The 144,179-nt window shown below is 42.6% G+C and overlaps 1 protein-coding gene across 1 annotated transcript; it reads right to left on the bottom strand.

The window, feature by feature from the left end:
• Positions 1–65,150: 65,150 nt before the first annotated feature.
• LOC117527682 (protein NLRC3-like) lies at positions 65,151–114,032 on the bottom strand. Its single transcript, XM_034190136.1, is given in 12 exon segments — positions 65,151–68,635; positions 72,671–72,720; positions 74,579–74,740; positions 75,161–75,334; positions 75,440–75,613; positions 78,522–78,689; positions 83,835–84,008; positions 93,736–95,629; positions 97,001–97,231; positions 97,326–97,375; positions 110,635–110,951; positions 113,918–114,032. Coding segments are annotated over 11 exon segments (3,909 nt in total). The 5' UTR covers positions 110,925–110,951; positions 113,918–114,032; the 3' UTR covers positions 65,151–68,093.
• Between the last annotated feature and the right edge of the window lie 30,147 nt (positions 114,033–144,179).

Raw genomic sequence — 144,179 nt, 5'->3', positions numbered from 1 at the left:
ATCCCAGATGATCGGGGACTGAGGATCTGCTGCAGCCTTCATTTGCCTTCACAGCCACTGGGTTACAAGCCATCACCTCCTCTGCCTTATCTGCCATTGAGGTCTTCTTGTTTCACCAGTGCACCAATAGCCCTTTTATGTTCAGCATTCCTGCTGGGCCTTCACGGGTACCATAGTGACCACAGGGCACACAAGGTCTTCACCATATTTGAACCCTGACAGGCAATCCCCTACTTGATCCATAACCCAGGTGTCACAACACGGAGGAGGGGTTGGATTTTGACACCCGGATCACCACAGTAGTTCCAGTATGGATCTGCAAAATGACTGAGCACAAGTTTCACACTAGATGCCCTTTGACTTAACACAAGACCTACAAGGAGGAAGAATTTAACGTGCACGTTTGTTTGTTTGAGACACAGATTGACTGAACACACAGAAAACTTCACACAGACAGCAACTTGGACCCAGAACCTTCTTGCTGTGAAATACCAGGACTACACCTTACAACGGTGCGCCACCCTTTTACTTGTATTGAACTTGGATTACTTTGTACAACATTGTTTTCACTTTGAGATTAAACAATACTGATTTCTAAACTGTTACACAATCCAATTTTATAAAATGAAAAACAAAACAGTGAAAAACATTTTGCCATCAGGCGTGACAGGACAGCTCAAATCCAATAACAACAATAACTGCTGACTTATAATGTGGGTAGTAATTGAACAGTCACTGTATCTTGGGCAACACTTTGGATTAGTGGTTAGCACTGTTGCCTCACAGCAAGAAGGTCATGGGTTTGATTCCCACCTGTGGCCTTTCTGTGTGGAATTTGCATGCTGAATGAATGAATGAATGAATTTATTCGGTGCATACATACTTAACAAAAAAATCTCGTAAAATGAAAAAAAAAACAAACTCAGTTTCCCAGTTTGTGTAACTGGAAGGGTGTAGGCAGAAGCAAAAGCTTATAAACACCCATGCCTTTTAACATTTACTATATATATATATATATATATATATATATATAAGGAAAAGGAAAAAACAAGCACAGATAATATAGATTAATCAGTGAACTAAATGTCTCAACACAACAAACAATAGTGCATAACGCACAATCAAAGAAAAAAAACACTAACAAACTCAGTTAACCTAATTCTTCATACTGTAAAGCATAATGAAGTCTTTTTAAGCCAAATAAAGTACCAGATAATTTAATGCTATCAGAACAGTTATTACAAATTTTTGCACCTTTTACAGAAACAAAATGACTTTTTACAGTAGGTCAAGTCTTTAATTTATCAAATACTAATGAGCCTCTCAAATTATAGCTGGACTCCCTCATTTTAAACAGCTCCTAGACATGGTGAGTCAATAGTTTATTTTTAACTTTATACATGGTTTGTATCGTGATAAAATCAACCAAGTCCCACCATTTCAAAATGTGTAAACAGACAAATAATGGGTTTGTTGGCTCACAATATGGTTTATTACTGATAACTCTTATAGCTTTCTTTTGTAATAAAAATATTGTATTTGTACTTGTATGTGTTTTCTCCAACCTCAGTGCAATAGGTCATATATGGGACATGTAATGAATGATATAATGTAACTAACAAATGTTGGGAGAGGAAGTCTTGTGCTTTATACAGAATTGCGATGGCTTTTGAGATTTTAGAGTTAGCATAATTAATATGAGTTTTCCAGCTTAATTTAACATCAATGAAAACTGAGAAATTTGGTTTCAGTTACAATATCAGCATCATTTAATAATAAATTTGTACTTAAATTCCTGGACTTATTTCTGAATATAAAACACTTTGTTTTACCAAGATGAAGCGATAATTTGTTTTATTCAAACCATTGTTTGAAATTCAGTAGTTCCCTCTCCATTATGTCCAAGAACTGTCCCAAAGGATCCCCACTACAAAACACCACTGTATCATCTGCAAACAAAATACAACTCACAGACTTAGAAACCCAACATATATCATTAACGCTCTGGGGCCAATGCTGTCATATACGACGGCTAAGACCGTCTACTAAATTACTAAATAACTAAATTATACTAAATTACTACTAAATTATACTAAATTACTAAATTATAAATAACTTTTTAATGATATGAGATAGAAACTTACTTTCGAGCCATCGGCCATCTTTGTACTCCACACAGAAACTGTGTGATGACGTGCGCAATGTGAGTGTCCAATCGGAATTGGTTCACCGTCACATGGTTTTCCAAAATCCAATCGTAGGGCAGATTACCTCATGTGAAAAGCCAAAGATCATTTTCAGGAGTGCTATGTTACTAGTTGGCCCATTTGAATAGCCCCTGGATGCTCCAATGAGTACATCCAGTGTGCCATGCGCCATTATGCACAGCGATCAGTGAAAGCAGACAGAGAGCCTCTGATGACAATCTCATGTGCTCAAACAAAGAGTGTGTAAGGATTGCTCCACTAGTTTCATATGAATGTTACTGGATAACTCTGTTGCTTTCTTGGTAAAGCACGAGGGGGAGGGCCGCTCCTCAGACTGTAAGGAGCCAAAGTGGGCCAAAATGTGAATGATAGTTGCTTTATGGCCCAGTCACATGGCACACGACAATTCCTGAACGAAGAGAAAAAGCAAAAAACGTCACAATCCATTGCGAAAAGGTGGACGAAAGAGCTTTATCAATGAACAGCCTGTGAAGCAAGAGCGCAAAAGGGACGAAAGAGGAAATTAACAAAACCGAAGCTCACAATCTCGACAAAACACGCTTGGAGCCACATTTGGAGCAGTGTGTGTCTGCATCTCGCAGGGACGGAGCGCCTGAGTCCTGGAGAAACTGCAAACAGAAGCTGTGGAGATCTGTGCACACATCGGTGGACCACCTGCTCTGGTTCCTCGCCCAGAACAAAAGAGGGATCATCTCCATCATCATCAGAACCCTCACTGTCTGTCGACAGGCTGCGCGCTCCGTCTTCCTCCAATTAAAAAAAAAAGTGTGCCGTGGTCACTGCTGTATCACTGTATTATGTTCTAAGCCATATATATTTATTTATAACAGAAAACTGTCAAAAGGGAGAATAAATATAAGTGTAAAGATGATTGAATATATCAGAGCAGTAAATTAATCAGTGCGTGTGAACGCGCGCATTGACTCATGGTTATTTCCACCAGCTGATCACTGATCCATAACGTGAATTCTGCCTTTATATAATTATTTTGATTCATCTACCCGTTGCCAAATATACAGAAGGACTGGATTGTCATTCCTACACTCATATATAACATCCACACAGATGCTGAGAATGACAGCCTCAACACTGCATTTAATCTATTATTAGACTCTATTGGCTTTGCTCAAAAAGTAAATGAGTCCACCCACCACTTTAATCATATCTTAGATCTTGTTCTGACTTATGGTATGGAAATAGAAGACTTAACAGTATTCCCTGAAAACTCCCTTCTGTCTGATCATTTTTTAATAACATTTACATTTACCCTGATGGACTACCCTGCAGTGGGGAATAAGTTTCATTACACTAGAAGTCTTTCAGAAAGCGCTGTAACTAGGTTTAAGGATATGATTCCTTCTTTATGTTCTCTAATGTCATATACCAACACAGAGCAGAGTAGCTACCTAAACTCTGTAAGGGAGTTAGAGTATCTCGTCAATAGTTTTACATCCTCATTGAAGACAACTTTGGATGCTGTAGCTCCTCTGAAAAAGAGAGCTTTAAATCAGAAGTGTCTGACTCCATGGTATGACTCACAAACTCGTAGCTTAAAGCAGATAACCCGTAAGTTGGAGAGGAAATGGCGTCTCACTAATTTAGAAGATCTTCACTTAGCCTGGAAAAAGAGTTTGTTGCTCTATAAAAAAGCCCTCCGTAAAGCTAGGACATCTTTCTACTCATCACTAATTGAAGAAAATAAGAACAACCCCAGGTTTCTTTTCAGCACTGTAGCCAGGCTGACAAAGAGTCAGAGCTCTATTGAGCTGAGTATTCCATTAACTTTAACTAGTAATGACTTCATGACTTTCTTTGCTAACAAAATTTTGACTATTAGAGAAAAAATTACTCATAACCATCCCAAAGATGTATCGTTATCTTTGGCTGCTTTCAGTGATGCCGGTATTTGGTTAGACTCTTTCTCTCCGATTGTTCTGTCTGAGTTATTTTCATTAGTTACTTCATCCAAACCATCAACATGTTTATTAGACCCCATTCCTGCCAGGCTGCTCAAGGAAGTCCTACCATTATTTAATGCTTCAATCTTAAATATGATCAATCTATCTTTGTTAGTTGGTTATGTACCACAGGCTTTTAAGGTGGCAGTAATTAAACCATTACTTAAAAAGCCATCACTTGACCCAGCTATCTTAGCTAATTATAGGCCAATCTCCAACCTTCCTTTTCTCTCAAAGATTCTTGAGAGGGTAGTTGTAAAACAGCTAACTGATCACCTGCAGAGGAATGGTCTATTTGAAGAGTTTCAGTCAGGTTTTAGAATTCATCATAGTACAGAAACAGCATTAGTGAAGGTTACAAATGATGTTCTTATGGCTTCGGACAGTGGACTTATCTCTGTGCTTGTTCTGTTGGACCTCAGTGCTGCTTTTGATACTGTTGACCATAAAATTTTATTACAGAGATTAGAGCATGTCATAGGTATTAAAGGCACTGCGCTGCGGTGGTTTGAATCATATTTGTCTAATAGATTACAGTTTGTTCATGTAAATGGGGAATCTTCTTCACAGACTAAAGTTAATTATGGAGTTCCACAAGGTTCTGTGCTAGGACCAATTTTATTCACTTTATACATGCTTCCCTTAGGCAGTATTATTAGACGGTATTGCTTAAATTTTCATTGTTATGCAGATGATACCCAGCTTTATCTATCCATGAAGCCAGAGGATACACACCAATTAGCTAAACTGCAGGATTGTCTTACAGACATAAAGACATGGATGACCTCTAATTTCCTGCTTTTAAACTCAGATAAAACTGAAGTTATTGTACTTGGCCCCACAAATCTTAGATGCATGGTGTCTAACCAGATCTTTACTCTGGATGGCATTTCCCTGACCTCTAGTAATACTGTGAGAAATCTTGGAGTCATTTTTGATCAGGATATGTCATTCAAAGCGCATATTAAACAAATATGTAGGACTGCCTTTTTGCATTTACGCAATATCTCTAAAATCAGAAAGGTCTTGTCTCAGAGTGATGCTGAAAAACTAATTCATGCATTTATTTCCTCTAGGCTGGACTATTGTAATTCATTATTATCAGGTTGTCCTAAAAGTTCCCTAAAAAGCCTTCAGTTGGTTCAGAATGCTGCAGCTAGAGTACTGACGGGGACTAGCAGGAGAGAGCATATCTCACCCATATTGGCCTCTCTTCATTGGCTTCCTGTTAATTCTAGAATAGAATTTAAAATTCTTCTTCTTACTTATAAGGTTTTGAATAATCAGGTCCCATCTTATCTTAGGGACCTCGTAGTACCATATTACCCCATTAGAGCGCTTCGCTCTCAGACTGCAGGCTTACTTGTAGTTCCTAGGGTTTGTAAGAGTAGAATGGGAGGCAGAGCCTTCAGCTTTCAGGCTCCTCTCCTGTGGAACCAGCTCCCAATTCAGATCAGGGAGACAGATACCCTCTCTACTTTTAAGATTAGGCTTAAAACTTTCCTTTTCGCTAAGGCTTATAGTTAGGGCTGGATCAGGTGACCCTGGACCATCCCTTGGTTATGCTGCTTTAGACGTAGACTGTGGGGGGGTTCCCATGATGCACTGTTTCTTTCTCTTTTTGCTCCGTATGCATCACTCTGCATTTAATCATTAGTGATCGATCTCTGCCCCCCCTCCACAGCATGTCCTTTTCCTGGTTCTTTCCCTCAGCCCCAACCAGTCTCAGCAGAAGACTGCCCCTCCCTGAGCCTGGTTCTGCTGGAGGTTTCTTCCTGTTAAAAGGGAGTTTTTCCTTCCCACTGTAGCCAAGTGCTTGCTCATAGGGGGTCGTTTTGACCGTTGGGGTTTTTCATAATTATTGTATGGCCTTGCCTTGCAATATAGAGCGCCTTGGGGCAACTGTTTGTTGTGATTTGGCGCTATATAAAAAAAAGTTGATTGATTGATTGATATTGTTATATTTAATACAAAATAATACGCGCACGCAGCAGCTCCTGCTGCCGCTGATGCTGCATTCATGTACCGTCGGAAATTACACAACTTTTTTGTTGTTTCAAATTCAACAGTTGCTTGTGGCAAAATAATTTATTGTATCCACACAAAAGATTAATTCTGGCCCATGTAAGGTGCCTGAGCCCATTGAAGCTGCCCCCCCCCCACACACACACACACACACAGAGTAAAAAAATCCAAGCAAACAGGCTGTTTGCTCTGTAATTTCCGACGGTACATGAAACAGCAGCAGCCTCAGCGCTCACAAACCGGCTTCTGCACTGTGTGAAAACACTCAGCTGCTCCAATGAAGTCAAATTAATCAATAATGTTACAAAAACTACACAAACGATTAAAAAATGTCAAGAACAACAGCAAAACGAGACACAGACGAAATGAGGTTTTCGTTGCCCTTCGTTCAAATTTTTCAACAGTTTAAAAATCCTGACGTAGCGCCAGCTGCAGGAACGAGGCTGCGCGAAGGTTAAACGATGCCAACGACAATCAACGAAAGTCCAGATTTCTTGTTTCGTCAGGGCTGCGTCACCCTTCATTAAGTGCCGTGTGATAACCCTTTAGGAGCAGCACAGAACAGTCCAAAACACAGTAGAAGTAGAAGTTTGTGTTGTAACCTGTGTGTAATAGCAGACAGAAATTGCTTTGAGATGACAAAAAAAAAAAAAAAACGCATAGACCATTTTGTATATATTGTTCAAAATGTGCATTTGTGTTTATTGTTTGAACCTTTTTGTTGTACAGTCTTTCACACAATACCTCAAATTACCTTTATAAAGTGTCAAAACAGTTGTTTATTATAGTTTGCTGTGTGAATAAATGTGTGTGGAAAATTATTTCCCACTTCTTTATTTTTGATTGTAAACCTTTATTACACTTATAAAACACAACAAAACCATATATATTATGAACGCACAGGTTGTCCTGAAAAAAGAGACATAAAGCTTGATTGTGGGATGCAGGGAGAGCTGTTAACAGCAATAATGACACATTTATGCCAGGCAAGTGAACTGTTCAAAAAACGCCCTCGGACCCCAGACGGTTAATATATAACAGAAACAACAATGGCCCAAGAACTGAATCCTGGGGCACCCCACATATAATCTTCACAAATTTTGAATTTATCCCACCAATATGGACACACTGATACCTGTTGTGTAAAAAGCTAGCTATCCAATCATGTGCTAATCCTCTAATACCATACTTCTGTAATTTATCCAACAATAAAGTGTGATCTATAGTATCAAATGCTTTCTGAAAATCAAACAAAACCCCGACAGTGTATTGCTTGTTTTCAACTGCATTTGTAATTTGTTCAACAAAATCAATTAAAGCCAGTGAAGTGGTACAATTTTTTCTAAATTCATATAGCTGTTCACTGAGTATGTGATGTTTAGTTATGAAATTGTTTAACTTCTTTACAAATTATTTTCCAGAATTTTAAAATTATGGCAATAGTGAGATTGGCTTATAGTTTGAAAAGACATGTTTGTCACCAGATTTGAACAGCGGCACCACTTTAGTTATCTTCATTTTAGAAGGAAATTTTCCAGTCATGAATGACAAATTACAAATATAAGTTAAAGGTTTAACAAAACAATCAATAATATTTTTTATCAAAAAAATATTTTCCTATCAAATTCAATTGTATCCTCGAAAACATGTTCTTTGGACAACAGTAAAAAAAATAACACAATTCTGGATTCAATGTATATTAAAGAAACAGATAAAAGTGAAATTATTGGCATACACAGTAAATTTTGCAGAGTAAAATTTACTCTGCTGGGATAACATTTGGTCCCAGTCCAAACAGAGTTAAATATACTCTATCACAGTGCTAAATCAACTCTATTACAGTGTAAAATCAACTCTTATTGGAGTAAAAACGCTTGATTTGACAAGACGGGAGAGACTGTATTTTACTCTGTTTAGACTGGGACCAAATGTTATCCCAGCAAAATAAATTTTACTCTACATTTACTGTGTACGAGGTCTGTTAGAAAAGTATCGGACCTTTTTTTTCCAAAAACCTGATGTGTTTGAATCAAGCCTGCTTGCATGAGCCAACCTTGAACCTTTGTGCGAATGCGTGAATTTTTTTCACGTCTGTCGATTGCATCATTTGCTGGCAAGCAGCATTTGTGTGACATCGTGTGTAGTCCACTCGTCGGATTTTCATTGCAAGGAAAATGACGGAACGACTGCAGCAGCGCTGCATCAAATTTTGCCAGAAACTGGGCGACAGCCAGGTGGAAACCATTCGGAAGATTCAGGCGGCTTTCGGTGATGATGCTATGGGCGTCACACAGATTAAGGAGCGGTACAACCGGTTTAAAGACGTCCGCACAACGGTGGAGAGCAAGCCACGCTCCAGTCGGCCATCAACATGCTAAAATGACCAGGTCATTGCCAAAGTGAACACTGTGGTGATGCGGGACCCTCGTGTGACTATCCGAGAAATTGCAGCAGAGCCGGCCCAAGGTATACACCAACTACGCGGTCGTTTAGGGCCTCCACGCCACCAGGGGGCCCCGAGAGCACCGAGTCGTTGTGATAAAAAAGTAAATATATACATGAAATTAAAATAATATTGAATAATTTAAACAAAATTGTATTACACCCGAAAAAAAATAAATTCATTTTGACAAAATACCAATACTAGGTTAATTGATGCCTCCTGTTGGCTGCTGCCACCGTTGGGCAAATTTAGATGCACCGCTTGGGTCAGGTGGTCGATGACTAATCGTGAGGAATGAAGTGAGTGCAAGTCATGTCTCAGAAAAGAAATTATCCCTCTGGAGCGGAGAAAAGAAAAAAGAAGTTGGAAGACGAGAAAAAACAACAAGACAAAGGTAGGTTTGCATGTCCAATATTACAATTTTTGTTGTCATTATTTGCAAAATGCTCCGTTCTGAGTATCTGAACTCTTGAGTTATACATCTTAATTTTTAAACTAGAAGCACTCTGAGAGTGCAAACCTCCGCCAAGGCCATGGGGTCACTGACACCATAGCATCTACACGCCGTGGAATCATTGAACCTAAAAAAGTCTAACGATGTTTGCTCAGTAGTATAAAAAGTTTCATCTGCTGTGACTGGATAGCATGTATCCTTAGCACTTGGCATCACAGTTTATTGCAACTTGCACCTTTCCCAGAAGCTACTGTCATCTAAGCACTGATATTGATATTGCATGTGCTTATAGACAAAAACAAATGAGACAAAATTCAATTTATTATTCAACTAAACCGCAAATATATGAATTTTTTTAACATTTATGAAACATTTCTCTAAGCAAGGCCATAGGGTCACTGACCCTAAAGAGATTCCCTCCTTGGCACAGTGATTTATTCAACAATTCAGTCTTACAACCAAAACTATGATACATACACTTTTCTTTCCTTTATATTTGACATCCTTGACCATGAAAACATACCACTAGAACTTGTAATCATTTTTATGTCTTTATTAGTTCAAACGTTATTGTATAAAAACGATTTTTCGGTAATGGCGGTTTTCTTCTGGATCTAGCTCCATAACATTTGAAGCTACATCAAATCTGATGACACCTTACTGAATCAGTACAGATTCAGCTACATTTTGGTGTTAGTTGTGCATCTCTAGCTTCATTTGTCACCTCACACTGACACATTTTCTATTTTCCCTATATTTTTGAATATTCTGGATCACCAGATCCGGAATCCGGATCCGATCATCACCAAACTTTGTTGTTTGATAGAACATTTGACTATGTTACACCCTAATTTTTTTCAAGCCTTTCTGCCTTGTTTTTGTGGAGTTAGAAACTAGAATGTCAAAATTCCCCCTATCCTGCAATGGTGAAGAATCCTTAAAAAAATTCCTGGATCTGGATCGTGATCCGGATCACCACTAAAATTTAATCACTTGTTCCTCTTGTCATTTCCAACCACTCCACAAAATTTCACCAAAATCTGTTCAAAACTTTTTGAGTTATCCTGCTGACAAACAGACAGACAAACAAACAAATGCGACCAAAAACATAACCTCCTTGGTGGAGGTAATGATATAATTTTATTTTTAGTCAAGCTTCTGTAAAAAAAAAAAAAAAAAAAAAAAAATATATATATATATAGATATTTATAAATATCTATATATATATATATATATATATATATATATGTATATATATATGATGCTCTTTAAAGTCACAGTGAAAACTAATCTCCACAACATGACATAAATTAAATAAAAACGAGCGTGTTGCCTGTGGAGATCCACGGGTTGTAGATTGGTTAAAGGTGAGAGATTTTCTTCCTCTGATCTTTTTTTTTTTGACAATCCTCTCTTTGCTCCACTCCACTAGGAAGCTGTAAATGGTGATTTGAAATGCAAAACTTGCACTATTTCTCTCATCGCAGCCACAAAAGCCTGATGAGTTTAAAGGGCGTGATTTTCAAAATTTTTATTTTGATCTCATTTCAAAATTAAGATGTGTAATACCTCAAGGATTCATCTGAAACTATTGCATCAGTAACATGAGTCACGTTCACATTCAGAGCAGGTGTGCCAGATTCAGCACGCAGTATAGTCAAGTGCTAAGGGCGCAATGACCACTAGAGGGCGGAGCAGCGCCAGAAGTTGGGGAGGAAAAAAATTTCCACTATTCTTAAAGGTGGTTGGTTTTATTATGTATTAATTTAACTATTTGGGAAAGCCTATAATAATAATAATAATGACGATGATTCTGGTACTTAAGACGCTCCCTGCCCCTTCCACAACGCCCCTCTGACTTGGGGGATTGGTCGTTTTGTTGTTGTTGTAAATGCGTCATATCAACCAGCCAAGCTGAAACAACGTCAAGTTGGACAATGTCAAAATGTCCCAAACTGTCTGGTGTTCAGGGGAGGAAAAAAGAAAAGAAGAGGAGGAAAAACGCAACAAAGACAGAGGTAATGTTACAGTAAAGATGATGCCATGATGATTATTTTCCCTTTGCAGAAAGAATATTAATTGAGAACGTCATTAACTATTAGTATATCATATAGCTAATCAATAAATAGCTAGCGCTAACTGCGTCAGTTTATGGAATTTATGGGATTTCTAGCAATATCTGACTGACTTTGATAGAAGGGCCAAAGCTATAACAGAAATTAATAATGTAATTGCCTCCCCCTTACTTTCCTCAGGTAAATGTATGTAGATCTATTAGATTATCCACCAGGTGTTGTTATGTTGTTCTGTATCATGTATTTTGACATCTGGTTAGCTAAAAGTTTTCCCAGACTTTAACACTCTGTTAATCAAAATGCTATTTATTTCCCACTCCTGTATCTATAGCTTAAGCCTGTTGTTCATAGTGTCTAAAGTGTGTTTATAGTGTTAAAATTTCTCTCAGTGTACATTCCTACATGCAATATTATATTGATATATATATTAATAATATTTAAGTTTATCGTTGATTCTTTCTTTGTACTCTGTAGCCTAATTGATTATTTGCATTCCACTGTAATGACAATAAAATTGATATTATAAGGCCTACTAATATATCAGTTACTTATATAATGAGCATTTCAGAAACATCTATTGTGAATTATGCTGTACAATAGTTAACACCATTGATGTGCAGTTTTTTAGGTTTTTTATTTATATAATTTAATTTTCTTTTGGTATTTTCCTTTTATTTTATGTTTCACATCATTTGCTTGACTAGTGTATACTTCTCTTCTCTTTTCAGATGCTTTGCTGAGATTCCTCAGTCCCACCCTTGAAAATCGTCCTGTTGCCTCCACCTCTGCAACAGAACCTACCAGTGATAGCAGTGATGCAGCAGCATCAAGCGCACCTGTTGCCTCCACCCCTGCAACCCGGCCTAGCAGTGACACAGCAGCATCAACCGCTCCTCCTCTTGCCTCCACCCCTGCAACCCGGCCTAGCAGTGACACAGCAGCATCAACCGCTCCTCCTCTTGCCTCCACCCCTGCAACCCGGCCTAGCAGTGACGCAGCAGCACCAAGTGGACCTCCCGTTGCCTCCACCCCTACAACCCGGCCTAGCAGTGACGCAGCAGCATCAAGTGGACCTTCCGCTGCTCCAATCGACCCGGCTGACTGGCCATCACCTCTAACTGATAAGGTACGAACAGAGTTAGTTCACAGTGGTCCATTTCAAATAGGAAACAGCTTCACATTCCCTAAACACGACGGGCGAAGGTGTCAACATGACTATTTCAACAGTCTTAGTCAATGGCAAAAAAGTGAGAAGAAGTTGGCTAATGTACTCTAAAAAAAGAGGATAGCTTATACTGCTTCTGCTGTAAACTTTTTTCTAAAAGAGAGTACAAACTGAGTAGGGAAGGACTAAAGGATTGGAAAAATGCAAGTCACTTGCTGAAGGTCCATGAGGATAGCCAGGAGCATAATGCTAACATGACAACATGGAAGGACTTGGAGGTCCGTCTTGCAAAAGGGCTCACAATCGATAAACAAGAGCTGGAACTTTCTGAGGCAGAGAGAAGAAGATAGCGTGATGTTTTACATCGATTGGTGGCAATAATTCAGTCATTAGCAGCCAGAAACATAGCTTTCAGGGGTTCCACAGACACATTGAATAATCCAGACAAAGAGAATTTTCTGAAGGAGGCTGAGCTAATGGCAAAATTTGATCCAGTGATGAAGCAGCATGTCAGTAGGGTGGAAAGTGGAGCTGGCAGTCATGTATATTACCTCAGCAAAAGAATCCAAAATGAACTGATAGACTCCATCAGTTCTAAAATAATTGAACAAATTGTGTACAAGGTCAAAATGTCCAAATATTTCTCAATCATTTTGGATTGCACCCCTGACCTGAGTCATCAAGAACAGCTCTCTGTTGTAGTCCGGATAGTGTCACAAGAAGACATACCCCAAGTTAAGGAGCATTTCTTGGGCTTTCTTGTTGCAGAGCAGTGGAGAGGTGAAAAACACTTTTGCTGTGCTCCACAAATTCCCCAACTTAGGAGGAGAGGACCTTCTACAGAAGTGCCAAACCCTAAGTGCTGCTCTGACCCATAACAGTCAGACGGACATTGATGGCACTGCACTTGCCAAGGAAATGGATAATTTCCCACCATTGCCATCAAACAACATGACGAGCATGGAAATTTTGGCCTTCCTGCATGCAAACAAGCTCACAGAAATTTACCCAAACATTTGGGTTGCTTTGCGAATCTCAGCCACTCTCCCCGTAACAGTGGCTGCTGCTGAGAGAAGCTTCTCAAAGCTCAAGTTAATAAAAACATACTTGAGCTCAACGATGCAGCAGGAATGTCTAAGTGGGCTTGCCATTATCAGTATCAACCATGTGCTCTCAAATCAGCTGTCATATGATGCCATTATTGATGACTTTGCTGCCAACAAGACCCGAAGAGTAAGGCTTAGGATCGGATGTGATGTGAGACTATAGATGTGGTGGTGCATTTGTTCAGTGCATTTCTTAAGTTGTCACCACCACCAGAGGTCCTGGTAATATCACCTATTTTTCAAGTTTCACCTTTTTTTCAAGTTTTTGTGCACACACAATTTCTGTTTCACAAATTCTTAAATAAAACAATGACTAAAACAAAGCTATTTGATTTCTTGTGAGTATATGTACTCGAGCAGTGGAATTTTTTGCAGTGCAAGGTGCGCCACCTAAACTCTTGCCTAGGGTGCCAAATTGGTTAGGGCGGGGCCTGTTCACATTCTTATTTAGACTCTGAGCTGAAAGCGTGATTATATTGGACTCATTTTGTTTTGGGTTTTTTGTTTTGTTTTTTATCTGAATGTCTGTACCTGCTGTGTCTTTTTTCCTGCAGAAACTCTGTGGGTTCTTGCTGCTGCTGCTCTTGTAGTTGTTGATGTTGTTCTCACTTTCATTTGGACAGAATTTTCTAGGGATGGTGAGCAGAATCAAATATTTATGATGGCAAAGAAAATAAAAATCAAAGTCCACAAGCCTACATTCAGCGTCACAGTGAATGAAACTGTGCAGATAAACTGTGTGGTCCATAGTTTCTCCCTAATGGGTGACCTGAATAGTTTTAGACTTATTCCATCTTTGATTGTTCTCCCTGTTGGACTGAAGTCTTTTGTTCTCATGTTAGAAATGCATTATTAATTATTGCACTTCCACCTTTTGGAAAATGCCTCCTTTTCTGTGATTTCTCCAGTTTATATGTTAAAAACCTATTTTGGTCTGTAATATCCACATTCAGTGAAGTATGTTGTCATTGAACCAAAGGGTTAGTGGTTCAGTCCTTGGTTATTCCTGTACAAACATGACGCTGAACTCCAGTTGCTCCTGACGTGCACGTCTGTACGTGGAAGCTTTGGCCACTGGTGCATGTGAGACTTCATTTCTCAGATGGAAAGGTGCACTGTATTGTAAGTGCAGCCTGCTGAGCATTTGTTCACGTGGGTGCACAAACGAATGTGACTGTGTGCATGCATGCAAGCACAAAGTTAGGCTGCAGTCACACAAATGATGGGCAAAGAAAAGCAAACTTTATTTGCAAGGTTTTACGGGATGTGGAGGACCAGCACCTTGATGGTGTAGTAATTTTTCTGTGCATCATCTGAGCTGCTGCACCTATCATGTTGTCAGTGTGAAGCTACTTATCCTCAATGTAAATATTTGACATCATCACTGCAAGGTTTTTTCTTGTTTTTTTGTAATAAAATCACTGATAACCAGCAAATACGAGGTCTGTCCAAAAAGTATCAGACCTTTTTATTTTTTGCAAAAACCATATGGATTTGAATCACGTGTGATTGCATCAGCCAAGCTTGAACCTTCGTGTGCATGTGTGAGTTTTTTCACGCCTGTCGGTTGCGTCATTCGCCTGTGAGCAGGCTTTGTGTGAGCAGTGGTCCACTCCTCTCATCGGATTTTTATTGCGAATAAATGTCTGAACGATTTGGAGCTTTGCTGCATCAAATTTTTCCAGAAACTCTGAGAGACCTCCAGGTGGACACCATTCGGAAAATTTAGATGGCTTTCAGCGATGATTTTATGGGGATTACACAGATTAAGGAGTGCTCCAGCCGGTTTAAAGACCGCCCACAGCTGCTGAGAGCGTGGCGCACTCCGAGCGCCGATTGACAGGCTGAAACCCTGCTGAAACAACCAGATAATTTCCAACATGAAGGCTTTGTTGATCCGGGACGTCGTCTGACTTTCACAAAAAAGGCAGAAGGCGTGGACATCAGCACTTTTTCGGCACATTCTACTGTTACAGGAGTTTTTTTCATGGAAAGAGAAGTGGAGGATTGCGCCACCGTGCCGCTCATGGCGCGGGACAAAACCACCTCCATGTTGGTCTCACAGGACAGCTTTCAGGTGGCTTTCAGATGGCTTCCGGTGGCTTTTCAGTCGTGTGACTATCCGAGAAATTGTGCATGAGCTGGACATGCCCCAACATGTCGTGTGAGGCTTCATCACGGCGTTGCTTTGCGCCATGCAGCTCCGTCCTGACACGCAGAATTCCTCCGCACGTCTGTCTCAATGTACCGAAAAAGTGCTGATGTCCACGTCTTCCGCAATTCCTATGCTAGTCAGATGACATACCGGATCAAGACAGTGTCCAGTTTAGAAATGAATGGCACATTCCACTGTTACAGGAGTTTTTGTCATGGAAAGAGGAGTGGAGGAATTCCGTGCGTCGCGGCGGTGCCGCATGGCGCAAAGCAACGCCGTGATGAAGTCTCACAGGACATGTTGGGGCATGTCCAGCTCATGCACAATTTCTCGGATAGTCACACAACTGAAAAGCCACCGGAAGCCATCTGAAAGCCACCTGAAAGCCGTCCTGTGAGACCAACACGGAGGTGGTTTTGTCCCACGCCATGAGCGGCACGGTGGCGCATCCCTCCACTTCTCTTTCCATGAAAAAAACTCCTGTAACTCTTTTACTACGAAACCACGCTGTTGTAACACATGCAGAATGTGGCTTGGCATTGTCTTGCTGAAATAAGCAGGGACGTCCCTGAAAAAGATGTTGATGGCAGCAAGTGTTGCTCCAAAATCTGGATGTACCTTTTAGCATTGATAGTGCCATCACAGATGTGTAAGTTGTCCATGCCATGGGCACTAACACACCCCCATACCATCACAGATGCTGGCTTTTGAACTTTGCGCTGGTAACAATCTGGATGGTCTTTTTCCTCTTTTGTCCGGAGGACATGGCGTCCATGATTTCCAAAAACAATTTGAAATGTGGATTCTTCAGATCACAGCACACTTTTCCACTTTGCGTTGTCCATTTCAAATGAGCTTAGGCCCAGAGACGGTGGCGGCGTTTCTGGATGTTGTTGATGTATGGCTTTCGCTTTCCATGGTAGAGTTTTAACTTGCACTTGTAGATGTAGCGATGAACTGTGTTAACTGACAATGGTTTTCTGAAGTGTTCCTGAGCCCATGCGGTAAGATCCTTTACACAGTGATGTCGGTTTTTAAAGCAGTGCCGTCTGAGGGACTGAAGGTCACGGGCATTCAATGTTGGTTTTCGGCCTTGCCGCTTGCATGTAGAAAGTTCTCCAGATTCTCTGAATTTTCTGATTATATTATGGACTGTAGATGGAATCCCTAAATTCCTTGAAATTAAATGTTGAGAAACACTGTTCTTAAACTGTTAGACTATTTGTTCATGTAGTTGTTCACAAAGTGTTGATCCTCGCCCCACCTTGGCTTGTGAATGGCTGAGACTTTTGAGGATGCTCCTTTTATATCCATTCATGAGTGTCCTCAGTTCCCAAACACTTATTGAGTGTTGTTAGAAGGAAAGGTGATGTAACACAGTGTAAACGTAACACTGCCCCAGCTTTATTGAAACGTGTTGCAGGCATTCATTTTAAATGAGCAAATATTTGCACAAAAACAATAAAGTTTATCAGTGTGAACATTAAATATCTTTTCTTTGTGGTGTATTCAATTGAATATAGGTTGAAGAGGATTTGCGAATCATTTTATTCTGTTTTTATTTACATTTTACACAATGTCCCAACTTCACTGGAATTGGGATTGTATGATCAGCAAAGTCATATTGTCTTAGATGACACGGCTAGCTGACATGGTAGCCTTCACTATTTGGACACCATATAATTAATTTTTTCACAAATTGGTCACCAAAACACTTTCATGGGCTGATCTAGCTTTTGGGTGGGGTGGGGGGTTGTGTGTGATGAAAGGACACCCATACAAAGGGGTTTCTTGCATTTGCATTCTAGGAAGCCAAACAGTAACTCTGTAGACACTGCTTTTAATACACAATTTGTATTTTACACACAGGAAATATTCTGATTCTGCATGCAACAATGGTCATAAATTAGAGTTTGGGGGTGGGCGGGGGTGTAACCTCCTGTAGATCCACCAATGCAAAATACACAAAAGCTGAACGCTATATAAAATGCCTGCACAAATACTTTATTTGATTAAAGGACTCCATGGTCTTTGCTGAATGACATTACAGCAGAAGTAGAAGTAAGTCCTGTACAGACCCCGAGGCTCATTTGTGCTGGTGCTTATCTCAGGATTACATAGTGTGAAGCAGATGAGAGTCTTCAACTCCTCTGAGGTGGGATGCCAGTCCGACACAGGTTACTTCCACAGCCAACATCAGTATCCATTTACAGCTGGGTGGACTGACATGATGCAGATGAAGTGTCTTGTCCAAGGCCACAGACAGGTAGCATAACCGGGAAACAAACCCTGGTAGTCCAACTCGCTATCTCATTGAGGTACTTGCTCTGCAACTTATTCAAATTTATGTGACAAAACAACCTCACCAATGTGTCCACATCTTCACAGCTTGGCTAAAATGTAGAAACACAAATGGAATCCACTCAGATGGGATTAAGTGTTCGTTCTTTCACATATGAACCTAGCGCACACTCCATCCTCAACTCTTGATATATCTGGATAATTCTTTTGATGCTAAGTGGGAGAATTGACACCTAGATGCATGAAGCTTGTACTGGACCACCTTGAGCCCAATGTGTGGAGGCCAAGGTGCTTAGGAGTCTCACAAACATCCTGAATATTTCCCAATATGTTGCAAACCAACAAGAGGTTCCTCAAAGATTTCCCATGTTGTGAAGCAGTGTGCTGATTTTTAGTGGGCTCGACAAAGAACTCAACCAAACTCTTTGTAATGCATCGAGGTTACAGTTAGACATGCGCATTGCACAGCTACCAGAGTTAGTATTACAATCAAGAATTATTATAAAGGGTAGAAACAGCAAACCTGGTCAAATGACACACCTGGTCATCATTACAACAATTTGTCACTATGTCAGCCACTTCATTAAGTACACCTGTTCCATTGTTCATTACATCAGCCAATCATGTGGTAGAAACTGGGCATGGTAAAGAGGATCTGCTGAAGTTCCAACAAAGCATCAGAATTGGGAAAGAAGCTCATTTAAGTGACTTTGATGGCAACATGGTTTGTTGGTTCCTGGGGATTTGGTTTGAGGATGTCACAAACTGCTGATCTGCTGCAATTTGTAGGCAGGAGCTACAGAGAATGGTCAGACAAGAAGAAAAATCCAGGTTGCAGCAATTCTCTGTGTATCTGGCTGGCCAGACTGGTTATAACTGCTTGAAAGGCACCAGGAGCCACTCATTAGAACTAAGTTCTGCAAAAGAGGATCTCTGTGGAAACTACATGGGCCACAGCAGCAGAAGACCAAACCAGGTGTCACTTCATGTCAGCTACCAACAGGAAACTGAGGCTTCAGTGGGAGAGGATGGTTCACTAAAATGACAATGGAGGATTGGAAAAAACATTGCCTTGTCTTGTGAGTCTCAAGATCTACTACTACATTCAGATCTTAGGGTCAGAATTTGGTGCAAGCAGCATAAAAGAAAAGATCCTTCCTGTATTGTATAAACAATTAAGGCTGGTGGTGGTTTAACAGTACAGTAACTAAAAGTAAGTCCCTTTGGCTGCTCCCTTGTTTGCACTCAGGGTCACCAAAGCAAATCCAAGGTGGATCTGCATGTTGAATTGGCACAGGTTTTATGCCGGATGCCTTTCCTGACACAACTCCACGTTACATGGAGAAATGTGGCAGGGGTGGGGTTTGAACCGGGAACCTTCTGCACTGAAACCAAGCACACTAACCACTTGGCCACCATCCCTGCTCTTTTAACTGTTCTGTAATAATATGTCCAAAATCTCTGAGGAATATTTTCAACACCTTGTGGAATCTATGTCACAGAGAATTAAAGCAGTTGTGAAGCGAAAAGTAAGTCCAACCGAGTAGTTAATGAAGTGGCCAGTGGGTTTGCGCCCACAAAGTGTTGAATATAGAGCATGCTGTCAAGGGAGTTATGGGGCATGTACTTCAAACAATAAGACACATAGAAGAACCTGGGGAGTCGCCGTCCGATTAAATACTGACTGTGTCCCAATTCAGCAAGTGCACATTTGTAAGGCTCCAGCCAAAATATGTCATACAAGGCTGTCCCATTTCAAAGGCCACATGGAGTGAGGCCAATGTGTGCAGCCTTCTTTACCACAAAAATGAAGGTTTATATATATATATATATATATATATATACTACTAGCTGGGGTACCCGGCGTTGCCCAGGTTAACCTGTTTAAGATATAATCTACAAAATATTCCAAAGTTTATATTTTGTCATAATTGTAGATATCTTATAAGTATATATGTAGTCCGAATAGGCAAAGGTTTGAACTAAAAACCCAAAATAGGTGGAATCCCCAAACCAAGAGAGAAGACTGAATTTTGCTGCATGCAAGAAACAACAATGAAGTTCTTCAGACTTTATATTGCATATCAAGTATGCTCATAATCATTAATCAGAATTGATGTTATGACCTTTATAATTGTTGATACATTGCAAATCTAGTTTATAAGAATGCTACAAAATAAAATGGCTTTTAAGCAAATGTTAATTTTGGATTTGAGATGTTGAATATATATTTAAATGTAGCTTTTACTGACCAATAGTTCTGAAGAGCCTCTTGGTAGACAATGCTCCTTGTCCTTCTGTCAGGAAAGCGGATATACAGCTGATTGGGGTTACCAACTCTGGAGCATCTGACTAACGAACTGTGGAAGATCGCAGGTTCTGCCATATTCAGGCCAACCACATTATCAGCAAAAGTAGTGGTTTCTTTTTGCACACTTTGAGGCATTCCATCTTTAAATGGTGTAAATGTTGCCTTGCATATTTCTTAAAGTTATGCATTCACTGGTATATTTAGAGAACAAACAATCTTTTCAATTGTAAAAAAAAGAGGTTTGACCACTAAAAACAGTTTGAGCCATGAAACATCAACATACCAAAACTATTAGATCAACCCCAAAGCTAGTGCACTATTATAATAGGACAGCAGGTTGTGAAGAGTTGATAAATAACAAAATTTAATTTATGATATTTACATCATAATGAGCAGCCTATATACAATGCGCCATTGGAGAACACAGGCTCTATGCCCACCTACTGGCTGATTGAAAGGGTGCTGCCCCATCAGCAGTTAGAAGTACATCACTTTTTCAAATGATCTGCAGATTGCCATTGTGATACAGAAAACATGCGTTTGCCTGATACATTATGATCAACACTAGGCAAGTGATACACATTATGTACACTCGACACCTTTATTTTTAGAAAATGTGCAAATGTTTAGAAATACATGTACAAATTGCAAGAAAAGACAAAGCTTGATATTTTATCCAGTAAACTTTTAAAGTTTAATTTACAGCCTGTGGTTGAAAGCTCTCTGCTAAGAGTGAAAACCTTCATTCCAAGAAGGAATAGGCTGTATTCTTATAAGTATTATATCATAGTGATTGTGTATAAGTTTTATCAAAATTCATGTGGATTCATGTGGACAGTATATGATTAGTCAGTAAATGATAGAATACTCACATTCGTTTTTGCTATAAACAGGTCTGAAAACACTAAAGTTTGTAGAGTTGTTCAAATCTTTTCAAGGAGAGTCAAACAGGTTTGTAGCACCCACGTGCACCATGTGCAGAGAAAGGATACATTCATATCAAGGGGGATATTTGAATCTGCTTGGTTACACAACCAAGCTGGCATGCACACCCATGCTATGTGTGCTAGCCAGCAGCAGATAGGCTGGGCTTTGTTAATAGCAGTAGGCAGGCTACTGAGCTCCTGCATATATGCATAGGGCCAGTGGCCAGCTATTAATGCTGAGAGATTTGTGCTGGAGTACAACTGCCACTGAGGTACATATGGTTCAACTGTATGTATCAGATTATTGTTAATATTGTTGTCTTAATATTTTTTTTTTTGTTGTTGTTTGACAATAGTACCAGGTTGTAGCCCATGTCATGATGGTTCAGAATATGTAACTTTGGGGTTCAACTGTATGTATCAGATTATTGTTAATATTGTTGTCTTAATATTAATTTTTTGTTTGAAAATAGTACCAGGTTGTAGCCCATGTCATGGTGGTTCAGAATCTGTAACTTTGGGGAGTTCACCTTTTGTAGTTTTAGAGCCTATTCCGGACAGACAGAAAGACAAAACTGTATATACGAGGTCTGTCCAAAAAGTAATGGCGTAAAAAGTAAAGTAAGTAATGGCTCGCAAAAAAAAACACCTCCGTGTTGGAAACCATTTAGAACATTCAGACGGCTTTTGATGGCTTTTCAGTCAAGTGAGTATCCGAGAGATTGTGTAACAGCTGGACATGCCACAACATGTCCTGTGAGACTTCCAACACGGAGGTGTTTTTTGTTGTGCGCCATGAGCGGTTCCGTGCCGACGCGCGAAATCTTTTTGCGCGCACGTCTTTCATTAAAAAATGTCCTTAAATAGTGGAATGTCCGCATAAAGTCCTCATGCCGGCCTCTTCTGAATCTTCTCTGTTCTCTCACGACGTCCTGGGTGAATTAAGCCTTAAATTAGGATGTTTTCAGGTCGAAACAGGCTGACAACGGCGCCTGGAAGCGCTGCACGACGTCCTGCTCTGTGGGAAGTCCTTACACCGACAGAAACACCCCATAATCTCTCATCAGCCGTTAAACTTTTCACCGAAAACCAGCTTAATTTCTCGAATAGTGTCCACTCGGATATTCCTCACAGGTCCAGAAAAAATGTTGATAAAGCAACGCGCGCCGTCTCGAGCAGCGTGTGAAACAAAGGAATTCAGCCGAGAGGGCGGGACCACATCTCACTCAAGGCCTGCCCACAGGGAAATGACGTCACCGACGCGTGAAAAAACTCACGCATGCGCACGAGGGTTTAAGCATGATTGGTGTAATCGCACGTCATTCAAATCCATATAGTTAAAAAAAAATAAAAGTGTCGGATTATTATCTAATAGACCACATATATATATATATATATATATATATACGAGTATATATATATATATAAGAATAAGGTTTGAGGCCCGACTCTAGAAAGCCAAGGGAGGATGTTAGCCAACTCACGATGTCCATAAGTGAGGTCCTGGAAATTGCTAAAGAAAGGCTCACAGCTCTGGCTGCTCGGCTGAAGAGATACACCAGAGAAGCAGAGGCCAAGAAAATAAATGGTATGTTTGCTAATGACCCATCCAGGGTGTACTTACAGCTGGAAGGGAAAACAGTAATACAAAAACAGACTTGCCCAAAAGTGAGACTGAGCAACACTAGAAGAACATCTGGGAGAAACAGGTATCAGACAACACCAATGCCAAGGGACTGGTGGTCCTAAGAGCACACCACAGTCACCTCCAAGAACAAGAACCACTCAATATCACAAAGGCAGACATCCAACAACAAGTCTCAGGGATGAAGAGCTGGACAACACCAGGGCCTGATATGATCCACACCTACTGGCTGAAGAAGCTAACAGCTCTTCATGTGTGCCTGGCAGTCCAAATGGGTGGGCTACTTGCAGCAGGTACTCACCCAGACTGGCTAACACAGGGCTGAACAATCCTGATAATGAAGGACCCTTACAAGTGTATGAAACTGTCGGCCAATTACCTGCCTCTCCACAACACGGAAGCTCCTATCTGGCCAACCAAGTGAGTAGGTACTTGAGTCAACAGAAGGGCATTGGAAACAACAGAGGGTCAAAGCACCAGCTACTGGTTAACTGAGCAGTGCACCAGGACTCCGAGACCACGTAGACCAACCTGAGCACCCCTTGGATACACTACAGGAAGGCCTATGATTCAATGCCTCAGACATAGATACTGGAGTTCCTGGCACTATACAAGGCTAACAGTGCACTGATGCCCTTCATCAGGAACTCAATGGGACTGTGGAAGACATCACTGGAAGCCCACTCCAAGGCACTCACACAAGTCACTATCAAGTGCAGAACATACCAAAGTGATGCACTGACCCCACTGGTGTTGTGCATAGGCCTCATCCTCCTTAGCCAACTCATCACAAGCCAGAAGGCAGTATAGAGTACATACAGGACAAATACAAGTTCCTGGGACTCCCACAAGCCATTGGGAATCATGATGAAGATGGTCATAGCCAAATACCTCTAGAAGGTAAAGCCCCGTTTACACATAGACAGTAAACTCTCCCAGAAGCGTCCCAGCAGAGATTTTGCCCCCTCCGGGCCATTTTAGGGATCACACGCTGTAGTTAACGCCGGCGCACGGGGGCGTGGTTTGGTTCCGGCTTCACCGGGAATCGTTGAAAAAATTATTCAATGTTGAATAATTCCGGGAGTGCTCCCAGAGAAGTGGCCTGACGAAAGAGACAACGCGGACAATGGCGTTTGATACTTTTTAATCGCCATGTCATCCCGCCCCTTCCTGTAGTCCCGCAGTTTACACCGCCGTAATTGCCGGCCGGCGTTGTATCCCTAACCAACGGCGTGTAAAACGACGATAGAGCCCACATCGGCGTCCTCAAAGGCGTTTTAACCAGCGACAGAGGCAGACAAAACAGCGGCGCTAGCGGACAGTACGGTGTTCTAAACGCCACCTCCCGGTTAACGGGCGATAGGCGGCGGTCAGTATAAAAACGCTAGCGCGCTGCATGCAGGTCTCTCACTCGTGGCCAGCTCCAGATATTTTTGCAGAGAAGCTCCAGTATGCCTTCTAAAATAAAATTGGCAGCGGCAAGGACTTACCAAGAGGTCTGGTTCAGAAGCATAGGGTAGTCCTGTGGTGCAGACGAGCAACATGTTGAGGAGGGAAAAAAGAAAAGGCTGAGAGATGAGCTCCCTGTCACTCCCTCCCCCTGCACTGACAGCTGCTTTAGCCTATTATACTCTGGGGGCGGTGCCTATAAGCAAAAGTTCCTGGAGTAACGCAGGATTTGCCTGGATAAATCCAGCGGTACACAGGGCATTATCGGTGGCAGCAGAACACCGCCATTCTCACGCGTGTCTTAACCTGCAATTGTAAAGGATAGAACTGAGTATTAACCCCCGTTGCCTGATGTGTGCTGGATGCTACGGCGTCAAAACTCCGCTTTATTTGGTGGATTTAGCGGCGTTTTATCTGCATATTTGCGGTGAGTATGGCGCTCAAAACGCTGGCGAAATGCTCCGCCCCTTTCCACCGCGAAAACAGCCGGAACGACCGCGAACTTCGGTCTACGTACTACCCGCGGACAAAACCGTCTATGTGTAACCTGGGCTTAAGACAGGTGCTGAGAAGCCAGCTCAATGTTAGGAATAAGAGCCGAGCCATCAGTGCATACTCCCTACCAGTCATCAGATACCCAGATGGGATAATAAGTTGGCCACAGGTTGAGATAGATGCCACGATGTCAAAACTCGAAAACTCCTCACAATGCATGCAGGTTTTCAGCCAAAGTCCAGCACCCTGAGGCCCTATGAGCCATGCAAGGAGGGAGGGTTAGGATTAATGAGTGTCAGAGCCGGAATCCAGGATGAGATGAGGAGCATCCATGAATCACAAAGATGGCTCCTCGAGATTAGCTGCTACAACAATGCCTCAGACAGCTGAAGACAAATGGTGATAAGGAGACATCAAGGAAGACAAAACCCCTCCATGGGATGTTCCATTGATACATAGAGGAAGTAGATAACATCAAGAAGACCTACCAGTGGCTAGAACAGGGTGGCCTATAGGACAGTACAGAGGCTCTGATCATAGCAGCACAAGAATAAGCCTTAGCACCAGATCCATAGAGGCAGGAATCTGCCACAGCCAACAAGACGCAAGTTGCAGGCTGTAAAAATGTGCTTCAAAGACAGACCAGCACATAGTAGCAGGATGGAAGATTCAAGCTAGAACAGCATACACTGAGAGGCACAACCAAGTGTCAGGAATTGTGTACAGGAACAACTGTGCCACATATGGATTAGAAGTCCCCAAGTGCCAATGGGAGACGCTACCAAAAGTGGCTGAGAAGGACAGGGTGAAGGTCCTGTATGACTTCAAATTCCAGACAGAGAAGCAGCTGCTGGCCAACCAACCAGCCATAGTGGTTGTTGACAAGGGAAAGAAAACCGCAGTTGTGATCACTTTGGCAATCCCAGCAGACAGCAACATCAGAATGAAGAAGCACGAGAAAATAATAGAAGTACCAAGTGCTGAAGGAGCAACTGGAGCAGATGTGGAAGGTAAAGTCCAAAGTGGTCCCAGTGGTAATAGGAGCACTAGGAGCTGTAACCCACAGATTGGAAGAGTGGCTCCAGCAGATTCCAGGCACAATATCAGAGGTCTCTGTCCAGAAGATTGCTGTCCTGGGAACAGCTAAGATACTGTGCCAAACCTTCAAACTTCCAGGTCTCTTGTAGAGGACCCGAGCTTGTGGAACACACATGCTACCCTTCCTGGCCTTTTGTACTGGCTGGAATCTTTCACATGTGCTGGACCTAAGTCCTGGAAAGTGCTCCACATGGTGTCGTGTTGCAGATGTGACATTTCCTTGCGGTTCAAGTAGTTTGCCTCATCTGAGTCTCTGTAAGTAATGACTCATTTGGCAATATATAGGGCCGTATATAGGAATGTGAAAAGGGGGGGTTCAAATCCTTGAGTTGGGGGTCCAGTGGGCCGCAGGGCCCCTGGTGGGGTCGAGGGGCCCCTGAGCAGAAGCTTAAGGATTTCGAGGGGTAAAAAGCTACATAAATTTCATTTGAAACCCAAAATGTATCATTTTAGGAAATACATTTTTATATACAAATAGTCCTTGCTTGGGATTGGTTTAATTGCCATAAGAACCACCCAGGAAGAACCAAGATAACACTAATGCAAACTTTATACCTGTCTGTCGGTTGCGAATGATGCAACCGACAGGCGTGAAAAAACTCATGCATGCGCATGAAGGTTCAAGCTTGACTGATGCAAGCGCACATGATTCAAATCCATATAGTTTTTGCAAAAAATAAAAAGGTCGGATAGTTTTCTAACAGACCTCGTATTTAGCGGTATTAATATTCGCGTTTACATTATGAATATGTACGTATATGTACATCATGTATTAAAATAGCGGTATTTAATTTGGCAACCTTGTTTAACTCGCGAAATTCGCATAATAAATCCCACGTGAATATTAGCACCTTTACAGTATTTGCAACAGGAAAGAGAAGCTCCCTTTATTTCTCAGCTTATACATACAAACATGTTTTTACAAACCAGACAAGTGTAATTGTGTGTCTACATGGGTATTTACAAGCCTACTAATCTGTTTGATATCAGAGGAGGATAGGGAGCAGGGAGCAAAAATTCTCAACCCCCATGGGAAAAGTTTATCCAGCAGTTTCCCCATTCATCACTTAAGGGATTACTCTGGCAGAGGAAATTGAAACTTGAGGGTGTGTGGTAATAGCTGTGTAACAGTTAGTGCTTGTTGCTTATTATCAATGAAAAGAAAATACATAACGTTGATATCCAGATCAGAAAAAAAATCAGCAGAAAAAATCAGCAGAATTCTCGGGGGGGGGGGGGAGTTCGGTTGAACCCCCTGAACCCCCTCTATATACGGGCATGATTATATCCTAACAGCACACAAGCATCTTCCAGAGAGACCTGGTGCCACAGATATTCAGTTTAGGCCACTGATTAGAGTGCACTTTTCAAAACACCACAGTAAGGTAAGAAGCCCCAAGGCCTTGAAGAATTAGACCCTCAGTCCCGTGTAAAGTTACTGGCATCACCGAACACCTCTTTCCAGGGATCTCATGACTTATGACTCCATTAGCTCTTACCAGAAATCTCAGACCTTCAGAGGTTGAGATCTCAGAGATATGAATGTCACTGCTGACATGAGTCTATTTTTCCAGTATAATTTTTATTACTATTATTTCCAGTGACATCTTTCTTCTTTGGACCAGTCTTCTCTTTTTTTTTTTTTTTTGTTCCCTAAAATGTAGTTATAATTCATTGGCCTTTCAACTTTTTCATACCATTAACGCTCAAATTTACAATAGACCCTGAAAGAAATTTATGAATATTTATTGTCCTTAAATAATGTCAAAGTGAATGTGAGGGATGTGTGAAGGTAAAAATGTGTTTTATGTCCACTTCCATCATGTTCCAGGGCCTTTGTGGACTTCAGATGTGTTAAAGTTGAAATAGCACAGTGTCGTCATACAGAAGCCGTTTTTTTAATTCTTCCACCATCATCTTCCAGTGTAAAACTACAGCCACGCTGATTTCAGTGAAACAGTCCTGAAATGTCGAACTGGAAATAAGTGTTCACGTCAGCAAATATTTATGCAGCCAATGAGGTAACAGCATCCTGTGTGACATAAGCAGTTCAACACCGCCATCTACTGTTGTCCTAGTAGAATGACGTGTCAGAGGCTGTTCTTTTGTCCGTCCTACAGAACTGCAGATGTTGCAACTTGAACTCATTATAAGAAGAATAAAATGTCTTGTGACGTCATAAAGCTTTGCCATCTTTGAGGCAGATTACTGGTTGTTTCAGTGTTCTTATTGATTAATTATTGGTTTAAAGCAGATTCTTCAGTCTTCCAGAGAAAGATGATTTGAAAGGGTAAAGAAGGGAGAGACGCCCCAAACAATTCACATTGCTGACAGAATACCTGATATCTCTTTTCACTTTGTCAACAAGCTTTGGGTTTGAACAAAATCATGAATTAATGAAAGTTTCAAAATTAAAACATAAACTCATAAAATGACTGCATTTCCCATCAGGACAACGTGTGTGAGGTGATGCGTGTGACTGCTCATCTGTCACCTGTCTGAGCACATCTTGTGCCTTTTGCACCAGGTGGTAACTTGGTCACAACCCGAAAGTCAGTGAGGGTTAACTGTGATGGCTTCACAGAGCAGAACTGATTCCACATTAACTACGGTGAACCTGAAGCCAGGACTGGCTGCTGAAGTCCCCCAAAAAACACCAAACAGGTGTAGCCCCGTACACAAGTGTGTGCCAAAACAAAGATCCCATAGGAAAGGTTTTTTGTACAATTATGTGTACAGTTACACATTTATACAGTACTATACATTAACCACACAAGTATGATTCAAGTGTGTGTTGCTTTTACTTGAAAATGAGTTTTGTAACTTGACAACTAACAACAGAGTGTAAAATGTCACATGTTTTGTTAGGATATTTCAAATTTGATTTGTTGTTGTCACATGACAAAATTTTGCAAAGATCAACAACAAAAAAATACCAAAACATGCCGCAATAGATAAATAGAATTGATCATTGTAACACATGCAGTACTGTGCAAAAGTTTTAGGCATGCCAGAGTTACAATAAAAGTACCATTTCATGACCCCACCACCACCCACCTTTTGATATGCATGTCAACACAAATAGGTATCAATGAAAGTCAATATGTGAGGTATATTTTTTTAATACAATAATAATTATTGTGCCTTTGTATGTGTACTGGCCAGGAGAAAACCACACAAACACAGCTGCAAATGATCATGAAATATTAAAGTGATTGCAAAACACTTTAAGTCGAGTTGCCTTAAAATAGTTTTTGAGGTCCTGCGATTTATACTCTGGTGTGATTTATATACCAATAAAACACAAATAGAAATAAATAAATAGAACCCAATCTTCATATCGATTATTACACTATGTAACAAATTTTTATTTTTGTTTTTTCCTGGGTACATAGTGTGTTTTCCTAACCTGTTATGCCTTAAATAAATAGAAAATATAATGATGATATAATGATATTTTGAAATTTGTCTGTTTTCAAGAATATTCTCAATTCGCCTTCACTACTACTGAGTAGTCTTCTAGAATATTCTTTAACTGCTAGAACTGTCCAGAATTTTCTAGAAGTTTCCAGAATTATCTAGAAATTTCAAGAAACTTTTAGAACTTCCTAGAACGTTAAAAAAATAAAATCAAAGTTTGTGCTGAATGTAGTCATTTTTCCATAGACTTTAGACATAAGCAGTTGAAATATAACACTTAGAAGCCAGGAACAAAAATTGTGTTACATAGTGTTATCAAAGTTGAAATTCATCACACATTTCATTTACTTATTAATATTTATCAGGTTTTTATAATTTTTTTATGCTTTTATGATGCATTAAATGTGCCTAAAACTTTGAAACAGTACTGTATACACACAATACACACACACACATATATATATATATATATATATATATATATATATATATATATATATATATATATATATATATATATATATATATATATACATGTTCTCAGTTTTCGCTACTTTCTGTATAAAGATGCGCTGCCTTGAACCTCCCCCAAACCCAACCCTCCCAGAGTCGCCACTACTACACTCAACAAAAATATAAACGCAACACTTTTGGTTTTGCTCCCATTTTGTATGAGATGAACTCAAAGATCTAAAACTTTTTCCACATACACAATATTACCATTTCCCTCAAATATTGTTCACAAACCAGTCTAAATCTGTGATAGTGAGCACTTCTCCTTTGCTGAGATAATCCATCCCACCTCACAGGTGTGCCATATCAAGATACTGATTAGACACCATGATTAGTGCACAGGTGTGCCTTAGACTGTCCACAATAAAAGGCCACTCTGAAAGGTGCAGTTTTATCACACAGCACAATGCCACAGATGTCGCAAGATTTGAGGGAGCGTACAGTCGGCATGCTGACAGTAGGAATGTCAACCAGAGCTGTTGCTCGTGTATTGAATGCTCATTTCTCTACCATAAGCCGTCTCCAAAGGCGTTTCAGAGAATTTGGCAGTACATCCAACCAGCCTCACAACCGCAGATCACGTGTAACCACAACAGCCCAGGACCTCCACATCCAGCATGTTCACCTCCAAGATCGTCTGAGACCAGCCACTCGGACAGCTGCTGAAACAATCGGTTTGCATAACCAAAGAATTTCTGCACAAACTGTCAGAAACCGTCTCAGGGAAGCTCATCTGCATGCTCGTCGTCCTCATTGGGGTCTCAACCTGACTCCAGTTCGTCATCGTAACCGACTTGAGTGGGCAAATGCTCACATTCGCTGGCATTTGGCACGTTGGAGTGGTGTTCTCTTCACGGATGAATCCCGGTTCACACTGTCCAGGGTAGATGGCAGACAGCGTGTGTGGCGTCGTGTGGATGAGCGGATTTCTGATGTCAGTGTTGTGGATCGAGTGGCCCATGGTGGCGGTGGGGTTATGATATGGGCAGGCGTCTGTTATGGATGAAGAACACAGGTGCATTTTATTGATGGCATTTTGAATGCACAGAGATACCGTGACGAGATCCTGAGGCCCATTGTTGTGCCATACATCCAAGAACATCACCTCATGTTGCAGCAGGATAATGCACGGCCCCATGTTGCAAGGATCTGTACACAATTCTTGGAAGCTGAAAATGTCCCAGTTCTTGCATGGCCGGCATACTCTCCGGACATGTCACCCATTGAGCATGTTTGGGATGCTCTGGACCGGCGTATACGACAGCGTGTACCAGTTCCTGCCAATATCCAGCAACTTCGCACAGCCATTGAAGAGGAGTGGACCAATATTCCACAGGCCACAATTGACAACCTGATCAACTCTATGCGAAGGAGATGTGTTGCACTGCATGAGGCAAATGGTGGTCACACCAGATACTGACTGGTATCCCCCCCAATAAAACAAAACTGCACCTTTCAGAGTGGCCTTTTATTGTGGACAGTCTAAGGCACACCTGTGCACTAATCATGGTGTCTAATCAGCATCTTGGTATGGCACACCTGTGAGGTGGGATGGATTATCTCAGCAAAGGAGAAGTGCTCACTATCACAGATTTAGACTGGTTTGTGAACAATATTTGAGGGAAATGGTGATATTGTGTATGTGGAAAACGTTTTAGATCTTTGAGTTCATCTCATACAAAATGGGAGCAAAACCAAAAGTGTTGCGTTTATATTTTTGTTGAGTGTATGTGCGCCACAAATCTGTGTGCATGCACAGACCGGGATCCTGGAAGTGTCAGACTTGATCCACACCTGCAGGCTGCATGAACCTATGTGTGCTTGTATGCGTGCACATTTGTGTCAGTGATAGAGGAGCCTTGCTGTGATGTGCCCTGGCAGCTAAAGGGGACAAGCAAAAGGTTACATCAGATAACAGAATGTGACAAAAACCACAGTGGGGGGGGGGAAGACAATCCCCATGTGTGTTGCTGCGTTCAAACTGTCACGTGTTTTGGTTAAAAAGATGTGAAATTTCATCTGCAGTTTGCCAAAAATGTACAGCTGGTATTTCGGCCTAGATTTAATCTGTTTTTGTTTAAAACAGAGCAATTAAAAAAATAAATAGTTCTTTGTGCCATTCTACCATGAAGCTGCTATGGTTGAAGTGACAGGCAATAGTTGCCACACGTCCAACTTTCTCCAATCACATCAACTACAGAACTCTATAACTCCACAGTCCTCATCATGGGAGCTTCCCTCACACTTTGTTTTGCTGTGTTTCTAGTGTTCTTTCTGCTGCCTCATGATAGTGATGCACCAGTTTAACAATGAGGAAATGAGACCGCAACTTATTTTAAGACGATGTGCACAAATGAGAATGAGTAAAGTTATTATTTAAAGATTGTGAGCATGTGGCATGAAAATGACAGCTGCACTGGTTGGAAACCAGTAGTGACACTTGTGCAGCACCATGTGCTGGTTTGTGCTGGGTAAAGGATAGAGCCCCAAGAGATATTCAGTGACTTGGAAATTATTTTTGCTTTCATCCTGACTTGTCTATTACAGCCACTTCCAAATTCAAGAACTGTAAAATCCGAAAATCATCTGGGCCCTCCCAAACATTTCATCACGGTTTTGATTGCGAAGGGACAAAATTGCGGCACCATTGCAACCATACCCTTCGACATAGAAAAAAGCTTTTGATAACTTTTGATCAGTATAGTGTCTGGATGAGCTGAAAGAAATTTGAAGTGCATTGGACAAAATCCCTAGGAGGAGTTCAAATTCAACGTGTGGAAATCATGCCAAAATGACATGAAAATTCAAAATGGCCAACTTCCTGTTTAGAGTAGACAAATGGTGCAAGAGACTGTTTTGTATGTCTATGCAAGTCACAAATGTGTACCAATTTTCATTTTCCTACTGCAAAAAACATGGGCAATGCCCCCATGAACTGTAAGAAGTTGTCATGCTTGACCTGTGTATACATTTTCATGATGATATGACAAAATTAAAGCCATGAAAAGGAACAACATAATTTCATGGCGAAGGTGGATATTCGGCACGCCGTCACATGGAGGCCATTACTCGTAGCTTTACCATGGTCATTGCGTACATTCACCGACTTGTTCTGCATGTTTTAGAAGTGGAATGAAGTTGTTGGGTTTAACTATGTGACATCAGTACCTGTTAAAGTAAAAATAGGACATTTCCTGTTACTGCTGGGGGGGCGCTATGACTTAGGTAGGAAGTTAATATATGCAGATGTTCAAGCTGGAGCCCTCATCATATCCAGCAAGGCTGAAGGATCTAAAATGAAATATGTGGACGTGACAGCTGTTCAAAATGAAACTGCAAGCTCCGAAACGCTCGCCAACGTTTGATGAACCGTAGCAGCCACTCCTTTTGACCTACAGAAATTATTTTGATAACTTTGATCAGCATGGGGTCATGATGATGTGTACCAAATTTGAAGACAATTGGATAAAATCCCTAGGATGAGTTCGTTCAAATGTAAGTAGTGGAATTGGCCAAAAATGGGAAAAATTACCTCAAAATTGAAACTTAAAATCAAAATGGCCAAAATCCTGTTGACATTTCACCACAATGTTAACAGACTTTTTTGTGCATCCCAGCATGGTAAATATGTGTACTGAATTTCGTGATGCTCCGACAAAAAACCCCAATGGAGAGGGTTTTTTGAAAATTTGTAGGGGGTGCCATTTCGCCATTTTGCTATGAGCAAGTGCGTGACCCCCAATATATCGAATTTCGGATCTAACCGAACGACATTGCGACGTTGCAAAGTTGGTGAGTTTTTGAGTATGGGAACAGGCTGAAATTAGGGCTTGAAAAGGGAATAATAATAATAATAAAAATAACTAGGACTGCAAGCAGTCATGTACAGGCCCTTGTGTCCGTGCCACCACCTCCCCGGGCCAGTGAGATTTCTGTTCAGGGGCTGACCCTCATCACACATGTGAAGTTTCAAGTCAATCAGACAAAGCATGAAGGAGTTATCATAACTTGGTGTTCCACGGCGAAGGGTCAAAATGGCGGCACCATAGCGGCCACACCCTTCAACATAGAAAAAAGCTTTTGATAACATTTGATCAGTATCGCCTCTGGGTGATCTGAAAGAAATTTGAAGGGCATTGGACAAAATCCCTAGGAAGTGTTCGTTCAAATACAACATGTGGAAATCATGTTAAAATGACACAAAAATTAATTTTAGAGTAGACCCATGGTGCAAGAGACTTTTTTGTACATCTATGCAAGTCACATGTGTCACAATTTTTATCTCCCTACTCCCAAAAAACTCCTATGGGGAGGAGTTTTTGAAATATGCAAGGTGGCGCTATAGAGGCAATTTACCCCGCTTATGGGTGAGGCCATTATCACATGTAAGAGGTTGTCGTTCTTGGCCTGTATATCAATTTTCATGATGATATGACAAAATTAAAGCCATCAAATGGAAGAATGTAATGTCATGGTGAAGGATCGATATTCGGCACACCACCACATGGACGCCATTACTTGTAGCTTCACGGCGATCATCATGTACATTCACCAACTTTTTCTGTATGTTTTAGAAGTGGAATGAAGTTGATGGCCCCCAAAATATCAAATTTTGGGTCTGGCCAAATGGCTTTGCAAAGTTTTTGAGCATGGAAAAGGGCTGAAATTGGGGCTTGAAAAATCTGAATAATACTAATAAAAAATCATAATAAACAGCAGAATTACAAGAGGGTCCTCTTAGGACTTTGTCCTACTTGGGCCCTAATAAATAATAATAATAATTAATAAGAATAATATTAATATATTGATAATAATTATTATTATTATTATAAACACCGCGATAACAATAGGGTCCTCATAGGACTTTGTCCTTCTCTGGCCCTAATGAACAGCACAATACAATAGGGTCCTCTTAGGACTTTGTCCTACTTGGGCCCTAATAAATAATAATAATAATTATAATAATAATAATAATTATTATTATTATTATTATTATAAACACCTCGATAACAACGGGGTCCTCATAGGACTTTGTCCTACTTGGGCCCTAATAAATAATAATAATAATTATAATTATTATTATTATTATTATTGTTATTATTATAAACACCTCGATAACAAGAGGGTGCTCATAGGACTTTGTCCTAATCTGGCCCTAATAAACAGCACAATTACAATAGGGTCCTCTTAGAACTTTGTGCTACTCGGGCCCTAATAAACAGCACAATTACAATAGGGTCCTCGTAGGACTTTGTCCTTCTCGGGCCCTAATAACTAATAATAATAATAAAATATTTCTTTGGTAGTGCAATTGAACATTCCCCCCCCCACCACCATCCCATAATAACCAACATATAAAGAGATTGCAAACTGTGTAGTTCGTACAAAATCCAAAATAATTCCAAAAATGTGCACAGTAACTAAATATAACCAAACATACTTTAACATGTTATTAAAAATAAGTTATAAACAAAAGTAATATTTAAATGTGAACAGGTATAAGCTGTTAACTTAAGGGGGAGGAGATATCATAGATACTATGTTTGTATGTCTGAGTCCTTGGGTGTTATGCTCATTAGAGTCCAGCAGAGGGTAATGTGACATCAAGGAAGTTGAGCGTAGTTCAGTAGATTACATTTTAGGAAACTCAGTTCACAGTGGACATTAATCATTTATGAAGATGCAACACTGTTTATATAACACAGGCAGGCAGGAAGCTAACATAAATATTATATTTTGTTGACATGTAGGCCTAATTTATCCAGTCTAAATTATCACTTACCACTGTCCTGTTTTGTATTTCTTACTCTTGCTTTCTCTTCTTTCTTTTCTGGCTTCCTGACAGAAAACTCCGCTTCATGATTGCTGAAGTCTTTGCCAGTGTCCTGAGTCCCGTATAAACTAGTACCTGTCGAAATGAGCTGCGCTGTGCATCTGCGCTCACCTCACCCATCGAGTTGAGCTACATCATGTGGCTGGCTACTGTGGGAGGGGCCCCCTTGAGGGGAGTTCTGATAACAGTGGCGATGCACTTTCCTACAGAAGTGTTTGCATTCAATGGATAAAAAAAAAAATTAGACTGCTGATCTCGTAAATACGAGAAAAGATCTCATAATTACAAGACTGATCTCGTAATTATGATATCAGGCTAGTTTTTTCTTCTTTTTTTAATAGCTTACGTACAATGATCTTCTGTACTTCCAGTCCCTCAATAAAGATAAGCGTGAGAATTCCTGAGTCCTAATCGAAAATCGGCCAATTTGTAATCGTCGACACTGTTGCACACAAAGTGTGGATTTTTTTCCCCCAAACTGTTCCTGGATGAATGAAACTCTTTCAAGGAGGTGGGGCATGGGGCACTCAGACTGACATCCACCTGGCTGTCAGGGAACCCCTTGCTGTCCCTCAATGGTTGGTGAGGCTGTGTGAGCGAAAGCTGGAAATCTGGAGGGTAGCAAGACACGTCTCATTTTGGTGAGATGCTCCCTAGACATTCAGCACCTTGTGTTTGATTACAGTGTGTTATCATTGGCTAACCTCAGCCCGCTTCCTTACTGAGGGACTGGAAGTACGGAAGATATATAGAAGGTTTTCATGTGACGTATTGGTCACGTCATTTTGTGTCCCGTGGCCATTCTGGATTAAGACTCTATGGCCACTGTGATACGCTACGTGCATTTGGCGAACAATTGCAGAAGCTTCAACAATGGTCAACTTTTGTGCTGTCGTCGGTTGTTCAAACAGAGGTGATAAAAATGAGGCAGGTCGCTCATTTTACAGGCTACCAGCAGTTATTGTGCCTCAAGCAGCGGAGTGTTACAAGCTTTCAAAGCAACACAGAGACCTGGCTCAGCAGATCTGAAGGAAGCTTTAATATGGCCAGAACCAAACAGACCGCCCGTAAATCCAAATCCAAAGCCGCCCAGAAGAGCGCTCCAGCTACTGTCGGTGTGAAGAAGCCTCACCGTTACAGGCCCGGCACCGTGGCACTGAAAGAGATCCGCCGCTACCAGAAATCCACCGAGTTGCTGATCTGCAAGCTGCCCTTTTAGCGCCTGGTGAGAGAAATCACTCAGGACTTCAAGACTGACCTCCGCTTTCAGAGCTCCGCTGTGATGCTCTGCAGGAGGCCGGCGAGGCTGACCTGGTTGGCAGGTCCTCCATGGTGTACAATGGCGAAGTGGAAAACACCAAAGAGTTCCCAATATTGCAGTGTGACACTGTTGGCCAGTTCGTTACATCACCACTAAATTCGTTATCTGGTATAAGATACGGATCCACTGAACCAACTGCTACACATCTATCACGATAAATAGCTGTATCGCGAGGGTTTAAAGCATCGTAATAACTGTACATTCTCTCCTTTTTTCTATCACGCACCAGCCTCCTTGTGATCCAGAATGGAGATGGCACCTGTCCTGCAGCAAATCAGTCACGTGATTGAAAATCCTATATACGAGGTCTGTGAGAAAAGAATCTGAACTTTTTATTTCATGCAAAAAATATATGGATTTGATTCATATGTTTTTACGTCAGCCAAGCTTGAACCTTCGTGCGCATGCGTGAGTTTTTTCACGCCTGTCGGTTGCGTCATTCGCCTGTGGGCAGACTTTTGAGTGAGCACTGGTCCACCCCTCTCATCGTTGTTTCATTACGGGGAAATGGCGGAATGATTTGGGCTTTTTTTCCATCAGAATTTTTTCAGAAACTGTTAGAGACAGGCAGCTGGAAACCATTCGAAAAATTTATCTGGCTTTCGGTGAAAATTTTACGGGCTTCACAGAGAATAAGGAGTGTTACTACAGCTTTATGGACTGCCCACAATGGCGCGCCACGCTCCGAGCCGCCATAGAGAGGCAGAAACCACCAGATCATTTCTAAACGGATCGCTGTGTGGAGCCGGGACCATCATGTGCAATTTCTCTGGTTATCACAAGAGCTGGACATCAGCCATTTTCCGGCAGATTTAACTTTTAACAAGAGATTTTGTCATGGAAAGCCGCACGGAGGCTTCACGTGTCACCGATTCGCTGATCGAGTGAGACAAAGGAACACCTCCGTTTCGCCGTGTTAAAGCACAAGTTGGGACAAGCCCAGCTCTCCACAATTTCTCTTATACTCACTCGACTGGTAAGCACTGAAAGCCGAGATAGGCTTTTTTTTAGATAGATTTTTTAATGAAAGACGTGCGGATGGATTGGCGCGTCAACTCGCAGCTGGCGCAGCGCGCCCGCCACAGGAAAAACACCTCAGTGTTGATAACCATTTGTAAAATCCAGGCGGCTTTTGGTGGCTTTCAGTTGAGTGAGTATCTGAGAAATTGTTTAACAGCAGGGCATGTTCCAACTTGTCCTTAAGGCTTCCAACGGAGGTGTTTTTCCTGTGGCGGGCGCGCTGCACCGGCTGCGAGCCGACGCGCCAATCCATCCGCACGTCTTTCATTAAAAAATCTCCTTTAACAGTGGAATGTCCGGATAAACTGCTGATCCCGACTTCTTCTGAAAGTTCTCTGTTCTCTCACGACGTCCTGGGTCAACAGAGGCTTAAATTTGGAGCTTTTCAGCTTCAAACAGGATGACGACATCACCTCGGAGCGCTGCGCGACGTCCCGCTCCGTGGGAAGTCCTTACAGCGATAGAAACAATCCAAAATCTCTCATCAGCTGTTAAAATTGTCACCAAAAACCAGCTTAATTTGTCGAATGGTATCCACTCGGATGTGCCTCACAGTTTTGGAAAAGATTTTGATGAAGCACAGCACCAGTCTCTCAGCAACTTCTCAGACAAAGGAATTCCGACGAGGGGGCTGGAACACTCCTCCCACAATGCGTGCTCACAGGAAAATGACGTCACCGACAGGTGTGAAAAAACTCTCACATGCCCACGAGGGTTCAAGCTTGGCTGATGTAATCACACGTGATTCAAATCCATATGGTTTTTTAAAAAAATAATAAGGTTGGATACTTTTCTAATAGACCTCGTATATATATATATATATATATATATATATATATATATATATATATATATATATATATATATATATATATGAAACAAATTAGAAATGTGATCTCATATTTAAGAGATCGGGATCTCGTAATTATTAAATCAGCAGTCAAATTTTTTTATTCTGTTATCCAGTGAATGCAATACGCTTCCGTACTTTCCTGCATTGACTGTCACAGAATTTAAAATGGCGCTCACACAGTTTGTTGTTCCATAAAATTCATAACCATTCATCATCTGGGGGTCCAGGCCAAGACAAGGCCCAAGGAAATTGCTTGCCTTGTTGCAACGGGCCTGCTAAACACGTTCCTAATACCTCACAGACGAAGCCCCCGGATGTGCGGCCGACCGAAAACCCGTCTTGGATTTCAAAGTAAGTAGTGCGTAGTGCCCAAACAATTTCAATTTAAGCAAAAAATAAATACCTAGTGGTGCTTTGAGATGTTTTGTTTTTATGTGCTGTTTTAAATTTAGTGTATGTGTCTTTTATTTTTGTGAATCATTGGCTGCATCTCTGCATTAAAACTGGCTGGGCAGGGGAAGGTCGGGGGTTCGGCTGCTTAACGCCTCCTTTTAGCGTTTGATGCTGTGAGCTGTTCATCTGCTGTTTTGTGGGAGACGGCAGCACACCTGCTCTGAGCTTTACAAAGATATTTTTTATTTTATTTTTAAAGATATTTTTTAAACTCTTAGCCGCTCTGTACCAAATCACAGCTGAAGACCCAGGACACATTAACAGCAAATACTAACACTTTTTTCCCATCCAAATGCACCTAAAGTCTCTTTCTGAGGATGACATGACGTTAAAAAAAGGCAGATATAACTTTCTTACCTGCACACATTATCTATTCTTCTGCTCAGACAGCAAACCAGGGGTGAATTCAGTGGAAAGGGGGCATGGGGGGAGCCGTGGCCCCCCACAACACCCTGAGATTAAAGGTCCACTTTTGAAGACAGTTTTTTTTTATACTACTACTTATAATAACAATAATAATTTCAACAACTAAAATGTTTAGAAGGAATTTAATTGACCTGGCCGGGAGCAAGCAATGTGTAGCAAGGTGAAGTCCGGATTGACAAGATGTTCCTGCTAGGTTGGCTAGCAGGGAATTCCCCTTTCACTGACATGGTAGAGTTTTGGTCTTCAGTTCGAGCAGTCTGGTGTTTGAATCCCACTGCCGTCCCAGCCACAAAGATAAGTCGTCCGGTCACAAACTGGTGTTGTCAGCAGGATGTGGCAGTTGACTGGGTAGTCGCAGAACATGCTTAACCCTCTGGGGTCTGAGGACATTTTTTGGACAGTTCACTCGCCTAGTATAAATGTTTTATTATTGCTCTCCCTGCATCTCACAATCAAGTTTTATGTCTCTCTTTTTCAGGACAACCTGTGCTTTCATAATATATATGCTTTTGTTGTGTTTTATAAGTGTAATAAAGGTTTACAATCAGAAATAAGAAAGGAAAAAGCGGGAAATAATTTTCCACACGCATTTATTCAAAACACACAGCAAACTATAATAAACAACTGTTTTGACACTTTATAAAGGTAATTTGAGGTCTCGTGTGAAAGACTGTACAACAAAAAGGTTCAAACAATAAACACAAATGCACATTTTGAACAATATATACAAAATCTATGCGTTTTTTTGTCTTCATCTCAAAGCAATTTCTGTCTGCTATTACACAAAGGTTACATCACAAACCTCTACTTCTACTATGTTTTGAGTGTTCTGTGCTGCTCCTAAAGCAGCTTTCATTCACACTTTGGCCCGCTTTGGCTTTTTACAGTCTGAGGAGCAGCCGTCCCCCTCGCTCCATTGATTTGGGAAACAGTGCTTTACGCTGAGAAAGCAACAGAGTTATCCAGTAACATTCACATGCAAACTAGTGGAGCAATCCTGACAGTTACACACTCTTTGTTTGAGCATGTGAGATTATCATCAGAGGCTCTCCTTCTGCTCCGTCTGCTTTCACTGATCGCTGTGCGTAATGGCGCAGGGCGCTCAATAGTATGTATTCATTGGAGCACCCAGGGGGCTATTCAAATGGGCCAGCTAGTAACATATCACTCCTGAAAATGATCTTTGGCTTTACACGTGAGGTAAATCTGCCCTATGATTGGATTTTGGAAAACCATGTGATGGTGAACCAATTCTGATTGGACACTCACATTGCGCACGTCATCACACAGCTTCTATGAGGAGTACAAAGATGGCTGATGGCTGGCTTGAAAGTCCACAGAGTTAACCTTTCAGCAAAAAAAGTAAGTTTCTATCTCATATCATTAAAAAGTTATTTATAATTTAGTAAAGCTTGGTCTTAGCCGTCGTATACGATAGCGTCGGTCCCAGAGGGTTAAATGCACCTGTGACTTCGGGACGAAGTCAAAGATGGTAGGGAAATGTGTAGCAAGGTGAAGTCTGGATTGACAAGATGTTCCTGGTAGCTTGGCTAGCAGGGAATTCCGCTTTCGCTGACCTGGTAGACGTTTGGTTTTCAGTTTGAGCAGTCTGGTTGTTCGAATCCCACTGCAATCCTGGCAGCTGGGTCGTCCGGTCACAAACAGAGTAGATAGCATAGTAGTCTGGCTCTGCAGAGCAAATATATTATTTACTATTTTAAGGCAGTTTAATTCGACTTGAAGCAGTGGTGAATCGTTTTAAAGTGCTTTTGTTGATTATTGACGTTGTTCCATGGAATCCCGCGGTGTCAGAGTGCGTCAATCTGCCCTGTCCGCACCGCGGCCTACCTCGCCTGCTACATCTTCGCCCTCGAGTGAGGAATGAGCACCCAGCCCACGGTCCTTGCAGCTGACACAGACTTTTAAACATGAGTTGCTCTCCTTCTTACAAGTGGACTTTGTCAGCATGATGAAAACGGAGGTTAGAGCGGTGCCTGAGAGTGAAATGGCGTCTATCAAAAAAGATGCACATGCTATCAGAACAGGATTTGATGACTTTAAAACTACTATAAACACAGAAACAGCATCCATACACAACACACTGGGGGAAACAAAGCGCAGCCTGACAGCCTGTTCTGATGACGTAGAGACTTTAAAACATGAGGTAAAATGTTTGGGGGCTTTAACTGTCTCCCTGCAAGATAAATGTGAATATGCTGAGCTGAGATCAAGAAGGAATAATCCAAGGACTGTCGTAGTTCCAGAAGGCCCTAATAGCTGCTCTCCATATTCAGTATCCAGGCTGCTGCAAAAAACCTTCAACTTAAAAGATCCTCTTCTGGTCGATTGATTGCATAGGTCACTGCAACCAGTACCAAAACCAGGACAACATCCCAGGACCATCATGGCACATCTGCACTACTACAGAGACTGTGTTGAAATTCTGCACCTCGCAAAAGAAATACAAAGGATACAGGTGGATGACGGCTCCATCTCAGTCTTCCCAGACTTCATGGCCCGGGTGGTCAAAGCCAGAGCAGCCTTCAGCTCTATCAGACAGCAGTTTAGGGGCCTCGAGGGAGTTCGATTTGCCATCCTCCACTCAGCCAAACTGCGCATCACAATCAATGGCAAGGAGAAGACCTTCTCTAACCCCAAGGAAGCATCACACAGTCAATCACTCCCTTCATAACTCAGTCAAGCTGAGTGTACCGGTGTAGATGTACGAGGGCTGTCAATAAAGTAACGGTCCTTTTTATTTCTTTCAAAAACTATATGGATTTCATTCATATGTTTTTACGTCAGACATGCTTGAACCCTCGTGCGCATGCGTGAGTTTTTCCACGCCTGTCGGTGACGTCATTCGCCTGTGAGCACTCCTTGTGGGAGGAGTCGTCCAGCCCCTCGTCGGAATTCCTTTGTCTGAGAAGTTGCTGAGAGACTGGCGCTTTGTTTGATCAAAATTTTTTCTAAACCTGTGAGACACATCGAAGTGGACACGGTTCGAAAAATTAAGCTGGTTTTCAGTGAAAATTTTAATGGCTGATGAGAGATTTTGAGGTGATTCTGTCGCTTTAAGGACTTCCCAAGGTGCGAGACGTCGTGCAGCGCTCTCAGCCGCCGTCGTCAGCCTGTTCAAGCTGAAAACCTCCACATTTCAGGTTCTATTGATCCAGGACGTCGTGGGAGAACAGAGAAGTTTCAGAAGAAGTCGGTTTCAGCATTTTATCTGGATATTCCTGTTGTGTGGGCCGCCAGAAGAGGAGGTACTGCTGGCCCACCACCACCAGAGGGCACCCTGCCTGGAGTGCGGGCTCCAGGCACCAGAGGGCACTGCCGCCTAACAGGAGTAGCCGGGGTGACAGCTGACGCTCATCACCTATGACAGCTGTCACCACTCATCTGATCAGCATCAGTATATCAGCAAGACGTCATCTCCACCTCTTTGCCGAGATATCGCTCTACCAAGGAGGTAACGTACTCAGCCAATTGTGTTATCGTCTGACAATAATACTTTGTTGCTTGTGTGTAGGACAGCTGGAGACTGTATTGGACTTTATTGGATAAGTACTCACATTCCTACACTACAGTATTTTTCTGACGAGAGGTGGAGGTGGTGTTTCCACCCTACGTGCTGCTGGGTGCAGACGCACCCATATCTGACTGTTTCTGTTCCTCGCCAGCAGTACCGGATCCGACGAGCGGAGGCAGTGGCCACCTGGGAGTTCGGGACTTGGCGGCTCCAGTATTCCCGGGGTTCGGTGGCGGAGGAAATCGGGTGGTTCCGGTTCGACTTGGACAGACGTCTCCTATCTTCGAGCCTGCCCACACGACACCGTTGGAATTCGGCTTATACTTGGATATTGTAATCAGTTGTGTTTGTTGTGCGTGTTTCACAACAGTAAAGCATTGTTATTTGACTTCCTCCATTGTCCGTTCATTTGCGCCCCCTGTTGTGGGTCCGTGTTCCTACACTTTCCCAACAGGATATCTCGGCCAACGTCATGGATCCCGAGGGGCGTCAACCGGCTGTTGAACGGCCAATGGAAGAACAGGGCGCACAGGCGTCCGCAGGAGGAATGATCGGTGAGTTGCAGCGGATCCTCACCGCTTTCACGGCTCGGTTGGATTTAATAACCGAGCAGAACGTCCTCCTTAACCGCAGGGTGGAGGCTCTCGCCGCGCAGGTGGAGGTGCGCCCTCAGGGCGCTGCTGCGGCTCTCCCTCCTGTCGACCCTGTGCGTAACAGTGACGTTCCACAGGTCGTTCAACGACCCCTCCCACCTTCCCCGGAAGCATAAATAAGCCCTCCAGAGCCGTACGGAGGTTGTGTGGAGACGTGCGCGGACTTCCTTATGCAGTGTTCACTCGTCTTCGCACAACGTCCTGTCATGTACGCGACTGAGGCTAGCAAGATAGCTTATGTAATAAACCTGCTTCGCGGTGAGGCACGCGCTTGGGCTACAGCGCTCTGGGAGCAGAATTCACGGCTCCTTCAGACATATGATGGGTTTGTGAGGGAGTTCAGAACAGTGTTCGATCACCCAAATAGAGGAGAGACCGCTTCAGCCGTGCTGCTGTCAATGAGACAGGGGCGCCGGAGCGCAGCTGCCTATGCAGTCGACTTCCGCATCGCGGCTGCGAGGTCCGGCTGGAATAGCACTGCCCTCCACGCCGCCTTTGTAAACGGACTGTCATTGGTTCTAAAGGAGCACCTGGTGGCTAAGGACGAACCGCGGGATTTAGATGGGCTTATTGATCTCGTCATACGATTAGACAATCGTTAGAAGAACGGCGTTGGGAATGAGACGAAGGGCGTGGCCGGGCACGCGCCATCCCTCTCCCTTCCGACCGCGTTCCGCCCTCCCCACGCTCCACGGCCCCTGCGCTCCGTGTGGTCACAGCTCCCCCTGCTGACAAAGCTATGGACATGAGCAGGGCCACATTTAGGGCACCAGATACACAGAGGAGGCTGGCCCGCGGAGCGTGTTTTGTTTGTGGCTCGATGGAGCATCAGGTAAGAGACTGCCCCGAGCGGTTAAACACCAACGCCCGCCCCTAGAAACTGGGCTAGGGGTGGGCCGAGACATTCACATGGGACACACCCACATTGCCACACGACTCCCAGTTACGATCCTTTATGAGGATTCAACCCTGAAGGCCCCAGCACTGGTGGACATGGGCTCTGAAGGGAATCTGTTAGACAGCAGATGGGCCAGAGAGATAGGGCTCCCTCTGGTGGCGCTTACCTCGCCTGTGCAGGTGCGAGCACTAGATGGCTCCCTACTCCCTCCAATCACGCATAAGACACCACCTGTAACTCTGGTGGTGTCAGGAAATCACCGGGAGGAGATTGAGTTTTTTGTGACTCCTGCTACCTCCCGTGTGATTTTAGGGTTCCCCTGGATGTTAAAACACAATCCCCGGATCGATTAGCCGTCCGGGGTAGTGGTTCAGTGGAGCGAGACCTGCCATCGGGTATGTTTAGGTTGCTCGGTTCCTCCCGGTTCCCAGGCTAAGGAGGAGGTCAGAGTCCCACCCAATCTAGGGACGGTGCCGGTGGCGTACCACGACCTTGTAGATGTGTTCAGTAAGGATCTGGCGCTCACCCTTCCCCCCCACCGTCCATACGATTGTGCCATTGATTTGGTTCCAGGCGTTGAGTTCCCGTCCAGCAGGCTGTACAACCTCTCACGACCTGAGCGCGAATCAATGGAGACCTACATCCGGGACTCTTTAGCCGCCGGGTTGATCCGGAATTCCACCTCCCCGATGGGTGCAGGTTTCTTTTTTGTGGGTAAAAAAGACGGCGGACTTCGTCCATGCATTGATTATAGGGGACTGAACGAAATCACGGTTCGTAATCGATACCCGTTGCCCCTATTGGATTCAGTGTTCACGCCCCTGCATGGAGCCCGAATATTCACTAAGCTGGATCTTAGGAATGCGTATCACCTGGTTCGGATCCGGAAGGGAGACGAGTGGAAGACGGCATTTAACACCCTCTTAGGTCACTTTGAGTACCTGGTCATGCCGTTCGGCCTCACAAACGTCCCCGCGACGTTCCAAGCTTTGGTTAATGATGTCTTGCGGGATTTCCTGCACCGATTCGTCTTCGTATATCTAGACGATATACTCATCTTTTCTCCGGATCCTGAGACCCATGTCCGGCATGTACGTCAGGTCCTGCAGCGGTTGTTGGAGAACCGGCTGTTTGTGAAGGGCGAGAAGTGTGAGTTTCACCGCACTTCTTTGTCCTTCCTGGGGTTTATCATCTCCCCCAACTCCGTCGCTCCTGATCCGGCCAAGGTTGCGGCGGTGAGAGACTGGCCCCAACCCACTAGCCGTAGGAAGCTACAACAGTTCCTCGGCTTTGCTAAGTTCTACAGGAGGTTCATTAAGGGCTACAGTCAGGTAGTTAGCCCCCTGACAGCCCTGACCTCACCAAAAGTCCCCTTCACCTGGTCGGATCGTTGCGACGCCGCGTTCAAGGAGTTGAAACGGCGCTTCTCGTCTGCACCCATTCTGGTGCAGCCCGATCCTAGTCGCCAGTTAGTGGTTGAAGTGGACACCTCGGACTCAGGGATAGGAGCTGTGCTTTCCCAGAGCGGGAAGACTGATAAGGTCCTTCACCCGTGTGCCTATTTTTCCCGCAGGTTGACCCCGGCCGAACGGAATTATGACGTCGGCAATCGAGAACTCCTTGCGGTGAAAGAGGCTCTTGAAGAGTGGAGACATCTGTTGGAGGGAACGTCCGTGCCATTCACGGTTTTCACTGACCACCGGAACCTGGAGTATATCAGGACCGCCAAGCGGCTGAACCCCAGGCAAGCCCGCTGGTCACTGTTCTTCGGCCGTTTTGACTTCCGGATCACCTACCGTCCCGGGACCAAAAACCAGAGATCGGATGCCTTGTCCCGGGTACATGAAGATAAAGTCAAAACGGAGTTGTCGGATCCACCGGAACCCATCATCCCGGAGTCCACTATCGTGGCCACCCTCACCTGGGACGTAGAGAGAACCGTCCGGGAGGCCCTGGCACGAAGCCCGGACCCCGGAACTGGGCCGAAGAACAAACTCTACGTCCCACCAGAAGCTAGGGCTGCAGTCCTGGACTTCTGTCACGGCTCTAAGCTCTCCTGTCATCCAGGGGTGCGAAGAACCGTGGCAGTTGTCCGGCAGCGCTTCTGGTGGGCGTCCCTAGAGGCCGACATCCGGGATTATATCCAGGCCTGCACCACCTGCGCCAGGGGCAAGGCTGACCATCGCAGGGCTTCGGGACTGCTCCAGCCACTGCCCGTGCCCCATCGCCCCTGGTCCCACATCGGCCTGGATTTTGTCACGGGCCTCCCGCCGTCCCAGGGCAACACCACCATTCTCACGATAGTGGACCGGTTCTCCAAGGCGGCCCACTTCGTGGCCCTCCCGAAGCTCCCGACGGCCCAGGAGACAGCGGACCTCCTGGTTCACCACGTCGTCCGGCTGCATGGGATCCCAACAGACATCATCTCCGATCGTGGTCCCCAGTTCTCCTCGCACGTCTGGAGGAGCTTCTGCCGGGAACTGGGGGCCACGGTGAGTCTCTCATCCGGGTATCATCCCCAGACCAACGGGCAAGCAGAACGGGCCAATCAGGAGATGGAGCAGGCCCTGCGTTGCGTGACAGCCGCGCACCCGGCGGCCTGGAGTACCCATCTGGCCTGGATCGAGTATGCCCATAACAGCCAAGTGTCGTCAGCCACCGGCCTCTCCCCTTTCGAGGTATGTCTGGGGTACCAACCTCCTTTGTTTCCGGTGGTTGAGGGAGAGGTCGGTGTGCCCTCGGTCCAGGCCCACCTACGGAAGTGCCGTCGGGTGTGGCGTGCCGCCCGTTCTTCCTTGCTGAGGGCCCGGATGAGGACGAAGGCCCATGCAGACCGTCGGCGGACCCCGGCCCCTACGTACCGGCCAGGGCAGGCAGTGTGGTTGTCTACCAAGGACATACCCCTTCAAGTGGACTCCCCTAAACTGCAGGACCGGTATATCGGTCCGTTCAAAATCGTCAAGGCTTCAGCTTCCGGCCTCACTGCGGATCCATCCCGTTTTTCACGTGTCCCGGATCAAGCCCCATCACACCTCACCCCTCTGTACTCCCGGTCCGGCACCACCTCCTGCCCGGATCATCGATGGCGAGCCGGCTTGGACTGTGCGCCGGCTCTTGGACGTCCGTAGGATGGGCCGGGGCTTCCAGTATTTGGTGGACTGGGAGGGGTACGGACCTGAAGAACGCTCCTGGATGAAGAGGAGCTTCATCCTGGACCCGGCCCTCCTGGCCGATTTCTACCGCCGCCACCCGCACAAGCCTGGTCGGCCAGGAGGCGCCCGTTGAGGAGGGGGTCCTGTTGTGTGGGCCGCCAGAAGAGGAGGTACTGCTGGCCCACCACCACCAGAGGGCACCCTGCCTGGAGTGCGGGCTCCAGGCACCAGAGGGTGCTGCCGCCTAACAGGAGTAGCCGGGGTGACAGCTGACGCTCATCACCTATGACAGCTGTCACCACTCATCTGATCAGCATCAGTATATCAGCAAGACGTCATCTCCACCTCTTTGCCGAGATATCGCTCTACCAAGGAGGTAACGTACTCAGCCAATTGTGTTATCATCTGACAATAATACTTTGTTGCTTGTGTGTAGGACAGCTGGAGACTGTATTGGACTTTATTGGATAAGTACTCACATTCCTACACTACAGTATTTTTCTGACGAGAGGTGGAGGTGGTGTTTCCACCCTACGTGCTGCTGGGTGCAGACACACCCACATCTGACTGTTTCTGTTCCTCGCCAGCAGTACCGGATCCGACGAGCGGAGGCAGTGGCCACCTGGGAGTTCAGGACTTGGCGGCTCCAGTATTCCCGGGGTTCGGTGGCGGAGGAAATCGGGTGGTTCCGGTTCGACTTGGACAGACGTCTCCTATCTTCGAGCCTGCCCACACGACACCGTTGGAATTCGGCTTATACTTGGACATTGTAATCAGTTGTGTTTGTTGTGCGTGTTTCACAACAGTAAAGCATTGTTATTTGACTTCCTCCATTGTCCGTTCATTTGCGCCCCCTGTTGTGGGTCCGTGTTCCTACACTTTCCCAACATTTCCACTGTTAAAGGAGATTTTTTTAATGAAAGATGTGCGGACGGGTCCGCGCGTCGGGACGCAGCCGCCGCGACGCTCCGCCACAGGAAAAACACCTCTGTTGAAAGCCTTAAGGACAAGTTGGAACATGTCCTGCCTGTTAAACAATTTCTCATATACTCACTCCACTGAAAGCCATCAAAAGCCGCCTGGATTTTACAAATGGTTATCAACATGGAGGTGTTTTTCCTGTGCCGCCGCACCGCGTCGGCTGCGTCCCGACGCGCGGATCCGTCCGCACGTCTTTCATTAAAAAAATCTCCTTTAACAGTGGAATATCCGGATAAAATGCTGAAACCGACTTCTTCTGAAACTTCTCTGTTCTCTCACGACGTCCTGGATCAATAGAGCTTGAAATGTGGAGGTTTTCAGCTTGAACAGGCTGACGACGGCGGCTGAGAGCGCTGAGCGACGTCTCGCACCGTGGGAAGTCCTTAAAGCGACAGAATCACCTCAAAATCTCTCATCAGCCGTTAAAATTTTCATTGAAAACCAGCTTAATTTTTCGAACCGTGTCCACTTCGATGTGTCTCACAGGTTTAGAAAAAAGTTTGATCAAACAACGCGCCAGTCTCTCAGCAACTTCTCAGACAAAGGAATTCCGACGAGGGGCTGGACGACTCCTCCCACAAGGAGTGCTCACAGGCGAATGACGTCACCGACAGGCGTGGAAAAACTCACGCATGCGCACGAGGGTTCAAGCATGTCTGACGTAAAAACATATGAATGAAATCCATATAGTTTTTGAAAAAAATAAAAAGGACCGTTAATTTATTGACAGCCCTCGTACACTGAATATGAAGTAACATATCCCAGGGTATAACCAGATCAGTTCATGCCACACATTACAGTGTTCTATTATAAATTGGTGACTCCTTGGTTTAGTTAAGCTAAAAGAATTTCATTGTCATTGACTAAATGGTCTTACAGTATTCCACTCTTTATCTTGAAATTTCAGGGGTCCTTGACATACCTCAGCTGTAAAGCAACTTCAGAAATTCAGCTAATTTTAGGTTTGAGTAACTTGTTGCATTAGTTTTGGTTGTGGCGCTGCACTTCCTCCAAGTTTTATCTGTTTAATTCTGAAGTTATAATTGTAACTGCTAACAACCACTGCAAAGTATGTAAAGCTAATTATTAGCATCTCTTTCTGCCTTAAAACCTTATAAATATTTGTTCTGCTGGCCAGGTCTAGTTTAGTGTTTTACCTGGTTTCTACGGAGCCCGCCTAGGGACATGGTGGTTAATTTCTTTTGGCCCAGATGATTGCATTCCCTCACAATACTTTTGCATTCCCTTGCAATATTATTGCATTCCCTCGCAATAGTTTTTGCGTTCCCTCACAATAACCTAATATCATATTAAAGCTCATGCCTATCAGAGCACACAGTGAATGGGGTGGGGGGGAGACTGAGCGCATATGCACGCACGCGCGCGCGCGCACACACACACACACACACACACACACACAGCAGACAGCAACAGGATTCACAAGAGAATGGGATCCCTTGAGATGAGGGAGTAAGTTGCTACAACTCGCACAGCTGTAAGACTCCATATGAAATACAGTTTATTTATACAACAGTGATAGTAAGTAGCAACACGTTAGTGTGCCTTATGAATGTTTATGCTTTCTTTTCTTTTTTTATCGTCTCCTCGTGAATCAGGAACGTAAAAACTATTGCAACACAATAATCTAGGCCAAAAAAAAAAATTAACCACCATGTCCCTAGGCAGGATCCGTAGGTTTCAGCCACATTTCATGTGCCTTTTAGTCCCAGGTTTAGAGGATGTTAGTGCAATCTCTCAGTTGGGGGGGAGACCAGAAGATGTTCATCGGACACTCTTTTTACTTTTATTTTCCTTTTTCTTTTGCTGTTTCATTTTATCTTCCTTTTTTTGTTTTCTTTTCATAACCTGCTTTATGAGGGGCTATACAGTCAGATTTTTTTGCTCAAAATATGGTCATAGATCTAGGGGTACAGCTATTCTAGTGCATAAGGGAGACCCCTTTGTTCCAGCATCTATAATTGCAGATGAGAATGACAGATATATTATTGTATCCGGTAAACTCTTTGGTTCGCAAATCATTTTAGCTAATGTTTATGGACCCAATTGGGATAACCCATAATTTTTTGCTGATTTTATTGCAAAGTTGCCTGATCTGCACACACATCATTTGATATTAGGCAGTGACTTTAACTGTGTGCTGCACCCTGACCTAGACAGATCCAGAACTGGGCCTAATAGCACAACATCTAAACCTGCTAAGGTTCTCAACTCATTTATGGAATCATACAAACACAAAGACCCATGGGGAAAATTAAATCCTACAACTAAACAGTATACTTTTTTCTCCCCAGTTCACTGGTCATACTCTCGAATTGACTTTTTCTTGTTTAGCAATGACTGTCTCCAATATGCCACCAGCTGTCAGTATTACAGTATTATTATTTTGGACCATAGTCCGGTACAACTGGATTTGTCCCTTCCAAATAGTGTTGCACCCAAACGTACCTGGCAGTTTGATCCATTGTTGCTGACCAGTAATAAAGTTATCCCATTTCTGAACATCAGCTCTGAAGTTAAATCTTGCTTGGATTCTGCAATAACATGCCAGGAAATTCCTCAAGCTATTGCCTCTATTCGAAGTGGAAAGGCAGCAGGTCCTGATGGATTTTCCATGGACTTTTTCAAATAATTTTCTTCTAAATTAACTCCTTCCTTTGTTTTGTTTTTCAAGAAATACTTCCAAAAAAAAAAAAAAATAATAATAACATTTACCAGAAACGATAACCCAGGCAGTAATCTCGGTTCTTCCTAAAAAAGGGAAAGACCCCCTGGACTGTGCTGCCTATCGGCCAATTAGTGTTCTCTGTTCTTACTATAAAATTCTGACTAAAATTCTCTTGTGATGGCTCGAAGCAAATATTCCCAATATCATCGCCCTTATCAGACAGGTTTTGTACCAGGCAGGCAGTCATTTTATAACATGCGTAGACTCTTTAATGTAATCTTTTCCTCTCACTCTCTTCAGGAAGCAGAAGTTGTGCTTTCTCTTGATGCAGAGAAAGCCTTTGATCGGATCAAGTGGAAATACCTTTTTGCTGTTCTGGACAGATTTAGGTTTGGCCCAACATTCACCTCTTGGATTAGGCTTCTCTATACCACTCCTAAGGCTTCAGTACACTACAATTTCAGATAACTTTCTCCTCCATCATGGTGTGAGGCAGGGCTGCTCCCTTTCACCATATTTGTTCAATCTAGCAATTGAGCCATTGGCTATCACCCTCAGGGTGGAGGGGGGCATAACTGGGATCATGAGAGAGGGGTCTATCCATAAATCCTCCTTATATGCGGATGATCTTCTCCTCTACATATCTAATCCACCAGCATTCTTGCCATGACTTATAGATATGTTTTATCATTTTGGAAGGATCTCAGGTTGTAAATTGAACTTTTCACAAAGCTTGCTTTTTCCGGTCAATCAACTGGCCTTAAATCTGAGTTATGATATTTTCTCATTTCAGTTAGAACAGCAGTCCTTTACCTTTTTAGGAATCTCAGTTTCTCACTCTTACAATGATTTATATACCCATAACTTCAAAAAGCTGTTGAACAATACTAGATAATAATGGACATCTTTGCCTATCTCCCTTGCAGGCAGGTGTAATGCAATAAAAATGACAGTGTTGCCTCGTTTCTTATATCTATTCCAGCCCAGTCTCACTTTTTTGTTGTTGTTGTTTTGTACTCCCATCATGAAATGAGTCAAATTTTCGTGATGTTTTTTTATTTTTTTTTAACTCACTATTACTAACCCTGCTCCTACCCCCAACCTCAGTCTTAACCATAACCTAACCCTACTCCTTCCCCCAACCCTAACCATAACCACCCCGACCCCCCCAAGCTTCACTTTTAATTTCGTGCAGCCATCATGGAATGAATTAGAATGAATTTGTGCTGCCGTGATGAGAATAAAGTGCTTTTCGTCACAATATCATGAACCAGTAGATTAATGTATACTTCTGCTGAATCACGACTTGCTGTGAGACCAGGTTGTCTATTCCAAATGATCCCATTTTTCTTACCTAAATCCTTCTTTCAGGACCTTAATACACATATTTCCTCTTTTATTTGGCATGGGTCCACCCCAGGGCAAAGAGATCTCTCCTGGAAATACTCAAATCAATAGGAGGGCTAGGTTTGCCCAATTTTCTTTTTTATTACTGGTCAGCAAATATTGCCAAGTTAATTTATTGGTTCTCAATGTACAAAAGCAAGAGGGGTTCTACTTGGGCATATATGGAAGTTTTTTCTTATTCAGTCACACCTCCCATTTCTTTAATGTGCTCTCCACTGCCTGTAAAAGTTAACAGCATAAAAAATCCGGTTCTTACAGAATCGCTTCGAATTTGGTTCCAGTTCAGAAAACGTTTTAATTTCAGTACTGCGTGTGGGCATATGCCCTTGACTGGTAACCATCTTTTCCTGTATCTCAGAGTGACGCAGGATTTCAAGTATGGCACAATAAGGGTCTGATGTTTTTAGTGGCCTGTTCTCAGATGGCATTTCTGTAACATTTGAAACCCTTCAGCGGGATCATGCTGTACCAAGAACACATTTCTTTAGATACCTTCAGGCCCGAAGTTTTGCCAGAAGTCATTACTCCTTTCCATATATTTCAGGCAAGGACACACCTGACACTATATTGGACTGGGACCCAGTTGCAAGAGGCAACATTGCTATATAAAACATTGCAGGCTAATGATGTGTCGTCTTTGAGCAAAATTAAATCTGCATGGGAGCAGGATCTCAATATTGAGATTACTGCTGAGATTTGAGAGCATGCTGTACAGCGTATTCACTCAACCTCACTCTGTCTAAGACGTCAGTTTAAGATACTACACAGATTGCATCTCACTAGAGTTAAGCTGTCTAGATTTTATACAAATACAGATCCTACATGTATTAGATGCCACCAACAACCTGCAACTACTGGACATATGTTTTATGAATGCCCATCCCTATACTCGTTTTGGAGCAACATTTTTGATACCTTCTCAAGCATTTGCCAGTTAACAATTAATCCCAGTCCACTAACGGCTATATGAGGCCTGTTAGAAAACTATCCGACCTTTTTATTTTTTGCAAAAACCATATGGATTTGAATCACATGTGATTGCATCAGCCAAGCTTGAACCTTCGTGCGCATGTCTGAGTTTTTTTCACTCCCGACGCGCAAATTCCTCTGCTCCTCTTTCCATGACAAAAACTCCTGTAACAGTGGAATGTGCCGTTCATTTCCAAACTGAACGCTGTGTTGATCTGGGACGTCATCTGACTACCAGAGAAATTGCAGAAGACGTGGACATCAGCACTTTTTCGGCACATTGAGACAGACGTGCAGAGGAATTCGCGTGTTGGGATGGAGCCGCATGGCGCAAAGCAACGCCGTGATGAAGCCTCACAGGACATGTTCTGGCATGTCCAGCTCATCCACAATTTCTCGGATAGTCACACGACTGAAAAGCCACCGAAAGCCGTCCGAAAGCCATCTGAAAGCCGTCCTGTGAGACCAACATGGAGGTGCTTTTGTCCCGCGCCATTCGCGGCTCTGTGGCGCATTCCTCCGCTCCTCTTTCCATGACAAAAACTCCTGTAACAGTGGAATGTGCCAAAAAAGTGCTGATGTCCACATCTTCTGCCATTTCTGTGGTAGTCAGATGACGTCCCGGATCAACACAGCCTTCACTTTGGAAATGATCTGGTCGTTTCAGCCTGTCGATCGCTGCTTGGAGTGCGGCACACTCTCAGCCATTGTGGGCGGTCTTTAAACCGGTTGTAACACTCCTTAATCTGTGTGATCCCCATAAAATCGTCCCCGAAAGCCATCTGAATTTTCCGAATGGTGTCCACCTGGCTGTCTCTAACAGTTTCTGGAAAAATTTGATGCCAAATCGTTCAGACATTTTACTCGCAATAAAAATCCGACGAGGGGGGTGGACCACTGCTCACACAAAGCCTGCTCACAGGCAAATGATGCAACCGACAGGCGTGAAAAAACTCAGATGTGCACAAAGGTTCAAGCTTGGCTGATGCAATCACACGTGATTCAAATCCATATGGTTTTTGCAAAAAATAAAAAGGTTGGATAGTTTTCTAACAGACCTCGTATTTGGTATGCCAGGGGAGGACATGAACATAAATACCCCACAATCTAATTTTGTGGCCTTCGGTTCGCTCCAGACTCGGAGGCTTATCCTTCGTAACTGGAAGTCTGATAAGCCTCCATCATTTATATCCTGGGTTAAAGAAATGTTATCTCTGATTCCACTGGAGAAGTTTAGATATAATAGATCTAAATCCAGTCAGAAATTCATCAATACCTAGTCTCCATTTATAGAATTCACCATTACTCTTTCTTTATGAATACTCTCCTTTTTGCTCTTCAGTACTATATGTCAAATATGGTCGGTCCCGTATGTCAAATATGATACTTCTGTGAGCCACAATCTGCAGGCAATGCTCATATACCATCTTTAGCGTATTGCACTGGTGCTGTGTATTTAGGTTGGGAAACAAACATGTTATAGTCTGTAGCCAATAAGTGGTGCATTGTGTAAAAAAAAATTTCCCTTAATTATTGTTTTTTGTTTGTTTGTTTTTTACTTTATACCTTATTATATCTTGCTTGCCTCTACTGGTGGTTGGCTCTCACTGCGGTATTGTATCACTTCCTGTTCCGGAGCACAGCGGTGTTTTTCTGTATCTGTTAGCTGTTTAATCTGTGCAGTTAGATTGATCTAGTTATCTAGATTACGATTTGTTTCCCAGTGTAATCTTTACGTGCCTTAACTAAAGCACTCCTTCTGCTGAATCACCTCTAAATTATTTACACATTATTCACTTTGCGTGTTTTTAGGAATCCGCTAGCTTAGTGTAGCTACTAGCTCTTAGCCGATTTAGCATGGCGGCTTCTCCTGTCTCTCCCGCACTTTTCTGCTCTGGGTGTGAAATGTTTAGTTATTCCTCGGCCTCCTTTAGCAGTAACGGTACTTGTAATAAGTGTAGCTTATTCGTAGCTTTGGAGGCCAGGCTGGGCGAATTGGAGACTCGGCTCCGCACCGTGGAAAATTCTACAGCTAGCCAGGCCCCTGTAGTCGGTGCGGACCAAGGTAGCTTAGCCGCCGTTAGTTACCCCCTGGCAGATCCCGAGCAGCCGGGAAAGCAGGCTGACTGGGTGACTGTGAGGAGGAAGCGTAGCCCTAAACAGAAGCCCCGTGTACACCGCCAACCCGTTCACATCTCTAACCGTTTTTCCCACTCGACGACACACCCGCGACACCAGCAACCATAGTCAATTGTCTTCCGGGGGCCAGAGCAGGCGACATTGAGGGAAATTTGAAACTGCTGGCTAAGGCTAAGCGTAAATTTGGTAAGATTGTAATTCACGTCGGCAGTAATGACACCCGGTTACGCCAATCGGAGGTCACTAAAATTAACATTAAATCGGTGTGTAACTTTGCAAAAACAATGTCGGACTCTGTAGTTTTCTCTGGGCCCCTCCCCAATCAGACCGGGAGTGACATGTTTAGCCGCATGTTCTCCTTGAATTGCTGGCTGTCTGAGTGGTGTCCAAAAAATGAGGTGGGCTTCATAGATAATTGGCAAAGCTTCTGGGGAAAACCTGGTCTTGTTAGGAGAGACGGCATCCATCCCACTTTGGATGGAGCAGCTCTCATTTCTAGAAATCTGGCCAGTTTTCTTAAATCCTCCAAACCGTGACTATCCAGGGCTGGGACCAGGAAGCAGAGTTGTAGTCTTACACACCTCTCTGCAGCTTCTCTCCCCCTGCCATCCCCTCATTACCCCATCCCTGTAGAGACGGTGCCTGCTCCCAGACTACCAATAACCAGCAAAAATCTATTTAAGCATAAAAATTCAAAAAGAAAAAATAATATAGCACCTTCAACTGCACCACAGACTAAAACAGTTAAATGTGGTCTATTAAACATTAGGTCTCTCTCTTCTAAGTCCCTGTTGGTAAATGATATAATAATTGATCAACATATTGATTTATTCTGCCTTACAGAAACCTGGTTACAGCAGGATGAATATGTTAGTTTAAATGAGTCAACACCCCCGAGTCACACTAACTGTCAGAATGCTCGTAGCACGGGCCGGGGCGGAGGATTAGCAGCAATCTTCCATTCCAGCTTATTAATTAATCAAAAACCCAGACAGAGCTTTAATTCATTTGAAAGCTTGACTCTTAGTCTTGTCCATCCAAATTGGAAGTCCCAAAAACCAGTTTTATTTGTTATTATCTATCGTCCACCTGGTCGTTACTGTGAATTTTTAGACCTTTTGTCTGATTTAGTGCTTAGCTCAGATAAGATAATTATAGTGGGCGATTTTAACATCCACACAGATGCTGAGAATGACAGCCTCAACACTGCATTTAATCTATTATTAGACTCTATTGGCTTTGCTCAAAAAGTAAATGAGTCCACCCACCACTTTAATCATATCTTAGATCTTGTTCTGACTTATGGTATGGAAATAGAAGACTTAACAGTATTCCCTGAAAACTCCCTTCTGTCTGATCATTTCTTAATAACATTTACATTTACTCTGATGGACTACCCAGCAGTGGGGAATAAGTTTCATTACACTAGAAGTCTTTCAGAAAGCGCTGTAACTAGGTTTAAGGATATGGTTCCTTCTTTATGTTCTCTAATGCCATATACCAACACAGTGCAGAGTAGCTACCTAAACTCTGTAAGGGAGATAGAGTATCTCGTCAATAGTTTTACATCCTCATTGAAGACAACTTTGGATGCTGTAGCTCCTCTAAAAAAGAGAGCTTTAAATCAGAAGTGCCTGACTCCGTGGTATAACTCACAAACTCGTAGCTTAAAGCAGATAACCCGTAAGTTGGAGAGGAAATGGCGTCTCACTAATTTAGAAGATCTTCACTTAGCCTGGAAAAATAGTCTGTTGCTCTATAAAAAAGCCCTCTGTAAAGCTAGGACATCTTTCTACTCATCACTAATTGAAGAAAATAAGAACAACCCCAGGTTTCTTTTCAGTACTGTAGCCAGGCTGACAAAGAGTCAGAGCGCTATTGAGCTGAGTATTCCATTAACTTTAACTAGTAATGACTTCATGACTTTCTTTGCTAACAAAATTTTAACTATTAGAGAAAAAATTACTCATAACCATCCCAAAGACGTATCGTTATCTTTGGCTGCTTTCAGTGATGCCGGTATTTGGTTAGACTCTTTCTCTCAGATTGTTCTGTATGAGTTATTTTCATTAGTTACTTCATCCAAACCATCAACATGTTTATTAGACCCCATTCCTACCAGGCTGCTCAAGGAAGCCCTACCATTATTTAATGCTTCGATCTTAAATATGATCAATCTATCTTTGTTAGTTGGCTATGTACCACAGGCTTTTAAGGTGGCAGTAATTAAACCATTACTTAAAAAGCCATCACTTGACCCAGCTATCTTAGCTAATTATAGGCCAATCTCCAACCTTCCTTTTCTCTCAAAAATTCTTGAAAGGGTAGTTGTAAAACAGCTAACTGATCATCTGCAGAGGAATGGTCTATTTGAAGAGTTTCAGTCAGGTTTTAGAATTCATCATAGTACAGAAACAGCATTAGTGAAGGTTACAAATGATCTTCTTATGGCCTCGGACAGTGGACTCATCTCTGTGCTTGTTCTGTTAGACCTCAGTGCTGCTTTTGATACTGTTGACCATAAAATTTTATTACAGAGATTAGAGCATGCCATAGGTATTAAAGGCACTGCGCTGCGGTGGTTTGAATCATATTTGTCTAATAGATTACAATTTGTTCATGTAAATGGGGAATCTTCTTCACAGACTAAAGTTAATTATGGAGTTCCACAAGGTTCTGTGCTAGGACCAATTTTATTCACTTTATACATGCTTCCCTTAGGCAGTATTATTAGACGGTATTGCTTAAATTTTCATTGTTACGCAGATGATACCCAGCTTTATCTATCCATGAAGCCAGAGGACACACACCAATTAGCTAAACTGCAGGATTGTCTTACAGACATAAAGACATGGATGACCTCTAATTTCCTGCTTTTAAACTCAGATAAAACTGAAGTTATTGTACTTGGCCCCACAAATCTTAGAAACATGGTGTCTAACCAGATCCTTACTCTGGATGGCATTACCCTGACCTCTAGTAATACTGTGAGAAATCTTGGAGTCATTTCTGATCAGGATATGTCATTCAAAGCGCATATTAAACAAATATGTAGGACTGCTTTTTTGCATTTACGCAATATCTCTAAAATCAGAAAGGTCTTGTCTCAGAGTGATGCTGAAAAACTAATTCATGCATTTATTTCCTCTAGGCTGGACTATTGTAATTCATTATTATCAGGTTGTCCTAAAAGTTCCCTAAAAAGCCTTCAGTTAATTCAAAATGCTGCAGCTAGAGTACTGACGGGGACTAGAAGGAGAGAGCATATCTCACCCATATTGGCCTCTCTTCATTGGTTTCCTGTTAATTCTAGAATAGAATTTAAAATTCTTCTTCTTACTTATAAGGTTTTGAATAATCAGGTCCCATCTTATCTTAGGGACCTCGTAGTACCATATCACCCCAATAGAGCGCTTCGCTCTCAGACTGCAGGCTTACTTGTAGTTCCTAGGGTTTGTAAGAGTAGAATGGGAGGCAGAGCCTTCAGCTTTCAGGCTCCTCTCCTGTGGAACCAGCTCCCAATTCAGATCAGGGAGACAGACACCCTCTCTACTTTTAAGATTAGGCTTAAAACTTTCCTTTTTGCTAAAGCTTATAGTTAGGGCTGGATCAGGTGACCCTGAACCATCCCTTAGTTATGCTGCTATAGACGTAGACTGCTGGGGGGTTCCCATGATGCACTGTTTCTTTCTCTTTTTGCTCTGTATGCACCACTCTGCATTTAATCATTAGTGATCGATCTCTGCTCCCCTCCACAGCATGTCTTTTTCCTGGTTCTCTCCCTCAGCCCCAACCAGTCCCAGCAGAAGACTGCCCCTCCCTGAGCCTGGTTCTGCTGGAGGTTTCTTCCTGTTAAAAGGGAGTTTTTCCTTCCCACTGTAGCCAAGTGCTTGCTCACAGGGGGTCGTTTTGACCGTTGGGGTTTTACATAATTATTGTATGGCCTTGCCTTACAATATAAAGCGCCTTGGGGCAACTGTTTGTTGTGATTTGGCGCTATATAAAAAAATTGATTGATTGATTGATTGATTATTTAATTATTCTCTAGTTTTCCCACTCATACGTTACCAATATGATTTACTTATCCACTCTATGCATATAATAGTCTTTCTCTTTTGCTTTAACCGGTGTTGCGATGGACTGGGGGATGGGGGTGTTGTAAAATGGTGTGCTGTTTATTTGTATGTTCTTGTATTCCTTGTAAAAAAAAATAAGTGAAAAGTTATAAATAAAGTTGGAAAAAAGAAAGAATTTCATTCTTAGAAAAATGTTAGAAAAAATGTAATAGTTACATTTATAAACAGTATAGTTTAGAAATATTAAGTTTTGGCATTACAGTGCTGTCAAAAGTTAAATATGAGGTCAAGAAAGACTGACTTTATTTTTTATAAGACAGGTTTTTATGTTCATTGTCAAGAAAGGGTGACTATAAAGTGAATAAAACAAGTTATTTTCATGTTAAGATGGCGGGGGGTTGTTGTCAGCAGCTGCTGAAAATAGCTAATAAAGTGACTAGTAATCTAACTTAGTTACTTTTAAAACTGAGTAATCAGCAAAGTAACTAAGTTACTTTTGCAAGGAGTAATCAGTAATTGGATAACTTTTTCAAAGTAACTGTGGCAACACTGTCGATGTCGCCGACCGAACGGTCCCCCCTAAAAATCAGTCCACGCTACCCTCACTGTGCATGCGTAATTTTGGAGTATCAGTAGCGATTCACCAATTATCCCTTGTTTCTGCTTAAAACTGCACTCCAGTCATCATGTATTTTAGCGACAGATATCTGAAGCTTTTGCACAACGATCATTACCTCCGCCAAGGTTATGTTTTCGGTCCCATCCGTTTGTTTGATGGTTGGTTGGTTGGTTGGTTTGTTAGCAGGATTACTCAAAAATCCCCAACGGATTTTACCAGGGGTGTATCTTGGCCTAACTTAGAAGTCACTAAATTATTAAAGTCACGATCCGGATCCAGTAATTTTTTTAAGGGCCAATTTCAACATTTTTGCATCGAACTTCATGAAGACAGGTCACAAAGGCTGAACAAAAATTAAGTTACGACACAACAATAATTTAGCATTTGTTTCTCCTCATTGAATAAACTTGTTATTAGCAAATAAAAAAACTTGTGTAGTTCATGCAGTTTCTCTTTATAAATACATTTGCTGAAGATCTAAGGGTTTAACCACTGAATCTGAAACATGACGGTAGATGCGTGACACGACATGGAATAAGTCTCTTTGCCAAGGAGTAGAGGTGGGCGGATCGATCTTAATATCGATAATATCGATACCAACGCTGGTATTGATATTGAACAATCCTCGTGTAAAAAGATCGATACTCAAGCTTTTTTCTCTCCTGCACGTACTGATTGCTGCACATGCAGATTCATCAAAGTCTACTCTCTGTCTGTAAGAGCAGCGCTGCGCTGTGTCACACAACACGCAGGCAGCGCACCCTCCCTCCTCTGGTCTTTTGTTGTTGCACTGTCACATGGCTCAGCGGCACTAGCCAACAGCAATGCAGGTAGCCACAGCCTGGCCCGCCCACTCAGCGCTCTCCTTGAGTCAGCCCTCTACCTCAGGAGATTTTGTTTTAAGTTGTGTTGATTGATATTTTTTTAACAAAAATGTTGATTGTGATAATAAAGTATTTTGTTGTCACGTACAATGTTTGGCGAAATTCTATCCTAGGTCTTTTGGATCCTTTGGATCTATGAAGCTTAAATATGAAAAAGTATTGGTATTGGTATCAATATCGGTGATACTGGGCCTGTATTTACTTGATATCGGATCAATACCAAAATTCCCGGTATCGCCCACCTCTACCAAAGGGTTCCATGTGATGTCAGTGACCCTATGGCCTTGGCGGAGGTTTGCGCTCTCTGAGTGCTTCTAGTTTCCACATAAATTCAGCATTATTTCATAATAAAAGACAGAGGACCGATCACAGCGTGACAGCAGCACGTCTGAGTCTGACGTGATGCTTTTGCACGTACGTCATTTCGGAGTGTCAGTAGCGATTCACCGATTATCCCCTCCTTTGTATTTTTAAAACAGCCTCGTTTCTGCTTAAAACTGACTTTAGAATGATTTAAGAGGTTTTACTTTGCTATCTGATGGTTAAAAATCATATTATTCTTTTTGATTGCTTTGGGTGGAGAGAGTCAGACTCGGACACATGCACAGTGAAGGCAGGGCAGAACAAAGTCTAGAGGGGACCTTTCAGTCGCCGATACTGGTGTCCCTGCCCATTCCAATACAGAGAATACCATCCCAAGAATATAGATGTTTCTGTTCTTGATATTGCACTTAGTTATGATATTTTCATGAATACCTTTAATAATCCCACATGTATGTATTACTAAAGCCTACAATAGTTTATCATGAACAAATCGTGTCAGTCTATTTAAAGTACCTTCATCTCAAGACCTTCATACACCCAAGCAATTTTGAACTATGATGTATCACATACAATCGATACGATATATTTACATCAACCTATGTCCATGTTCAGTCCAAGGCTTTGCGTTAGTTATATTAATAATGATTTTGGCATTTTAAATTCTATTACAAATTTGAATAAGACATAAATTTATTTTTAATGTCTCACGGCCTAGCTGCAGTACCTTTATGGCCCATACAGGTGTCATGACTGAGACGTTGGGAATCAATGGTCTACAAAAATAAAACTCACTATAGAACCCATTGTTTATGTATATTCATGCTGACTATTGTATTAAGTTTCAGTTTTGAGGCCTCTATTTTAAACATTGGCTCTCTTTTTCTGGTGCACACATACAGTACACATAAAATAACTCAACCCTGAGGGGTTTATGTACTTTAATATTTTATGGCATCAAAACCCAATGTTTTGGACTCATTGTGGAATAAATAAAACATAATGTCAAAGCAGAAACACTCACTCACTCATCTTCAACCACTTATCCAAGATCGAGTCGCGGGTGACTGGAGCCTATCCAGCAGTCATAGGGCATGAGCTGGGGTACACTCTGAACAGGATACCCGTCTGTTGCAGGGCCACATGTAGACAAACATATTCACACCCACATGCACAATTTAACCTTCTGGGGCCGACGCCGTCATATACAAGGGCTAAGACCAAGCTTTACTAAATTATAAATAACTTTTTAATGATATGAGATAGAAACTTACTTTTTTTTTTGCTGAAAAGTTAACTCCACGGACTTTCGAGCCAGCCATCGGCCATCTTTGTAGGGCAGATTCACCTCACGTGAAAAGCCAAAGATCGTTTTCAGGAGTGATATGTTACTAGTTGGCCCATTTGAATAGCCCCCTGGGTGTTCCAATGAGTACATACGATTGGGCTCCAAATGCACCCTGCGCCATTACGCACAGCAATCAGTGAAAAAAGACAGAGCAGATGGAGAGCCTCTGATGACAATCTCACGTGCTCAAACAAAGAGTGTGTAACTATTAGGATTGCTCCACTAATTTGCATGTGAATGTTACTGGATAACTCTGTTGCTTTTACCATGAAAACAACAAAACGCATAGACCATTTTGTATATATTGTTCAAAATGTGCATTTGTGTTTATTGTTTTTGTTGTACAGTCTTTCACACAAGACCTCAAATTACCTTTATAAAGTGTCAAAACAGTTTATTATAGTTTGCTGTGTGTTTTGAATAAATGTTTGTGGAAAATTATTTTCTGCTTTACTTTTTACTTCCTTATTTTTTATTGTAAATCTTTATTACACTTATAAAACACAACAAAAGTATATATATATTATGAAAGCACAGGTTGTCCTGAAAAAAGAGACATAAAACTTGATTGTGCGATGCAGGGAGAGCTGTTAACTGTTGTGTGTTGGGGGGCTTGGCTGGACACTGTTTTGTTGGGTTTGTTTGTTTTCCTTCCTAGGTGGTCTGGGACTGACCTCTGGGAAAATTGTGCTGCAGAAGAGTCTCTCACCTCTGTGATGATTGGTTGCACCTGTTGCATCCTCGTGCGGCTCTTTATCAGGATGATCTGCAACACCTGTGACATTCACGTGCAGACTAAGGACTCTCAGCTGGCGTCAATGAAGAAATGAGGAGTTGCATTTAAGCCAGCAGTGATGAGGGCTGTTTACCGGAGAATACAACCTTGTTACGACCTTGTATCGACCGTTGGGGACGCTGAGGGCCGCTCCAGAGTTTGACGTTACGTCTGTGAAGGAGGACCAGGGTGAGAGGCAAAAGCTGTCAGCACACGTCAGAGGTGATTATCTTTAAAGGCTTATTTGTGAATATAATGTGGTGTTTTTTGCACAGCTAAATTTGAACATTGAAGAAATTGTCTTGTTTGCTCCTCGCGGCTGTGGAATAATAAACCTACACAAGCCGTGAGCAGCTGTTCATCTGAATTAACTCTGAAACCTGAACTGAACGTGTTGCTGATAAGTGTGCCTTTAATAGCTTTCTGGTAATAGTATCGAATAATCTCACCTCTGTTCCCCCTCCACAGAGTACAATTCTGGGAAAAGCCACCTGGGGGGTGTCGGCGGAAAACCTGAGTCCAGAACGTTCGGGCTACGGTCCGTTGAGGCGCTAAGAGAGCGCGCAGCCTCTTCACCCCACCAGTATTATTTAATTTGTATTTCTTGTACAGTACCGATGGGTGATTAGAAAATAAAATTGTTTCTTTTGGAGCTGCTTCTGGTTATTTAGCGCTGGGTTCAGTCAGACGCTGGACCGCTCCTCGAGCCGCGTCCCACACATAACAGTTAACAGCAATAATAAAACATTTATGCCAGGCGAGTGAACTATCCAAAAAAATGCCCTCGGACCCCAGAGGGTTAAAGTGTCCAATCCATCTAACCTGCATGTCTTTGGATGTGGGAAGAAGCCTCAACACCAGGAGAGAAGCCACACAAACATGGGGAGAACATGCAAACTCCACACAGAAAAGCCACAGGTAGGAATCTATCCCATGACCTTTTGCTGTGAGGCAACAGTGCTAACCACTAAGCTACCGTGCTGCCCAAAAGCACAAATAAACATCTTCAATATGATGTAAAGTAAACAACAAATATATCAAACACAAAATAATGTATTACATGCACTCCTGAACATGAACAAATGATCACTTTTGGAGTTCAGTGAAATCAATCATTAAGAAATGGAATGAATGTTTTTTTTTTTTAACTATTATTGTAAAGCAACATAAAATTTACACTTCAATGACAAAATTATAATACTTTCAATACAATATTTTTGCTTTACCCTTTTTAACTTTTTTTTGACCAAACCAAAAGAACATGTGTGCGGGTGGCGTGGGAGCCATAATACAGCAACATCTTTACAACATCCACATAAATAGTTACATCCATGAGCACTCATTATCAAAGTAGCAGTTTTCAGAAAAAATCAGATCTCACCGGTTTAACATATTCCATCCACTTTGACCAGATTCTATAGAAAGCGTCTCTCTGCACTTTGAGAGAGAAAGACAGTTTTTCCATTGTGTAAATTTCGTGCACAATGTTTATCCAGTCCTCAATTGTTGGTGGTTCAGGTTTGAGCCATCTCCTCGTTAGAGCCTTTTTACTTGCTGCCAGTAAAATATACAATAGTTTCTTGTCTTTAGAGTCCAGTTTATCTACTGTTATGTTACTCAAGTACAAGGTTTCAAAATTAAATGGAAAAACAAGTGCAAACACATTCTGTATATGTTCATGAATCCTAATCCAATACTGATGAATGACTCGGCAGTCCCAGAAAATGTGGAAATGGTTGGCTCCCCCCCACATCTCCAACAAATATCACCCGTTCCTCGATATCTCTTCTGTGCAGGGGTGACAAAAAAATCTCATGACATTTTTCCAGCAAAATTCACGCCATACACTGGACCCAGTCGTAACCCATTGTGTCTCACATATCTGTTCCCAACATTCTTCTGTGATTTTCAGATTACCTTCTTTTTCCCACCTGTCTTTAACATAAAGTGTGTTGTCCCTTTTACACTGCAAGATGCTGTTGTATAGCTTGGATACAATTTTATGTTTTTGTGCCCCCATTTTAGTAGTTAATGATATAAATGTTTCCACAAATCCCAGGTCATTCAAATTTATTTTAAGGTCCTGATTAAAATAGTGCCTGATCTGAAGATACCTAAAGAAATCAACTGAGCCCAAACCATGTTTCCCTTGCAAGGTTTCAAATGAATTTAGCGCCCCCTTATGAACAAATGAATAGTAATCAGTCAGCCCTTTTAAAATGCAGCTTTTAAAGCGTCCATCTTTTTGATTTGGGGTAAAATCTGAGTCATATGCACACCATCTTAGTATTTTAGAAGCATTCTCCAGACCACAGATTTTAATTACTTCATTCTAAGCCGATAACATTACATGTGATATAGGTTCCTCTGTAATGTGGATTTTATTTTGCAATTTGATGTCAGCTAATAAAGCTTTGACTGGTATTCCTCCAACTGTAGTGCCCTCTACATCTTTCCATCCTGCGGTGTAAAACGGAGAACACAAACAAATTAATGGTCTTAACTGGGCCGCACAATAGTATTCATGCAAACATGGAACACCTCTACCTCCCCTATCCTTCTTTAATTGCAAAGTTTTGTATTTGACTCTGGCCTTTTCCCCTTTCCAAATATATTTTGCCAACATTTTATCCCACTCTGCAAATTGTTTTTTAGGTATTAGAATTGGTAAACATTGGAATAGATAGAGCATTCGGGGAAGAATATTTAATCTAATTGACTCGATCCTAGAGTGTAGATCCAAGAAAGGTATGGTGTTCCACCTTTGCATATCAGACTTTAGTGATATATTCAGAGGACCATAGTTAGCCTCAAACATTTTATCTAATTCTCGGTGCAATACCACCCCTAGGTATTTGATACTGACCGCATTCCACTTCCATCTATAATTTTCCTTGATTGCTTCTGGTGGGACATAATTTAGAGTTAGTGCCTGTGTTTTACTTACGTTAACCTTGTACCCCGATAATGAACCATATTCTAATAATAATGATCTTTGGAACAACCTGTGTGGGGTGGGATAAAGTCAGTAACAAATCATCTGCAAAAAGTGCCAACTTCTGCTCCCCTCCCAATGTCCTCACTCCCGTTATATCTGTTCTCTGCCTGATCCACTGGCTCAGTGGTTCAATAAACAAGGCGAAGAGGAGGGGCGAGATGCCACACCCCTGATGAGTCCCGCGCTCTAGTATGAATGAATCAGTGAGGTCTCCATTAATTTTTATTCTGGCTGTTGGTTTGTTGTATAAACTTGAAATAACATCAATTATAGATTTATCGAAACCAAATTTTCCAAGCACCTTATATAAAAAGGACCATATCACTGAGTCAAATGCTTTTTCCGCATCTAAGCTCAATATCAAGGTCTCCAGTTTTTGCTTATGAACCTCCCTCATTATGTGCAGAACCCTCCTAATGTTGTCCTGAGTTTGTCTATGAAAACATTCATTCTAGGAATGAATGTTTTAATGCATTGTCAGTCGTTCCAAAGCAGTTGTCTTCAAACCTGAGTGACTGTGGAAGACTGGTGAGTAAACCCACTAAGATACCTGCAACATTTCTGATTGGAGAGAGTACATACAACAAATTTCATCTGTTGAATTCGGGTCCATGGCATTGCAGAACAGAAAGTTTGATTAAAAAAAACAAAAAACGATAAAATCTTGGCTTACGACTCCCATGTTTCTGCATCATTTCACTCTGTATTAAACAAAAATGTATCAGAAATATTACAGCCAGCGTGATGGCCAAGTGGTTACTGCACTTGTGTTCACACTCGTAGGTTTGTGGTTCAAGACCACCTGGGCTCGTTCGCCATGTAATGCAGAGTTGAGTCAGGAAGGGCATCTGGTGCAAAAGTTGCGTCAAATCAACATGTAGTGGGTCTACTGTGGTGACTCCAAGTGGAAAAGGGAGAAGCTGAAAAACTTTTTACCATGAACACTACAAAAGCTGTATCAGGTTTGCTGTTACCTTCATCATCACACATTGTGCTCTGAGGAGTTTACATGGTCTGTATGACTGAGGGAGACGGATCCCCAATAATCCAAAGCAAATCCAGGATGGAGGGCCTCAGTGAAAGTTGTGTGGACGGTGTACAGATGGATCAGCGTGTCAGGAAAGACCTCAAAAAAGGACAGAATACCTGCTGGCCAGTCCATGTACACACCTACTGTTCTAAATTTGCATTCCAGAAGTCTTACATGGGAATCGTTGTGATAAAAGTGGCCTTCGTAGGACAAGCACCAGGACTTTTCATTTTTTCCCAGACTGCATTCTGGTGACCAATCACTTTGTCTCTTCATACCCCAGTACGCCACACCAACGTCAGATTTGCAACAGTTTACTTCCCAGTAATGCCGCCCGGTGAGTCCCTCTTTGCACAGCACCTGATAGGAGCTGAACCGGTCTGGATGATCAGGATATGGCTGGCTCTCATCTGTATGTCTCGCCGTTTTGTTCCCCTCACTCAAAATGACATCTACGCCTGCTGTGTTGGGATCAAAGCTCAGATCACAGGCATCTGCAAGACAGAGCAACCAGCTGCATTATTGTGATTTTACTGACATTAATGAAAAACATGTTACGGGAAGAAATTGATTATTTTTGCAGGTTGCAGTTAAACCAGATGTTGGTGATTCTGGATGATGCAGGAGGCCCCTCTATAACTTGCAAGTCCACTTATCTTCGATGGTTTTGTATATGTAGATGAAATTCCAGCAGTTAAAGTAATCTCTCATTGCTAAAAATAAACACTCAACTGTCTACATATTTTCAGCAAAAACAAAAAATAACAAAATGTGATATCCATTTGGGGTGTGAAAACGGGTATAATCTGTGGTAAAACTAGCATTGTACAACATTGTGAGCAATTGGGAAAGTTTAAACATGTTTCAAAGGTTTGTGACTTATAATACTCGAATCTCACATATATGGATTTGAAAACATGATGTATTCCTCAAAAGCAGAAAGGTCGACCACATTACACCCATTTTGGCATCCCTTCACTGGCTTCCTGTCCCAGTGAGATCAGATTTTAAGGTTCTGCTACTAACCTATAAAATTATTCATGGACTGGCACCTTCCTACCTAGCTGACCTAATTAAACCTTACATACCGGCTCGGGCTTTACGTTCTCAGGGTGCAGGACTACTTTGTGTTCCTAAGGTGAATAAGAAGTCTGTGGGTCACAGAGCTTTCTCTTATCGTGCCCCTGTTCTGTGGAATGATTTCCCTGCGTCAGTAAAACAGTCAGATTCTGTGGAGATTTTCAAGTCCAGACTTAAGACACACTTCCCTTAGCAAAAAGAAGTTTATTCAAGTGTACTATGAGTATACTTATTTTTTTACTAAAATTTAGGAAGTATACTTGAAGGTGACTTTTTATAAACTATATTTTATATACTTAAGAATAGTATAGTGAAGTATACTTGGCTTATACTGAAAAGTATAAACAAAAGTCTAAGTCTAAGTACATTAATACTAAGACACTTATACTTTAATATTAAAACTTATACTTTAGAATACTTTTTACGTCTTTCTGCCACAAAGTACTAACACGTATTATGCACTTGGAGCAAGATATACTAAGTCAAGCCATTGACTCAAGTAACTGAAAAGACGTCATAAAAGTACAGATTTTTTTTCTATGTAGTTATTTATTTTTGGTTCCAAAGGTTCGCACTTTTCTTTTACCTTTTTTGACAAGGAAGGACTTTAGTTCTCAGTTGAAGATGCTATGTTTACATTTTTACAAATAAGGACTTGATCTTGGAGAGACCATTATATTTATATTTTACATGCACTTTTTCCTTTAATTTTCTCCACCAAGGAAGGACTTGATTTCATAGGTCTTTGTTTTTGAAATGTTTGAAAACATATCAAACTTGTTTTCAACTTTGTGTGATTTTTTAAATGCATCACACTCTTGTGTACATACAGTATGAGTAAACTTTAAGAATACTTTAAGGAGTATATTTTCAGTATATAAATAGTAAGCTACAAGTAATATGCCAAGCAAAATTAAAGCATAAAAAGTAAAACAGTGAAATAACCAACTTCCTCAGAGGGAGATTTCCTTACCACTGTTGCTCTGGGAGTTGGTAAGGTTAGACCTTACCTGTGTGATGCGCTTTGAGGCAACTCTGTTGTGATTTGGTGCTATATAAATGAAATGAAATTAAATTAAATTAAGTGTATAACAGTGTACTTTAAGTATACTAAAATAAAAATAGGGACTCAAAGTATATCGATAAGTGCACTTGTGGTATACTTTAAGCATAGGAGAGGGATATATCAAGTACATTGATAGTATACAGATGAGTGTACTCGTATACTTTGAAGTGTACTTTTGCAAACTTAAAACGAACTTTAAAATATACTTTTATAAACTTGAAATGTTCCAATTTAGTCCAAAAAAGTATTAAATTTGTGTACTTTCTAGTATACTAACAGTACATGGTCTGTAGTATACTTGATATACTTACACTAAAGCATACTTAATAAAATGAACTTTAAGTATACTACTTTTTTTTCCCTTTCATATGGCTAGCATACTGGTACAGTTTTGTTTTACGCTTTTTACTCTTTTAATTCATTTATTGGTAATTGGAGCGGGCCGCGGCCTCAACTTTACCTAAATTCTGGGTCTTTTAGTGAAGTTTAGAGCTAGTGGCCGGCGATCACCTTAGTATTTCTCTGTTTTTCTTGTTGTTTAATGCTGGCATATTATACAGTATTTTTTTGTCTTTCTGATGCCTGATTCTGTTTTTTCTCTTTGTTTAAGGTGCAGCTCCATCCAGAAATGGGAGTTGTATTCATGTTGGCGATTCTCCTGTCCTGTGCGCCAATAGCATTTCTTGTATATTCGTCCGTGAATTGTTCTGTAATTTATGTTTGTAGCATGGCCCAAGCAGAGGGTCACCCCTTTGAGTCTGGTCTGCTTGAGGTTTCTTCCTCAGAGGGAGTTTTTCCTTACCACTGTTGCTCTGGGGGTTGGTAAGGTTAGACCTTACCTCTGTGAAGCACTTTGAGGCAACTCTGTTGTGATTTGGCGCTATATAAATGAAAATAAATTGAAATTGAAATTGAAAACCTCATCTGTTCCAAAATGTAGGTTGAATTTTCATTTGAACGACATTCGGGCTAATTTGGCCTCTAGTGGGACAGGGGTATTACAGATGGCTTTGTTTTTTTATTTTGTTAGCACATCTTGAAATAAATCATGTATTATTGAATATGGATTTGGATGCTCAGTTATTCTGCTGCCAGGTTACAATTAAAAGTTAAAATTCATATACAATGCAGATTGTTTTCTGTTTTGGAGCCAGCGATGAGCAATTTCATTGGCCCAGCGTGGGAAGAGATTCTGTGCCTCAGTGTGCAGTGGCTGTGTGCTTATATAGAGTACTAGTGCATTGCCAGTGGGGATCCACAGACTCCAGATTGGGTAGTGTTTATAAAATAGGTAGCTGACAATGGTGCGTGAGTCCAGAATGTTTTTAGAACCTTAGATGTTAGATCTCAACAGTTTTTAGAAGAAGAACTCAACCCTTTTATTTCCTGTTAATTCCATAATTTTTAATGTTAGTTTACTGTCTTAATGTATTTATATTAATGTATTTAATACATTATATTTATTGTATTCCATTTTGGCAGCATTCATCCTTGCCTCAAAATACATAAGCATACCAAATGGCAAACGTCAGCTGTCCACAGTTTCTCTGTGATTGAAGTTAGCAATGCACGCATACCTGCTGTATGCAGGTGCTTTTAATCTGACAAAGAAAGACAGTGGCTGAAAACATTAAAATTACTACATTTTTCGCTGAAGGTCCCAACTCAGTCATGGTAACTGTAACATAACACTTAACTAAACTGACTAATAAAAATTGAACTACAAAAAAAACACAATAAATCAATAACACTAACAACACTGTTAAATTAAAATGAATCACAATAACAACATTTAAAACTTCAAAACCCCAAATTCCCATGGTGCATTGCAGCACAAAGCCCACTGTTTACTGGTTAGCTAAAATTGCTCATTTCTCCTAAAATATTTGTCCTATCAACTTTCTAGTTTTGCAGCACTCATCCTTGACCCAAAATACATAAGCATACTAAACAGCAAATGTTCACTCTCCCCAGTTTCTCCATGTTGGAAGCCATACACATGCACATAGAGGCCACTTGGTTATTATAACATAGATGATGAACTCCACCCTGACAGCACTTCAACTGGAAAACCATCTGCAATATGGCTGTCAACAGCAGGCATGACTCTCCACTCCATGTGACCAAATGAACAAAGGTCTCACTGGAATCCCAGTGGCACCAGCTCCCCCTGCCAGATGGTGCATGAACTCTAAGTGAACATAGTCATGATTCAGTGACTCATCTGTATGCAAGTAAATATTTAAACAAAGGGGGAAAAAAAACTTTAAATCCAATTTTTATAACATTAACAAATCAATGGTTTTTTGTCATTTTAAGGCTGATTTATTTGTACATCTGTTTGTTGATGACAGCATGAGCATTAATCACAAAATATTCTTACACTTTCTCAGTTGAGTCAAGTCATACCAGCATTCTTCATTGTGATCAACACTGATGGGAAACAGAGTAAAAAAAAAATTTTTTAAAGATGTTTACTTTCATCACTTTCAAAACATCATGAAACAAAAGGTCATCAGACTATAATTTGAGCAATGTTTGTCTGGTTGGTTGGTTGTTACCCTACTCCTCCCAGGTCCTTTAAGCAGTTCTCACCAAATTTAGTAAGTAGATGAAGGGTGAACCCAAAATCCCCCTTAAAGTAGACCTGCATTGAAATAAATGTGGTCAGATTTCAGAAAGAAATAGCTGATATGTATTTATAAGACCCTTGTGAATGCAGTAAAGTAAATCTGTAAGCCCAAATTTGTAATTCAGCGGAGAAATCTTCATTTAAAAATGACAAATTTGCAGCTAAAATTTAGCCCTCCGTGAAAACAGTTTGTACATCCGGATCATTTCCATGACGTCGGGGACAAGACGGCGCGCTCCCGCCTTCAGTCCGATCCCGCATTGAAATTGATTTTATCTGTTAGTAATGTTACTGTTATACACATCCTGGTTTCAACATCCAAAAGTAAGCTGCAATGAATGTGAGATACAGCTCTGCATGCTCAGATCAGCGGCGGCATCGACAGCGGGCGACGTTCTTCCCCGACGCCACACTCTCACTGCCCCCGATGCGCTTACCGAGTGCATGCACTCGTTAAATGCCACCGCGGGCCACTCACACCCCCGTGTCTGCTGTGCAGCCGCAGACACGGCTCTGTCTACTGAATGGAGGTGCAGCCAACTTGGCACAAGTCCAGAGATTACGCTCGCCATTTTGATGTGGAGCGGCCGGTGACACCTGTTGCTCGCAAGGACAGACTTCTTGCGGCAAAATCCGCAGTGCCACACGTCTTGGTAATCGGAGCCGCAGAGCTCCGTGGCCGCTGAGAGAGGTTTATATCTTTTTAATGACTTGAATTCTTTGCGGGTCTCGCCTCCGTAGCCCGCGACGGTAACACCGGAGGCGAAAGACAGTAGATTTTCAATGCGATACCACTCAATCAAACGGGCGTATGAAAAAGTCCCCAAAAATAATTTTCAAGCACAAATAAAAGAAATGTGTACCAAGCGTACCGCAAGACTGATGTAAATCCACAAATTACAGTTGGCACGCGCAAAGCATGCTGGGATAGGGTCTTCTCCCTGATGTCTCGGCAGCGTCCCGGATGTGATGACAGTTTTGCGGAGGGCTAAATTTTAGCTGTAAATTTCTCATTTTTAAATGAAGATTTCTCTGTTGAATGACAGATCTGGGCTTGCAGATTTACTTTACTACATTTAGAAGGATCTCATGTGTAAATATAAGTCATTTTTTGGTCCAAAGATCTGACTGCATTTATTTCAATGCAGGTCTACTTTAAAGGCTTTGTTTTCTCAAAGGTGAAGCTCACTGTGATGAAGGATCAAAATTTAGAATACCCCCAGCACCCGGCCCCAATTTGAACCAAATGTGGCACATACATGCAGGTGGGTTCCAGATTTACCCAGGGGGGTGTCTAATTGGCCAAAGATCAATCAGTGAGGTCAACATCAGTGGGGGTCAAAGGTAAAAAAAAATATCTCTGGGCATCTTCATGCCTTGAGGTAGTATTTATAGTATATAAGTTTCTCCAAATCTAATAATCCTGGATATTTATGAAATAAGTGTCCATGAATTTGGCCTCTGACTAATATAAAACATTAGTTAACCACACATTGTGAAACTGACTGAAAGAAAAACTCATCCCACCAAAATTACAAACACAAGCTCAAATTATAGTGCAACTGAACGATTGTCCAAAAAGGGAGTCACATTTACAAAACGTGCACAGTACCAGCTGATGTGTAGTAAAAAGAAGAGTTATAGAATTTAATAGCCTACTTCAGTTTCTCCAGACTGCAGTGAGCATCAGTCAGCAGATTGACTCCTTCATCTGTCAGGTGATTAAAGCTCAGGTCAAGCTCCTTGAGCCTACAGAGGTCAGAGGTCAAAGCAGAAGCCAGGAAAGTACAACCATCTTGTTTTACTTTGCAGAATGATAACCTGCAGAAAACAACACAATTTAGGTGTGAAGTCATTAACTTTCACTGTCTCATGAAGAAAATATATATATTCGCTCTGTGCAAATTCAGAGCAAGGTAGGACACCTGGTTCCACATGACATGGGGTACATCTATCTGTGCTTGGTTCGCTGAGAGTATAACATAAGGACTGTTAAATTCCAAAAGTAAAAAAACTCCAAAACTCAGGAAGATGGACAAATAAACATGCACTGCAACATACTGAATGTTTTCTTTTTTTTTTTTTTTTTTTGGGGTGGGGGGGGGGGGGTGGACTTCAATGACTTCTAAGTTGTTCTATTTCACTTGTTTGTGCCAAATCAACATGCATGTCCATATCAGATCTGCTGTGGGGACCCCAAGTGAAAAAGGGAGGAGCCGAAGGAACTTTCATTCCACTGACCTCAGTGTTTCCAGAACACAGTTTGGACTGTTCAGTGCCATACAGAGGGCCATCACACCCGAGTCCCGAAGGTCGTTGTAGCTCAGGTCCAGATCTCTCAGGTGTGATGGAGTGCAACTGAGGGCCGACGCCAACGTATTACATCCTTTGTCAGTGAGGTCATTATTACTGAGACTGAAACACACATGCAGTAACATCTAAAATTATTTGGGTTCATCATTTAAAATTTTTTAACAAACCCATCTGAGATGTTTGATACACCGCAGTTTTTCACATTACCTCAAGACCTCCAGGATACAGTGTGTGCTCTTTAGCCCGGCAGCGAGGATCTCCATTTCTGAGTCCATAAACCTGCTGTAACGCAGATCTAGCTCATGCAGGTTGCATTGTTTAGATGTGAATGCTCTCACCAACTCCTGACAGGTGACTGCAATGTTACAATTTCGGTTCAACCTTTGAGCTCAACACAAACAAATAAAAGATCAGAAGAGTGAGGTGTTAATTATCAGTAGGACTGGTGATTTTTTTTTTTTTTTTCAGTTTTAGAGTTTTAGCAGTAATATCTAAGTATTTAAATACTGGCAAATGTTATTTGAGCTTTTTACAACGTTTTGGAATTCAAAGCACAGAATAAGTTATCTCAAATTGCAGACTTTCAGTTTTAATCAAAGTATACTTACTATCAAATCAGGTGAATGACGAACAAACAGGTGAAGAAATGTTTTTGTGTGGATCCCATTTTAAACTATGCATTTTTCAATACTAGATTTTCCCTGTGTTGGTGCAACCTGGTCTCACGGCAAGTCGTGATTCAGCAGCACGAAATATACATTCATTTATTGGTTTGTGATATTGTTACGAAAAGCACCTCATTTTCGTCACAGCAGCACTAATTCTAATTCATTCCGTGATGTTTGCACAAAATTAAAAGTGAAGTGGGGGGGGTCGAGGTGGTTATGGTTAGGGTTGGGGGAAAGAGTTGGGTTAGGTTATGTTTAAGGTTAGGCTTGGGGGTAGGAGTAGGGTTAGTAATAGTGAGTTAAAAAAAACCCTGTCATGACAATTTTACTCATTTCGTGACGGGAGCATGAAAAAAAACGTGAGATTGGGCTGGATGGTGATGGTGTAGCACTTGTACAGTAAAAATGTAAATGAGTGGGCAACTTATTTGGAAGATAACAGTTCAAAAAACATTAATCAGCATAGGCAACTTGAAATCTGATGACCTTTGATAAACCAGATCAATTACAAAAGCAACTTAATTTAGCCCGTGTAATATCACATAGACATGTCTGTCACCTGCTGGATCAACACCTGCCTTCAGGTGAACTAATGCCTTAAGCTAACAGTTGCGGGGAGAAGCATGATGCCCACTTCGTCACCAAATACAGGACAAAATATAATACAAAATGAGGAAGTAAAAATGGAATTACAACCTCAAATCAGAAAATGTCGGGACAGTATGGAAAATGTACATGAAAAAAAAAACCTGCAGTGATTCCTGCATTTTCCTGCACAACTTCTGTTTCATTCCAGAGAATATAACCCAATATATTTTATGTTTTGTGTGGTCAACTTAATTTCATTTGATCATATACATCCATTCCTCGGTAGGGACGGTAGCCAAGTGGTTAGTGCACTTGGCTTCAGTGTGGAAGGTTCCCAGTTCAAACTCCAATCCTGCCCATTCTCCATGTAATGTGGAGTTGCATCAGGAAGGGCATCCAACATCCAGACAAATCAATATGCAATGTAAAACAAGGGTGCAGCTGAAGGGACTTGAACAACTCCCAAAAAAGTTAGGACTGGAGCAATTTAGGGCTATTAATAAGGTTACAAAAATTTAAATAGGATGTTATTTCAAACAGGAAATGTCAACAGGTGACTGTAATCAGGATTTGATACAAAAGCAGTATCCAAGATGGGCAGAGGTAAATTAATGAAATGTTAAAAAACAATGTTTTTCAAAAAGGTTGGGAAGGATGTGCATATTTCTCCATCTACTGTGTATAATATCATTTACGGTTCAAGGAATCTGGAGGAATTTCAGTGAATAAAGAGTATAGGTGCAAGTCCTAGCTGAACACCTGTGATGTCTGATCCCACAGATGGCACTGCATCAAAAACCGCTATTCATCAATAGCCGATATAACCACATGAGCAAGGGTTTACTTTGGAATACCTTTGTCAAGCACTACAATACGGAGTTACATTAACAAATGGCACTTAAACCCTTTCAAAGTAGACTGATGTTAATTTTGTCTAGAAGTGGTGTCAATTTCTCTGTGTTTGGAGGCATTTGGATTGGACCAGCACACAGTGATGTTTGTTGACATTTTCCACACAGTCACAACTTTTAATGGTATGGGATTATAAGTCACAAGTAAAACATATGATTGGAATGATAGTAAAACTTTTCATCGTGACAGCAATTTACTCATCGCAAGCACTAAACACTACTGAAACCTTTTGTAGTCTTTGCAGCAACTCTGTATCAAACATTGCTCCACAGTCCACATGGAAATGAAAAGATCATGTCTGAACACTGGCATCTGCTGGAGGGTCTCAGGAATGTGTACCCATGTCAAATTTAAAATTTCATACCTGAAGCCTCCACTCAGCACCCAATTTGTATGTGCATGAACACATCTGTTGCATGTACAAATAGTCAGTGTAAAAAAAAAAAAAAAATCTAAAGGAAATTTCTGGTTCTGCATTTGGAATCAGTTCCTGTCCAATTCAAAGTGTTGTCACTGACAGGGAAATAAGCCACAATTACAAAAAAAAACAAACTAAAAACTAAAAAGACAGTGAGAGCATTACCAACACCAAATCAACTATTTGGTGTGTTGTTCAAAGAGAATCAACCCAGAATGAGAAAATCCTGGCAGACTACAGACATATAGCGTGCTGGATGACAGAAGAATTATTTCCCTCAATGCGAAATAAACATTGGCCAGATCAAGAACACCATCACAAGATAACAAGGTCAACAATTGAGGACAGAAATTCCTGAATTGGTATGTCTCAAAAACAGGGACAAAAGATTTGAATTTGTAAAAATATTACATTTTAAGAAAACAGGTTTAAGAACTGCAAAGTTAGATAGCTGAAACAATTATCAATTTTTATCAGATTCAGAAAATGGCAAGAATTTAGATGCAGTTATGCTCAAATTAAAGATGGAAATCTGAGGCATAAGCTCATATTTTATGAGCTCATATTTTATGAGCTCATGATGTGTTTAATCCAGGTCCAAATATTTATGGACCTGGATACACATCCATATATCTGTATCCTTGTATCCAGAAGTAGAAAACCTGTGAGTGTTACAATATTGTGACAGATATTTGCGACCAACCTGAGTTTCTTCAGTTTCGAGCTGCTGAGTGCGACACGAATCACTGACTCCAGCGAGTCTTCCAGTAAGTTATCACTCAGCTCCAGTTCTCTTAGATTCGGCATAAGCGAATTCACTGCTGATGCCAGTTGTTCACAAACACAGGCTGAGATTCCATTGCCTGAAAGACTAAAAAGACACAGAATAAAAATGTCAATTATTTTAAAAATCTTTATCATTTTTTTGGAGCTTCTTTTTTTAAACGTCAAATTCTCTGATGTGAGCTTCTTAATGGTTAAATGGTTCAAAAAGGTTTTAAGGTTAAACCTTAAAACCTCAGGAATTTAATTTTTGGCACTTAAAACTTTCCTTTTTGCTAAAGCTTATAGTTAGGGCTGGATCAGGTGACCCTGAACCATCCCTTAGTTATGCTGCTATAGACGTAGACTGCTGGGGGGTTCCCATGATGCACTGTTTCTTTCTCTTTTTGCTCTGTATGCACCACTCTGCATTTAATCATTAGTGATCGATCTCTGCTCCCCTCCACAGCATGTCTTTTTCCTGGTTCTCTCCCTCAGCCCCAACCAGTCCCAGCAGAAGACTGCCCCTCCCTGAGCCTGGTTCTGCTGGAGGTTTCTTCCTGTTAAAAGGGAGTTTTTCCTTCCCACTGTAGCCAAGTGCTTGCTCACAGGGGGTCGTTTTGACCGTTGGGGTTTTACATAATTATTGTATGGCCTTGCCTTACAATATAAAGCACCTTGGGGCAACTGTTTGTTGTGATTTGGCGCTATATAAAAAAATTGATTGATTGATTGATTGACTTTGAGATTTTTTTAATATTTGTAAAATAAAATAACTGTGAATTTTCTATGGGGATCACACAGATTAAGGAGCATTACAACTGGATTAAAGACGGCCCACAGCGGCTGAGGGCACGCCACGCTTCGAGCGGCCATCGACAGGCTGAAACGACCAGATCATTGCCAAAGTGAAGGCTGTGTTGATCTGGGACGTCGTGTGACTACCAGAGAAATGGCAGAAAAGGTGGACATCAGCCATTTTTCGTCAGATTCCACTGTTACAGGAGATTTTGTAATGAAAAGACATGTGGAGGAATTCGCGTGTCGGGACGGAGCTGCAATGGCGCACAACAAAAAGCAAGTCCGTGTTGGAAACCATTCCGAAGATTCAGACGGCTTTCGGTGGCTTATCAGTAGAGTGAGTATCTGAGAAATTGTGTAACAGCTGGGCATGTTACAACTTGTCCTGTGAGACTTCCAACACGGAAGCAAATTCTTCCGCACGTCTTTCATTACAAAATCTCCTGTAACAGTGGAATGTGCCGCAAAAGTGTTGATGCCCACCTCTTCTGCAATGTCTCTGGTAGTCACACGACGTCCCGCATCAACACAGCCTTAACTTTGGCAATGATCTGGTCGTTTCAGCCTGTCGATGGCCGCTCGGAGCGCGGCGCGCCCTCCGCCGCTGTGGGCCGTCTTTAATCTGGTTGTAATCCTCCTTAATCCATGGGATGCCGATAGAATCTTCACCGAGAGCCATCTGAATCTTCCGAATGGTTTCCACCTGGCTGTCTCACACAGTTTCTGAAAACATTTTCATGGAGCAAAGCGGCAGTCGCTCAGCCATTTCTAAACAAAATCCAACAATGGGGGTGGACCAGTGCTCACTCAAAGCCTGCCCACAGGTGAATGACGCAACCGACAGGCATGAAAAAAATCACGCATGCACACGAAGGTTCAAGCTTGGCTGATGCAAGCACACATGATTCAAATCCATATAGTTTTTGAAAAAATAAAAAGGTTGGATACTTTTCTAACAGACCTCGTATACGTGTATATATATATATATATATATATATATATATATATATATATATATATATATATATATATATATATAATAAAACAAAGGTTTACATACCCTGGCAGATGTTTTTTGTTTTGTTTTTATTTTTACTTTTTTTGGCCATTTTTCAGAGAATATGAATGATAACACAAAAACTTTTTTTTTCCACTCATGGTTAGTTGTTGGGTGAAGCCATTTATTGTCAAGCAACTGTGTTTACTCTTAAATCATAATGACAACAGAAACTAGATAGATAGATAGATAGATTACATTATTACATCATTACACGAGCGCAACAACAACGAGATTACGTCCACACTCCAATTACCACAGACAGGATACAGCAATTAAACAGTTATTACTTGTTTACCGTAATAATGGCACACATCAGAATTAAAGACAACACATATACATTTGACATTGTTTATGTGCACTAAACTTTGAAACAGTCCGTTATCCGAATTGAGGCAATGTGAGAGTGTGTGTGTGCGGGGGGGGGGGGCGCAACATGTGGTCGCACAGCCGCCAGCTTGGGGGGGAACGTGGTAGTTGTGGACGAAGCTCCCTATTTTCTTTCATGGTAAAGCTGCCACTTAATATGTCTTGGACATCAATTATGAAGAAATAGAAACAGTATGGCACTCTATTGTAAATCTGCATGAAGTAGACAGTTCTCAAAAACTGAGTGACTGTGCAAGAAGGAGAAGAGTGAGGAAAGCCACCAAGTCACCCAGATAACCCAGAGGGAGTTATAGGCTTATGTGACTGTGATTGCAGAAACTGCGCGTAGTGCAAACTTTGTATCACCAGTTTATACAGCTCCATGATGAAGTGGTATAGAGAAGGATTTTCTTAAAAAGAAGAGTTGAAAGTTTAGCTACAAATACATCTGAGATGCAAGCCTAGATTTGATCTGTTTTGGTGAAAGAATATCCTTTTCCACTCTCTGATCAGGAGAATCTGTTCTGTTGTCATTATTAAAAAAGAGTAAACACAGTTGTATTACAATAAGTGGCTTCACCCAACCACTAACCATGATACAGTAAATGGGAACAAATCAAAAATTCTGCCAGGGTATATAAACTTTTTTGAGCAACTGTGTGTGTGTGTGTGTGTATATATATATATATACATATATATATATATATATATATATATATATATATATATATACATATATATACATATACATATATATACATATATATATATATACATATACATACATATATATATACATATACATATATATACATATATATACATATACATATATATACATATATATACATATACATATATATACATATACATATATATACATATACATATATATACATATACATATATATACATATATATACATATACATATATATACATATATATACATATACATATATATACATATATATATATACATATACATATATATACATATACATATATATACATATATATACATATATATACATATATATATATATACATATACATATATATACATATACATATATATACATATACATATATATACATATATATACATATATATATATATATATATATATATACATGAGGTCTATTAGAAAAGTATCCGACCTTATTTAAAAAAAAAAACATATGGATTTGAATCACGTGTGCTTGCGTGAGCCAACCTTGAACCTTCATGCGCATGTGTGATTTTTTTCACGCCTGTCGGTTGCGTCATTCGCCTGTGAGCAGGCTTTGAGTGAGGAGTGGTCCACCCCCTCAGCGGATTTTCATTGTCAGGGAAATGGCTGAGAGACTGCTGCTTTGCTTGATCAAACGCCGTGATGAAGTGTCACAGAACATGTTCTGGCATGTCTTGGCACATCCACAATTTCTTGGATAATCACTCGACTGAAAAACCACCGACAGCTGTCTGAACACCATCTCAAAGCCGTCCTGTGAGACCAAAATGGAGGTGGTTTTGTGTTGGTCCAGCAGCGAATCCATCATGATGCGCGAAGCGTCCGCTCAGCTTTCCACGACAAAATCTCTTGTTAAAAGTGAAATCTGCAGGAAAATGGGTGATGTCCAGCTCTTGTGATAACCAGAGAAAGTCCACACGATGGTCACGGATCCACAGAGCGATCCGTTTAGAAATGAAATGGTCGCTCAGCCTGTCGATGGCAGCTGGAGCGCAGCGCGCCCCACAGCTGCTGTGGGCGTCCTTAAAGCGACAGTAACATCCCTTAATGTCTTTGAAGCCCATAAAATTTTCACCAAAAACCACCTGAATTTCTCGAATGGTGTCCACATGGATGTGCCTCACAGTTTCTAAAAAAAATTTGATCAAGCAAAGCAGCAGTCTCTCAGCCATTTCCCTGACAATGAAAATCCGCCGAGGGGGGTGGACCACTCCTCACTCAAAGCCTGCTCACAGGCGAATGTCGCAACCGACAGGCGTGAAAAAAAAATCACGCATGCGCATGAAGGTTCAAGGTTGGCTCACGCAAGTACACGTGATTCAAATCCATATGTTTTTTTTTTTTTAAATAAGGTCGGATACTTTTCTAATAGACCTCCTATATATTGGTGCTGCCACAGTCCCTTTGAAAATTTACTTTATTAGTTACTTCTTAGTGACTTTATACAGTTACTTTATGCAATTACTTCATTAGCAGCCTTATGCAGTTACTTTATTAGCAGCTGCCGACAATTTGTAACTACTAAGTAATGTAACGAATAAGGTAACTAGTTGTAATCTAACTTGGTTACTCTTAAGATTGAGTACTCAGCAAATTAACTGTTACTTTGCTGAGTACTCAAGCTAGAAAATAACCAAGTTAGATTACTAGTTACTTTATTACTTACAGTCAGCAGCTGCCGACAAGTTGTCTGCAGCTGCTTATGAAGTAAATGTATAAAGTAACTGTAAAAAGTAAATAATAAAGTAACTGTGGCAGCACTGTAATACATACACACACACATATATATATTTATGTGTGTGTGTGTGTGTGTGTGTGTGTGTGTGTGTGTGTGTGTGTGTGTGTGTGTGTGTGTGTGTGTGTGTGTGTGTGTGTGTGTGTGTGTGTGTGTGTGTGTGTGTGTGTGTGTATGTATGTATATATGTATGTACTTCCTTTTAGAACCTTCTTATCCTTCACCATTCCAAAGTCATCACTCATTGATACTGACCCAGTAGCATATCTTGGAATATAGACCCAATCACCAACTTTAAGCATCATTTTGTTTCTCTGTGACCCAAAATTAGCTAGGTTTGACCAAATTTATTTTGAACACTACTTTATATCATAAAACTTTTACACAGTACTGTATATTCCAACAAAGCCTGAAGGAGGGAGTGAAGTATGAAATTAAAATTTACCATGTCAAAAAGTTAACAATTCAAAATCCAATATGCTTATCAAATGACTTTGCATAATGTTTCTCAGGTGGCCTGAGGAATTTTAAAGAGGGAGGGGACACTTTATTCACAAACCTCAGAACTTCCAGTCTGCAGTTGGCATCTGTCAGTCCATCAACCAAGATGTGTGTGTATTTGTCAAAAAAATAACTGTGTAAGATGTGCAGTTCAGTCAGCACTGACTTTGGCATTTGAAGGGCCGACGATATTGTTTCACAATGCCAAGAATCGAGACTCACACCTGAGATTCTGCAGGAAGAGACAGCCATACAACATCGGTTAAGACTTCAGATGCTTAAAATTATCCAGTAAAATATGTTTTATGTTTTCAGCATAAAAGTAACAAAATGCAATAAGAGTTTTCATGTGACCTCACTGATCCCTTGTGCAACATCTATACTTTGGCTCAAAGATTTCGTATTCGTACAGTGAGTGCGTAAGGGCCCCTTCACACATAGTGCGAATATGTGCAACTCATGGTGAAACAGCTTGTATGTGCGATCCACAAAACATCGCGCTGGCAGGCAGGCGTGCATTATCTCGGTGCGACGGTGTCTTTCGAGCAGGAACACAGTGCAAGCAACCGGCTGTCATTCACACTGCCATCCAGTAGATGGCAATGTCTGACACATCTAATGGCTCAAATAACAAATACACATTTATTTATAAAAACCAACAAATAATGATTCAACCAATCAGTGATTGGAGGCTCAGTTTACCCATAATGCATTTTTGCATCTGTGTGTGTTAATGTTCAAAACTTCAGAATTAGTGCATTACTTTAAAATTAAAAGATATGTGTTATATTTTCACTTTGTACAAATGACAGAATTGGCATTAATTTAGTTAAACTATCCAGATAAATTTGGTGTTCCATGATGCATAACACAAAATGGCTGACGCACATCCAAAATGTCCTTGTAACTAACTGATCTTAACCTAACTGTCTTTCAAAATGGCTGACGCACAAAATGTCCTTGTATTTGGTAAAACCATCAGATCCTTTTATAGTTGTCTAATTGATAAAACCATCTGATCTTTTTATATATGTTTAATTGATAAAAACCAAAGTATTCATGTCTATTTGGTAAAATAATCAGCATGATGGAACACTCTGTTTTTACTGAGCGAAACTACACACACGCTATAAGATTTTTACATAACAACTATGAATGCACCGCGAACAGATACTACCCACTTTCACCACCCTGCAGCCAGCTCACATAGACACTGATTCAAGACAGGTTAAGGACTGCCCATATGTGGGTGGCTTAGGCTAAAGTAATAAAAGTTAGAGAAGGAAGTCGGGGTTCTTTGTTCCTGGTGTTTGCATGTGACCGGTTCAAGATCCCAGTGCTGAGATAAGTGTATCGGTGTAACAACTCTTTACAATACAACATCTAAACTTTGAAGTCCATTTCCTGTCCAATTCTTTTTGGAGGTCTCACCGTGATGAAAAAAACCTAACACCTGCTTTCCTTTTGAGGATTTCGGCCTCACGGCTGGGCTGCTGTATGTTGTAAATGGAAATGACTTTTTTGCAGCAGTGACAGTAGCAGCAGGCCCCTTCTGCTGTGGTGGAGTTGAACTGAGCTTCTCTCAGCTACCTGACTGCTGCAAAATACATTGCAAACAGGACATGTATGATTTTAGGGTTTATAAATTTTTGTTCACAGTTACTATGTAAAAAACAAACAAAAAAATGTTAGCAGACTAAATTAGCGGAACTAAATTTAGCAGAAGCTAATTGGTCTGCTGATGGTTTTTGAAGTTAGCTGAAAAGTTATACGCTAACAAAAAAGTTAACTTTGATAGTTAGCGGATTAGCAGAACTGTGCTCACCACTGACTAAATGTCAAAAATTTAAATATATGCTGTGCAGTGCAGCAGTGCCACCTGGTGGCAGCAGCAGGGCAGGGAGCACATATATGTCAAATCATTTATGGAAATTGTGGATGCTTTAGGATTTCATCAATGCGTTCAGGACTCGATGCACATTAGTGGAAATACCCTGGATTTGGTTCTTGCTTGCGGTACTGCTGTCACGAATATTGACATCATGCCTCTTGCTTCGGTGGTCTCTGATCATTCACTTATTAGGTTTACAGTTTTGCTGCCATGTTTAGTGGAACAACAACCTTATTCATCACTACAGTGATGCATCAACTCCTCAACTGTGACTGAACTCGAAGCCAGACTGCCTGATATCGTAGCTTCACATTTGGCAAATGCCCAATCAGTAGACAGTCTTGTAGATAGTTTAAACTCAGTGCTCAAAACTGCACTTGACATGATTGTGCCACCTTTGTTAAAACCATGCCCCCCCAAAACACAGTCACCTTGGTTCAATGACTACTTGCGTGACCTCAAACATAAGGCTAGAGGTCTAGAACGGAAATGGCATAGTTCTAAATTAGAAGTATTCCACCTTGCATGGTGTGATGCTATCTTAGACTATCAGAATGCATTACTGGCTACAAAGCGGACCTATTACTCTGATTTGATCAACAAAGACAAGCATAACTGACAGTTCTTGTTGGACACGGTGGCAACACTTATACATGGACAACCACCTGTAGTTCGCTCTCCTTTTACAACACAATATTTCCTATTTAAACATATTAATAATTAAATATTTAAACATATCCCAGCATGCCTTAACCCAGCCACTACACCCTGCTATTGAGTTGGGCGCCATTACTGAGGTATTACCTAGATTTACAGAATTTGATAGTATCTCACAAGGTGTTGTGTGGGCCGCCCAAAGAGGAGGTACTGCTGGCCAACACCAGAGGGCGCTCTGCCTGCAGACGGGCTTCAGGCACCAGAGGGCGCAGTTCGCCGCCAGGGACCCTGACAGCTGTCATTCATCATCTCATCTAGCCATCCATAAAAGCCTGGAGAAGACACCACACCCCTGCCGAGAAATCATCTGAGGTACTCAGGTAAAATTCTCAGCCGTCTTTTGTCTTGTTCAGCTAAGCTTATTGTTGCAACGTACTTTGCTGCTAAGCTCGAAAAGCTGTAATTTATATTCTGAGTTTGCAGACGTTTCAGTACACTTGCAGCTGGTCAGGAGGAGTTGGCGTTTCCGCTCCTCAGCTGTTAAGTGTGATTAGGATCTGCACGACTGTGGATATTGTGAGAAGTGGGAGGTGGTGTTTTTCTCCCTTCATCATCAGAACTCTGCTGACTGTTTGCTGGGTGTGTGCACACACCCACCCTTGACTGTTTCTGCTTCCTGCCAGCAGTACCCGATCTGACAGCTGGAGACGGTGGCCACCTGGTGACTTGGGACTTGGCGGCTCCGGTGTGTTCCAGATCCGTTGGCGGTGGAAATCGTGTGGGTCCCGACTCCTATCTGGACAGGCGTCTCCTTTCCTCGAGCCTGCCCACACGACACCAACTGTATAAATTGACTGTAGTATTGAATTGTATCTGTATCCGTTGTGCACATTTCACAACATTAAAAGTGTTACTCTTTATTTCCATTGACCGTTCATTTACGCCCCCTGTTGTGGGTCCGTGTCATTACACTTTCACACAACAGGAGTTCTCGGTCAACTGTCATGGATCCTGAGGGGCGTCAACCATCGAGTGAACCACCAATGGAAACGCAGGAGGCACAGGGACCAGCAGGAGGCGTACTAGGTGAGCTGCAGCAAATCCTAACCACCTTCACTGCTCGGTTGGACTTGGTAACCGAGCAGAACTGTTATGTGTCGGACGCAGCTCGGAGAACCGACCAGCGTTTGAAGGACCCAGTATGAAATAAGCAGAGCACGGTACAAAGGCTAACTGAATTTAATACATAACAGTGATCATAATAATAATAAAAGGTGCGGTCTGGCGTGGTGCGCTCCCAGCAGCGCTAATGGTCCAGAGCCAGAAGCTGTTTCGGACCCAAGGACCCCGCCGACACCCCCCAGGTGGCCGCAACAACCGAGTCTGTGAAAGAAGGAACCATTATGTGAGTCCACACTCTACACACAGAACACTTAAAGGTGTACAAACAGCAAACACTTCCTGGCTTGATTACTGATCAGCTTCCAACCTGCAGGCATGGAACATCCCGTTCACAAATCACCACCGCAGTGGAAGCTGATACATGACTAACATACAGCTCAATACAATAAGGTGTGAGGGACACCACATTTACTGACTGTATAACTGTTAGTCACAAAATCCAACGTACCTCAGGAAGTGTGCTGACGAGCGTGAGACCTCACCCTCTCCTCTTTCACAGACCGTGCATCAAACCTGGACATTCTCAGCGTCCGCTGCTGATGAGATGGCTCCCAAGACGACGATCTCACCCGTCTGGTCACAAGGTCGAGTCTCTGGCAAATGCACACTGTGCACTTCAGTCTTAAATGCCAACATACTCCAATCCCTCCAGATGCACCTCAGCTGTGAGTCCTGACGAGTCGCAGGTGATCAGGGTGAAGTCCTAACAGCCTCAGCAACACAGCCACTCAGTCCCAAATGCATGCCACCTGGGAGGAAACACAAAAGGCAAACAAACCAGCAGCCAGGCCCCCCCAGCCATACAACAAGAACGTTATCCTCAATCGGAGGATGGAGGCTCTCACCGCTCAGGTGGAAGCGCACGCGCAGGGCGCTGCTGCGGCACCTCCTCCTGCTGCCTGAGTGCCAGATACAGATATTCCAGTGGCCTTCAACGAACCCCCCCCCCCCCCCCCCCCCCGTCCCCTGAAGCATATATAAGTCCTCCTGAGCCATATGGAGGCTGTGTCAAGACGTGCGCTGACTTTTTAATGCAGTGTTCGCTCGTCTTTTCACAGCGTCCGGTCATGTACGCGTCTGACGCTAGCAAGGTGGCTTATGTGGTGAATCTGCTTCAAGGAGAGGCACGCGCCTGGGCTACGGCGCTTTGGGAGCAGAACTCACGGCTCCTTACTACATACACTGGGTTTGTGCGGGAGTTCAAACAAGTGTTTGATCACCCCAATAGAGGTGAGACCGCTTCGAACGTGCTGCTGTCGATGAGACAGGGGCGTCGGAGCGCAGCCGAATATGCAGTCGACTTCCGCATCGTGGCAGCGAGGTCCGGCTGGAATAACGTTGCGCTCCGTGCCGCCTTCGTAAGCGGACTGTCTCCGGTCCTGAAGGAGCATTTGCTGGCGAAGGATGAGCCGCGGAATTTAGATGGGCTTATTGATCTCGTTATACGGCTAGACAACCGACTAGAAGAACATCGCCGGGAGCGAGGCGAGGGGCGTGGCCGGGCACGAGCCATCCCTCTTTCTTCCGGGTCCGAACGGATGTCGTCGTCCCCCCGCTCCACTGCCAGAGCCCTCCGTGAGGCGACAGCTCCTCCTGCTGATGAAGCTATGGACACGAGCAGGGCTAAAGTAAAATCAGAAGACAGACAATGGAGGCTGGCCCATAGGGAGTGTTTTTTCTGCGGCTCGAGTGAGCACATACAGAGAAATTGCCCCAAATGGTCAAACTACAAACGCCCGCCCTTAGAGACTGGGCTAAGGGTGGGCCATAACACTCACGAGGGGAAATCCCGCAAATCCGCACGAATCCCAGTTACGATCCTAAGTGGGGATTTAACCCTTCATGCCCCAGCACTGGTGGACACGGGGTCGGAGGGGAATCTGCTGGATAGCAGATGGGCAAAGGAGGTTGGGCTCCCTCTAGTGGTCTTACCGTCACCATTGTCGGTGCGGGCACTAGATGGCACCCTACTTCCACTAATTACACATCAGACACAGCCAGTGACAATGGTTGTGTCTGGAAATCACAGGGAGGAGATTGTGTTTCATGTAACACCTTCTACCACCCGAGTGATTCTGGGTTTTCCATGGTTGTTAAAACACAATCCCCGGATTGATTGGCCGTCTGGGGTTGTGACGCAGTGGAGCGAAAGCTGCCACCGGGAGTGTTTAGGATCCTCGGTTCCACCCGGTGTGACAGCTAAAGAGGAGGTTTTAGTCCCCCCCAATCTGCTGGCGGTGCCAGCTGAGTACCATGATCTTGCTGACGTCTTCAGCAAAGATCTGGCGCTCACGTTGCCCCCGCACTGTCCGTACGATTGTGCCATTGATTTGATACCGGGCGCTGAGTACCCGTCCAGCAGGCTGTACAACCTCTCACGTCCGGAACGCGAATCAATGGAGACCTACATCCGGGACTCGTTAGCTGCCGGGTTGATCCGGAACTCCACCTCCCCGATGGGTGCTGGTTTCTTTTTTGTGGGCAAGAAGGACGGCGGACTCCGTCCATGCGTTGATTACAGAGGGCTGAACGAGATCACGGTTCGCAACCGATACCAGTTACCCCTACTGGATTCGGTGTTCACGCCCCTGCATGGAGCCCAAATTTTCACAAAGTTGGATCTTAGAAATGCGTATCACCTGGTTCGGATCCGGAAGGGAGATGAGTGGAAGACGGCGTTTAACACCCCGTTAGGTCATTTTGAGTACCTGGTCATGCCGTTCGGTCTCACCAATGCGCCCGCGACGTTCCAAGCCTTGATTAATGATGTCTTGCGGGACTTTCTGCATCGGTTCGTCTTCGTGTATTTGGACGATATTCTCATCTTCTCCCCGGATCCTGAGACCCATGTCAAGCATGTAAGTCAGGTCCTGCAGCGGTTGTTGGAGAACCGGCTGTTTGTGAAGGGTGAGAAGTGTGAGTTCCACCGCATTTCTTTGTCTTTCCTGGGGTTTATAATCTCCTCCAACTCCATCGCCCCTGATCCGGCCAAGGTTGCGGCGGTGAGAGATTGGCCCCAACCAACAAGCCGTAGGAAGCTGCAACAGTTCCTCGGTTTTGCAAACTTCTATTGGAGGTTCATTAAGGGCTACAGTCAGGTTGTTGGCCCCCTGACAGCCCTGACCTCCACTAAAGTCCCCTTCACCTGGTCGGATCGGTGCGAAGCCGCGTTCAAGGAGTTGAAACATCGGTTTTCGACTGCACCAGTTCTGGTGCAGCCTAACCCTGATCGCCAGTTTATTGTCGAAGTGGATGCCTCTGACTCAGGGATAGGAGCCGTGCTGTCCCAGAGTGGGGAGTCCAATAAGGTACTCCATCCTTGTGCCTACTATTCCCGCAGGTTGACCCCGGCTGAAAGGAACTATGACGTCGGCAATCGGGAACTTCTGGCAGTGAAAGAGGCTCTTGAGGAGTGGAGACACCTTCTGGAGGGAGCCACGGTTCCCTTCACGGTTTTCACGGACCATCGGAACCTGGAATACATCCAGACCGCCAAGCGTCTGAACTCCAGGCAAGCCCGTTGGTCACTGTTCTTTGGTCGGTTTGACTTCCAGATCACGTATCGCCCGGGACTAAAAACCAATGGTCCGATGCACTGTCCCGGGTGCATGAAGAGGAAGTCAGGCCAGAGCTGTCGGATCCACTGGACACCATCATCCCCGAGTCCACTGTCGTCGCAACCCTCACCTGGGACGTGGAGAAGACCGTCCGGGAGGCCCTGACACGACACCCGGACCCTGGAGATGGACCTAAAACCACCAGAGGCCAGGGCTGCGGTCTTGGACTTCTGTCACGGTTCAAAGCTCTCCTGTCACCCAGGGGTGCGTAGAACCATGGCAGTGGTCCGGCAGCGCTTCTGGTGGGCGTCGATGGAGACCGACGTCCGGGAGTACGTCCAGGCCTGCACCACCTGTGCCAGGGGCAAGGCTGATCATAAGAAGGCCCAAGGACTCCTCCAGCCGCTGCCGGTGCCTCGTCGCCCCTGGTCCCACCTAGGCCTGGACTTCGTCACGGGTCTCCCTGCGTCCCAGGGTATGACGACCATCCTGACGATAGTGGACCGGTTCTCCAAGGCGGCCCACTTCGTGGCCCTCCCGAAGCTCCCGACGGCCCAGGAGACTGCAGACCTCCTGGTCCACCATGTCGTGCGTCTGCATGGTATCCCCACGAATGTAGTCTCGGATCGTGGTCCCCAGTTCTCCTCGTAAGTCTGGAGGAGTTTCTGTAGGGAACTGGGGGCCACCGTGAGCCTCTCATCCGGGTACCACCCTCAAACCAATGGACAGGCAGAGCGGATGAACCAAGACCTGGAGCAAACTCTGCGGTGTGTCACCTCCGCACACCCGACGGACTGGAGTCAACACCTGGCCTGGATCGAGTACGCCCATAACAGTCAGGTCTTGTCTGCCACCGGCCTCTCCCCCTTTGAGGCGTGTTTGGGGTACCAGCCCCCATTGTTTCCAGCCGTGGGGGGAGAGGTTGAGGTCCCCTCGGTCCAGGCCCACCTCAGGAGATGCTGTCGGGTATGGCGCACTGTCCACTCTGCCCTTTTGACAGCCCGGACGAGGGCTAAGGAACATGCAGACCGCCGGCGTTCCCAGGCCCCTGCATACCAGCCCGGGCAGGAGGTTTGGCTGTCACCTAAGGACATCCCTCTGCAGGTGGACTCCCATAAACTGAAGGACAGATACATCGGACCTTTTCCTATCATCAAAGTCCTCAGTCCTGCCGCAGTGAAGCTGTGGCTGCCAGCTTCACTGCGGAATCATCCAGTCTTTCACGTGTCCCGGATTAAACCGTATCACACCTCCACCCTCTGCACTCCCGGACCAGCGCCGCCTCATGCCCGGATCATCGATGGTGAGCCTGCGTGGACCGTCCGCAGGCTTCTGGATGTCCGTCGACGGGGCTGGGGGTTCCAGTATCTGGTGGACTGGGAGGGGTACGGACCCGAAGAACGCTCCTGGGTGAAGCGGAGCTTCATTCTGGACCCGGCCCTCCTGACCGACTTCTACGCCCGACACCCCAACCAGCCTGGTCGGGCGCCAGGAGGCGCCTGTTGAGGGGGGGTCCTGTTGTGTGGGCTGCCCGAAGAGGAGGTACTGCTGGCCAACACCAGAGGGCGCTCTGCCTGTAGACGGGCTTCAGGCACCAGAGGGCGCAGTTCGCCGCCAGGGACCCTGACAGCTGTCATTCATCATCTCGTGTAGCCATTCATAAAAGCCTGGAGAAGACACCACACCCCTGCCGAGAAATCATCTGAGGTACTCAGGTAAAACTCTCAGCCGTCTTTTGTCTTGTTCAGCTAAGCTTATTGTCGCAACGTACTTTGCTGCTAATCTCGAAAAGCTGTAATTTATATTCTGAGTTTGCAGACGTTTCAGTACACTTGCAGCTGGTCAGGAGGAGTTGGCGTTTCCGCTCCTCAGCTGTTAAGTGTGATTAGGATCTGCACGACTGTGGATATTGTGAGAAGTGGGAGGTGGTGTTTTTCTCCTTTCATCATCAGAACTCTGCTGACTGTTTGCTGGGTGTGTGCACACACCCACCCTTGACTGTTTCTGCTTCCTGCCAGCAGTACCCGATCTGACAGCTGGAGACGGTGGCCACCTGGTGACTCGGGACTTGGCGGCTCTGGCGTGTTCCAGATCCGTTGGCGGTGGAAATCGTGTGGGTCCCGACTCCTATCTGGACAGGCGTCTCCTATCCTCGAGCCTGCCCACACGACACCATCTGTATAAATTGACTGTAGTATTGAATTGTATCTGTATCCGTTGTGCACATTTCACAACATTAAAAGTGTTACTCTTTATTTCCATTGACCGTTCATTTACGCCCCCTGTTGTGAGTCCGTGTCATTACACTTTCACACAACACAAGGCATGCTGGCAAAACTTGTAACATCTACAAAAAGCACAACCTGCTTATTTGATCCTATACCAAGAAAACTGTTTAAGGATCTGTGGCCCACTCTTGGGCCGACTGTGCTGGAAATGATTAATCTCTCATTAACTTCTGGATCTGTTCCTAAATGTTTCAAATCTCAAGTCAGAACAGCTGTTTTGATTTTATTTTCCGCTCCGTGAGTCCGTCACTTTTGTGGATTGAAATACACATTTGCAAATATTTGTGCTACAATAATGGCCCAATATGGTAAAGCTAACATTTGTTAACTGTGACAACTGTCATTGCATGATACTCTGCATAAGATATAATTAAACCAACTTACATTGCTTTCCTGCAGTTCCTCACAGCTGGAAGAAGCCTGAAAATACCTTGTGCTGTAGGTCTGCAGTTCTTAAGGTCAAATTCTTCTCGAGGTGTATTTGACATTAGAATTGAATTGGCCAGAGCTGAGCACTGAACTGGGGACAGCGGTGTTTCTGGTTGCTTATTTAGTTCTATATACTGTTGTACAGTATCATGTAGGGATGTGTCTTTCACCTCAAACAGGCAGTGAACAAGGTTCAAACATCTTTCTGGTGAGCAGTCCCCCAGATCTATTAATATCAGAATATTTCAAATTTCTTCAACAACTTCTGAGTGGTCCTCTTCCTGTTTCATCAGACCTTGGAGGAGCTCCTGCGTAGATTTCAGGCACATGCCGATGAGGAACCTCAGGAACATGTCCAGTTCTCCAGTCCTTCTCTGTGTTGAATTACCAATTGAAATTTCCAAGAAGTCTATCAGTGGAAGATCAACAGGATCTTTATCCAATTCCAGCTTCAGGTCTTCTTCAGACCCTTTGAGGAGGAAATCCTTAAGACATGGACAATTGATGTTCTTAACGGTGTAACTGTGGTACACAAACAGTGCAGCAAAATACTCCTGGACTGTCAGATGCACGAAGCAATACACTTTCTTTTTATGGACCACAGCGTCACATTTGAACATCTCTGTGCACAACCCACAGTAAACTCCAGCATTGACTGTGTCAATACCGTATTGCTTCAGATCCTCCTCGTAGAACATGACACTGCTTCGTTCTAAATGTTCAAATGCCATACGGCCTAGTTTCAAAATAAAGTCTTTGCTCAGCATCAAGATCTTCTCTATTTCGCATTCATTCTGGGGTTGGTATTTCTCACTGGCAAACTCTGTTTGAATGAGGAGGAAGTGTGTGTACATCTCAGTCAGAGTCGCAGGTATCTGTTGAATTCTATCTTGAGTCTTGTTACCTTTTTTCAAGAAATACTCCAGAACCTTTGCAGAAATCCAACAGAAGATGGGAATGTGACACATAATGTACAAGCTCCGGGAGCCTGTGATGTGGTCAATAATTTTTTCAGCTACTTCCTTGTCTTTGACTTGCTTTCTGAAGTACTCTTCTTTTTGGGGGTCATTAAACCCTCTGACCTCAGTCCACTGATCGATGTACCGACGTTGAATGCGATGCACTGCTCCAGGTCTTGAGGTTATCCAAATGAGTGCAGAATCAAGAAGATCCTTTCGGATTAGGTTTGTCACCAGAACGTCAACTGCTGGCATCTCAGAACAAGTCTGTATTATCTTTGAGGAATCTTTCAGTTTGCCTGTATTTTTTAGATCTAATTTCAGTTGGGTTTCATCAAGACCATCGAAAATGAACAAAACTTTGTGGGTGGTGAATATTTTTCTTACTGTAATGTTTTTAAGTGCTGGGCTGAACTGTTCCACAAGTGTCTCAAGACTAAAGTTATCACCTTTGTATAGGTTTAACTCCCTAAATGGGAGAAAGAAGACAAAATCCAAGTCGTTATTGGCCTTCCCATCTACCCAATCAATGATGAACTTCTTCACAGAGACAGTTTTGCCAATTCCAGCAATGCCTTTTGTCATCACAGTTCTGATAGAGTTGGCTTGCTCACATGTCATACTGTCATCTGTTAGAGGTTTGAAGATGTCATTGCAGTTAATTTTAGTGCCGTCGGCTTTTTGGTTCCTTGTCTTTGCTTCAATCTCCCATATCTCATGTTCTTCATTGACATTTTCACTCTCACCCTGTATAATGTGGAGTTCTGTGTACATTTTTTCTAATGATTTCCTGTTCTTCCAGTCTTTCTCGTTGCCTTCCAGCTCATAACTGCACAATTCCTTCAGGTAGGCTTTATGCTTTTTGATGACTTCTTTAATGGTATCTTCTGCTGTATAGAAAGACAGTAAACACAGAATGAATGGATTACACTGCAGAACTCTTAGCACAAATGATGAACTGTTGCCCTGTATCCCTAATTTTAAGTGAAATGACTGTCATTAATTATAATTAAATAATGATAATGTGGAACTGCAGAATTTTTGCAATCTAGGTTGCATATTGTCAGAAAAATAATAACCATCCTGACTGCAGCGGAGAAAGAGGAAGACAGACGTCTTGCTTCAATTGAAGTCTTTATTACCACGGGACTGCAACCAATGAAGGCACATTAGCAAAACCTCAGATAATATACAGCTTGAATCACATGGAGGGGGTTACCTAACAACAGTTTCTCCAGTCATAACTCTCCCCATCATTTTCAACACAGATGCTGGACTTCTCAAACCCAAGGTTGGCCAAAACAAACTTATTTTTCTCAAATGGTGGAGAAAGGCCTTCTCTTATCTTTTTGCTCTCTGACAAGGGTTGTCTCTTGACTTCTTACATGAAAACCCTCAGAATTAAACTGTCTTATTAGAATTTAAGAATTAACTCAAATATGCAACATTTCCCATCATGATAACAATGAAAATTTATAAAACACAGGAACTTTTCCAACACATATATTCTTTATTTCCTTGATGTTCTCAGGGTTGACAGCCATAAACTGCATATATATACACTGGATAAAACTTCTGTGACTTTATCCATAGATTTTCCAAAGAACAGATTTGAAGCTGAAATGGGGTGGCTCCAGATGCTGCCATCTTGGCCATGCTTGAGTCTGTCTAAGTCCCAGCCAACCAATTCACTGGTAAAGTAGTGGAGTGTGGACAAGACCACAAACAGGCTAATTTTGGTTCAAGTGGTTAATTAATATATTTTATATATAACATATTTTTGTGGAGTGGGCAATTTTATGAGTTGTTTGGGCCGTTTGGTGCCGTGGTCAATGTCAAGGTGATCCGTGATTCCAACATGAACAAGTCCAAAGGTTTCAGCTTAGTGACCATGAGCAACTATGAGGAGTGGGCACAGGGAAACTAGGCATAGAAACCAATACCATTTTTGTGCCAGGCTGTAAACATGTTTAATTCTGCTGGGTATTCAATATGGAAATCCAAGGAGAGTGATGACTAGATTTTGGTGCTAGCCTCAACTGGCCATTCGAGGAACTACAGGTTTTGGCACTAACATGCTGCTGTCTGCGTATCATGGGATTAGCATACATTAGCTAATCATGTTTATGAGAAAACTGACCAAAGTTGTTTGTGGGTAGATAAAGTTTCTGTATGGTCAGTTCATCCATCATTCCAAGTTATGTCCAAGTTAGTTCCTGCATTAGAAGTTATGTACATTATTATCTGTACTGAAGACTTACTTTCAAAAAGACTTGGTTGAATGTCTTGAAGGACTCTGTAAAAGGCTGATTTGACTTCGAGACATGTTAGAGTTGAGAACATGAGCCTCATCTTCTTCTGGTTGGTTGTGGCAGCAAAGATCTCAGCGTACATTTCGTCATGGATAAACCTGCGCATCTGGTCCGCTATTGCCATCACTGAAGTGACGTTCTGAATGAGATCAGGCATGTTCTTGTCCACCCAGGCAGCTTCTTCAAACACTCACAGTACAGACATGGTTTTACTGTCTGCCTAAATTCTTTAATGTTGTTTTAAGATGAACTGTGAACACAAAAACATTCTTACCTTCTTGCTCTTTGGCTAAACCTGATTTGCAGGTTTCAGCAATGGAAGGACTGAAAATGGCACAAAACAAAATGAAATAAACCCTTTGTTTCACCAAGTTAACCATTCAGAAGATGGAGGAATCTACAATTACTTTTGTATATATTTAGACATTGACAGTGTTTTGGTTCTTGTAGCTGTCCATAAAAAATAATGAAAGCAAATAATGGATATGAGACTTTCAACTTTAATTTCAGGGTAGAAGTAAGCAGTCGGCATGGTGGCTTCATGGTTAGCAGTGTTGCCTCACAGCAATAACGTCCTGGGATTGCTTCCCCTGGTCCTTTCTGTGTGGAGTTTGCATGTTTTTACTGTGTTTGCATGGGTTCCCTCCAGGTGCTCCTACTTTTTGAAAGACCTGCAGGTTTGGTGAATTAGTGACTCAAAATTGACCGTAAGTGTGACTGAATTGTTTGTCTATATTTAGCCCTAAGATAGACTGGCGTCCTGTCCAGGGTGTACTCTGCCTCTCACCCATTGACCACTGGGATAAGCTCCACCAACCCAGTTACCATTAATTGGAATAAGCAGTTAGAGAAAATGAATGAAGAAGACATAAGTTCTACACAAGTGTATAAGAGTCTTTGGCACCGCCTAGATAGGCTGCCAGTCCATCATTCTTTATTTCACTAGCCAAGACATAGGACAGTGTAGATGAAGAGATCTACTGGATCATCTGGCATCAATATAAACACTGACTGCCCAATTGTAACCCATTTACTGAGATTCTGCCCTTCACAGTTTGAATGACTTTTGAGCAGAGGTGGGAGTAATCTGCAAGTCCCAAGTCCAGTCTCAAGTCAGCTTGCAAACAAATGGTGGTCAATTATGACTTGAGACTGGACTTGGGACTTGCTGATTTATGACTTGAGAGTGACTTGATGGTGGCTAACTCTCACCTCTGCTTCTGAACCCTCAGTAGTTGTGATCACTGGACTCTATATTTAGCTGCAACAATTCTGACCCTGCGTGTTTGATAATTTTTTGTCATGCCTTGTTTTTCGTTGTTTTGTTTTCATTAATATGCCCCGCCTGCGGGGACAATAAAGTATATTTGATTTTGATTGATTTTAAGAAGATGGTCTCCCTGCTGAGATCATGATGACGTTTCTTCCTCCAATCAAAGTTCCTGAGGGGGTTTTTCCTTATCATTGTTGCCAGAGGGTGGGTATGTTCAAAACGTATCTGTGTGTAGCGCCTTGGGGTGACTTATCTTGGCTCTATATGAATAAATTGAATTAAGTGTTTTGTACAAGGACAGGGAGTCTTAATTACACACCTTGGCCTGGTTTTGTGAAGCAGTACCAAGGGCGATAGACTGAGACAAGAGGCAACACTTACATTTTTTGTTGTTGTTCTTGTTTTTGTTTATTTGAGATCTCCAGGGTTCCACAATCCCTCAAATCCATGATATTTTTTGCCTGATTTTGTTTGAATTTTTTTTTTTAATCATATCACCCAGGTCACCCACATTACAGGACATTTAACAAAGTACCTTCGTTGAAAATTGCAGCAAAATCCATGCATTATTAAGAATACTAAAAATGTGTGTTTGAAAGCTGAGTGATTTGTTTCAATCTTGAAAACTGCTGCAAAATTATACAGTGGCCAAAATAGGGGAATCACAATTAAAACAAACACTTTTGGTTCCTGAACTTGACCCCACAGTGTTGTGTTCCTTAGAATCTTCTCTAAACATCACAAAATTGACTAGTATTTATTTTTAACACAGTAAAGTTTTAATCAGAGAATATAGAACTAATCTCTATTTTGCTTTCTTCTTTTCTTTTCATTTTGTTTAATTTCAACAGCAATGTTTCTCTTTTGAGTCACACTTCATCAAGCAAAGTGTGCAGTTCTGCATTGGTAAAAAAAAAATTGCTTCTTTTTGTTTTCACATCCTTTCAACTCGTGAGCAAAGGGGGGTTTCAAATCCACAGAATATGTGCTGACAAATGCAAATATTAAACCATAACAAAGATAACATGAGTTTCTCAAGCCTAAAGGACAAGAAGAATCAGGCTGTCTGCACAACATCAAGTTTGTACACAACATTTCTTTATATTAGTCAGGAACTTTAAAAGGGCCCATAGAATGGTGTTTTTATTTTTTGTTTGATGCTAAATTTTCACCACATTTGTAGTGAGTCTCAGACTATTACTTCACCGAGAATGTTTTAGTGAACATGAAATAAACCAGTCAGATTGCTGATTGTCATCTGTCAACCCCTTTAGAAGGTGGGGTGCAATGTAACCTGGTGCACTCCTTTTTTACAGCAAACTCAAGTGAGAACATTGCTGGCCACCAAAGCTCCCTTGGGTGAAGCAGTAAGGTGTTTTATATTTTTTTCTCCTATGGGTTTACTTTTATTTTGTTTAACTATTGTCTTTCATTTGGTTTAATTTTGTGTACAAGCAGTGTATACGAGTCATGAATAATGTCTCTGAACTAGCGTCTTTCCTGTGGGGATCCACAGGCTCTAGAGTGGGTAGTGTTTATAAAAGAGGTAGCTGACATTTTTCAAGGGTGGTATTGAGTTATGCAAAGTTTCTATAATGAGTTGTAATAGCATGTGAGTCCAGAATGTTTTTAGAACCCTAGACTTCAACCATTTTTAGAAGAAGAATCAACCCTTTTATTACCTGTTAGTTATGTAATTTTTAATGTGAATTTATAGTTTCAATGTATTCATAAATTGTTTAGGTTCATGTTATCATATACACACTTATTATTATCATTATTATTATTATCTGTATTATCATTATTTTATTAATACTTCTTTTTTGTCATTTGATTTTTAAATTGACCACAATAGAAATGTGTTTTCACTTTCTTGTGTCATCCATGTATTTTTAATGTATTTACAATTATAATATGTACTGACATTGTACGAGGTCTGTCCAAAAAGTATCGGACCTTTTTATTTTTTTGCAAAAACCATATGGATTTGAATCACGTGTGATTGCATCAGCCAAGCTTGAACCTTCGTGCGCATGCGTGAGTTTTTTCACGCCTCTTGGTTGCGTCATTCGCCTGTGAGCAGGCTTTGTGTGAGCAGTGGTCCACCCTCTCGTCGGATTTTTATTGCGAATAAATGTCTGAACGATTTGGAGCTTTGCTGCATCAATTTTTTTCCAGAAACTGTGAGAGACCTCCAGGTGGACACCGTTCGGAAAATTCATATGGCTTTCAGGGACAATTTTGTGGGGATTACACAGATTAAGGAGTGTTACTGCTGCTTTAAGGACGGCCCATAACTGCTGAGAGCGTGCCGCGCTCCCCAGTGCCGATCGACAGGCTCACACCCAGCTGAAACCACCAGATCATTTCCAGCGTGAAGGCTTTGTTGATCCGGGACGTCATCTGACTTTCACAAAAAGGCAGAAGGCGTGGACATCAGCACTTTTTTGGCACATTCCACTGTTACAGGAGTTTTTTTCATGGAAAGAAAAGTGGAGGGACGCGCCACGGAGCAGTTCATTACGCGGCACAAAACCACCTCTGTGTTTTCGGCATATTGAGACAGATGTGCGGAGGAGTTCCACGCGTTGCGGTGGAGCCGCATGGCGCAAAGCAACGCCGTGATGAAGCCTCACAGGACATGTTCTGGCATGTCCAGCTCATGCACAATTTCTCGGTTAGTCACACGACTGAAAACCCACCGACAGCCATCTGAAATCCACCTGAAAGCCGTCCTGTGAGACCAACTCAGAGGTGGTTTTGTGCCACGTAATGAACTGCTCCGTGGCATGTCCCTCCACTTTTCGTTCCATGAAAAAAACTCCTGTAACAGTGGAATGTGCCAAAAAAGTGCTGATGTCCATGCCTTCTGCCTTTTTGTGAAAGTCAGACGACGTCCCGGTGCAACAAAGCCTTCACGTTGGAAATGATCTGGTCGTTTCAGCGGGGTGTGAGCCTGTCGATTGGCGCTGGGAGCGCGGCGCGCTCTCAACAGTTGTGGGCCGTCCTTAAAGTGGCAGTAACACTCCTTAATCTGTGTAATCCCCACAAAATCGTCCCTGAAAGCCATATTAATTTTCTGAACGGTATCCACCTGGAGGTCTCTCACAGTTTCTGGAAAAAAATTGATGCCGCAAAGCTCCAAATCGTTCAGACATTTATTCGTAATAAAAATCCGACGAGAGGGCTGGACCACCACTGCTCACACAAAGCCTGCTCACAGGCGAATGACGCAACCGACAGGTGTGAAAAAACTCATGCATGCGCACGAAGATTCAAGCTTGGCTGATGCAATCACAAAAAAAAAATAAAAAGGTCCGATACTTTTTGGACAGACCTTGTACTTACTAAATAAAATCAGGCACTCACGCACTTATGCTTTTAATATAAAGATGATTTACCACAAAAGACTCCAAGCTGTCATTGATGCTAAAGGGGCAATAGGTCAGGAGTATCAGGGTCATTTGTTAGTTATTGTTGTCATGATGATTTAAAAAGAGTAAACAGTTGTTTGACAATAAATGGCTTCACACAACCACTAACCACTAATGAGTGGAAAAAAAGGTTTTGTGTTATTATTCATATTCTCTAAAAAATAGCCAAAAAATCTAAAATTCTGCCGGGGTATGTAAACCTTTGAGCACAAATGTAATTCACCATAACCAAATGGTCCTGTGTCTCTTTTCTGATCAGTTAACACACCCAGACGTGGAGTGCAGACAATGTGCCCTATGTTCCGCATGTGTTAACACACCAAGGCACACATACTGACTTTCCAGTCTCAGTATTGTATGCAAATAAAGCCTCTTGGTACCTGTCTGTCCCTGCCTTAGCTCCTGCACTAGCAATCAGTAATGCTCATTCTGGTGTAACAGTACATATAGCTATCTACAATAGTAATGTTTCATATTCTGAAGTATATTTAAATCCCCCTTCCAAATATACTCTACAAATATATGGACCTGATTGACAACCTGAAATATGATAGAACAACTGTCCATGATGGGGTGGGTAGTAAGATATCTTGACCTGGATACCAGCCACCCCAATATCAAGAATTCTGTACTATATATTGTCAAATTCATCCCACTATAAAATTAGCAATATTAAACAATGATGTGGCAACCTTCCACTCAGGATAAAGCAACTGCTGAACTCTATATTTCATAGATGTTTTATGGTCCCAGATGAAGCACAGTTTGATTGACAGTGAACAAAATTAGTATTCTTTCTGTAATATTTCCTATTCTGAAGTATCTTTAAATCCCCCTCCCAAATAAACTCTACAATGTCACGATTTTGGCTGAATCTGGGGTTTGATTCGGGTTTTCCCTCTTTCTTTTTCCTCCTTCACATGTCCGGTCTTGATTTACTAGTTATTTTATTTTCATCATGTGATTATTCTCTGTTCTTGTTGTGTGGGCCGCTGAAGAGGAGGTACTGCTGGCCCACCACCACCAGAGGGCGCCCTGCCTGGAGTGCGGGCTCCAGGCACCAGAGGGCGCTGCCGCCTCACAGGAGCAGCCAGGGTGACAGCTGTCACCCATCACCTGAGACAGCTGACAGCAATCATCAGAGGGGTATATCAGCAGGACGGCATCTCCACCTGATTGCCGAGATATCGTTTCTACCGAGGAGGTAACGTATCCAGCCGACTATATCAACCTTGAATACTTTTTGCCTTTATACAGAGAGAGAGAAGAGCAGCAGGAGACAGTGTTGGATAAGTACTCACACTCCTGCACTTCAGTGTTTACTTGACGAGAGGGGGAGGTGGTGTTACCACCGTCCGTGTTGCTGGGTGCAGCGCACCCACCTCTGACTGTTTTTGTTCCTCGCCAGCAGTACCAGATCCGACAAGCGGAGGCAGTGGTCACCTGGGAGTTCGGGACTTGGCGGCTCCAGTATTCCCGGGGTTCGGTGGCGGTGGAAATCGAGTGGTTCCGGTTCGACTTGGACAGACGTCTCCTACCTTCGAGCCTGCCCACACGACACCATTGGAATTCGGCTTGTTCCCAAAATTGTTATCTGTTGTGTTTGTTGTGCGAGTTTCACAACAGTAAAGCTTTGTTATTTGACTTACTCCATTGTCCGTTCATTTGCGCCCCCTGTTGTGGGTCCGTGTTCCTACACTTTCACAACAGTTCTGTTTTGATTTGTCACTTGTTTTCCTTGTTACTTTTTTCTTTGGCCTTTCGTTCTGTTCTAGTTTTCTTCAGTCAGTTGTGTTTTTATTTATTGTTTATCACTTGTTTTATCTAGTTCCTCTCATTTGTAATATTTGTTGTACAGTTATGTCAGGATTTGTTTTCTGTTATTATTTAGTCACTGCTTTTTCTTATGGTTTGTTTTACCACCTTGTTAAGTCAGTTTTGGTTTAATTTAATTTTAGTATTTATCTCTATTTTCTCATGCAGTTTTCATTAGGTTATCACTTGTTTATTTTGCTATTAATACTTGTTTAGTTTTCCTTCAGTATCTCTGCTCCATGTTTTCTGATCAGTTTGTCATGTTCCAGTTCGGTGTTATAGTTTATTTTGTCTTCAGTTGTAGCTCTGTTCTTAGTTCTCTGTTTCACTCCACGCTCTGCATCTGCTCTATGTTTTCATCCCTCTCACATCTCTGTCTGTGTTGTCACGTCACTCCACTAGCTTTGTGCCCTGCTGTCACACTTTGTCAACAAGGGCAGGTGCATTTTGCGGCAGCTGTCTCTCCACTTTGCCCCAGTCTGCTTTGTGTTCTCATTTACTCACGCTCTTGGCACCTGTTCACATACAGTAGTGTTCAGGATAATAGTAGTGCTATGTGACTAAAAAGATTAATCCAAGTTTTGAGTATATTTCTTATTGTTACATGGGAAACAAGGTACCAGTAGATTCAGTAGATTCTCACAAATCCAACAAGACCAAGCATTCATGATACGCACACTCTTAAGGCTATGAAATTGGGCTATTAGTAAAAAAAAGTAGAAAAGGGGGTGTTCATAATAACAGTAGTGTGGCATTCAGTCAGTGAGTTCGTCAGTTTTGTGGAACAAACAGGTGTGAATCAGGTGTCTCCTATTTAAGGATGAAGCCAGCACCTGTTGAACATGCTTTTCTCTTTGAAAGCCTGAGGAAAATGCGACGTTCAAGACATTGTTCAGAAGAACAGTGTAGTTTGATTAAAAAGTTGATTGGAGAGGGGAAAACTTATACGCAGGTGCAAAAAATGATAGGCTGTTAATCTACAATGATCTCCAATGCTTTAAAATGGACAAAAAAACAGAGATGCATGGAAGAAAATGGAAAACACCCATCAAAATGGATAGAAGAATAACCAGAATGGCAAAGGCTCACCCATTGATCAGCTCCAGCATGATCAAAGACAGTCTGGAGTTAGTGCTGTGACAGTTAGAAGATGCCTGTGTGAAGCTAATTTATTTGCAAAAATCCCCCGCAAAGTCCCTTTGTTAAATAAAAGACGTGCAGAAGAGGTTACAATTTGCCAAAGAACATATCAACTGGCCTAAAGAGAAATGGAGGAATATTTTGTGGACTGATGAGAGTAAAACTGTTCTTTTTGGGTCCATGGGCCGCAGACAGTTTGTGAGACAACCCGCAAACTCTGAATTCAAGCCACAGTTCACACTGAAGACAGTGAAGCATGGTGGTGCAAACATCATGATATGGGCGTGTTTCTCCTACTATGGTGTTGGGCCTATATATCGCATACCAGATATCATGGATCAGTTTGGATATGTCAAAATATTGAAGAGGTCATGTTGCCTTATGCTGAAGAGGACATGCCCTTGAAATGGGTGTTTCAACAAGACAATGACCCCAAGCACACTAGTAAATGAGCAAAAGCTTGGCTCCAAACCAACAAAATTAATGCCTTGCAGATGTGAAGAAATCATGAAAAACTGTGGTTATACAACTAAATACTAGTTTAGTGATTCACAGGATTGCTAAAAAAAAGCAGTTTGAACATAATAGTTTTGAGTTTGTAGCGTCAACAGCAGATGCTACTATTATTGTGAACACCCCCTTTTCTACTTTTTTTACTAATATACCAATTTCATAGCCTTAAGAGTGTGCATATCATGAATGCTTGGTCTTGTTGGATTTGTGAGAATCTACTGAATCTACTGGTACCTTGTTTCCCATGTAACAATAAGAAATATACTCAAAACCTGGATTAATCTTTTTAGTCACATAGCACTACTATTATTCTGAACACTACTGTATCTTTGTCTATTACATCACTCCACTTTGCGCACTCCCTTTCACACCATCTTGTCCCATCCATACTCTTTGTTCACCAGCCACACCCCCTCCTAGATTATTCCTCATGTGCACCTTGTTAACACATGCCTATTTAATCTCCACCCAGCCACCACACATTTGCCAGTTTGTTGTCGCTTCATGCACACATCCCAGCTTTTGTATTTTGTCCTGATTTCTTGCCTTGCTGTGTACCGTGTTTTGCTCTGTCCTCCTCGACCACGTCTTTTTGCCTCATCCTTGAAAACTATGTTTGCTCGTGCCTTTGAACCCTGCCTGAATATGACTGCGTTTTTGTCTAACCCATATTGTACTTCTGCTCCGCTGGCTGATCACCTGTGTGCTGAACCTGAGCCTGGAATAAAGACCATGATTATTCACATGCCTAAACCAAGTAAATTAAGTATAGGGTACTTAAATTTCATGATTTAGTTGATTTGAAAATATTACAAACGATGTACCAAGTTAATAAAAATACTTTACCAACAAACATTCAAAATATGTTTGAAAAAAGAGTAAGTAGTTATAAATTGAAAGGAATAGAAGTCTTTAAAAAACCAAGATTTCGAACCAATGTAAAGGAAAGGAGTATTGCAGTAAATGGTGTCAAATTATGGAACAATCTTAATAAAGAAATTAAAGAATTAAGGTCGCTTAAATTATTTAAAAAACATATTAAATTAGATGTATTAAGTAAGTATGAAACTATGAAGTAAGTCAGTGGGCTGCAAGAAAGTAAAAAAAAAAAAAAAAAAGTAAACTGTTAATAATGTTTGGAGTGTCTTAAGTTTAAATGTAACCTGTCAGTGATGTAATCAATTAATGGTCATAATTATGAAATGGGTCAGTGGTATGTGACAAGTTAAAGAAATGCAATCTGTTAAATAATGTTGACTATGATGCTGTATATTGAAAGATTGTATTGTTAAAAGGGGCAGAAATCATAAGACTTGTTCTTCTTTCTGCTCCTTTTCATTCTGGTATTGTGGTGCTTTTGTTTTTTGCTTTTCTGTTTTTCTTTTAAATGAATGAAATAAATATTAAAAAAAAAAAAAAAAAAAAGTCTGGGAGTCTGTTTCGCGGGTCCAGCCGCTCCTGGTATCAGGCAAGAATAGAGGACCTTGCTTCTATAGCTAACCTTTGTGCATCCACAAGTAGATATGTGTTCAAGATGGGAATAGGCTTTTTATCAAATTGCCTACAATCAGTCCAGGGCAAGACCACATCCCTGTGACATACACGTTTAATGTTGTTTTTCACTGTTTCAGCTATGTACATAAATCTGAGTCGGATGAAATGGGTGATAATGCTCCAGCAGACTTGCTTTGCAGGGGTGAGGTGAAGGTACCCAGGTCAGGATATCTTACCCACCACCGCATCCTTACATGGGAAGGTCAGATAATACTTGACCAGGGAAGAAACTGTACATCAGAATTGAGAGAATTTACACAAAAGAGGGATCAGTCATTTCACACTGAAGGATCTTGCTTCTATAGCCAACCTTTGTGCATCCACAAGTAGATAAGTGGTAAAGATGGGAATAGGCTTTTTATCAAATGGCCTACAATCAATCCAGGGAAAGACCACATCATTGAGGCATATAATATCAATGTTGTTTCCACCCTTGTCAGCCATGTATAAATTTGGGTAGGATGAAATGGGTGATAATGCTACAGCAGACTTGCTTTTCAGGGGTGAGGGGGGGAGATATCCAGGTCAGCATATCCGCCCTCCCAGACTCCTGCCTTTTTAAGCATTTGTCTTTTTTGCCTGTCAGCTTCTGCAGGGGGGCTCTGCTCCCCCAGACTCCCCACCTTTTTAAGCATTATTCATTTCAAATACAAGAAATACAAAAAAATATAAAGACTAAAAATTTCTAAAATTATCTTCCTCAAACTCAAACGTCCTCAGATCTCTAAGAATTGATAATACCTGTAAATAGTTTTATTGCCAGTTTTCTTCAGACAAGTCAGGGGATGGAAACATGAACATTTCCAAGTCACTGAATATGTCTTAGGCTTCATTTCCATCAATTATGAAAAAATACAAAAATTTCTTTCACAAAAGCATCAAATCTAGACTTGCATTTCAGATGTACTTGCTGGCAAATTGTAGCTGTATGTGTTCAGTTCAAATTTGAGAAACATTTTTCTTCTTCTACTATGTAGGGATGGGTATCGATAAGATTCTTTCGATGTCGATACCATTATCGATTCTGCTTATCGATCTGATTCCTTATCGATTCCCTTATCGATACCTCTTGAGAATTTTTTGTGTACCAAAAGCAGGCTTTACAGGTTTTCTATGTCAGCGGGTCAAACAGCTTTTTCTTATCGTGTACCCACTCTGTAGAACGGTCTTCCTGCGACTGAGGCAGTCGGAGTCCGTGGACATTTTTAAGTCAAGACTTAAAGGCTATTTTTATTCTCTTTCTTATGAATAGTTTTTATTTGTTATCTGTTTTATTCTTTTACTTCTGTTTTTAATTATGTATTTGAATTTTAAATTTTTATTTATTTTAATTTTTTTATGTTGAACTGTTCTATGTGAGGTGCCTTTAGGTGCCTTTTGTTGTGATTTGGTGCTTTATAAGCCGATTAAATTAAAATTGAACAGCATTTTATTGAGTCTTAAAGTAAACAAATAAGAAATTGTTCACTGGATCCTTAAACTTTGGACATAATAAACTCTACATGGTGGATCCTTGATCTATGGACATAAATAGAAATAAACAAAATCTGTAGTTATTGTCAAAAGCATTTCCTTTCAGACATTATTGGCATGAATGTCTTTCCATACACCTGAGCTGAGTGAGCTCTTGCAGCCGGCTGCACTGCAAGTCAGGATGTAATTAATAAAGAATGCAGCTAGTCTCATTTTGGGAGAAAAAAAAAAATGTTTTAGTCTGTTGTAGTTTCTTGTCTCTATTACAACGTATGTAAAAAGGTGTCATTTTAGTTAAAGCGGCAATTCTTTTATTAATTCCGACCGGACTCTGTCTTGGCAGAGAGCCGTGCAGTATTTGGAGCTGTGCCAATGAAATGGAGGACGATTCTCATTTCTTGACTGCAACAAGACAAGAGTTCCAGTTAGTGACTTTAATCCACACAAAAGTGACTCACGATATTTTAATGGGTTTGACAGGGGTTAAGAAGCGGACTTGCCATTTCTGAAGAGCAGTGAATCGAAGAACCAACGAACTAGTGGATCGAAGCTTTGCTTCAATGGTTCACACTTCAAAGTGGTGTCGTGCTGCAGAAACAGTTGATTACAAGCCGCTGCAGGGTCTGTAATCAACGTAGAGGAATGATCATTTTCCCGACAAACACCCTCAAAAACAACGGCTGCTCTGAAGGACCAATAAGGGAATCGTTAAGCAAAAAGGCTATTGATATCGGTGGATCAAATCATTTCTTAACGATACTCAAAAAGAACCGGTTCGTGATACCCAACCCTACTACTAAGGTAGATTAGAACTTTTTCTGGTACACAGCCTTCACTACTGTACAGGAGAAAGCTAGCAGTCAGTATGTGTCACTGATTTCAAAACGCAGCTCTTTTCAATCAGATGTGCAGGGACGTGACATGTCAATCATCTGTATCCAATCAGATTTCAAGGGACTCCAGTGCAACCCTGGCTTCCACTCTAGCTCTATCCATGCCAGGAAGTGTTCAACATTTAACAGTCCCTGTTTCACTGTGGACTCAAAACTTGGCATATCCTGTTTCAGTCACAACTTAGCACTTAATTCCCGTGAGATCTCATCTCGTGGGATCCAGGAAGTGTTCAACATTTAACATTTCCTGTTTCACTGTGGACTCAAAATTTAGAACTTCCTGTTTGGGACTCCCTGTGCCATGAACGAGTATTGTGCTGCTGCACACCACTTCGCTTGTATTACTACCTCTGCTGACGAAGTTGGAGGAGGTTATGTTTTCGCCCATTTGTTTGCTTGTCTGTTTGTTTGGAACAGCCTGGAGCCCACAATTTTTCATATATTGTTATGAAATGAAATGATTCATATCCTGATAGGCAAGAACTGATTCAGTTTTCAGGGTCAAACTCAGGAAAAATCTTGGAAAATTGGAAAAATCCCTGTCTTCAACATTGAACAAATTTTTCAAAAATTCATAACTCTGTCAAAAAAGATAAAAATTTCTTTCATGTTTGAGAGATTTATGTAGGATGGCATCCTTTATCGATTGACAAAGTTTGATCCGGTGTCCCAGTTTATCTTCCCCCCTGGATATCAGGATTCGGATTGGTGCACTTCAGGAAACCCTGATTGCTCTTCTTCTTACTAATATGTATATGTCGTAGACATGAACGATTGAAGCTCTTTAGCATCTCACCATGTCATTTAGGTCCTTCAGACTTTTATTGAGCAAATGCTTCAGGGGAGCATTAGCATGACTAAAACGGGGGGGAGAAAGGTTTTAGCCATGCTAATTCTCCACTGAAGCATTAACACTTCCAAAATTCAGTGGAGTCTTCCATGCCATAATATCTATCTGTGGTGCAAATTTGGTAAGTATCTATGAAGTAGTTTTGAAATAATAATTCAAAGCCTATATAAAGGGAAATCTTGATCCAAAATCTGGATCCAGATCGGAATCATCTCCAAAATTCAGTGGAGTCTTTCATGCCCTAACATCTATCCTTTATGCAAATTTGGTGAGGATCCGGTGAGTAGTTTTGATGTAATCCTTCAAAGCATATATAAAGTGAAACTTGATCCAGAATCCAGATCTGGATCCAAATCACCTCCAAAATGTAATGGAGTCTTCCATGGCCTAATATGTATCTGTGTTGAAAATTTTGTCAAAATCCGTGTCATAGTTGTGATGTAATCCTGCTAACAGGATTATGATTACAGACAGACAAATATATAAATAACTAAACGCTGATGATTTTATTATGTCGGTGGACGTAATAATAATAAAAACTGTGTCAATGTGTAAACATATGTGGATCAAACTGCAGGATCTGTCATCTACCTGCACTGCTTTGAAATGTTAAACATACAGACTCAGTGAAGTCTCACCCTGGGTGAAGTTCAGCAGCACACTGATGTGTCACAGTGCTGCTCTCCTTCATACTGCTGCTGTTGTCAATTCCATCCTGTGTGTTTTCAGAGGAAGATTCCACTTGTGGCAGATGTGAAAACTCCTCCTCTTTCCTCTCTGTGACTGGCTCCTCCTCCTTCAGCAGAGACTGTGTTTTTGGAATAAGAGAGGACTTGTCCTTCACCGTGGTGCAGATGTGTTTCTTTCCACGTCTTTTCTCCTTGTCCTTTGTTTTACTCCTCCTGAAAATGGAGTACTGACCTCCCATGGTTTCTTCAGGCTCAGTTCATTCACTCTGTCATTTTGAGACACACTATAAATCAGCAGTTACACACTGCAAGAACAATCGACTTATAAAACTCTGAGGGACAGGAGTTGAAGTGGGCCCTGTACAGACCCTGAGGTCTATGCCCGGATACTGTAGTATGAATTGGATGAGAGATATGTACAACCCCAATTCCAATGAAGTTGGGACGTTGTCTGAGATGTAAATAAAAACAGAATACAATGATTTGCAAATCCTCTTCAACCTATATTTAGTTGAATACACCACAAAGACAAGATATTTAATGTTCAAACTGATAGGCTTTTTCGTTTTTGTGCAAATATTTGCTCATTTTGAAATGGATGCCTGCAACACATTTTAAAAAGCTGGGACAAGGCAACAAAAGACTGGGAAAGTTGATGAATGCTCAAATAACACCTGTTTCTGTTAACCCTAACCCTGTTTGTGGACTTCAGCTCTGCTTTCAATACGATCATCCCAACCCTGCTGCAGGACAAGCTCTCTCAGCTTGGCGTGCCCAACTCCACCTGCAAGTGGATCACTGACTTCCTGTTCAACAGAAGGCAGCACGTGAAGCTGGGGGAGCACGTCTCCAACACACGGACCTCAGTACCGTATCCCTCCAAGCCTATGTTCCTTCCCCGCCACTCTTCTCCCTGTACACAAACAGCTGCACCTCCAGCCACCAGTCTGTAAAGCTCCTGACATTCACGAACAATACAACCCTCACCAGACTCATCTCTGATCATGATGAGTCTGCCTACAGATGGGAGATCAATCACCTAGTATCTTGGTGCAAACAGAACAATCTGGAGCTTAATGCCCTCAACACAGTGGAGATGGTTGTTGACTCTAGGAAGAGCCCAGTCCCGGCCAACCCCATCACCCTGTGTGACTCCCCAGTCACCATTGTAGAGTCTTTCTGTTACCTGGGGATCAACATCGCCCAGAACCTCAAGGGGAAGCTGAATGTCAGCTCTCTCACCAAGAGAGTACAATAGAGGATGTACTTTCTGCGGCAGCTATGGAAGTTGAACCTGCCAAAAACAGTGATAAATAATGGTGAACTTCTGCACTGCCATCATTGAGTCCATCATCTCCTCCATCACTGCCTGGTATGCTAAGGACAGGACCAGACTGCATTATCTGTTATTATCCATGCAGCAGCGAAGGTGATCGTCTGCAGTCTGCCATCTCTACAGGACCTGAATGCGTCCAGGAAGATAGTGGCCGATTACTCTTACCCAAGACACAAAATTTTTGTTACCCTCCCCTCTGGCAGATGGTTGAGGTCCACCAGCACTAAAACATCAAAACACAAAAACAGCTTTTTCCATCTGCAGCTAGACTAATAAATAATGCCAGAGACCCCCATTTACCCTGCACCCCCAATCCCACAAAGTAGAGATTTATCATCCCTGAGTTCATCTTCATGCCTGCACAGGCCCATTCCACTATGCCTATTTGACAGTAAAGTTAGTTTTGCCCATTTGTCTATTGACTCCTTTACTTCTTAGGGCTTTCTCGACCTCCTGGTGATGCTTCTTCTGTCAGGAGGACTGAACTGTGTATCAGTGCTTGTGAATTACTCCACTTGGCACCTTGACACTTGCAGAAATTTGATTTGCGAACTTACATACGCTCTGCCGTGCAGGAGAGTGAACTAGTCTCAAACCATTGTAAACTGTGCGTGGCTTTGTGCAAGTTCCCAAAGAAAATTTTGAAATGTTCAAAATCTCTGTCACTCATTAATTATGTGAACTTCATGTGAACATTGCTCAAACAATTAAAAAACACTGCGTGAGTGGGAGTGATTGTGTCAGCACACCGCATCAGGGTGCATCTGAATGATTATAACGAGATGTTAAATCTATCATAAACATACTTTTACAGCTACTCATAAGAAGGAATGAACATGCAACTGTTTTACTAAGCTAATGCAATATACATATTACAAATAATTACCTTTTAGGCTATTCCAAATGCGTTCTCCACCTCATGAAGTGCAGGAGAGAGAGAAAAAAGCAGCAGCTGAAACAGTCCTCTATTATTCCGGAAGTAATTAGAGGCATTTTCAACAGCTAAACTCTAAGAGAAAATGATTATTCTGCTACAAAATATTTTATATACACGGCGTCCAGCTTACAAAGTGTGGCATTCAGCTGGGAACACAGCGGGTGGCACTGTCACAATGAAGTGCGCAAGAGTGCGGAGCTAAAATGCGTGCAAGTGTCAAGGCACCTCCTGTTTGGACCTTCTCTCTTGCATTTCCGATGATGCAACCGAAACCATGTAGAGGTTAGCGAGTATGAAACGGCGCACACCACGCTGTCAGATTGGGGGAAATGTGTCTCATTTCACCCAACACAATTTCCATGCTGGTGAACATGGCTCGATCACACAAGCAGCTCCTACAAGGGCCGCACTGAGTCCTACAATCCACAATACACCAGTGGAGTGCAACAATAAATACATTTTTTGGTTACAATGTGTGTGGGGTGATTTAGCAGTGAAGAGAATGACGCTGGCTTTGAGGAAAAAAAAAACAAAAACTAATTTTAGTCTCTTCGATAAACAGCGCTTGGTGGATTGCTGCACAGCAGTTCAAAGGTCACCCAGAGGGTAGTGACAGAAACATTGTTTGCTCTACACTAAAAACTTTAAATTGTTCAGATTTCATAGAAAGTTGTTTCTGTGTTACGTAGCTGGTATCTCAGATTCACAGCACACCCGCAGGAACAGACACACACACACACGCCAAAGGCAGATGGCAAAGTGAAAGTAAAACCCTTTTAAAAAAATATCTGCAGTCATCTTCTGCAACACTAAACACTAAACTGTGACAAGTGATTAGAAAGCTTTAACTTTTTGCACACTCTGGTGATAACACATGGGCTGTGTATTTCAAAACCAACAGAAGTATCTGTGCATAACAGATGTCAACCTGCGTACACAAAATCTGCTATTTTTCTTACCTTTGTGTGTTTTTGCAGTCCTCTGGTGATGTGTGTGTGCCACGTTGACGGTTTGAGCCTGTGCTGTGTGCATGTGTGTGACAACTGATGAGCAGCGTACAGTGCTATAATGGGCCAGGAAGTGAGCGGGGAGCGGGTGGGCGGGCGCAGTCTAGTGAGGGTGGGTGAGAGACATGCAACAGGACAGGAAACTCCACTTTCAGTGTTTCCTGTTGTGCAAAATTATTTTTAAACACAGTTAATGATGATATGCACATGAACTTGAACAAAAAATAGAAAGCACTGTACATCACTGTTTATAGCAAAATAATTCAAAATTCAGTACTTATGAAAGCCTGAAATGGAGCATTGATGCACTGTGCATAAGCTTGTATAAGCTCTGTGTCTCTCTGTCACACACACCCTACTTACGTAATGCATATTGCGCTGCAGCATATGAATATTTTCATGATTGATTAATCAGTCATTGTTTCCATTAATCTATTAGCTGTTAGCTGTGCAAAAATCATATTTAAATTGAGAATCATGCTTGAATTTAAGTGGAATTTTGAACTGACAAACACAATGTAGAATTACAGTATTTATTCATTTCCTGCTGGTTATCCAGGTCCTGTTCGCAGTGGCAGTAGGGCAAGCAGCTCATCCCATAATTCCCTATTTTCAGCATAGTTCTCTAACTCTTCTATCTACCAAACCAGCTGGGAGATAGAACTGCAGCCCCTAGACCCAAAAATAACAATCTTGCTTTCATCAGTCCACAAAATGCTGTACCATTTCTCTTTAGGCCAGTCAGTGTGTTCTTTGGAAAACTGTAATTGTAACCTCTTCAGCACATGTTGTTTTTTCAACAATGGGACTTTGTGCAGCTTCATACCCATAACTTGGCTTCACATAGGCATCTTGTAATAGTTCCAGTACTCACAGGTAACTTTAGACCTTTTTTGATCACCCTGGAGCTGATCATTGTCTGAGTCTTTGCCATTATGACTGTTCTTCGATCCATTCAAATGGTGGTTTTCCATTTTCTTCCACGTCTTTCTGGTTTTGGTTGCCGTTTAGAACATTTGAGATCATTTTAGCCGAGCAGCCTATCATTTTCTGCACTTCTTCATATATTGTCCTATCTCCACTCAGCTTTCTAATCAAAGTACGCCATTCCTCTGAACAATGTCTGGAACAACCCATTTCACAGATTTTCAGAGGGAAATGCACAAGAAGCATATACAACATTTGCTGCCTTTGTCCTTAAATAAGCCCCATCTCTAAGGGTGTAATAATGGTCACAGTAAGAAAAACACACTGCTGTTTTTTTTAAACAGCCTAATATTCTTTTTTATTCACTTTCTGTAAAGTAATAAGAAATTTGATTAATTTTTCTTTGTGTTTTGATTTCGAATAGAATGTGCAGTGTTCCCAGTGCATTTGCATGTTCGAAAATAAAAGATTATAAAGATTTTGAGCTTTACTCACTTTTTAAAACAGACTATTATTTTGAACACAACTGTGTGTAACCTTTTATTGACCTTTAGAAATGCTTACCGTCCACATCACAATGTATCTGAGAACTGACCCCCAACCCCAGTGTTGAGGACAGTATGTGAGACAGAGCCATGTGTTACAAGAACTTTGCTTGCAGGTGTGTGTTCAGCTTTTTTTTTTTTTTTTTGTAGGTCATTTTTAGCTTCATAGCTATAGTTTTAGTATGAAAGCTACACAGTTGGTCAGAAATGAGATCCCTGGATATTAAAAAAAAGACAAATTGATTAACTGATTATCAAAAGTTTGCCCATTAATTTAACAGATTAATAATCATTGCTGCTCAAAACACAAACAATAATTAATATGACGATATGTTGCACCCAACCACCAACATGGGTGGTGGTCATCATGACGATTGCACCATTTGCAAGCTCCTCTAACAATGCTGACACAGCCATTGTAATGCCATTCTTCTCATCACTTTGCACGTGCTCCAGTATGGTGGCCCTGAAGTGCAAAACACAACAGCAAATCGCACAGCACAACAGCAAATCACACAACATGACACCAAAAGAGAAACGACAACATTAACCAAAATGGAAAAGGTAGGTACCTTCGGGCGACACGAATCGTCGCTGATTGGACGGTGGTCCATCCTGTCCTGTGAACCGGGAGACCGTATACTCAGGCGCCAGACGAACAGAAACAAATGAACATGCCACAATGTATTGCCAAAACTGTGGCACAGTTTGAGGAAAAACCAAACTTCTGCAGTGATTGTGGGAAAAGGCTAAAAGAAGACGGTGACGACACTCACGCGCGACCTTCAAGTTTAAGAGCACATATGTTTTCACTAGCAGCACTCAAATTTTGAAAACATGCAAACCTTCCAGTTCACAAGACAGGACGGACCACCGTCCAATCAGGGACAATTCGTGTCGCCCGAAGGTACCTACCTTTTCTGTTTTGGTTAATGTTGTGTTTATCTTTTGCTGTTGTGCTGTGCGATTTGCTGTTGTGTTTTGCACTTCAGGGCCACTGTACTATGTATTTACCCATATAATTGCAAACTCGTGGGTGTTTTAATTGTTTAGATGCATGTCTCTGATATGCACATCACTCTGATGACTTCTTGTTTTCACATTATACACCACGTTTTTGTATGTCTCCACACTTTGCACATAAGGCCTCAGATCTGCTGGATTAAAGCCTTTGGTGGGATGTAGGAAGCCCAATGAGTACACTACACGTCAAATACAAACGTATGTGTGATGCAGTAACTACAAGTTACATAATTCAGCAGTTTGGTATCAGATAACAATTCTGTTCAGTTAACTTTCAGCTAATCATTAACAGACTGGATTCCCCCCCCCCCCTTTTTTTTTTTTTGAAGCTTTACAGTTGTTCCTACATATGTGCATTTGTAGAGTAAGAAGCTCAAATTCTTATCCAGAAATGTCTTAATAGTCAAAAACAAAAACAAAAAGTGTCACATAAATAATAATGTAAAGTTAAAGAACTTCTCGGCAACAACAACGTAAAAATAAGTTACCAGGAAATTAAACAAGTAAAAATCAAGTAGTGTAAGTACATCAATATTGTTCATCTTATCATGTCAATCCCAAATGATTTTTCACTGGTTTCCATTTTTTTTCGAATTGGTCCATGGTTAAATTGAGGCTTGCTGTTATTTTTTCCATCATATACACTTTACTCTTTCTTTCCATTGTGCAACAGTAGGGGGCAGTGGTTTCAACCATAAAGTACTAATCATTTGAGCACATGATTTCTATTTAAGTAATCACACGGGAGCACCCCGAAGACAAACACCTTTGGATCCCAATAGATATAAATCTGCAAAATTTTAGAAATTTCATGCCTAATTCCCTCCCAGAATGTTTTTAATTTTGGACAATCCCAGAATACGTGTGTGATCTGCAATTTGTCCACATTGTCTCCAGCATTTGTTTGTCTTAGATTTGTCAAATTTAGAAATAATAAGTGGAGTTTTAAAATATCTTAAATTTACTTTCCATGCGAATTCTTTCCCAGTTGGACTACTAGTAACTTTGCGAGCATTTTCACAGATTTGCTCCCAGACCTGGTCATCAATTACCACATTAATTTCAAGTTCCCACTTTTCCTTTATCTCCGGAGAGCCCCCCTTAAAAAGCAATTGAAGACATCTGTACAAATTTGACACTAGTTTTTCATATCTTCCTTTTTTGTAGGATTGAATTAAGAAAACCTCTAAGTCATTAGCTTGCATTTTAAGAAAGGACCATTCTTTGTGTGACATCAGATAACTACTCAACTGTAAGAATCTGTAAAAGTCAGTAGATTTCAAATCAAATTTTTCTTGTAGTTGGTTAAAGGATAACATAATTTCTCCTTCAGATAAGTCATTTAAAACTGTTAGGCCTTTATCTTTCCACTCTTTGAATCTTGAATTAGTTTTCACAGGTAAGAAGTCTAAAATATCAATTATCCTTGTTGCCCTGGACATTGATAGCAGGGCTCTTATTTTTTTTCCGTATAGTATTTAATACTTTGTGGGTACATCTCATCCAAGAGTTTGTAATTTTGTTTTTGTTCCAAATTTCATTCGAACTAAAAAGCAGAACTTGCAATGGAATTTCAGAGATTGAACTTTGTTCCACAGTTAACCAGGTTGTCTCTTCAGTTTGTTTTATCCACTCCACGGCACTCCTTAATTGTGCTGCCCAATAGTATAATTTTAGGTTAGGTAGATTGAGACCTCCATTTTCTTTACTACTGGTCAGCTGAAAGAATTTAATCCTGGGTTTTTTCTTTTGCCAAATAAAGGAAGAAAACATTTTTTGTATATTTTTAAATGTAGTGGCAGGAATCATAATAGGAAGTGACATGAACAGATATAGCAATCGTGGGAGTACATTCATTCTGATGGTTTCCACTCTGAAAGAGTGATAGAGGTAATACTTCCCATCTTTCTAAATCTTTTTTGAGCTGAGTGATTACTTTTCCAATATTTTCTTTGTATAGTTGAGAGGGATCTGTGGTTATTATAATACCTAAGTATCGAAATCCTTGAGGAGACCAGTTAAATTTAACTTTGTGCGACAGCTCCACAGGCCAAGTTCCCTTAATCATCATGGCGTCAGATTTGGATTCATTTACTTTATATCCGGAAACTTTACTGAAAGTCTTGAGGCAATTTAAAAGTACAGGTATTGAGGTGGCGGGATTACTAATATATTAATAAAACATCATCTGCGTACAATGATAGTTTGTGAGATCTAATTTTATCTGGTATTCCTAATATATGTGGGTATTCCTGATTAACATGGCCAAAGGTTCAATACTGATAGCAAATAAAATTGGCAAAAGGCAGCAACCCTGACGGGTTCCCATTTTCAAGAGAAAACTATCTAAAATATAACCATTTACTCACACTCTGGATTTGGGATTTGAATATAAGACATCAAACCTGTCATTAAACATTGAATTAAAGCCCATCTTTTCTAACACTTGTTTCAGAAAGGACCAATCCACCCTATCAAATGCCTTCTCAGCATCAAGGGCAAGAAGCACTGAAGGGTGGGGTAGTTCTCGGGCTGTAGGTATAAACTCAACAAAAATATAAACGCAACACTTTTGGTTTTGCTCCCATTTTGTATGAGATGAACTCAAAGATCTAAAACTTTTTCCACATACACAATATCACCATTTCCCTCAAATATTGTTCACAAACCAGTCTAAATCTGTGATAGTGAGCACTTCTCCTTTACTGAGATAATCCATCCCACCTCACAGGTGTGCCATATCAAGATGCTGATTAGACACCATGATTAGTGCACAGGTATGCCTTAGACTGCCCACAATAAAAGGCCACTCTGAAAGGTGCAGTTTTGTTTTACTGGGGGGGATACCAGTCAGTATCTGGTGTGACCACCATTTGCCTCATGCAGTGCAACACATCTCCTTCGCATCATCCGTGAAGAGAACACCTCTCCAACGTGCCAAACGCCAGCGAATGTGAGCATTTGCCCACTCAAGTCGGTTATGACGACGAACTGGAGTCAGGTCGAGACCCTGATGAGGACGACGAGCATGCAGATGAGCTTCCCTGAGACGGTTTCTGACAGTTTGTGCAGAAATTCTTTGGTTATGCAAACCGATTGTTTCAGCAGCTGTCCGAGTGGCTGGTCTCAGACGATCTTGGAGGTGAACATGCTGGATGTGGAGGTCCTGGGCTGGTGTGGTTACACGTGGTCTGCGGTTGTGAGGCTGGTTGGATGTACTGCCAAATTCTCTGAAACGCCTTTGGAGACAGCTTATGGTAGAGAAATGAACATTCAATACACGAGCAACAGCTCTGGTTGACATTCCTGCTGTCAGCATGCCAACTGCACGCTCCCTCAAATCTTGCGACATCTGTGGCATTGTGCTGTGTGATAAAACTGCACCTTTCAGAGTGGCCTTTTATTGTGGGCAGTCTAAGGCACACTTGTGCACTAATCATGGTGTCTAATCAGCATCTTGGTATGGCACACCTGTGAGGTGGGATGGATTATCTCAGCAAAGGAGAAGTGCTCACTATCACAGATTTAGACTGGTTTGTGAACAATATTTGAGGGAAATGGTGATATTGTGTATGTGGAAAAAGTTTTAGATCTTTGAGTTCATCTCATACAAAATGGGAGCAAAACCAAAAGTGTTGCGTTTATATTTTTGTTGAGTATAATATTGAGAGTGCGCCTAATATTATTTACTCCGAATCTTCCGGGCATAAATTCAGTTTGATCTGGATCAATCAGTTTATTTATCACTGTTTTAATTCTCTTTGCCAGTATTGCACTCAGGATCTTTACATCATTACACAATAAACTTATTGGCCTGTAGGAGGTGCACAGAGTGGGGTCCTTTCCCTCTTTATAAATCACAGAGATAACTGCTTCAGACCATGTTTTAGGGGGTCCATCTTGTTTAATGCATAATTGAACACTCTGTATAATATGGGGGTGAGTTGTTCTTCAAAACATTTGTAAAATTCACCCGGGAACCCTGGCGTCCTATTGCTTTTAAGGTTTTTTTTATTGTTGATTTAATTTCCTCTGCTGATATGTTCCTTATTATTGATTTAGAATCAATCTCGTTAAGTTTCGGTAAATCTAATTGGTTAAGAAATGTTTTGATGTCTTCCAATTTATTTAGTGAACTCATCGAGTCATATAGTTGTTCATAGTATTTGGAAAAAGCATTTGCTACTGCCTTGGGTTGAGATACCAAGTTCCCTGAGGAGGGACACATTACTTTTTGGACTATTCGACTAGCTTAGGTTTTTTTCATTGTAAGGAGAGTAATCTACTCGCCTTATTACCTTGTTCATAGTATTTTTGATTGATGAAACGTAAAGCACCTTCTGCCTTGTATGTTAAAATGTCATTTAATTTCTGTCTGCAATTGTTAAGATAGACAAGATACTGTCTTTATTTGATCTTTTGTGATCTGCCTCTAGCAGCTTAATTTTTTCTTCTAGAGTTTTTTGGTTGTTCTCTCTCTCTCTTCAAGTGGGAAGAAATTGATATAATTTTACCCCTAAGTACTGCCTTTAGCAGCATCCCACAGAGTAGAGGGAGATACATTTCCATCATCATTCATATCTAAGTATTTACTTATTTCATCTTTTATGCATTTTACAACATCAGGATTGTTCAAAATTGACACATTTAGTCTCCATAGTTTCGATGGAATCTCTTGATCCAGACATCTTCATTACTACAGGTCTGTGATCTGTTATTGTCTGAGGCTCAATATGACAACTCTCTACTCTGTGAGTGTCCTGCCTGGAAATAATAAACATATCTATTCTGGAGTGACTTTTGTGAGCTCTTGAAAAGTGAGTGTAGTCCCTGACCCTTGAATTCTTTACTCTCCAAATATTAACAAGTCCTAGCTCCTCCATCATGCCACATAATGCTTTGGATTTAGAAGATTGGCCTTTCTGATCAGGAGGGAATTTATCAACATACCCATTAGCCACACAATTGAACTCCCCTGCTATTATAATTATTCCTTTAGAATGACCTGCCAAAAATTGTGCCATCTCTCTGAAGAATCCTGGGTTGTCCTCATTTGGTGCGTATAGGTTAAGTATTGTTAAGGTAGTTTCACCAATAGTTCCTATAACCATTACCCAGCGTCCACTCTTATCTTTAAGAACCTTTTCTGGTGTGAAACACAGCGATTTATGACAAAGAATAGTGACTCCCCTTTTTTTATAGTTCTCATATGAGGCACAAAATATTTGTCCCACCCCTTCTCTTTTTAATTTGGCGTGTCCTTTTTCATTCAAGTGGGTTTCTTGTAGTAGCCCAATAGTGCAATTCAGTCTTTTTAACTGTGCCAATATTTTCTTACACTTTATAGGATGATTTAGACCATTTATGTTATAACTAACCAGTTTAATATTTGCCATTTTTGTGATAAAGTAGGATAAGTCCCTGTACATTTCCTGTCAGTGATACTTGCATAATATTATTGCCGAGAAACACATAGAACGAACAATTGACAAAACAGAACTTCCAATAGAACTGGTAGAAGTTATATGAAATAAACATTATGATGTCTAATTCACAAGAACCCCTCCACCCCCGATATAACATGGGCAGGGAGATGTACTTCCCTGGAACAGGTACACCAACACTGTAAACAGCAGTCCTCATCTAGTCCTTGTCTCTGCTGCTTCCCACACCCGATGATGATAATTGTTAAAAAAAGAAAATAGTGTGCAGTCACCCGATTTATAATCAGAACTTATAGCTGCTATTGTTGTGTGGGCCGCTGAAGAGGCGGTACTGCTGGCCTACTGCATCCCATAAAACCGGACAGCATCTCCACCTCGCTGCCGAGATATCGTCTACCATCGAAGACTTAGCCAAGTCCATTTTCTGCTGAGTTGGAGGAAGTTGGGAGGAGTCGGCATTTCCCGCTAAACACTTCTGCACTCGTAAAGTGAACATTGGTATCTGCACGAATACTAAAGGAACTGAGATCTGGAGGTGGAGGTGTTATTCCCACCCCAAGGAACTGCACCGGTGTGTTGAGGGATGGCTGGGTGTGAACCCACACTCACCTTTTCCTGTCTTTGCTTCCTGCCAGCAGTACCGGATCTGACAGCTGGAGACGGTGGCCACCTGGGGACTCAGGACTTGGCGGTTCCAGTATACTCCAGATCCGCTAGCAGTGGAAATCGTGGGGGATCCGGCTCTTCACTGGACAGACGTCTTCTATCCTCGAGCCTGCCCGCACGTCACCTTTATACATTGACAGTATTCCAAATTTCTGCAATTGTCTGTATTTCGTTGTGCACATTTCACAACAGTAAAGTGTTATACTTTTGGCTCATCCATTGTCCGTTCATTTGCGCCCCCTGTTGTGGGTCCGTGTCACTACACTTTCCCAACAGGACATCTCGGCCAGAGTCATGGATTCCGAGGGGCGTCAACCATCTGTTGAACAACCAATGGAAGAGCAGAGTGCACAGGCACCAGCAAGAGGCGTGGTAGGTGAGTTGCAGCAAATCCTCACCGCCTTCACTGCTCGGTTGGATTTAATGACAGAGCAGAACGTCATTCTCAATCGCAGGATGGAGGCTCTCACCGCACAGCTGGAAGCGCGCGCACAGTCTGCTGCAGCTCCTCCTCCTGCTGTCCTGGTGCCAAATATAGACGTTCCAATGGTCATTCAACGAACCCCCCCACCATCCCCTGAAGCATACATAAGTCCCCCGGAGCCGTACGGAGGCTGTGTGGAGACGTGTGCAGACTTCTTGATGCAGTGTTCGCTCTTCTTTGCACAGCGTCCCTTGATGTACGTATCAGACTCCAGCCGGGTGGCTTATGGAATTAATTTGGAGGAGATTGAGTTTTATGTGACTCCTACCTCCCGCATAATTTTGGGCTTCCCATGGATGATAAAACACAATCCCCGGATTGATTGGCCGTCTGGTGTTGTGGCTCAGTGGAGCGAAACCTGCCACCGGGAGTGTTTAGGATCCTCGGTTCCCCCCCGGTTTGACTGCTAATGAGGAGGTTAAAGTCCCCCCCAATCTGATGGCGGTGCCCGAGGAGTACCACGATCTTGCTGACGTCTTCAGCAAAGATCTGGCACTCACTCTTCCCCCGCACCGTCCGTATGATTGCGCTATTGATTTGATCCCGGGCGTTGAGTTTCCGTCCAGTAGACTGTACAATTTCTCACGTCCTGAGCGCGAATCAATGGAGACCTACATCCAGGACTCATTAGCTGCCGGGCTGATCCGGAACTCCACCTCCCCGATGGGTGCTGGTTTCTTTTTTGTGGGCAAGAAAGACGGCAGACTACGTCCATGCATTGATTATCGGGGTCTGAACGAGATTACGGTTACAAACCCTTACAAAAAATCATTAAAACTATTCACTATTTTTATCTTATCTTGTATGCATACATTTTCTTTCACAAAATAATTTAGAATCATTGGTTTCTCTTTGTGATTTTTTATTACATTTTTAATTACTCTCCATGTAGCTCTTATGTTTTTCCTATTTTTATCAAGTAATTTACCATAGTATTCCTTTTTGTGCTTTTTTATTATCTCTACTAATTTATTTTTATACCTCTTATATCTAACATCATCTCGTGACCTTGATTTTAAATAACATTTATATACATTATTTTTCTTTTTGCAAGCATTTCTTAACCCTTTAGTCATCCATGGTTTGTTAACAGCATCCCTCCTGGCGAAATTCATCAGTTTACAGTTTTTATAATACAACATTGTGAAAATTTTCATAAATGCATCATACGCTTCATTGACATCATTTACAAATATTCCATCCCAATTCTGGTTTTTAAGGTCTTCCTTTAGTGCCAGTAATGCTTTTTCGGATCTGGTTCTGACTATTCTTTTATTGGTGGTTTCCTTAATATTATAACCATTTTTTTCATATATAGCAAACACAGGTAAGTGATCACTTACATCCGTTATTAAGATTCCGCTCACTACTTTTCCAACTATTATATTAGTAAATATATTGTCAATTATAGTCTCACTCTGAGATGTGATTCTTGTTGGTTTTGATATCATTGGAAATAGAACCAAACTAAACATTGTATCAGTAAAAACATCAGAAGAGTGAAGTCCACTAGGATTATCATATCGATGTTGAAATTACCACAAAAAAACACTTCTTTAGCTTGGTTTTGGTCAAACAGTTCTGTTATAATGTCAGTGAATGACTCTATATTAGTTCCTGGTGCTCTATAGACACAGCTCACAAATACATTTTTTGATTTCTCATTTACTATTTCCACAGTTATAATTTCCATTATATTATCAACCACTGATGTCATATTGATAACTGTTGTGTGGGCCGCTGAAGAGGAGGTACTGCTGGCCCACTACCACCAGATGGCACCCTGCTTGGAGTGCGGACTTCAAGCATGACAGGGCGTCGGAGCCGCTGGGAGTGACAGCTGTCACTTATCAGCACCAGCTGTCACTCGTCCAACTCATCACCATATAAGCCGGACTGCAACTCCACCTCCTCGCCGAAAAATCAGCTACCGTTCCAGGTAACCTTCTCTGCGGTGATTATTGTAACTGAACGTTGTTCTGTGTGCAGCCGTATTCCTGTGGACTAAGTCTGAAGGCTGGATTGGCGGACAGTGAGAGGACGACGGTCTTCGTCTCTCACTCCATCCAGGAAGGAGACCAACAGGAGCTGCACGGGTGATATTGTATCTGGAGGTGGAGGTTCTCCCTCCCGGAGGAATCAAACTGTACACGATTGCTGGGTGTGTATTCACACACCCACCATTAACTGTTTCTGTTTTCTGCCAGCAGTACCGGGTCTGACTGCTGAAGACAGTGGCCACCTGGGGCGCAGGGCTTGGCGGCTCCGGTGTTCTTCAGATCCGTTGGTGGTGGAAGCTGTGTGGGATCCGGCTCTTCTCTCGCCAGACGTCTTCTATCTTCGAGCCTGCCCACACGTCACCTTGTGTATAATTGACAATCCATATTATTGTTATTGTCTGTATTTCGTTGTGCGATTCACAGCATTAAATTGTTACTTTTGGCTTATCCATTGTCCGTTCATTAACGCCCCCTGTTGTGGGTCCGTGTCACGACACCTCCCCAACAGGATTTCTCGGCCAGCGTCATGGATCCCGAGGGGCGTCAACCATCGCTTGAACAGCCAATGGAAGAGCGAGGTGAACAGGCGTCAGCAGGAGGCGTGTTAGGTGAGCTGCAGCAAATCCTAACCGCTTTCACTGCTCGGTTGGACTTAGTCACCGAGCGGAATGTGATCCTCAATCGGAGGATGGAGGCTCTCACCACCTGGGTGGAAGCGCGGGCTCAGTGCGCTGCTGCAGCACCTCCCCCTGCTGACCGGAGGCCTGAAACAGACATTCCGCTGGTCGTTCAACGAACCCCCCCACCATCCCCTGAAGCATACATAAGCCCTCCGGAGCCGTACGGAGGCTGTGTCGAGACGTGCGCGGACTTCTTAATGCAGTGCTCGCTCGTCTTTTCACAGCATCCCATCATGTACGCGTCAGACGCTAGCCGGGTGGCTTACGTTATAAATCTGCTTCGAAGAGAGGCACGCGCCTGGGCTACGGCGCTCTGGGAGCAGAATTCACGGCTCCTAACGTCATACGCTGGATTTGTGAGGGAGTTCAGACAAGTGTTCGACCACCCTCATAGAGGCGAGACCGCTTCAAGCGTGCTGCTGTCAATAAGACAGGGGTGCCGGAGCGCAGCTAAGTATGCAGTCGACTTCCGCATCGCGGCAGCGCGAGCTGGCTGGAATGCTGTTGCGCTCCGCGCCGCCTTTGTAAACGGACTGTCTCTGGTCCTTAAGGAGCACCTGGTGGCGAAGGACAAGCCACGGGATTTAGACGGGCTTATCGACCTAGTTATACGGTTGGATAACCGATTAACAGAACACCGACGGGAGCGAGACAAGGGGCGTGGTCAGGCACAAGCCGTCCCTCTTCCTCCCTGGTCCGAAAGGGAGCCGTCTTCCCCACGCTCCACAGCCAGGACACTCCACGTGACGACAGCTCCCCCTGCTGCCGTTGCTATGGAGATGAGCAGGGCCAAAAGGCGATCAGATCAGAGACAGAGGAGGCTGGTCCATGGGGAGTGTTTTCTCTGCAGCTCAACTGAGCACACGCAGAGAAACTGCCCCAAACGGTCAAAACAGCAGCACCTGCCCTTAGAGACTGGGCTAACGGTGGGTCACAATACCCACATGGGGAAACCCCGTAAATCTGCACGAATCCCAGTCACGATCCTAAGTGAGGATTTAACCCTTCACGCCCCAGCACTCGTAGACACGGGATCGGAAGGGAATCTGCTGGACAGCAGATGGGCAAAGGAAGTAGGGCTCCCTCTGGTGGCTCTGCCTTCACCTTTGAAGGTACGGGCACTAGATGGCACCCTTCTTCCATTAATCACACACCAGACACAGCCCGTGACATTGGTTGTGTCTGGGAATCACAGGGAGGAGATCGTGTTTTATGTAACACCTTCTACCTCCCGAGTGATTTTAGGGTTTCCATGGATGGTGAAGCACAATCCCCGGATTGATTGGCTGTCTGGAGTTGTGACGCAGTGGAGCGAAACCTGCCACCGGGAATGTTTAGGATCCTCGGTTCCACCCGGTGTGACAGCTAATGAGGAGGTCAAAGCCCCCCCCCAATCTGACGGCGGTGCCAGAGGAGTACCATGATCTTGCTGACGCCTTCAGCAAAGATCTGGCACTCACTCTTCCCCCACACCAACCGTACGATTGCGCCATCGATTTGATGTACAACCTCTCACGTCCTGAGCGAGAATCAATGGAGACCTACATCCGGGACTCATTAGCTGCCGGGCTGATCCGGAACTCCACCTCCCCGATGGGTGCAGGTTTCTTTTTTGTGGACAAGAAAGACGGCGGACTCCGTCCATGCATTGACTACAGAGGGCTGAACGAGATCACGGTTCGCAATCGATACCCTTTGCCCCTGTTGGATTCAGTGTTCACGCCCCTGCATGGAGCCCAAATTTTCACAAAACTGGATCTTAGGAATGCGTACCACCTGGTTCGGATCCGGAAGGGAGACGAATGGAAGACGGCATTTAACACCCCCTTAGGTCACTTTGAGTACCTGGTCATGCCGTTTGGCCTCACTAACGCCCCCGCGACGTTCCAAGCATTGGTTAATGACGTCTTGCGGGACTTCCTGCACCGGTTTGTCTTCATATATCTGGACGATATACTCATCTTTTCTCCGGACCCTGAGACTCATGTTACGCATGTACGTCAGGTCCTGCAGCTGTTATTGGAGAACCGGCTGTTTGTGAAGGGCAAGAAGTGCGAGTTCCACCGTACTTCTTTGTCCTTTCTGGGGTTCATCATCTCCTCCAACTCCGTCGCCCCTGATCCGGCCAAGGTTGCAGAGGTGAGAGATTGGCCCCAACCAACAAGCTGTAGGAAGCTGCAACAGTTCCTCGGTTTTGCAAATTTCTACAGGAGGTTCATTAAGGGTTACAGTCAGGTAGCGAGCCCCCTGACTGCCCTGACCTCCACTAAAGTCCCCTTCACCTGGTCGGATCGGTGCGAAGCCGCGTTTAGGGAGTTGAAACACCGGTTCTCGTCTGCACCAGTTCTGGTGCAGCCTGATCCTAATCGCCAGTCCATAGTTGAAGTGGATGCCTCTGACTCAGGGATAGGAGCCGTGCTGTCCCAGAGCAGGGAGTCCGATAAGGTTCTCCACCCTTGTGCCTATTTTTCCCGCAGGTTGACCCCGGCTGAGAGGAATTATGACGTTGGAAATCGGGAACTCCTGGCGGTGAAGGAGGCTCTTGAAGAGTGGAGACACCTGTTGGAGGGAGCGACGGTGCCCTTCACGGTTTTCACGGACCATCGGAACCTGGAGTACATCCGGACCGCCAAGCGGCTGAACCCCAGGCAAGCTCGCTGGTTAATGTTCTTCAGGCGCTTTGACTTCCAGATTACATACCGCCCTGGGACCAAGAACCAACGATCGGATGCCCTGTCCCGGGTGCACGAAGAGGAAGCCAAGGCCGAGCTGTCAGACCCAACAGAGACCATCATCCCAGAGTCCACTGTCATGGCTACCCTCACCTGGGACGTGGAGAAGACCGTCCGGGAGGCCCTGACACGGAACCCGGACCTGGGGACCGGCCCGAGGAACAAACTGTACGTCCCACCAGAGGCCAGAGCTGCGGTTTTGGACTTCTGTCATGGTTCCAAGCTCTCCTGTCATCCTGGGGTGCGCAGAACCATGGCAGTGGTCCAGCAGCGCTTCTGGTGGGCGTCTATGGAGGCCGACGTCCGGGATTACGTCCAGGCCTGTACCACCTGTGCCAGGGGCAAGGCTGACCACAAGAGGACTTCGGGACTCCTCCAGCCCCTACCGGTGCCTTGTCGCCCCTGGTCCCACATCGGCCTGGACTTTATCACGGGCCTCCCGCCGTCCCAGGGCAACACCACCATCCTCACAATAGTGGACCGGTTCTCCAAGGAGGCCCACTTCGTGGCCCTCCTGAAGCTCCCGACGGCCCAGGAGACGGCAGACCTCCTGGTCCACCACGTTGTGCGTCTGCATGGGATACCAGCGGACATCGTCTCGGATCGTGGGCCTCAGTTCTCTTCCCAAGTCTGGAGGAGTTTCTGCAGGGAACTGGGGGCCACCATGAGTCTCTCGTCCGGGTATCACCCTCAGACAAACGGACAGGCAGAGCGGGCTAACCAGGAGCTGGAGCAGGCCCTCCGCTGCGTGACCTCCGCGCACCTGACAGCCTGGAGCAACCATCTGGCCTGGATCGAGTATGCCCACAACAGCCAAGTGTCGTCTGCCACCGGCCTCTCCCCGTCTGAGGTGTGTTTGGGGTACCAGCCCCCATTGTTCCCACTCGTGGAGGGGGAGGTCGGTGTGCCCTCGGTCCAGGCCCACCTCAGCAGGTGCCGCCGGGTGTGGCGGACTGCCCGTTCTGCCCTGTTGAAGGCCCGGACGAGGGCCAAGGCCCATGCAGACCGCCGGCGTTCCCCGGCCCCTGCATACCAGCCCGGGCAGGAGGTGTGGTTGTCGACAAAGGACATCCCACTTCAAGTGGAATCACAGAAACTCAAGGACAGGTTTATTGGACTGTTTCCCATCCTCAAAGTCCTCAGTCCGGCCGCAGTGAAGCTAAAGCTGCCAGCTTCACTGCGGATCCACCCAGTTTTCCATGTGTCGCGTCTCAAACCTCATCACACCTCACCACTCTGCACCCCTGGCCCCGCACCGCCTCCTGCCCGGATCATCGATGGGGAGCCGGCATGGACCGTGCGTCGGCTCCTGGACGTCCGTCATAAGGGCCGGGGGTTCCAGTATCTGGTGGACTGGGAGGGGTATGGACCCGAAGAACGCTCCTGGGTGAAGAGGAGCTTCATCCTGGACCCGGCCCTCCTGGCCGATTTCTACAACCGGCACCCGGACAAGTCTGGTTAAGGCGCCAGGAGGCACCCGTTGAGGGGGGGGTCCTGTTGTGTGGGCCGCTGAACAGGAGGTACTGCTGGCCCACTACCACCAGATGGTGCCCTGCTTGGAGTGCCGGCTTCAAGCACGAGAGGGTGTCGGAGCCGCTGGGAGTGACAGCTGTCACTTATCAGCACCAGCTGTCACTCGTCCAACTCATCACCATATAAGCCGGACTGCAACTCCACCTCTGTTAAGGATTTTATATATATATATATATATATGTTATCACTGTTAAACATCTGTACCTTTGTCTTCTTTCTTATGAAAACGTTATTGTGCTGTTATGCACCTGTCTTAAAAGTAACCCTGAGAATGTATTTGTTATTCAACTCTGTTTTAGCATGCTGGGGTCAATCTGAACTGGGAATGAAGAGCTGGATGTACTTATTATTATTATACAACTTGTTTTTGTAGCCGCTAACGACTGGGAGTGAAGCATGACGGGGTCAGGCTAAACTGGGAGTAAAAGAACTGAAGGTTGATTTGACTGTTGTGATGTGATGCTTAGTGTGAAGACCAGGACACTCCAGGCAGATGCAGAACAGCTGATAACTGCAACAGACGAACGGGATGTGCTGACCTTCGACGATAAGAGTAAAAGAAAGAAACTGTTTTTCCTTACAGCTGCACTTATTGACGTATGTGTTTATGTTACGGGAAGAAACTTGTCTCGCGTTGTCCCCCCCTTAGGACAAGTTTCATGATGTAATGAGGGCTTCTCTAATAAAAAGAGCGGGAGCACAGGCCAGACTTTAGTGTAGCCTTGGTGTACAGCCTGGCCGCACTCCGCGCGTGATTAATTTGACTTTCTGTCTCACTGGTGTTTCTTGACTCTGTTTGTCTTATCAAAGGTTTTAAGAATGTTTGGAGGAGAAAATACCCAACATTGACTGGGGGCTACGTCCGGGATCTCAACAACACCGGAGGTGTCCGGCGGGGGTCGCCAAGTCCAGACGTAAATCCTTGGCCAAGGTCCGATCGATTGATCGTGTCTGCAATTGTCGACCACCGTTGGCATCGTCTGGTTGATGAGATTTTCCCGAAGAAGACAGACAGGAAGTCGAGTCAGTGAGTAAAATTTCTTTGTAACAGTACTGAGTGAGTGGTGATCAGATCACATAAACAGTTAAATTCCGCAAGCGATGATACAGAATCGTCTGTTAATGAAACACAGTTAAACTCTGTAAGGAGGTCGGACTCCTCTACGATGGCGAGGAACGCACGTAGTTAAATTCCGAAGGAGGGTGCGGACTCCTCTGTTTATATACGCGTACCGGTAGGGGATAAAGTGTGATCACATAAAACAGTTAAACTCCGTAAGCGATGGCGTGGAATCGTCTGTTAATGCAAAGCAGTTAAAATCCGCGAGGAGGGCGGACTCCTCTACGGTTGCGAGGGACGCGCGTAGTTAAATTCCGGAAGGAGGGTACGGACTCCTCTGTTTTAATACGTAAAGGAAATCCCGGGTAGAAATACGTGCACTGTAAAAAAGCAGTTAAATCTGGCAGGGACGGCGGAGTCCCCTAATGCAGGACATTAGTTAAATTTCACGGGAGGGCGAGCTCCCCTGGCATAAGAATACGCGTACGATTATTAAAAGTGTTTCTATGTGTAAATAGTGTTTTGTGTAAGTGTAAATAACTGTGTGAAAGTGTAATACTTTGGACAACGTTAGTGACAACCGTGTGTGTGGAAGCAGAGGCAAGTGATTCCGCTTCCTACGGGGAGGTGAAAGGAATCAACCACACGACGGCAAATTAATTGTCACGTCCAAAGAAAGTGTGAAAACTTCAGATTTAGAACACCCTAGGTGTGCCCCCGTCTGAAGTCCAAATTATAACAAGGGATAATAAAAATGGGGGGTAAGACGTCTAAAAATAAGGAAAATTTATCAACTGACGACTGGAAATTTATGGAAGCAAAAAATCCAAAAGCAACAAAGAAATTGGAGACCTGGATAAATAAACATGACTTTGACGGACGACTGAACCTGATCAGCATACAGAAGCTAAAGAAGGAGTTAGAACAGCAACATAAAGGTGATGAGAAAAAGATGCAGAAAGTAGGGGCAGATTTAGTGGCATTTTGGGAGGAGGAAGCAGAGAACAGACGGAAGGGAGCAGAGAAGCGACGATTAGAGAAAGCAAGGAAAAAGAAAGCTGTAGGTAAGGCAGAAGAAGATGTGATAATTCAGCACAGAGAACCAGAACAGCCTCAACAACCACCGCCGGCTGGATCGTCGGTGACAACAACACCTTTATATCCTCCTCTACCAGAGGATGACAATGTACCGCCACCACAGTATGATTTGGCAGTAAAACCTAAGGTAAAAAGTGAAAAACCAGAAAAACCACAAACACGCAGTCAAGCGAAAGTGCCCACAGCCCCTCCCATGGTGGAACACAGTGACCAGGGAGATGCCTATCCTATGATAGAAGTACCAAATCCTCGTGCAGGAACAGCAGGACAGCGATCAACCATGCTCGTATATCGAACATGGAATGCTGATGATATCAAAGCAGCAGTCGACATGATACCATCGCCACATGTCGATATCGAGGGATTTATGCAGGATATAGAAAACATTAGAAATTCTTACCACCTTAATGGACCTGAAGTCCAACAGGTGTGGATGAAAGCATGTGGCCCTAAATGGAGTCAGATACGCGGAGACTGGAATCCTGCAGACCAACAAGGCGTACCACTGACACATGATGATCTAGTCTTGAAAACAAGAGTGGAAGCTATGATTACACGTGCAAAAGGTGTGTTAGGACCAAAAATAAATTACACTGAAATTACCAGGACAACTCAGAAAGAAGGAGAACCATGGACAGAGTTTAGATGCAGATTTGAGAGTGTATTTAGAGTCCATAGTGGCATATTGCCAGGAACACCTGTGTATGAACAACAATTGAAAAACGCTCTGATCCAACATTCCAACAAGGATATAAAAGCTTGGATACAGAAACATTGGATTGGACTGCCAACAGGCACATTGGAAGAAACACATACACACTGCTGTCATGCAGAAAAAGCAGAAAAGACAGGGAACAGCAACAAAGGAGTGTATGTAGCACACGGAGATGATGAAATATGTTACCAACAGGGTAACTTAAGACAGCAGAAGCAGTGCAAACGCCCCCAAAAGCCATGGCAAAACAGACAAGGTGGACAGCCACAACGTCAAGGACCATGGCAACCACAACAGCAGCACAGACAGGGAGGGCCACCACGTGGTCCCCTGATTTGTTGGAACTGTGGGAGAGAGGGACATATGTATAGAAATTGTCCGAATCCACCTACTGAGGGAGCAGCAGGAGGAATTCCACAACGGAATAATCCTCCGCAGCCACAGTATCCACAATGACTAGAATCCATAATCTATGATTCCACATCAGATAGGCAGTCTGAATGTGATATGGATCTGTGTGCCTTACTGGGAAATCCGGTACCAAAACCAGAAGTGACTTTGTTGGTAAATGGACGACCGGTGGCATTCCTTTGTGATACAGGAGCATGTAGAACCACATGTAATGACAACATACCTGTCCATCAATTGAGCAACGAAATTTTTAGGGTTCGCTCTGCAAATGGACAAACATCAGACGTCCCTATCACTAAACCCATAACGTTGACAGTTCCATTTGGCCTGACATGTACTATGTCAGTGTTGAGCATGCCACAATGTCCAGTTAACCTTTTAGGACGAGACGGATTGACTGCATTGGGCTTGTCCATAATTGTGGAACAAGGGAAATTAGTTGTTGAACGCACAGGAGGCGTTAACATGGTAAGAGAAGAAAGCGATGACCCCACATTCCACTATTACTATACATTTGACATTTCAGAAGAAGATGCTGCAGGATGGGGTAAAGATGTCGTCTTGCAAGCGACAGCCCTACTAAAAAATCCTGAACAAAAGATGTCACCACCTGACCTGCATGTCACAATGTGGCATAAAGATCCTCCAGGTCCGGATGGTGACTATGAAAACAAATTGAAAAACGTTTCGCCTGTGAAGCTGACAATGACCGATTTGATTCATGATGGCAAACTCAACAGCTGTCATAACAGTGACAGGTGCCACTGAAGACATTTTAAAATTGAGATTCACAGGTATGCCATTACATGTGTCACTTTGTAAGCCATATTTGACAGAATGGCAAGAATTGGGACTGACAGTCATAACAGCTTTGTCAGCCACTGATTGGAGCAGAGTTGGACCACGAACGGAGTTCAGTCCATCAACTAAATTGTACAAAGTGCCAGTTAATGTCTCATTGGTGTTGACAGCTGGAACACACATTGATGTGTCCACTTCACAATCCTGAGTGTTTCAGTTGAGTCCTGAAGAGGATGATCTTCTCTCTTCTGTACCATCAGGATTGTGGACAACAGGTCCTTCAGACGTAGGACTGATAAAAAAAATGCACAACCTGTAGTTATAAGACCAAAAACAGAATACAGACCATGTGTAAGACAGTATCCATTGAAACCTGATGCAATTGAAGGAATCAGGCCAGTAATAGAGAATTTATTAACAGCAGGAGTAATAGTGCCATGTCCAGATTCACCATGTAACACACCCATATTTCCTGTGAAAAAGGCTCCGCCCTCAGTGGGGTGGAGAATGATTCAAGATCTGCAGGCAGTAAATGCTGCTGTGATTAAAAGAGCACCATGTGTTCCAGATCCACACACCTTGTTAAATTCGCTGAGACCAAATTCTAATAGTTTCTCAGTAATTGACATAAGTAATGCATTTTTCTCTGTGCCAGTACATCCAGATAGTCAATTCTGGTTTGCTTTTACCTTTAAAGGACAACGATATACATTCACCAGATTACCGCAGGGTTACGCAGAAAGTCCAACTATTTATTCTCAAGTCATGTCAGCATGTTTAGCCAATTTCGTTCCACCGGCAGATAGCCAACTATTAGTGTATGTTGATGACATCTTGATTGCCTCTGACACACAAGAAAACTGCATAACTGACACAGTAGCATTATTATGTTTCTTATTTGATAATGGCCACAAAGTGAGTAAAAACAAAGTTCAGTTGTGTAGGGATAAAGTAAAATATTTAGGACATGAATTATCAGCCACAGGGCGCACGATCCTGTCTGACAGGACGGAAGCAATTTTGCACGCTCCAAAACCACAGACCAAAAGCAGATGATGTAATTTTTTGGACTGACTAATTACTGCAGGGCATGGATTCCCTGCTATGCAGAATTGACTAGTCCACTTTCTGATTTGATGTACAAAGATGATATTTCAATGTCAACCGTGTTGGAATGGAACAAAGATGCTGAGGAAGCTTTTGTAAAAGTAAAACAAACAGTGTCATCCACAGTTTTGGCACTACCAGATTATAGTAAACCATTCATTCAAACAGTTGATTGTAAAAATAAGTTCATGACTAGTGTTTTGGTACAAGTGTATGGCTCAAAATTAAGGCCAGTTGCCTACTACTCATCTAAATTGGATGCAGTAGCAAGTGCTCTACCACCATGTGTACAGGCTGTTGTTGCAGCCTCTATGGCTGTTCAAAGTAGCAGTAATGTTGTTCTATTCCATCAGCTGACATTGAAAGTTCCACATGCAGTTTCTGCACTTCTGTTGCAGACAAACATGAGCCTTTTGTCCCCAGCAAGACATCTTTCGTGCATGTCCTTGCTATTATCACAACCACACCTTACGGTAGAGCGCTGTACAACATTGAATCCATCCACATTGATACCTTTACCTGAGGATGGCGAGCCGCACAATTGTCTTGATGTAGCAACAGCCTGTATGAAAGCACGTCCAGACCTCCAGGACACACCCATCCCAAACAGACACACCCATCCCAAACAGTACAATTGTGTATGTGGATGGTTCTTCCACTAAAAACGCTTATGGACAAACACAATCTGGATATGCTGTTGTCACAAATTCAGAAGTATTGGATTCTGCTTCATTGCCATCCTCATTTTCAGCACAAGCAGCTGAATTAGTAGCTTTAACTGCAGCTTGCTATCTGTTTAAAGGTACGGCTGTAACGATTTATACAGACAGCCAGTACGCTTTCAGCACAGTGCATGTGTTTGTGGGAAGAGCGTGGAATGGTGACATCATCTGGAAAGCCAGTGACTCATGCCACTCTCCTAACTGCACTACTGAAAGCTGTGAAATTGCCTAAACAAATTGCTATATGCAAATGTGCGGCTCACACCAAAGGCTCTGACAGTATTTCAAAAGGAAATGATTTTGCTGACAGAGCAGCAAAAGAGGCAGCAGCAGCTTCTTCTATTTTTGTTGTACAGGAAACCACTCCAGATTTGCATTTAGGTCATACACTGCTTGCTGACATGCAACAGCAGGCAACTGACAGAGAAAAACAAATGTTGATAACTAAAGGGGCTACGTATGCAAATGATTTGTACGTATGACCACAAAAGAAACCCATATTGCCAAAAAATATGTTTAAATGGGCAGCTATTATGAGCCATGGCGTGACGCATGTCTCATCAGGGGGTATGATATCGCAATTGCAATCTATTTTTTGTCTTATGGGTTCGATGCATATGCAAAACAGCATTGTAGAGCATGCATGATATGTGCAAAACACAACTCACAAGGCAATTTGAGACCCCAAAGAGGCAAATTTCCAACACCACAATATCCCTTTCAAGTGATTCATATGGATTATATACAGCTGAGTAAACATGAAGGGAAGGAATTTGTTTAGTCATAATTGATGCCTTCTCAAAATGGGTAGAATTGTTCCCTACAAAACATGCAGATGCACTTACAGTGGCTAAGGCATTGTGCAAAGACATCATTCCACGATTTGGAATACCAGAAACAGTCTATTCAGATAATGGAGCGTATTTTGTTAATACAATAGTGCAATATGTAGGAGAAGCGCTACAGGTTAATCTCAAAAATCATTGTGCTTATCATCCACAAAGTGCCGGATTAGTGGAAAGGACAAAGGGCACAATAAAAATAAGATTAAGGAAATGTATAGAAGAGACAAAACGAACCTGGATTGAATGTTGGACCTAGTAAAATTGTATATGAGAATAACACCAACACCATCAGGGTTAACACCATTTGAGATACTTTATGGACGACCATATCGTCTACCAATTTTGACATGGATACTAAAACAGCAGATGAGGAACAAACATTAGCAAATTTTATGAAAAAGACATTAACACAGAAAGAGATAACTTAAACACATTTACTGCCGAATAATTTTGATCTTCCACAGGACGGCCTTCCAGTAGTCTAGCCAGGAGACTGGGTGTTCATCAGAGTGATTAAGAGGAAGAACTGGTCCAGTCCTCGTTGGGAAGGTCTATACCAAGTGCTGTTAACAACACCAACTGCAGTAAAGATAGCGGAGAGATCAACGTGGATACATCACTGTAAGATACAGCGTGTGTTGGCTGCCTCCACAGTGTAAGGGGAAGTCTGGCTACAAAGGGAGTCTATTTAATTAGCAATAGATTGTCTCAATGCCAGTGAAGCAGGGAGATCCTTGCACTATTAGGTGAGGTGGTTAACAACACTGTATCCTAGCAATCATGACTGAACTACAGCAGACCCCGGAGCGGCATGCTCAGCGCCGCCGCTGCCGGACTGTTGGTAGGGCAGCCGGTTGCGTTGTGATCTTAGTGTGTTTCGTGCTCCTCGGATTCCTGGCCTGGTGGTTGACCCAAGAATTGCAGCTCACTGTGGACCGAGCCAGAGAACAACGCAAGCAACGTCAGAAGAGGTTTATTCATAATGTGAATGAGACAGATGGACACCCTCATATATACCATACTAATTTGTGGTACAGAGATGTTCATTTATTGGCTATGGAATTACGTTACTAATTGTTATGTTTGTTCGCAAATACCTATATCCTCAACACACCCAGCTCTGACGGCTAAACCGTACCCTGCTAGGGTGACAGAATGTCTTATCATACGGATGTATAATCAAACTGTATTTCGGGGGCAGTTCTAACACCACTTGCCTCAGTGCAACCACTTATATGATAGGGATTTCAACAGAGGACGTACAAGCGTGCCCAAGTGCTGCTCCATTGACTAGACTGAAGGGAAACGCAAATATATCATCACGTTAAATTGTCATCACAACGGCCATTCCCAATTTGCTTTTACGGGACAGGGAATAAAACTGTAGGTAAAATTAAGAAACGTCTGTGTACCCAAACGTATGTTTTATCAAATAATTTAAGCCTAACCAAAACATAATATGTGGATGGTACTTATCTTCATCACATTGGACGGGGATGTAATTATACAGGCTCCTGTCCATGGGGAACGGATGAATCATGTGCTTATGTTAGTAAGTTTTTGCTACCACCTGTAAATGGTACTCCGGTGTATGATGACATCTATTGGCTTTGTGGTTCCAGACTGTACATGAGTCTCCCACCAAATTGGGGTGGTGTGTGTGCACCTACCCAGGTGACTGACCATACATATGTGGTAGTGCCAAGGACCTCCACAGAGAAGAATGGCAGCACCAGACGGAGGAGATTGATATACCCAGATGTGTTACCACATGATCACATGTGGGGCTCGGATGTACCAAAGGACCAAAAATTGTGGTCTGTAGGAGATAAAATAGCACATTCATTGTTCCCCTGGATAGGAGTGGGAAAAAAATTCATTAATGATTGAAACACTGAATTATTGATTGGGTCTGTTCATGAATGTAACTGAAAAGAAAAAAAATAGTAGCAGCTCAAAACACTGCAATAGATGCTTTACGTACCATGATGAACCTCTTAGTGAAAATCTCAAGAAAGAAGTGCTAAGCTAGGTGATAACTACTACTATATGTTTAACAGGCGATAAACAGGTGGGAAATGTTAAGGATTTTATATATATATATATATATATATATGTTATCACTGTTAAACATCTGTACCTTTGTCTTCTTTCTTATGAAAACGTTATTGTGCTGTTATGCACCTGTCTTAAAAGTAACCCTGAGAATGTATTTGTTATTCAACTCTGTTTTAGCATGCTGGGGTCAATCTGAACTGGGAATGAAGAGCTGGATGTACTTATTATTATTATACAACTTGTTTTTGTAGCCGCTAACGACTGGGAGTGAAGCATGACGGGGTCAGGCTAAACTGGGAGTAAAAGAACTGAAGGTTGATTTGACTGTTGTGATGTGATGCTTAGTGTGAAGACCAGGACACTCCAGGCAGATGCAGAACAGCTGATAACTGCAACAGACGAACGGGATGTGCTGACCTTCGACGATAAGAGTAAAAGAAAGAAACTGTTTTTCCTTACAGCTGCACTTATTGACGTATGTGTTTATGTTACGGGAAGAAACTTGTCTTGCGTTGTCCCCCCCCCCCCCCCCCCCCCTTAGGACAAGTTTCATGATGTAATGAGGGCTTCTCTAATAAAAAGAGCGGGAGCACAGGCCAGACTTTAGTGTAGCCTTGGTGTACAGCCTGGCCGCACTCCGCGCATGATTAATTTGACTTTCTGTCTCACTGGTGTTTCTTGACTCTGTTTGTCTTATCAAAGGTTTTAAGAATGTTTGGAGGAGAAAATACCCAACAACCTCCTCGCCGAGAAATCAGCTACCGTTCCAGGTAACCTTCTCTGCGGTGATTACTGTAACTGAACGTTGTTCTGTGTGCAGCCGTATTCCTGTGGACTAAGTCTGAAGGCTGGATTGGCGGACAGTGAGAGGACGACGGTCTTCGTCTCTCACTCCATCCAGGAAGGAGACCAACAGGAGCTGCACGGGTGGTATTGTATCTGGAGGTGGAGGTTCTCCCTCCCGGAGGAATCAAACTGTACACGATTGCTGGGTGTGTATTCACACACCCACCATTAACTGTTTCTGTTTTCTGCCAGCAGTACCGGGTCTGACTGCTGAAGACAGTGGCCACCTGGGGCTCAGGGCTTGGCGGCTCCGGTGTTCTTCAGATCCGTTGGTGGTGGAAGCTGTGTGGGATCCGGCTCTTCTCTCGCCAGATGTCTTCTATCTTCGAGCCTGCCCACACGTCACCTTGTGTATAATTGACAATCCATATTATTGTTATTGTCTGTATTTCGTTGTGCGATTCACAACATTAAATTGTCACTTTTGGCTTATCCATTGTCCGTTCATTAATGCCCCCTGTTATGAGTCTGTGTCACGACACCTCCCCAACAATAACGACTTTGCACCTCAAGGATGAGTTGATATACAAAGCTACCCCCACACCTCTTTTATTTTTTTCTATTTACATTATATAAATCATATCCTTCGATCTGGAATTCATCTAACTCATCATTCTTTATCCAGGTTTCAGACAGCAATTATAGTAAAATTGTCTTTAAACTGTTTTAAGTAATCATCTATTTTAGATAAATTACAATTTAAACTTCTGCTATTAAAGTGAATAGTGGATAGGTTACCCTTCATCATTATCTTATTCATAAACTGCTTCTCAGTATAATAATCACAGTTGTTACTTTCAAGGATTGATAAATTGTGATCTGTATCCCTATCTGTGTTGTATATCTTGTCATCTAAATCCTCTACTATGCTAGCATATGTGACCATGTTTTAGTGTAAGTATCATGTTCTATCAAACACAGAATTCTTGTCAATGATACTCCCTGAATACTGAGCATGTTCTGATTTATATTGTTCAAGTTCTTTTAGTTCTCTTATCACAATCACCTTCGCTTCCTCTGGTGTTCCCTTTAGTTGGATCATTACTTTGCAGTTTCTTGTCCATGTTGTTTGAATTTTGTTCAGTTTTCTCAGGAACCTTGCCTATCTGGCAATTTTAGCATTCTTTTTTGTTAGATGTTCATTTATGTACACACCAGATACTTCAGATATTTTGCTCGTCTCAACAGGTCAATTTTATGCTTTCGATTCACAAAACGAACCACAATTGCTGGTTTTGTCTTGCTGTTCTGGTGAGGAAGTGTATGGCATGCTGCAACACTGTTTGGATGAATTCTTATCTCTTTGCTTTCAAGAAATTGCATTACTTGCCATTCCAGTGTTTGCAGCTCCTCTGGTGGTGCGTCCTCCACGTCCTTACTCTTGCCAGCTGTAATACTGGCATAACTCAGATGAGTAGTGTCTAAACTATTTCTAATTACATCATCCTTTCTTGTGTATTGCTCCAAGTCTTCAATCCTTCTTTCCAGGTCATTAATTTTATTGTCCTTTTCCTTTATTATGTTCCTCAGCTGCTTGATTTCACCCATCAAATCAAGCAACATTTGCTGTTTAGCCACTTTACCCAGCTCATCTGACATGAAATTTAGTGATTTCTTGATTTCTTTTAGTTCTTCAAGTATGGCCATATTTTTCTTTGGTCCCATGATGTAGCCAGTTGTTGTTGGATCCTGGCCTGTGATTTGAGGCCCGTCTCAGCCCGCTGTTGGCCGTCGATGGAGGCCCGACTCAGCCCGATGCTAGCCGCCACTGTAGGCCCGTCTCAGCCTGCTGCTGGCTGCCGCTGTAAGCCCGTCTCAGCCCAGTGTTGGCTGCCGATGGAGGTCCGTCTCAGCCCGCTGTTGGCTGTCGATGGAGGACCGACTCCGCCCGATGCTAGCCGCCACTGTAGGCCTGACTCAGCCCGCCCGTTTCAACCACTATTAACCGTCATTCCCATCACCAACAGGATAAAAACTGCCAGAAAAATCATCTCCAACACACCTGCAAAACTCAACTATATCGAGACACAGCGTTGACGTGTCTCTTCCATCTTCTGCTTGATTGGTGATGCGTTCACGGTAGTCACACGTGAAATTCCACACAGATTAAATGCATACATACAAGTTTAGGCTTTTTGACCAAACTTTATATTGTCTGTTGTTGTTTTACTTTTTATGTTATGATTGCAATACATAAATAGAAAAAATAAATTAATATTACAATTTGTAATGCATTTGAATCTAACTTTAACATTGAAAAAGCCATAGACATGCTAACACAATAGCATCGCTCTCATTTTTTTTATACAATAATCAACTGTTTCAGAAGACCATAATAGGTCACTTTAACATAAAAAGGTAAGTATTACACACACACATATGCTCTTTAAGGTTTAGCAGGGAAAAATTACGAGGATGAGGAGCGCGCCCATGGCTCAAAAACCTGGACGACCCTTTAGCTGCCCAAGCTGCCTGATGTAAAAAACACTAAATTCAGCACTGAATGATTCCTACTGATCACTCATCTCAAAAATGACCCAGGCAAATGGTAACAAAAAGAATAAATCCACCAAAAATCTGAGATTTTTCATCCCTGGATATGGTTTGGACCCACCATGGACCCACCTTCCTGGATATCGTTTGGAACCACCAGGCAGGAGGAGAAAGAGGCCAAAGAGGTTTATGGATGTGCTGAAGGAGGACATGCAGGTGGTTGTTGACAAAGTTTTGTTTTAATTTGAGCCATCTATGCCAGTTTACTGCATATTAAATCAGGAAATGACTGAAAGTATCTGAAGGGTTCTTCACGCTGTTTCACAGTCAGGTGTCCATCATTCCTTTAATATTTTAGGAACCAAGAGGCAGATAAAAGATCTTGAGGTGTAACCGTGTACAGTAGTGTTCAGAATAATAGTAGTGCTATGTAACTAAAAAGATTAATCCAGGTTTTGAGTATATTTCTTATTGTTACATGGGAAACAAGGTACCAGTAGATTCAGTAGATTCTCACAAATCCAACAAGACCAAGCATTCATGATATGCACACTCTTAAGGCTATGAAATTGGGCTAATAGTACAAAAAAGTAAAAAAAGGGGATGTTCACAGTAATAGCATCTGCTGTTGATGCTACAAACTCAAAACTATTATGTTCAAACTGCTTTTTTAGCAATCCTGTGAATCACTAAATAGTATTTAGTTGTATAACCACAGTTTTTCATGATTTCTTCACATCTGTGAGGCATTAGTTTTGTTGGTTTGGAATCAAGATTTTGCTCATTTACTAGTGTGCTTGGGGTCATTGTCTTGTTGAAATACCCATTTCAAGGGTATGTCCTCTTCAGCATAAGGCAACATGACCTCTTCCAAGTATTCTGACATATCCAAATTGATCCATGATACCTGGTATGCGATATATAGGCCCAACACCATAGTAGGAGAAACATGCCCATATCATGATGCTTGCACCACCATGCTTCACTGTCTTCACTGTGAACTGTGGCTTGAATTCAGAGTTTGGGGGTTGTCTCACAAACTGTCTGCGGCTCTTGGACCCAAAAAGAACAATTTTACTCTCATCAGTCCACAAAATATTCCTCCATTTCTCTTTAGGCCAGTTGATGTGTTCTTTGGCAAATTGTAACCTCTTTTGCACATGCCTTTTATTTAACAGAGGGACTTTGCAGGGGATTCTTGCAAATAAATTAGCTTCACACAGGTATCTTCTGTCACAGCACTTACAGGTAACTCCAGACTGTCTTTGATCATCCTGGAGCTGATCAATGGGTGAGCCTTTGCCATTCTGGTTATTCTTCTATCCATTTTGATGGTTGTTTTCTGTTTTCTTCCACGCATCTGTTTTGTTTTTGTCCATTTTAAGGCATTGGAGATAATTGTAGATGAACAGCCTATAATTTTTTGCACCTGCGTATAAGTTTTCTCCTCTCCAATCAACTTTTTAATCAAACTACGCTGTTCTTCTGAACAATGTCTTGAACATCCCATTTTCCTCAGGCTTTCAAAGAGAAAAGCATGTTCAACAGGTGCTGGCTTCATCCTTACACAGGGGACACCTGATTCACACCCGTTTGTTCCACAAAATTGACAAACTCACTGACTGAATGCCACACTACTATTATTGTGAACACCCCCTTTTCTACTTTTTTGTACTAATAGCCCAATTTCATAGCCTTAAGAGTGTGCATATCATGAATGCTTGGGCTTGTTGGATTTGTGAGAATCTACTGAATCTACTGGTACCTTGTTTCCCATGTAACAATAAGAAATATACTCAAAACCTCGATTAATCTTTTTAGTTACATAGCACTACTATTATTCTGAACACTACTGTATCATGATGCTTGCACCACCATGCTTCACTGTGTTCACTGTGAACTGTGGCTTGAATTTAGAGTTTGGGGGTCGTCTCACAAACTGTCTGGACCCAAATAGAACAATTTTACCCTCATCAGTCCACAAAATATTCCTCCATTTCTCTTTAGGACAGTTGATGGGTTCT

This window comes from Thalassophryne amazonica, chromosome 16 (genome assembly GCF_902500255.1).
Source record: "Thalassophryne amazonica chromosome 16, fThaAma1.1, whole genome shotgun sequence".
Taxonomy (NCBI): domain Eukaryota; kingdom Metazoa; phylum Chordata; class Actinopteri; order Batrachoidiformes; family Batrachoididae; genus Thalassophryne; species Thalassophryne amazonica.
This window is presented reverse-complemented; position numbering and strand designations above follow the sequence as displayed.